General features: G+C 40.7%; 1 long non-coding RNA gene across 2 annotated transcripts; it reads left to right on the forward strand.

The window, feature by feature from the left end:
- On the forward strand, positions 29,279 to 117,424 carry LOC102167058. Of its 2 annotated transcripts, none has more exons than XR_002339720.1 (4): positions 29,279 to 29,424; positions 69,113 to 69,278; positions 112,126 to 112,191; positions 117,228 to 117,424. It is a non-coding gene; the product is annotated as an uncharacterized LOC102167058 (long non-coding RNA). The 2 variants fall into 2 exon arrangements; XR_002339721.1 differs by lacking the exon at positions 29,279 to 29,424 and adding an exon at positions 59,016 to 59,145.

A 144,179-nucleotide genomic window follows, 5' to 3' on the forward strand; every position in this document is an offset into this window, starting at 1 on the left:
GGCACATGGAGGTTCCCAGGCTAGTGGTTGAATTGGAGCTACGGCTGCAGGCCTATGCCATGGCCACAACAACGCAGGATCCTAGCTGTGTCTGAGATCTACACCACAGCTTAGGGCAACGCCAGATCTTCAACCCACTGAGCAGGACCAGAGATCGAACCTGCAACCCCATGGTTACTAGTCAGATTCTGCTGCACCCCACAACAGGAACTCCTTGATTTATTTTTCAGAGAAGTATAGTTTTACTTAGGTAAATAGTATTTTCATAGCAAATGCTATTATTTATAGCTCCTGCTGTGCAATTATATGATAATAATGTTTATCTCTCACTTGTTCCTTACCCCTGCTGAAGGATATGGAATTGTAATGGAATAGATTGCTTATACATAGCCTCCAGTCATTGCTCATTGTTAATTTCTTTGGAAAGACAATAATGATAGAATGATCCTAAATTCTGGACTCAAGGATGTATATTACTGAGGTTTTATAATCCTTCATTTCTCTGGATTTTCCATACTACTTTAAAAAAAATTTTAATAATATATTTTATTTAACCCAATATCTCCAAAATATTATTACTTTAACATGTGATCAACATAAAAATTATTAATGAATAGTTTACATTTTTGTACTAAATCTAGTGTGAACTTAATCTTATAGTACATCTTTATTTGGATTAGCATTCATTTTTTAAAAGTTTAAAAATTTTATGATTTTTTAAAAAGTGAAGTGTGGTTGATTTACAGCTTATGTTTCAGGTGTACAGCAAAGTTATTCAGAGTATTTTCCATTATAGGTTATTATAAGATATTGAATTGGGTTCCCTGTGCTATACAGTAGGTCCTTGTTTATTTTCTATATAGTGGTGTGTGTCTGTTAATCTTAAACTCCGAATTTATTCTTTCCTCCTCTCCCTTTCCCCTTTGGTAACCATAAGTTTGTTTTCTATGCCTGTGAATCTATTTCTGTTTTGTAAACAAGATCATTTGTATCCTTTTTTTTTTAGATTCCACATATAAGTGGTATCATAAATAGTGTTTGTCTTTCTATGTCTTACTCTCCACTTAGTAATCTAACAATGCTGCAAATGACATTATTTCATTCTTTGTTATAGCTGAGTAACATTCCATTGTCTATATGTACCACATCTTCTTTACCTGTTCATCTGTTGATAGACATTTAGATTGGTTCCATGTCTTGTCTATTATAAATGGTGCTGCTATGAACACTGAGGTGCATGTATCTTTTCAAATTAGAGTTTTCATCTTTTCTTGGATATATGTCCAGGAATGAGATTGCTAAAATGTATGGTATATCTAGTTTTTCAGGAACCTCCATACTGTTCTTCATAGTTCTTCATCAAGTTACATTCCCGCCAACAGTGTAGGAGGGTTCCCTTTTCTCCAGACTCTCTCCAGCGTTTCTTATTTGTCAACTTTTTGCTGATGGCCATTTTGAATGGTGATATCTCACTGTAGTTTTGATTTGCATTTCTCTAATAATTAGCAATATTGAGCATCTTTTCAGGTGCTTGTTGACCATCTGTCCCTACAACTTTTGATCATTGTCACCAACAAGCAACAAAATGCTAAACTTGTCCCTTTGTTTTGCACATGCTAACAAGTCAATAAACAACAACAGCAAACAAACAAAAACCCCCTTGGGGTCAGTTCTTTGGGATAAGATTTTGGACAAAGTGGCCTGCAGTCATCCATAGCCTGGATAATTTGCCCCTGGACTCTAGATTCTGTTCTGAATGTACTTTTCAAAGTGTTCAGTTTGTTTTCTTCTACTCTGTCCAGTGAAGGAAACTCAGACTATTGTTTAACAGTTTCTGCCTGGAACTAAGCTCAAATGACCCAGGCTTTTCTGTCTTTTATCCTGTACATCAGAATCATAATGCACCTCCACAAAATGTTTGAGAGCTGTAATTCATCCTGGGGAGCTTAGGATCAGTCACTTTATGTGTATGGTGGCAAGTGCGTCAGCCAAAATTGATAGGCAGCCTTCCATGTCAGGAGCTTCCTTGCTGAAGATGAGCTGTTGTTGCATACACCTAAGTCCCATCCCTAGGGACAGGTCAGTGCCAAGTCCAGACTCATGGACAGATAATTATTCTCATAGTAAAGTAACTTCAAAGAAAGAATGGAATTCTGTGGCAGTGAGATCACGGTAGATCTGAGCGCAACTTTTGCCATGTTTCATTAGTTTTTCCCTGGAACCATCCAGGAAGTGGCATGCATAAGGCTTTCTGGCTCACAGATTTACTGTGCTTCTGGCAAAAAAAAAAAAAAAAAAAAAAAAAGCTTAAAAATATATTTACGGTGCCCATATCTTAAGAAGTTTTTACTTGATCTTGGCAGATCAAGCAGTTGTTTGAACAATTGAAAACATCTTTTTTAACTGTTTCCAGAAAGCATTTGCAAACACCCCCAAGTAAGGTTATATATTTACAATTCAGCTCTAAGCCTCAATTAAAGCTGTTGTTGAGTAGCTTTTGCTGCCTCTAATAGCCTGACACCATAATAATATTATACAGTGTCCCAAGATAATGAAACGAGTCTCTAACATCTGCTTATAGTCAGAGAACAAAAGAGAATTGGAAGGATGTGTCCTAAAACACTTGTGAAGCACTGCCTTTGCTTGCTGGAGACACAGGGTGGCTTTTCCCATGGACTGTTTCTCTGCCATCCAGAAGCAATGACGAAACATTCCAGAACAGGTTGGAGAAAGCTTACTGTAGACAGGCTGCTCATGCTGGAAGCTCAGCAAGACTCACCTCATTACTTCATTAGGGGGACCATTTCAGAGCTTTTCCAGAATAGTTCAAGATTGTGGGGTTTTTTTTTTTTTTTTCTGCTATTTCTTTTGTGTGTGTGTGTGTGTCAAGAGCACTTAAGATTTACTCTTCTAGCAACATTCAAGAATATAACACACTTTAATTAGCTATAATCACCACACTGTACGTTATATCTCCATATCCCCCGAACTAGCTAATTTTTTTTTTTTTTTTTTTTTTTTTTTTTTTTTTTTTGCTTTAGGGCCGCACCAGAGGCCTATGGAGGTTCCCAGGCTAGGAGTTGAATCAGAGCTACAGCTGGGGATCCGAGCTGCATCTGAGACCTACACCACAGCCCACAGCAACGTCGGACCTTAACCCACTGAGTGAGGCCAGGGATCGAACCTGCAACCTCATGGTTCCTAGTCGGATTTGTTTCTGCTGCGCCACGACGGGAACTTCCTCCACTTGTTAATCTTAATGCTGGAAGTTCGTACCCTTTGGCTAATATGTCCCCACTGCACCACCCTCTTTCCCTGCCAGCTGGTAATCACTGACCCACTTTCTGTTTCTCTGTTTGGCTTTTTTAGATTCCACATATAAAGTAAGATCATCCGGTATTTGTCTCTCTCTGTCCGACTTATCGCACTTTGTATTATACTCTCAAGTTTCATCCAGATTGTCAGAAATAGCAATAATTCATTCTTTCTCAAAGCTGAAAAGCATCCAGTTGTATATTTATACTCCATCATCTCTATCCATTCATCCATTGATGTACACTTAGGTTGTTTCCGTAGCCTGGCTATTATGAATAGTGCTGCGGTGAACAGAGGACAGCAGAAATCTCTGTGAGAGCCTGATTTCAACGTCTTTGGATATGTGCCCAGAAGTGGGATTGCTGGATCAGATGGCAGTTCAATTTTTAATTTTCTGAGGAACCTCCATACTGATTTCCATAGGGGATGCACCAACTTACATTCCTACCAACTCTGCCCAAGGATTTCTTTTTATCCACAACCTCACGAACAACTAGTTATCTCTTGTATTTTTGATAATAGCCAGTCTAATAGGTGTAAGTTTTTGTTTAAGTTTGATTGAAGCATAGTTCATTTAACAGGTGTAAGGTTTTGATTTGCATTTAATGTAGAAGTGTTGGCTATTGCTATGGTGGTAATAATTTTGTAATATATAAATGTATCAAATCCACAGGTCAGTTGTGTCTCAATAAAGCTGGAAAAATTTAAAAAAATATATAAATAATAAATAAGTTATATTTTTAAGTTAGTTTATTAAATAAGAGTAGCTGGTTTCCAGACAGGGGAGAGTACTCCAGAGGTACTGTGTCTTTCTGACCTGGATCTTTGCTATTATCGGCTCTGATCTTAAATGTCCTCTGGAACCTCGTGGTGGGGAGTGATGTTGAATATGCCTATCTAACACTTTTAGCCAGAGACTCACTTGGAAAGAGGTTTAAGATGGATCTTATACTCTACACCATGCTCTGCTTTCCTAGGGTCAGAGCTGTGGATACAAAGCTTCTCATTCTGTCTTCATTAAGTAGGAACTTGAGAGAGGATGAAGGGAAATTACTTGCGAAAAGAAATATAGCAGGTAGGAGAGGGAATGGCCAAACCGTACATATTTTTCCTGATCTGCCAGGCAATATTGTGTGTGTGTATGTGTGTTTTAAACAAAACTGTAGGAGAAAACATAGTTGGCTTATTAATTAAATGAAAGAGAGGAAGCAGGAATGCCTATAGTGGGTATTCACTGACTTAACTTTCTAGTGCTTTCCAGTCTTACCCTTTTTCTTTTCTAACAGAACTCTGAATCGCCTCACTTGTAATTTATTGGGCTTGATCCTGGTTTAGATGCCCCTGGAAGTAAACCTGACATAAAAATTTAAGTAAAAGTGGTTTATCTGTGAGAGATACAGGTGGTGGCGTCAAGTCAGTAAAGGGCGGGAAGCTGGAGCTCAATCACCTTGGGGAACTCTGGGATACTCTGTGGAACACACCTCAGAGTCCTTCCAGCTGAAGCATGAGGATGATGGGATATCTGTCTGCCAATTCCCTGCTAATCCCTAGATGAGGGCTGCTTTTTAGAGCATTAACTCTGGAGCTTCTAGTGTGCTCTGTGCATGGGCCAAACATATTCTTGTGGTCGGGGGACAAACAAGCTCTCAAGCAGAAAGTAGCGGGGGTTTGCAGTGAGCAGCCTTGGGTGAGTAGATTGAGGGCTGAGGGGAAATGTTTGGGCACCAACGGCAACTACAGCAGACCTTAACTGCACCGCCATCCCAAGAGGGAGGCCCTGATTGGCTCAAAGCAATGGACTCAGTCTCTCCCTTTGGACATGGTCATTGATTTGCTATTTTGGCATGTGACTCAAATCCCAGACTTTAGTCAGGTCTTGTAAGAATTGACTCTACCATCTCTGTTAAATCTAAAGAAGCAGGAAGCCCTGGAAACTGCTGGCGGCCATCTTGGGAGCCATGAGAGGAACCAGCACCTGTGCCTGAGGACTGTGGCCAGGACTGGAGCGGGAGAAACAGGGTCCCAAACGTAGGAACTAACTGAGCCCTGCATTACGAGTTATACAAAGCTGCATACAGGCTTTCTAAGACTGCTGTGATAAAGTACCAAAAACTAGGTAGCTTAAAACAATGGAATTCTATTTCATAGTTCTGGAAGCCCCAGGTCCAGAATCACAGTGTCAGCAGGACCAAGTGCTCTTGGATTGCTCTGCAGGGCGATCTTTCCATGCCTCTTCTAGCTTCTAGTATTTGCTCACAATCTTGGGTATTCCTTGGCTTGTAGATGCATCCTGTAGTCGCACGGCCATCTTCTCCTTGAGTGTCTTCACATCCTTGTCCCTTCGTGCACATCCATGAAGTGTATCTATATTTCATCTTTTTATAAGAACATCAACCACTCTGATTAGAGCTCATCTTAATGATCCCATTTTTAACTTGATTACCTCTGTGAAGACCCTATTTCCAAATAAGGTCACATTCTGAAGTACTGGCGGGACACAATTCAACCCAAAACAGAAGCCAATCCTGTTCTATTATGACAGGAAGTAAGTCTGTTTTGGTTTAAGGGCTTTTGGGGAGTTTGGGTTGAAACTGTTGCCTACAGTGTTATCTTACCAGTTCCTTGATCTGTGGCTATGGATAAAGCAAGACAGAAAAACCAAAGCAAGTGGGGGACTTGCTGTCTCTGAGCTAACGTGGCTGGCAGGATCAGAGTGTGGGGCACACAGTAGGATTAGAATATGCACTGCTGAGGTGCTCAGTAAAATGTTTAGAATGGGCCACCATTCATTCCTTGATTCAACATGTACTTCCTAAAATTCCCTTCTACCCACTGGGGCAGGTACTGTTCTAGGCATTGGGAATAGAGTGCTAAATAAAAAAGATACACTTTCCTGCCCTCAATGGAGTTTATATTCCAGTGAGGGGGACAGATAATAAACAAGAGAAATCAGTAAGATGTAGTGGATATTAGATAATATTACAAGGATATGAAGTATCAGGAGGCTGGGAATTTTAGATGAGAGTGGCAGACAGACCTCACTAGTCAGACAACATTTGCAAAAGATCCAAAGGAGGTTGTGAAGTTATTCATATAGTGGATCCTAATGGGAACATGGTATCTAGTTTGAGTCCAATGAGGCATCAATGGGTTAAAAGCCAGAAAAGCTTACCTATAGAGGACGCTCTCTATTTCCCGTGGTGGGAGAGGAGGTTATAGTTAGAAGCTTTTGTGTTTGAAAGGAATTTGGTTTCTTTCCACCTGGTCCATCTTGGACACCTGGAAAACTCTACAGACCACTGAGTCTGTGTGCAGGAAATGAGTCGTGGCAAAGGTTGAGTCTAACTCATGACAAGCTGAATGTGTCCTTTAAAGCTTTACAAGCTGAGACATTATGAGCTTTAGGAACATTCTCTCTGACTTTGAGGCTTCAGTGCTAAGAAAAAGGAAGGGCAGGACAAGTCTGTTGTCATGTCCCTTGGGACTTATTACATTTAATATCAAAATACTGATTTTCTAAAACATCCAAATATGCAAGAAGTGGCTTCAAGACTGATTCCACAAGCACCCTATGAAAATTAGTTGTGTTTCTTCTAAGATCTTATGGATAGGTCACAAATATTGAACTATGACCTAGTCGAATATAGTGTTGATACAAAAGGACACTCCATGCTCCACATTGATATTGAGGGCAGTTTGTCACTTTGCCAGTTTGTATCACTCAGCATGATTTTTTTTTTTTTTTTTTTTTTTTTTTTTTTTGCTTTTTAGGGCCACACCTGTGGCATATGGAGGTTCCTAGGCTAGGGGTCCAATTGGAGCTATAGCTGCCAGCCACAGCCACAGCAATGAGGGATCCAAGCCACGTCTGAAACCTACACCACAGTTCACAGCAATGCCAGATCCTTAACTCACTGAGCGAGGCCAGGGACTGAACCCGCAGCCTCATGGTTCCTAGTCGGATTTGTTTCCGCTGCACCAGGACAGGAATTCCTAGCATGATATTTTTTTCAACTCCAAATTAAGACAGAAGCCATCAGTTAAGTAAGCAAAGCATTTACTCTAGTGCAGTCGGTAAACATAGTTATTACTCAATAGCAACTACTTATTGCTCTTAGGTAGTAGCTACGTGAAGAGCAGATGATTGTGAGTTTCTAGTATCCATGGTGGTAGAAATCATATTGCTTGGACATAGAAGTAGGAAGCTTCAAAGATGTCCCCCTCTCCAGGCGAAATTAAGTTATAGAAATTTACAAATGACATGAGTTATTAAAAATTCAATTCAAGATGCTAATATAAAGGGAGAGAGAACAAAATTCAGAGGCATAAGCAATAGACGAGTTTACTTCTCTCTGATGTAAGTCTAGAAATAGGTGAGTGGTCCAGGGTGGATAGGTGGGTCTACTCTCTAAGGATACCCAGGACTAGGTTTCTTCTATCTTGAGGTTCTGCCTCTCTTTAGGAGCAATTAGAGAAGAAGCAGCTATTTCATTTAAATTTTTTTTTAAATTGAAGTACAGTTGATTTACAATGTCCTAAAGGGATTCAGTTGTACATACATATAACTGTATCTATATATCTCTACATAGAAAAGATATATAAATATATCTATATATCGTTCTTTTTTGCCTTTTTAGGACCACATCTGCAGCATATGAAAGTTCCCAGACTAGGGGTCGAAACGAGGCTATAGCTGCCAGCCTATGCCATAGCCACAGCAATGCAGGATCCTTAACCCACTGAGTGAGGCCAGGGATCAAACCTGTGTCTTCATTGATACTAGTCGGGTTCGTTACCACTGAGCCATGATGGCAACTCCTATATCTACATATATTCTTTTTTTTTTTTGTCTTTTTGTCTTTTCTAGGACCAAACCCACAGCATATGGAGGTTCCCAGGCTAGGGGTCTAATCAGAGCTGTGGCCGCTGGCCTATGACAGAGCCATAGAAATGTGGGATCCGAGCCGTGTCTTGTGACCTACACCACAGCTTATGGCAACGCTGGATCCTTAACCCACTGAGCAAGGCCAGGGATCAAACCTGCAACCTCATGGTTCCCAGTCAGATTTGTTAACCACTGAGCCACGATGAGAACTCCTATATATTCTTTTTCATATTTTTTCCATTATGGTTTATTATAGGATATTGGCTATAGTTCCCTGTGCTATACAGTAGGACCTTGTTGTTTATCCATTCTATGTATAATAGTTTGCATCTGCTAATCCCAAACTCCTAGCCATTTCCTCTGCTAACCCCTCCTCCTTAGTAACCACAAGTCTGTTCACTATGTTGTTTCTGTTTCGTAGATTAGTTCATCTGTGTCATATTTTAGATTCCACATGTAAGTGATATCATATGGTATTTTTCCTTCTCTTTCTGACTTACTTCACTTAGTATGACAATCTCTAGGTCTATCCATGTTGCAAGAAGCAGCTATTTTAATGACACAACCTGGACATTGAACATAGCTCTTCAGCTCACATGCAGGTGGCCAGAGCCTAGCTGCAAGGGAGGCTAGAAAGGTCTCCAGCTGGGGGGCTTGTTCCTTGCCAAAGCTCCTGGGTTCAGTTACCCTAAAAGGCAAAAAATAGAATGGATTTTAGGAGACAGTCAGCTGAAGGAATAGTCCTGGGGTGCCTCTCAAGAGAAGGGGTGAAATTTAGACCTTAAGGGCTGATGAAACTTCAGGAGGCATTCATGTACTAAGCTACGATATACTGAGAAGACAGTATTTAACAGCCACCATATACTGAGGATATGATGTTTTCCTCATGATCATGCAATACACCTGGAAAGCTAGGCAATTAAACAGAAATCAATAACGTTGTGAAGATGGTGGGGTTGGAGAGCTACAAATACTGTGAGAACATAGAGCAGAAGAGCTTATCATAGTTTAGGGCAGAAGGATCATTGACGGTTGCCTGGGGGCATCGATGCTGGGCTGAGACTTCCGTGCAAGGTCCTGTTTGGGTAGAAAGTGGATATTGTTTTAAGGGTGGGAATCAGACAGTGTAAGTTTAACAAATCTTCTGAAGACGGAAGTCATTTACAAGGCGGCTGCAAGGAATCTTAACGCAAAGCGGGAGCGAAGGGAAAGCTATGCAGAATTGATCCAGAAAGGAAGAAGGATTACTGAACTTGGAGGAAATTTTCTTGGCACCAGTCTTGTAGCAAAGTATAGAATCGTGATGAGCCCCAGATTCTGGGTCATCTGCAGAGGTTTGAAACATGGACCTGGTTATTGTTTGGCTGCAAGCACCAATAAATCGATCAAGCTTTTCAACAAGAATTAGAATATTCCTATAATTCCCCATTAATCACGTCTTTTGGAAAGGTAGGAAGTGGTAGGAGTCACATCTGTTTGGTTGTTTGGCACCAAAGTATTAGCTCTCCTAGTGTTTATCTGGTGTTTCTTTACTAAAAAATGTTGTAAGTTTGAATCATGATGAAATCTATTTTATTTGGAGAGTCGCTTTGAGAATGGATAGCAAATTGTCCTGAAGGAAAAAAAAGGGAAAAATATTACAAGATAACCATTGGATAGGAGCAGGGGAACTTGACAGTTTTTGCTAGTTTGGAACAACACGTCTCATTTTTTTTTTTTTTTTTTTTTTCCTGCTTTGGAACAGGATATCCTTTTCTCTCTGTTTTATTAGGTTTTGGTTTAAGTGCGGGTTCTGAGCTGCTGCATGCTTTGAATATTGTCCTTTTTATTTTTATTTTTATTTATTTGTCTTTTGTCTTTTTAGGGCCGCACCTGTAGCATATGGAGTTTCCCAGGCTAGGGGTCGAATCACAGCTTCAGCTGCCACCCTATGCCACTGCCACAGCCATGCGGGTTCTGAACCGCATCTGCAACCTACACCACAGCTCATGGCAACCCTGGATCCTCATCTCACTGAGAAGGCCAGGGATCGAACCCGCATCCTCACAGATACTAGTCGGGTTTGTTAACCACTGAGCCATGATGGGAATGCCATATTACCCTTTTAAAGATCCTTTATTTGCAAGCACTTATTGAGTGCCAAGGTGAAGCGTCACTAGATATTGTCAGGAGTTGCAGGATCTGGGTGTTGCTAGGGGCTAGGTGTTAAGGCTATGAGAGTGAAAAACGCAGACTTACTTTATTCCCAAATAGGGCGAAGCCCTGGAAATCAAGGCACACCACTCGCCAGCTTTTCTTCTGAAAGGCTGTATATGTCTTTGGCCAATTACTCAACCTCTCTCTTCTGTGAAATTCCTGACTGATGGTGAGAATGATCATAGTCTTGTTTTTTCTCCCATTCACTCTTCATTCCTACCCTCTGGCAAGATTCTACCATGTCCGGTTCTTTCACTGTGACTGGGTCATGACTCATTTTGACAAAACCAAGAGCTTCTCCTTTCTAAGACTGTTTGGAGAAGGATGACTCTGAAAGTATTTGCTAGAGGGAGAAATGGCTTCCCCGTGGCAGACACCCCATGTTTTTACTCACAGGGTGGAAACGTAGGTATCCCTTGGAATTCCATGCCCAGCTGTCATTTCCACTGGCTATTTACACTTTAGAGACATTATGAATGGAGGAATGAAATGGAGAGGTTTTTTCTCCCAGCATTTGGCAGGGGTACTAGCATGGAATGGGTGTGAACATTACACGAATTATGTGCCAGGTACTATGTTACATGTGTTACCTTGCTTCATACAAGTAACAAGTTAACAATGAGGCATTATTATTCCCATTATAAAGACGAGTAGGTTGAAGTTGGGAGAGGCGAAGTGATAGCCGATGAAGTGGAGAGGCAGGATCTAAACACTTCTCTTCGACTCCCATGGCCATGCTGCCTTCCCTTAATTGATGTTTTTCCTTGACGCCAATGAAGTCCAAACACTAATTAGGCTGGCTGGCTTAGTTCTTCTCCTTTCAGAAATCTAGGTGAGTCTCAGCTGTTTGGGAGAACCAACTCCTCCAAAATAGCACAGATTTGAGCAGAGAAAGGAAGTTGGCTGGAATAGTGTTGTTCAAGCTGCTATCCTACTGGTTAGAACAGACTATCTTTGTTTAGCAAATGATTGGAGTTCATCACCCTCTTTCCCCTTTGGTTTGACCTTAAAGATACCAATAAAACATTAAAAATATTTTTAAAATTTCTGTGGTTTGAAAACTCGTTTCAAATTTATGTCTGGATGAGGTCGGCAGAGAGTGTGTCTGAGCACCTTACATGCAGCAGAGGTTTATCTTGCCCTGTGTGATGCATTGTAATTATCTGACTGTGGGTCTCTGTAGAGCAGGGGCTACCACTCAGTCACTGGAGCATCCTGAGCATCCAGCACAGCCTCTGGCACACAGCTCAGTAAACGTCCATTGAAATTATCTGACTGTGGGTCTCCGAGGGCTGGGGGTACCTATCACAGTCACCGGAGCATCCTGAGCACCCAGCACAGTGTCTGGCACACACCTCAGCAAATATCCATTGAAATTAACTGGTATCTCTGTTTCTTGTCCTTCACTAAAGAAATCAAATTTAAATTCAAATAGATGCCTGCCAATCAAGTCTTTTCCAACCCTCTCTGTTCCCAGGGGCAGGGTAGGCTTGCTTTACTTTGAGTTTGACTTAGTTTACCTGGAGCATTGGCATTGTCTTTGTGCTGTACCCCCACCTTCTTTAGGAACAAGCCCTCTACCATGCCACATGGTCCACCAAAGAATTTGACACGTGGGTAGTGATGTTTGGAACATGTCCATTTGATCTTGGAATATAAGTGCCAATTTTTCCAAGCCAAAATAAAAGGAAGTTTGGAGGGAAGTCAGGGGAGCTTATAGTAACCTTGAAATATGTTAAGTTTGGAGAGCTGCTTGGGAAATGGTTAGCTTTTCACCAGCACAGAAAGAACAGAAGAGAAGTGCCTGAGGAAGGACAGCTGCTCTATGGCCTGAGTAAGTCTATTTGCATTTTCACTGGTGGGGTTGCTATAGCTTTTTTTTTTTTTTTTTTTTTAACTGATGTTGGTAATGCTCTGGTGGTTAGTTTCAACGATTTTCTTTATTGTGATTTGCAGATCAATCTCCTACATGGTTGTTCCATTTAACCTGTATTCCCTAGGTTATTTCTTAAAGCAATTTATGGGACATTATCCTAAATTGCATTTCCGATCCCTTGACCCAATTACTTAAGTGGTCCACATCCATTTGATTTTGGTTCTCTGCTCTCTGGCTATTTGCTTTCCCTCTAATTTTACCCTCAGTTGCAAAAGAGACTCGTGCTGCTGTCTCTTCCTTCCCACACCATTCTCTGTTTGCACAATGCAGCTCACACAGGCAGCTGTTCTAATTTGAAAAACCCCAGTTCTTCCAGCTGAGGATGGTTTATTTCAACAATTCAATTCTGCAAAGATTTATGGAGTACCTGCTTTGCGATAGGAGTCAGCCAGCTAAGAGCTATCTTCTTGCCCCCTTTGGAGTAAGTTTGCTAGGCAAAAGGTCCCTGATCTCTGAGCAGGGCATCTTAGCTCTGGATCCTATCAGATGGTTTTCCAACACCAGCTTCAACTTCTGGGTTCCTGTCCACACTCTTCTCACAGTGCACAGCAAACATCCATCGGCTTGGTTGGCTGCCATCCTTTGTGTTTGTAACTTCTAACTCATGATCTAGCCCGGTTGCTTCAAGTGTTCTATCATAGTCCTTAGAAAGGTTTCTACTCTTTGTCTCATAACATTTGTATAATATGCTTGGTCCTGGTTCATGTCTTGAATTATTATTATTTTTTAAAAAGTCAGTATCAATACAATTTGTCACTTCCCACCCTTAGGATTTCCTCTTTAAACTTCTGAACTCAAGGGAGATTCACCATCTTCCTTCATTTCTTCTAAGCCTTGTAAACCAGCACTGTGTTTTTATTGGCCTTCAAACTTGTTTAAGTAGAGATGGTGGTGGGAATGGAAATATCTTTTTCTGGGAAAACTAACTATTTATACTGCATGAGTAAAGACATCTTTAAACAGGGCTCCCTTCTGGGCTTTTCTGATTTCTATCCTGGTGTGAAAGTGACATTTCGTTAATCTTTTCCATTATTTGTTAATTCCCATGTCCATCTTGGGAGGTCAATGCTGCTGTCACCAATTTGCTGCTTCAATCCCATTATAAGCAATTCTCCACTAACCCACAGGGAGCCCTGTCGCAGGTGGAGCTGTCCTCTCCTGCAGAGACCCACCCTAAGGAGTCCCAGGCAGTACAAACAGGATTTGACCTGTTCTCATGAGGCAGAGGGAAGTCTTGTCTAAAGCCACTTAGGGAGCTCAGGAGCTGAAAACCCAGAAATTCCAGATTTGGGGATATTTGCCCTGATCACTCAACCATGCCATAGTTCAAGCCTCGGGTTATATTTTGAGTGACAGCGATTTGATTCAACCATGACGTTGAACAGGAGATTGAATTACCAGGCTGTTGAGTTTACTGAAGAGAAAGACAAAACAAAGTAGGAGAAATGGTAGCGATGGAGAGAGGCGGGATTTGGTTGCCCCAAATGGAAGGAAATGGAATTAGTGTCTTATGCGAAAGAGCTGAGACTGTGGGGATTATACTAGTGAGCCCATGAAGTGCTTTTTAAAAATTTATGTGTGATTAAGGACGTTTGTGAAATGCTTTCTTGTGTTACTGCGAGAATAAGTTCCCGTTGATTAGCCAAAAAGAAAAAAAGACATATTAAAGAAAGAAACCACCTTTATGTCTTAAAATATGATCTGCTGTCTTAGAAATACTTTTTCTTTTCTACCTTTTTGGATTTATTCTATAGCAAATGAAAGAGAAGGGTTTGATTACCTTTATCTTTTATTCCTGCCCCGTTTCCTGATGGGTCTGGATTCCCCTAGACCCTATAATTGGTATGAAGATATGGACGTTTGGCAAAAAAAACTGGAGCAAAAATGATGGGTTTTTTTTGTTTGCAGCTGTATGGTATTCCAAAGGAAATGTGTTCTATTACAGGTTTGCTATGTAATCTTAACTATCCAGGCTCTGATACAACTGTGCACTCAGAAAAGTAGGGGGACCGAGGCCAGGTGTTTTGAACATTAGGTGCTAAATGTTCTTTTTATGAACTATGCTGTTTTTCCCCATCTGGCATTCAAAACTTTGTGTAAAAATACACTTCTTCAGTAAAGGATGGCTTTCCTTCCTGTCAAAAATTAAAGAATATCTAATGTAAATACTTTGGTGTGTGTCATTTCATCCTTGGATATAAGAAGCTTTTGAAATAGGTTCGTGTGAAGACTTTAAGTTCTCTTGTGTACAAAAGGCAACGTTTCAGAGCTTCCCAACCCTCATGTCGGGTAACTCTATATTTGACAGTAGAAGATCGATTTTCTCTATTCACTCTGTCAACTAAACATGTTTCCCTTTCAATCTATTTGTCTCAATAGAGTGAAACTGGCTACTTTTGGCATTTGGCATTCGTTATAGTAGCTTGTATTTTTTCCAGATGACTTTAGTGTATATGTCAGCACTATGTATATAGAACTCTATTTAAAAAAAAAAAAAAAGAAAGGAGAATTCTGCCTAACCCTTTTATAGGGAGGGAAATAAAGCCATATGGAAAGATTTCATTTTTCAAGTGTACTTTTAGCAGACAGAAAACTTAAATTCGCTTTTGTCGAGGGCAGGTTGCATTTGTTTCATGTCGTTCTCACTGTTGACTCTGAGTTTGAAGAGCGTTGCACTGACACTTGGCTTTGCATCATGTACAACGGATCTCTCGCCCTTGTGTTTGGACAGATAGGAAGAGTAAGGGGGACTTGAGCAGCTATTTGGGACAGTCAGACCAAGCCGGACATTCCTGGAAACTGATGCAATGTAGGTTTCAGAAGAGATTGTAAAGCCCCTTTTATCGGTTCCACAGTGAGGCGTTGGGGAGGGAACTCAAGCCAAACAATGGCATCTGCGGCCCCTGCCGGACTGACACACGCCAGCTAAAACAGAAACCCCTTTCCCAGGATAGCTGGATTGCCTTCATCTGGAGATCTTACCATTTTGTAGAATCTGAAGAAAATGCTATGGAATCACGGAGTGAAGATGTTAGCCAAGACACATCCTGGAAGACATCTGCCCTATATATGTGGATAACAATATGCTATTTGAAAACCAAAAATAATATGCAGGGTAGTTTGTAACTTACACTTTACTTGAGAAAGATAATGGTTGTGAATAGAAGTACACTTGGGTCTCTTTAAGATACCAAGCACAAGATACTGTACTCACTAATACATGTGTAAATGTTGATTGTAATCAGTCATGGTGGCGCGATACCTCTTCTCACCTTGAGAATGGGTGAGATCAGGTGGGAGATTCTGAGGACATGTTGATGGAAGCTCTAAGGCGGAAAACAGATTCCAATGGTAAAGGCACAGCCTAAAGGAGAGCATTACGGGACTATTTCCTTTATCAGTGGGTTCTCTTGACGATTTCATTAAGAAGAGACTAGTGGCTTGGACACGATGGAAAAAGTTGGCTAAGCACATTCAAAACTCTGTGTTTCTTAATGTTGTGATTGGCAGCAAGTGTAGATTAATATGTAAGATTCAATAAAAAATTGAATTGAAAGCAGCTGTAAAGTTATTAAAAGTCAAGAAAGAAGGATAGTTATATTCTTATTTTTAGCTGTTTCATTTTTTTTCTGGATTCTTTTATTTTGGTTCTATCTAATGCTTCATAAGTAAGACTTGTGAGCTTTCTATTTTATTGTGAATAAAACTGAAATATTTTGATGCGTCATTATATGTCTTCCCTTGGTATTCATGGTATCTAATGTCGGACATTCAAGTTTCAGAATGGAAGCGATTAGTGAGTAGGAGAATCAAATCGAATGGTTTGTGACCAGTATTTTTTTTTAATATTTTATTGAAAAGTGATTTACCTGCAGAGAAGTGTACACACAGTTTGAAACATTGAGCACACCCATGTAACCAGCACCTAGATCAAGAAGCACTAGCTCCCTAGAAGCCCCCTTTGCCCCTCGCCATGGTGACTCCTTTGAATCACTACCCCTCCAAAGGTAACCCACTGTCCAGACTTGGAACAGTATAGATTTTGATTTTGGCTGGTTTTGAACTTTATATAACTAGAATCATAAAGTATGAACTCTTTTGTAACTAACATTATGTGTGGGCAATTCAGTGATATTATTATAAACAACTGTAGTGCTGTATCATGTGAACATACCAATATTTATCCATTCTTCTGTTGGTGAGCCTTTGAGTAGTTTCTGCCATTTGGCCTTATGGACATTTCTTCTGTTCATTTTGCTTCTGTGAACATTCTAAACAAGTCCATTGGTGGACACATGCACTCATTTCCCCTGAGTATGTACCAAAGAATGAAGTTGTTGGGTCATCAGATATGGTATATTCCACTTAAGTGGATCCTATCAAGAGTTTCCCAAAGAGGTTGTTGCAATGCAGAGTAGAAGATAATAGAATAAATAGAAATAGAATAGAATAGAATAGAATGAAAAAGAAAATGGAAGGGAGTTCCCGTGTGACTCAGCAGGTTAAGGACCCAACTAGCATCCATGAGATACAGGTTCAATCCCTGGCCTTGCTTAGTGGGTTAAGGATCCCACATTGCCATAAGCTATGGCATAGGTTGCAGATGCAGCTCGGATCCCAAGTTGCTGTGGCTGTGGTATAGACCAGCGACTGTAGCTCCAATTCGACCCCTAGCCTGGGAACTTCCATTTGCTGCAGGTGTGGCCCTAAAAAGACAAAAAAAAAAAAAGAGAAAATAAGAAAAGAAAATGGAAGCCTGCATCACATGCTATAGTGGTAATTATTATTTCTTCAAACTTTCATTTCAATTATATAGATATTTATGTTGGTACCAGATCTCAGTATGCAATATATTCCTTTTTTTCCCCCTCCGAGTTTCCATTAAAAACAGTTTAAGAAGCGCTTGTCTAATCTTAAGGCTCAAGTCCAAACAATTATATTGACTGTAGTGCTTTAATGAGCAACAGAAATTGCCCTGATGTCAGTGAGTAAGAGAAAAAACACAGAGGAGGGAAATCATAAACTCTTTTAGGATCTGGACCAACTTTCAATAATAATAATAATAATAATATTTAGAAATATGCGATGATAAGAGCTACACAGAGAAATGAAAGCAGGAGGTTGAATTGTGATTTGGGGATGGTCAAAACAGCAGCCTGGATAATTTCACATTACCGTTTCTGGTCTTTCTACTGAAAGTGCTTGCGGAGTGTTCCTTAAAATATCTCTGCTCACACACAGCTCTAGCTTCCCTAGTTCCTCAACCAGGGAAATCAGCCACTCCTCAAGTCCAAGGCAAAGGGCCAGTTCCATCATAATAAGGAGAACGTTAGATCACAAACAAAACGTATGTACCTGGGTTTCCTGATTGATCACCTGGAACATCTAGGACTCAATGGACAGTGTACAGACATCATAAGAGAGAGTGCAGCATAGCTGGTGGCCTGAGAGTGCATCCTGGTTGTAGTACTATGTCTCCCTTCCTGCCACCTCCACCCCCAATGCCTCCTTCCCTTCCTTGCCTCTTACTGTCCTTCCTGTTGAAGTTCTGATTATAAGGGCAGCACCTATTGCATATTGTGGTTCGATCCTTTAAGCTTAAAAAGAAACTCTGTTCTATTAAAAGCACAGATCTGATCATGTCATTTACTTGCTTCATACCCTTCAATGTTCCCGTTGCCTTGAGGGAAAATTCCTCACGCGTCTTACCAAGCCCTCTGCCCCCACTTACCTCTCCTTACCTTACCTGTTGATGGACATTGCCCCCCTGCTTTCAGACATATTGATCTCCCCTCGGCTCTTTGAAGTGCCAAACTCTCTGTTTCTTTAAGGAATTACCATAGGAAGGGCCCTTTCCCTCTTTTGTGCCTGGCTCATTCCCGTTTGTCTTTCAGGGCTCATCTGAGGTGGCACTTTCTCCAGGAGGTTTTCCCAAAGTGTGAATTATTTGTCCTTGCTCCTCTTGATTCCTGCTGTTTTCTAAATAGGCTATATTGTATTTGTTTATTTTCTTTCCCACTGGATAGAGGCTCTCTAAGAGTAGGGGCAAAGTCTTTCTCACTTATCTTTATATATTTAGAACAATATTCATCAATCATGGAACCCTGGAGTACTCTCTGAAATAAAAGACGTTTTATTTCTGTCTTTCTATTTCTCTGTCGTGACTAACTTTTCTACAATGAACATTCATCATTTGCGTGGTAAAACCGTGAAAGCATGAAATGAGTTAAATATCAAAAGTAAATTTACAGACAACTGCATGAAAAGAATAAAGGGTGACAACATAGTGGGTCTGTTGTCATTGGCTGGTGTTTAAAGGATGACAAAATTCAGGGCTCCTGGTCACCCCAAACCCAAACTTAGATTTGTCAGTAGGATTTAGGGTGTGGAGATTGCAGAGTCCACCCTATTAAAAGCAGGTGGAATCAGAGAGGAAATTCATATGATTAAAGAGGGGAAGGTCATTTAGGAGAAACAGATGGGACCAGCTGTGAAAGTTCTTTGGAAAACTGGAGAAAATAAAAGGGTTCCAAGTATAAGAAAAATAGGAGCTGCAGAACCAGGAAATGTGAGCAAAGGCTGGAGGAGTAAGATATACAGAGTATCATAGAGAAGAGGGATAAAAGAGAGGGCGGGAAAAAGAAAGAAAGGAATAGGGCCAGTAGGGACAAATATATCAGAAAGATATTTAGGGAACAAATCAGGAGGAAGGGAAGGTAAGCTCTTGTCATGTCCTACCCATTGTGGGACATCTGGTCTCCTGCTGGCAGTAGATCTGCCTTATTCAGCCCTCCAGGTGCAGCCGTCATAACCATGAGGTCTTGGAGGGATTTCTGAATAGTACCCTCTGGGTCACTCTTTTCTTTGGGAGGTTTTGTCTTCCAAACTTAAGTGCACTGGGCCTCTGGTGTGAGCCATTTATTTACGTTTTGAAATGTGAGTGTTGCATGTGAACTTTCCCTACCCTGCCGTATCTGTGTGCCTGGGACAAAAGACATGACTTTGCTGTCAGGGCGCTGAAGTATGCAGCCTGCCTGTAGGTCAGGTCACAAAGCGGAGCTGTTTAAAAAGTATGGGGCTCCTCTCGGGAGACAGCTGTGTGTCCGTGCAGCATGTGTCAGCTGTGCTTCAGATGGAGTTGAGGACGGAAAGGAACATCCAGAAGAACACTGTATGAATGGAAGGGCGCCATAAAGTGTTTTAAACTGGTGTGAAGTCAGGTTTGAAGTGTCGAGGTCAGAGGGTAAGTTCTCTTTCCCCTGGAGCCGAAGTCATTCTCTGGCAGAGTTTCAGAAAGCTAGTTGTGGTAGGTACAGAATGGCTGCCCTGAGACCCATTGACTGTGAATCTTCCTGCTGGTTTACCAAGGTGAAGTCTGTGGTCCAGAGTCCAGGGTGATCATGTTTCCTCGAGCTTAGGAGGAGGTAATAGTCATACTGTACCACTTATTTCCTCATCCTGCCATAGACTCTACCTTTAACCATGGACACTTGCTCTTAGAAATGCACACTCTTGGCCACTGTCTGGTGAATCTGACTAATAAAATTGACCTTGATGCTGAAAGGACTAAGTCAGGTGGTTACATTGCCTGTATTTTTTTGGGGGGGGGGACTTAACCATCATGAGATGATTCAATTCAATGTATGAAACAACACGTGTTGAGTAGGCAAAACTTGCTTTATGATGTGGCCTTGAATTTATCTGTGAGGCTGTTGGTATGACTGTTGAGTTTGGTTGCGGAATTTTTTTTTTTTTTGGTTGCGGAATTTGTAAACAATCACCAAAAGTCAAGTTAGGCAGAGCTAGGATGGCCCACGGTCTCCAGGGACTCATCCTTTTCTGCTTTTGGCATGGATTGGAGGCAGCTTTCCCCTTTTTGCTGTTGCTCTGTCATTGGAATGATTCACATCTAATACTGTGTATTTCAATCCAGAGTCTGAGTGTAATATTAATGACCCATTATGGAAACTATTCTGTTTGCAGATACCCATGCTCATATGGAAAATATTGAGGCTCATTCATGTCTCTGCCTTCGGGAAACTGTTAACGATGTTGTGGAAATGGCATAGATTTAGGAGTGAGGTTGTCCTAGCTTCAAATCTGGGCTCGACCACATACTTACTGAAAAACCCTGGACCATTTAACCTCGTAGCTTCAGTTTCCTCACCTATAAGATGATCATAATATCTACTCATGCAAGTGTGAATGTTAAATAAGAAAATGTGTATATAATAGGGTCCTTCGTTGCAGACAACAGAATTTGCTTTTGCTAATTCAAGCAGAAAGGTACTCGTTAAGGGATATTAACTCACAAAATTGTTAGAAATGAAGAAAAAATGGTCTCTAGGCTAAAATTTCAAGAGTCACACTGTAGAACTGACCTGTATGAGAGACACTGCCACAGTGAGTCCCAGAACCAGGTTGCCTCTGCCCTCATCAAAAGGTGATGAATCAAAAGCTGTCATTGCTGTTGCCACTCCTGGAAGAGCCAGATGCTTTCGCATTCATGCTTCCAGAAAAGCTGGAGCCCCCTAACTGTCCTCCACATCTCACTGTGTAGCTTTCTTACCACCAGTCCTAATATGCTTTTCCTCAAAAGTTATAGTCCTTTTACAAAGTTTACTCCTAGATGCCTTGTATTTCGCTTTCTGATCACTGTTGCTACCTTGATACCCAGAATGACTTTCCTTCCACTCTCTACTCATCAAAATTCTAGTAACCTGAAAGACAGAACTCAAATTCTCCTGGTCTAAGCTTCACAGATTGAAGTCACAAATAAGACTGTTTTAACATGTAGGTCTTATTTTTTTCTCTCCTTCAAATGTTAACATGATCGCTGTCTGATTACCCTCATTTCTCAGCTGTTGTTGTCTTTACCTATTATTATACATTTTATTGTGCAATTCTTTTTTGCATTTTACTCTGTTCTCAAGTAAATTGTAAGTTTCTTGAGAGCGGGAATATATATAAAATGCAGCGGTCTCTATAGTAATGAGCACATGGTATGTAGTCAACAAATATTTGTTGGTAACAAACCAACTGCGACTGCTGGTGTACTTAAACTGGCTCCAATAGGAACTGCGGTGGATGCTGTAAAGAGCTACATAGGTCCGACTTCAGTGCTGAAGGACTTATTCCTCCATTTGTTTTACCTTAACTTGGGACAACTCCGAAGGGCCATCCAGTTTCAGGGCTCCCTGTGGGGTTGGCAGAGGTATTTGCTGAGACAACACCTCATCCCAGCTTCTCCTTCTTCTCAATCCCTGCTTCTGAGTCCCTTCTTTTCCTTAGATCTTGAGAGCACACCCTAATAAAGTTCTTATACATTTATCTCAGGGTGTTTTCCTAGGAATTCAGCCTGCAACAGGAATTGTGTGATTTAAAAAAAAAAACAAAACAGTAAATGATGTGAAGTTTCTGAGCTTGGTTTGTTGTGTTTGAAAGAAAAAAAGTTCAAATTTTGGCAAGTAATTTGTATGCCTGTGTATTTGAAACCAGAGGCATGTTGTTGTTGTTGTTATTTTCAAATGAGGATTTTTTAAAAAAAATCAATGACTAAGGTGTGTCTTTGCATTCAGGTAGGATCTATCATCTTAATCAGAGAATGGTAAGTGAATTCACAAATAAGACTGTTTTAACATGTAGGTCTTATTTTCTTATCTGCAAAAACTGAAAAATTACTGGTGGGTACTGCCTTATGGAAATGGAATATATCATGATGTTGGTAAAAGACCATTACTCATTTGAGTTTTCTAAATGAAAATTTTATTTATTTATTTATTTATTTATTTATTTACAGCTGCACCTATGGCATATGTAAGTTCCCAGGCTAGGGGTCAAACTGGAGCTGCAGCTGCTGGCCTACACCATAGCCACAGCAATGCCAGATCGGAGCCACATCGGCCAGCTACACCACAGCTCACAGCAACACTGGATCCTTAACCCACTGAGCGAGGCCAGGGATCAAACCTGTGTCCTCATGGTTACTAGTCAGGCTCACTACCACTGAGCCACAACAAGAACTCCTCTAAATGAATTTTTAAATGAAGTAAAATGAGAAATAATAAGAGCATAAATATTTCAAATTTTCAAAGACTCGACATCAATTTAACATAAATTGTATTTGCTCCATTGTTTAGCAGTGAGAATCATGCATTTGGGACAATATTAACTGTTATTTTACAATGACTCTGTTTACAAATGGAACTAGTTTTCTTATGGAATTTTAATTATCCTCTGTGTTTAACATGGCAGTTTCCCACCCTTCCCCAAGTCAGAGTCATACAGCTAGAAGCAATCTTAGATTTCAGCCAGTGAATCTAAGTCTCTTAGTTTACATATAAGATAAAGGAGAAGAAAAAACATGTCCAGAGTCAAGATCCACCTAATGGCCAAGCTAGCCATCTAATCCAGAATCTTCCCTATGTCTGTTTGAGGAATTATCTATGTAAATTCTCTGTCACTCAGGGCTGAAAGGTGATTTTTATTACTTGCATTTTTAATGCTATGCTGAGCAATTTGAAGCATGCACAGCTCAAAGTGTCTGAATTCCATAAAATAACAAAAACCCAAACAAGTTTAATTTAATGAAGAGATTGATTTTTTTTTTTTTTTTTTTTTTTTTTGGTCTCCATGATGCCCAACAGGTGGGTTGACAGGAATATTTCCTTCTCAAATTACTATTGTATCTGCTATAATGACATATGGTTGCTTTGAACAAATACAAAGAAGACAGAAGTGACACAATAACCTTCTCTACCTTAAATGTAATTAAGTTCAGCTCAAAGGCCGAGTAATAGAAGATATATTTTTAAAGTGTCGCCCACTCCACTCTTCATAAATCAGCTTTTTGTATCAACCTGACCCCCTCAGAGAGACCTGTGAACCTCTGGCTTGTTCATCCCACTTGAGGTTGAGAGGCTGGAAAATGTTGGTTGGGCCCTTGGTAGGGCTGTGTTTCTAGATTGGTGTAGAGACTTAAAAGGGGTGTGTCTGTCAGGTTAGCCTGGAACCAAAGATAGAGTCGGTGGTAATTGGACCGAAGGTAAATGGTGATTTTGCTTTTGTTTGACTAATTTGCTTCTTCATAGTCAAATAGTCATGTAAAACAGAATGAATGTTTTGGCCATATTTGGTTGTCTTCATGAGTCAAGTCTACCATGTACTGTTCTGTCACATCGAGAGAGGTCAAGGCTATCCAGAGCTGTTTTTGTACAATCTGTGTAACAAAACAAACCTGATCTATAACCAGAAAACAAAAAGGCAAGTGGAAGTATGTATACCCGTTCTAAGAATAACCTTGATATTTGACTTCAATACAGTTTAAGGTCTCAGGACCCAAATACTTTTGTTGGGGTACTGACACATTTTGGAAAAGTAGTTTGGGGGCTGTCTATGACTTTCGCAACCCCAAACAGATCGTGCTTATAATTGTCATGCGTCAGATGATGGAAGTTTGGTCTCCAGACCTCTACCCCTTTAGTGATAACTATTTTATTAAATACAATTTTTTTTCTCTAAGGTGAAATAAAATATCCCCTTGAAATCATGCTGTTGCACTCCATCTTGGGAAGGACTTGTTCCCTGGTTTTCACACGATGATGTTTATAATTATTCTCATTTCCCAGCACACACTGATTACCAGCAGATAGATCATCCCTGACATGCCAGCCAAAGTACATGAGTCTAAGAACATGCATGTATGTGTGATTTTTGTATTGCCAAATGCATCTTCAGAGCTTTCAGTTTTACCAATAACACTCTATTATATTTAAAGATTACCATTATGCATAGTGAGTTTTGAATTTGAACTTGTGAGCCTCAAATTTTCAGCAATCACAGAGGCCAGGCCTCTTATTGCCACTGCAACTACTACCGTGGCCATTTATTGAATGGGGACCAGGCACTATACACTGTGCTAGAGATTTTGCATATATTATAGTTAATCCTTTCTCTAACAGTGCAAGTTAGATGTGTTTATCCACTTTATATATAGAAAAACTAAAGCTGGGAGAAAGGAAATAATTTACCTAGGGTCCCTCAGCTGACTTGTAACAGACTTGGGCTTCAATACCAGTTTTCTCTGAGTTCAAAGATCTTAATTTGTTATTTTTTCACTAAGAAGATAATATCTTTGCAACGTAAATACCTTGGAAGTGGATTAACCTAGCCATTTTCTGTATGATAGTTTTTTTTTTTTTTTTTTTTTTTCTTTTTGCGGCCACACCTGTGGCATACGGAAGTTCACGGGCTAGGTGGTGAATTGGGAGCTGCAGCTGTCTGCCTAAGCCACAGCCATGGCAACACTGAACGCTGAGCTGCAGCTGTGACCTGCTCCACAGCTTGTGGCAACACTGGATCCTTAATGCACTGAGCGTGCTGGGGATCCAACCCTCATCCTTACAGAGACATGTGGGGTTCTTAACCCACTGAGCCACAACAGGAACTCCGATATAATAGTTTAATGAAGAAATATTCTGCTTTCCTTTTCTTTTTCTTTTTTTTTTTTTTTTTTTTGGTAAATGCTGTGAGTCCTATCTTTTGACTATAAAACCTGGCATGATAGTTGTAATACTTAAAATCATAAGCCATGGGAGTGGGAAAGAGTGCCTGTGTTCAAATCCCATTTCAGCCACTTACTGGCTGTATGACCCCAGGTAAGTCACTCATCCCAATCCCACAGGGAGCTCTGTAGCCTCAGTGACACGTTAGGGTTTGTCCTGCCTGAAGGTGAGGGAGCTTACCTTTGATGCTCCCTCACTGGTTGACCATTGGCTACGGGCCGGGAAATGGAGGACAGACGAGAGGGTACAAAATTTTCCGTGATCTGCACGTATGACCAAGTGGTGCTGCCTGTGTTAGTCACTAAAACCAAGAAGCCAGGGAATGGGGATACACAGAACTGGCACACTAGGTCTGAGGGTCCTGTCCAGAGCACAGGTGGGGTCCTATGCCACGTGGGAATCATTTCCTTAGTTATCTAACGCACCGTGGGTGCATCCTGTGCTGTAGGAATGGCTGCCTGGCAAGACCGCTCAGGGACACCCTCCCTGCTCTAAAGCTATGGTTCCTGCCAGTTTTGAGGGCACCTGGGATTCTTTTCTCCCTCCTTCCTCTTTCTCCCTTGATAAGCACCTCCTGGTGCTGAAACAGGGTATACAAAGAGGAATAGGGCAAGGTCTTTGCCATTTGTCGAGCTCACTGCCTCGTGGGAGAGGCAGCCGTGTACACTGTTGGCCAACACGATTCCTAAAGACAACGACATTGGAGGCATAAAGGGAACGACACAGAGCTAGGAAAACACAAGAGAAGGAGTAGAGACTTCAAAAGGGAACTTTGAGGGGAAACTGCATGGCAGTGGTGGCGTTTCTGCTCAGCCTTGAAGGATAACTGTTGGGAAGATTTTGAGATGGAAAAGAAAGGGAGGGGCCTGCAGACTGAGGAAACAGCAGGCACAAGCTCTGTGAGAAATGAACATGTCATTTGCTTGAGGCAATGACTATTCCACTGGCTACCTTCGTGCAGCATAAAATCAGGAGAAGCAGGGCCTTGAAGCTGTGGACCTTTTCACATGGGGACAGGGCTGTCACTGAGCCCAGGTTCTATGGTACTGCTAATGCTATGGTTTCCTTACATTACAGCAGAGATGCGCTTGGGAAACTGGCCTCATAAATGACTGAAAAAGGAGGTTCCAGTGGGAGTGTCTATTGAGACCCAATGACAATTGAAATAACACTCAGAACTGAAGTGTAAGACTGGGATTTACAGAGCAGGCGACTGAAAACTTAAAATCTTGAGCCCTTCAGCCTTATTGAGGATGTAAAGGGGAGAGGAGAGGAGGACGTTTGAAAATTTGTGTGGAATGTGGAGTTCCCGTTGTGGGTCAGCGGGTTAAGAACCCGACATAGTCTCCATGAGGATGCAGGTTCAATCCCTGGCCTGGCTCAGTGGGTTAAGGATCCAGTATTGCAGCAAGTTGCAGCACAGGTCACAGATGCGGCTCAGATCTGGTGTGGCTGTGGCTGTGGTGTAGGTTGGCAGCTGCAGCTCCAATTCAACTCCTAGCCCGGGAACTTCCATATGCTGCAGGGGTGGCCTTAAAAAGAAAAAAAAAATTGTGGGGAGTATTTTTTAAGGAGAGTAAGTTCAACCTCAAAGAATCCCTTCAAGGAGTCATTTCCCATTCTCTTCAAATAAAGAGAAAGAGGCTTTTAGGACTCTGCCTGGAGTCGTGTGTCCCTTTAGGCTGGCCCTGTGTCTGACATCACCTGGCAAGTCCAGAAGCTGAGAGATGGACTGGCTAGTTGCCCTTACCTGAGGAGTGAAGGAGGGATTGCTGTGCAGTGGGATTGACTAGTACTTTCAGGCTTGTCCTGGCAGAGAACGGGGGTTGCAGCAAAAGATCACTGGTTCTAGGGTCTCCTTGACATCTTCTCTGAAGGGAGAGGTACCCAGACCACAGCTGAGGGAAGCTGGAGGTACAGCTGGATTTCTCAGGGCCAAGGAAGGAATAAGCCACCAGCTGGCAAAGAAGTGTATTCTGCTGGTACAGACCCAAAGTTCTGGAGCATCTCCAAAGAATGCAGAAAATGTCGTGAGAAGTTTATCTTTCAACGTCTGCCAGGTCCAGAGAGTGGCAATGCTGAGATAGCATGATAACATCGGTCAGTACCTGATAAGTAAGAACATACCTGATTTCCTTTACTTATTCCATGATTTCTAATTCAGAGGTGTCAGCACATTTAGCAAACTGAGGGAGGAGGAATAAAAATGCTGGGCCATGGAAGAGGGAAGAAATTCTCTTTAGCCCATTTCCTGATTTTAGGCTTCTCACGTATAGAAGGCTCTAGCTTGGGGTAGGGGTGAGGGGCGGAGGGAAAAATGTTTTATAGCACAAGTGAAGTTTACATGGGTTTGGGTATTTGAAATAATGGATTGAGAATATTTATATTTCTTAAAACTTATCAGAAAAGTCATGAGACTGCCCAGATTTTCATCCAAGGGTATCCACCAATTAAGCTCCACTGAGCAAGTCATTTTATGGCTAAATCCACTGAGTTATGCTTGTTTAATGTAATGGTGACACTGCTAATTATTCTTAAAGTTGTTTCCATGGGAAAAACTCATCCAGTTCCCAAAAGATGGAATACAGCACATCAACGCTCCTATTTGCCCATGTTAGGTAATAATGTGATGGTTATAAGCATGCCAGCCGATGAGTTAATGATTCTGATATAAGGGCCAAATAAGTGATCCCAGCTCCTAGAATCACTCCTGATCTACAGTGAAATGAAACACTGCCTTCAGTTGATCTGCCTAAGTGGTCTCAGCATCAGATATGTGCAATCTGGCCACCGGGGTTCAGGCCTTCCCCTTCTTCCTTCATGTTGAGCCACAGACCTTTGGTTAATTTCACCACCTTCCCCAATACCCCTAAACAAGCACTGATCCTTCTGGTTCCCCGTCAAGGAGACATTACTTTTCCCCAGTGGGGTTCTGCTAGGCCTTCAGGACTTGGATAAAAGGCAGCCCAGATGCTAACACTCAGGGAGTGACTACGTAGTCTAAGCCCTTCTAAGAACTATGTGCTAAGCACTTAAAGAGCCTGTGGGTCCTACTCAGTTCTGCTTAAGCATTTTTTGGAGCAAAATTTTCTTCTAGATAAAATCAGCAAACTTCAGCCTATAAGGCAAATCCAGCTCTCTGCCTGTTTTTCTGTACAGAAATGTGACCATTAAGCTAGTAATAGTTATTATTTTTTAAATGTTTGGGGGAAAAATCAAAAGAAGAAATAGTGTTTTTTGACATGTGAAATTATAGGAAATTCACATTTCAGAGTCCGTAAATAAAGTTTTATTGGAACACAGCCACATTCAGTCATTTACATATTGTCTATGACTACAATGAAAGTCGAATGCTCACAACAGAGACCATATGGCAAAGTCTAAACTATTTACTATCTGGCCCTTACCAGAGAAATGTTTGCCAATTCCTGATCTAAACTATGACACTATCTCCTATTTATGATTTTATCTTGATCCAAGGAGGTTCTGTTTTCCATACATTAACTATTTTTGATTCTGATGTTTAGGTTGCAGCCATCATGGGGTTGCTGATTCAGAAAATGAATCTTCAGTGGGCAGAGTTCTCAGAAAGTTGGGACTCCTGGGGTTTGGCTTGGTTCTGCCATTGGCCTGAGACTGGGAAATCATTTCACCTTTGGGGGCTTCGAGGGATGAATTGTTTAACAGGTTTTCACCTTGTGCTTTGAGGAGTTTGATCAATCTTTGAGTCCTTTCAGTATCAAATGACAAGGGGCTTCTGGAACTTCACTACTTATCTTCAACCAGAGTCTCCTCGAGTATAGACTTTACATAGTGGCCATTTGCATAAGATTTTTTATTTCAATTTTTTTACTTTTTTAATTTTTAAAAATTTTATTGGAGTAAAATGTTACATTGTAAATCAATACAACAACATGTTGTTTATATTATAGCAAAGTGAATCTGTTATAAATATATCCATTCTTTTATCCCATGTAGGTTATTGCAAACTATTGAGTAGAGTTCCCTGTGCTATACAGTAGGTTCTCATTAATCATCTATTTTACACAGTAGTGTGTATATGTTATTCCCACCCTCCCAATTCTTTGCTCCCCCCTAATGGTTTCACCTATGCTAACCCTAAGATTGGTTTTGAAATCTGAGTTTTGTTTGTTTTTAAAATTCAAAGAATGGGCTGCTAAGCATTTTTTGAAAAGCCACAGAATCAGATCATCCCCAAGGTCCCTTACTGTCCCATGAGACTAAAAGGAAGGAAGAGCTTTTGGGATATGATACTGCTCAGATGTTTAAGCCATAGACAGGAGATGCTGATCTTCAAATTCTAAATCCAGCTTGTTGGCATATTATGTAATGGTCCACCTGTTTCAGTCTTGCCATCTGGATAACAGAAGTACCACATAACTGGGTTCTTTAAAACATATGCTAGTTATGGCAATATATACTATTTGGAGGCAGAGCTTGGCTAGTTTATTCCAATTTTTGGCTTACTAAAAACTCACAGACATGGATTCTACCAGGGAAGCCGAAAGGTAAGGAGCATCTGATTACTTTCATGTCAGCCCTCGGGGGAGCTCTGATAAGCAATTCTCTAAAAACAATTTGAAATCAGTGTTGTTTATATACCCAAGGGTAGACCATTATGGTTTTAATTGGTGAAGTTCATTAGAAAAGCCTAAAAACGGTGGAAATAATAAGCCATGGTTTTTCCTTACTCTCTAATGCAGACATGACTGGATATTTTTAGATGCATTATCTTTGAGTTGATAAACATTTTCAGTTATTATCTCAAGAAGGCAAACTTAACCGAATTTGTAGTCCACATTTGCTGTGTTTTATGCCCATTTACAAATGACCGTTCATCCGCCCACTTGAAAAGATTAATGATAGAGGGCAGGCAAATTGCTTAAGATACAGATTTGATTTATTTTTACTAAATAATGCTTAATAGCGGGTACATTGGGGAGATGGTGCTGATAATTTTTCTGCAGTTGAATTTTGGAAGTACAAGTGAGTGAAGAGAGATGGAAGGGACATTCAAAAGAAAATAGATGAGTCCATTAAACATTTGGGAATAGAATTGTGGAAGCTCTGAATCCAAATCTTCCCACTGTGATGTTTTACCATCAGGGTTCCCAGGGAAAACCTGCGATCTCTACCCTTGGTCCACAGTTGAGACTGAATTGTTGGCTGTGCCCCCATCTGCTCTGTGACTCCTGGCCAATGGCTTCATTTCCCCTCTCAGGTTCCCGGAGGGGGTGGTGAGGGCTAGTCCTTCCTCCATCTGCTCTCCCTCATGACATTACTGTGGTAATTCACTGGGAGATAGCTCTTAATTTGCTTTCATTGGAAGCCTCTATGAAAGCATGTGATCAAGATTGAGAAGGCACGGTGGAAATCAGTATCCTAAGAGTTACAGTTACAGTGGGGTGGCTAGGGGGATGGAGGGTGTATTTCCAAGCCTGGTTCAATCTTCCGAGTTGGGAACTTTGAAAGGAACTTGGACTTTGGAGGGTTCGAATTTGTTAGTTCTTGGCCAAGCACTACTTTCCATTCCTAAGGAAGAAGTCTATAAAAAGGCCATTTGGACTTCAAAGAGATGATATTTTGATGCATTAAGTGTACATATGAATCAGAAACATGTGGATTAAATTTCCCGTTCAAACACGTGGCCTTGAAAATTTCAGGGGAAAGTGTTTGGCAAAGTGTGCCTGGGATTTGGATAAAGACAGAGCTTTCTCTTTTTTTCACGTTTGAGAAGTTTTATCTTCTTCCATGTGCCCCGCTGTGATGTGATTGACACAGCCCTAGTGTACACTTAGAGGGTGGCAGGGGAAAAGTTGCCTTCAAACAAATACATATTGACTTTACAAAAGGGAAAGAGGATGTGGACCTTCGTTGGAAGGGTCATTGCAGTTTATAAAAACCCCAAACCCAACCAAACAATTTTTTTCCTGGAATAAGGTCATGGGAAAGCAGGACACCAATTATGCTGGCGACAAGTGCTGTGGGACAGTTGGCTCTGTTTTAATGACTAGTGTCCTGCCCTCTCAGTCCAAGGCCACCATCAATATTGATGTGACCTTTGCTAGGCAGCCATTAAAAAATTCAAGAGGAAAGATGGCCCTTCTGAGCTTGGCTGCCAAGGCACTGGTCTCTGCACAAACTTTAGTTCATGTACAGTTCACTGGCTCTAGTATATAGAGGATGCCTCCTTGGGTTCCTCTAGATGAGGCTGCGTGTGTGCAAGAAAGGCTAGAGAACCTGATTAATGTCAGCTTCAGGACAGCTCTCTAATGCGAATGGGTGATGACCTTTGAATTAAATGCAGAAAGACCTTCCTTCGGTCTTAGGGAAGAATATGCAGCCCATGTCATTGTTTGGTTGAAGGTTGGGCGTGGAATTCTCTCTTTTTTTGTTCTATGATAAGCTATTTTTTTTCCTGAATATAACTGATTCTTACTCATTATAGGAAATTTGAAAAACACAACTATGCAAAAGAAAATAAAAATCACCACAATCCAATAACTCAGTCACCATTAACATGGACATTTTTCCATGTCGCTAAGTATTTTTCAAAAACATTACTTTTTTCTTTTATTATTATTAGTATAATTGTTAAAGTATAGTTGATTTATAATGTTTCTTCAAGTTCTGTTTTATAGCAAAGTGACCCAACCACATATTTTCCCTGTGCTATACAGTAAGGTCCCATTGCTCATCCATTCCAAATATGACATTTTGCATCCAAAAAACCCCCCAAATGCCCAAAAACATTACTTTTAATAATAGCCTTTTCAAATTACACAGTACAGATGTTTCAGACTGCATTTGACCAACCTCACATTATTGATATTTAGTTTACAATTTTTTTAAGATAATGCAGAGATAAACATTTCTGAACATAAATCTGGGTTCCCATCTCTGATTATTTCCTTAAGGTAGATCCTAGTGAGGAGAATGCTGACTTAGAGTATGTGAACATTTTTATACTTTTTGATACCTTATGCCAAGTAGATTCCCAGAAGGACTGCATTAATTTTCCTACCTGCAGTGCATTTGAGGGTCTCATCCATTCTTTGAAGCCATTACAGTATTAGAGGGTACCCTCTTTATTTCATGCACAGACTCACAGATGGGATATTTATGAATCCTTCGCCATGCTGAACCATTCAGTAAGAATGGCAGTGAACCAGACATAGAAAACAGACTTGTGGTGGCCAGGGAGAGTGGGGAGAAAGTGGGATGGACTGGGAGTTTGGGGTTAGTAGATGCAAACTATTACATTTAGAATGGATACGCAATGAGATCCTACTGTATAGCACAGGGAACTATATCCAGTCTCTTGGGATAGATGATGATGGAAGATAATATAAGAAAGGGAATATATATACATGTCTGGTTGGACCACTTTGCTGTGCAGCAGAAATTGGCACAACATCATAAATCAACTATACTTCTTTAAAAAAGAATAAAGAAAAAAAGAATGGCAGTGACCATGGTTACCAACCACTGAGCCCTGGAAGAAATGAGTGTTCTACAGAACATTTCAAAGACTGTTGTTGGCTATAGAGCATCCTGCCTAAATTTTTCTTCTCCCCGAGCACATCATGGCTCCAATGATCCCCTCTTTTCTTTGAGTTGTTTTAAGAATCTGCACAGCTGCTTCCCTGGGGAATCCCTACAAAATCAGCCTTCAGTTGAAATCATGAGGTATGGATGCTCTTCCCAGCCTGTGGTAGAGTTTATCTCCCAAAGACACAGGAACTATACTCTTGACTTCCCAACTCAATGGGGTCCCATGGGAGTGGGATCTGGGACAATTAGGCAGTATATGGCCCCAAACCAGAATGTTCCTCTCTGCATTGGCCAGATAGGGTGACCCACTCCTTGACTCAGTCCCAAGCTGCCTGGACTGTATTGTCCCATCAGTCCTTTCTGGCTGCAGTGGGTCCTCACATCAAGGGGATGGCCCTTCACAATGGGGGAATGGCAGTCCTCTCTCTGGGATTAAATGGGGGATGCTTCCAGAATTGGTGATCCCAACCTACTCTCTCTCTATATGCCACTCAGGCTCCTGTGTCAGCCGCCCCCACCCCATGACTACTGTATGTTAGCGATGCACATTATCATTAATGTTAATTTGAGTAACACATTATTGGGAAAGTAAATTTTCTGTTAAGCCATCAATGAACAAAAGGCAGCAATTTTACAGAATTATCGGTGACCAAAAACCCACTCTCTTCATTAATCAAGAACTTAGTAAAGTCTGTGGAAATATTACAAAAACAATATTTTAAAAAGATTTTAAAAGTAAAGAGAATGGAAAAAAGAAACTCTAGGAAATTTCCATTTACCTTAGGCCACATAAGGTTCTGACAGGCATAATTAATGATATAATTTCCTGAATGTCCAAAGGACCTGCTTTTTTTCTTTAAACATACAATGCACACATATAACAAAAAACCAAACAGGTAATTAAAGTGCTTCCCATTTTTAACGAATAAACCCTTTAGAGACCTGTCAGGCAGCATCCGGGCCCCACCTCCCACTCTTTATTAACTGACATGTCAAAGAAGAAAGCCATATCATTTTTACGTTCCCATGGCACAGAAACTAATTTTGGGTATTTTAGGCCAGGGAGATTTATAGATCAGCATCAGAAACTTCTCTCAGGTTCCTGAGAGAGCAGTAACATTCCAGGAGTTGGATGGATTTAGTATCCACCCTGTTTAAAATATGGGCTCCTGTCAAACCTGTGGGTATCCCTGAGTAACCTGCTATTATGGCCCAGCTGTTCCTTCAAAGAAGCCATGGAAAATGTCAGTTCACTGTGGCGGGTCCTCCCCCCTCTTTGCCGGGTCACCTTGGGGAGGATTGGGTTGAGCAGCAATTCTGCAGGAGGGTTCTAAGGCTCTCAGGAGGACCGCCTGCCAGATGCTGTTGATGGTGGTCCCTGAGGTTGAGCATTTAGTGGAAAGGGAGAGGGGGTGCCTGGGAATCAGCATCTGGAGCAAACACCACTACTTTCTTTTGATCAGCTTCTCAGGGAGCCCAGGAGGAAGGAAGTTTATGTTTCAGAGCATATGTGAAAAAGATATCATACAATGTGAAAGAGAGGATGTGTTTGTTTAGATCTTTGATGCTAAAAAGAGCAAATTATTTGTTGTGTGTTTGTTGGCCAAGGAGAAATAAAGGTGTAATTGTCATTTGGTTGGATTACCTACTTTTTGATAGCCATCGAAGAAAGCATTTAATACTTCATATCTATCTGTAACATTTCCCTCCTTATTCTAATGCAGGCGATAACAAATTGCTTCTTCCTAACACCCTTAAGCTGCACAACCAGATCTTCAAGGAACATCTCATAATAGGTAGCTTTGGAATCTGAGAGGCTTGGTTCTCAGTCCTTCCAAGCTTTGTGACCTTGGGTAAAATTTAACTTCTCTGGATCTGATTCTCTAGACTCAAAGTGAAGATAATCACACTGATTTTATAAGACTGACTCAAAGATTCACTGAGATAATACAAGTAAAGTTTTTAGTATCTGACACATGGTAAGCCTTCAATGAGTGGGAGCTTTTAGGATGATTATCAGGGGAGCACCAGGAGAAACAGAAAGGGATGACTGGCTGGATGGAACATGTGAAGGCTAAAAGCAAGGGTGCAGAAACTGCTACTATTGGTGCTATAAAGAAATTTGATGAAAATCTGGCCATCTCTCAGCTAGTAAACCCCGTGAGGATGGGCACTGTGTCTTGTTTTGCTCAACATCTTATTTCATGTCTGGCATATAGTCGTGTATGGGGTGTGACTATTTGGTGAATGAATAAATGAATAAATGAATGAGTGAATGAAGAGACACTAAGTCCCAATTCAAGTCTTCCCTCCTCCATGAAGATTTCTCTAATCCAATCTGATGTTTTCTTGGAATTTCACTGTCTGACCTACTGTTTGGAAACTTTATCAAATTCTCCCTTGTACCGACAGAGAGAGACGGTGACTAGACTATCAACTCTGGAAGGCAGGAGCTATGCCTTATAATTTCCCAAGTTTCCCCCAGCCTCCCCTCACCACCCCTGACACCTCAAACAAACATCATCTGTTGGGACACATTAGTGACTAAATATATACATGCTGAGTTGAACTGAAATACTGCAGTGCTTGATGGAGGGGAATAAGCAAATGCAGTTACAGATTTGTGGAAAGTCACACCGTTCTCAAGACAGGCTGACTTTTCTATGCTCTCCTGATCATTTATGGTCTCAGGGCTTGGCATGTGCCCACTTGTGTTCTTTTGCAGAATATCTCCATTTGTCCATCTAAGCAGTGTTGTCATGTGGTAAATTCCCTTATTGCCTTCCTGTGAGACACATACTCTCAGAAAGCCACCACTTTAACTGTGGTTGACACCAGTTTACAAATCTATGCCAGCAGAGAAAATCCTGCTGCTCTGCAATCACTGATGCTTTGAATAGGCAAGCCATTCATTGGTTTCTCCAGGAATTTGGTTTCAAAGTTGAACAGGTATGAGGAATATGACTCCTGTCTGCTCATATTTCAAGGCCCCCACAAGTGGCTGCTGAGAGATTTTGCTTTAGGCTGCAGCTGGGGCTAGTTGGGTGCCTGCCAAGAGCAGGGGCATGATATATTTCTGTGGTGGATATGGACGTCTGTTTTCATAGGTATAATATTCATATATATTGCTTTTGGGATTGAGGGGGAGGGTGCGAATACTCTGCTTTCCTCCACAGTGGTTTGTAGGTTGATTCTCCTTTCTGCCTACTTGGCTTCCAACAGGATCCTAAAGATGACAGAGCCTCTGAAAAAGCCAGTACGGGACAGCAGTGTCTTCAAGAGGACAATTACACATGCTGTTCATGAGGCTGGGGGACGTAGATGCTAGGCTTAGGGGTATTACTTGTTGATACACAGAGTTGTCACAAATAACCATAGATATGCCTCTAATGTCTCTGGGAACTTCGCGTTCTGTTTGCACCCCTCCCCTCACTCAGCAGCCTGCCTCAGTCTGAATATCTGCTTAAGGGAACGGCTTGTGGAAGATTTCCAGCATCACCCTCCCCACGTCTTAGTTAAGGAAGATCTTACAGAAAAGATAGGCTTTCAGGAACTGCTTGAATAAAGGAAAAGAAGGCTCTTTGTGACTCAAGCTCTCTGTCCGACTCTATTTTCCAGTTGTTTAACATAAACGTTGAGTCTGTCTTGGAAGCTCTGACATAGTGTCTAGCTCAGTACTTGTTATATATTGATCCCTCTTTAAATGCTTTTAAGTTTTCATAGGTTTTACTAGTAAGGAATATCCTATGTCACCTATAAGTAAGACTTTGACTTTTCAAAGAACTGGAGGTTAAACAACAAAGGACAGAGACTGTGTGTGTGTGTGTTTACATGCACACATGCACATGTGTGTCTTAGATTCTGAGGAAACTGTGGATACAAATGATAATAACCATGGTGCATTGAGTGCTCATGATGTGCCAGGCGCTCCACCATGGTTTTGCAGACATCATCACATCTATTGCTCAGAGTCTCACAGTAGCCACGAGGCAGGCATTATTATGGCTCTCATTTTACAGATGAGGAATTTGATGTTTCAAAAGGGGAAGTAGGAGTTCCTGTTGTGGCTCAGCGCTCACAAACCCAGCTAGCATCCATGAGGATGTGGGTTGAGGATCTGGCATTGCCGTGAGCTGTGGTGTAGGTCATAGGTGCAGATCCTGAGTTGCTGTGGCTGTGGTCTAGGCCAGCTTAGGCTCTGATTCCACCCCAAGCCTGAGAACGTCCATATGCCACAGGTGTAGCAGCCCTAATAGAGCAGAAAACAAACACAAACAAACAAAAGGAGAAGTAATGTGTTCAAGGTCACATAGCTAGTGATTGGCAAAGTCAGGATTGAAACTCATGTTTTTCTCCCTTGAGCTGGATATCTCCTTGTCTGTATATCTCCCTTTTCCTGAAGCTGCCCTCATGCTTCACTGATAGAGTGGCTGTTTACTATCAAACACCCTGTTGGTCGGCTGCCACCTCAGGATTTTGGAAAGACACGTGTCTTCCGATGTGGTTGAAGGGCTATTTGCCCATCAGTATTTTGTTCTTTCTCGTTGTCTCTTTCACTTCCCCTACAATAGCTACAGAGCATCTTGGTCTGCTTTTGAGGGTCGGTCTGTAGTCCAGGGACCACTGACCGTAACTACCTCTGGCCCTAATCATCTTAGAATGGACCCGGGATTTGGTTCTAATGTTTAGCCCAGGAGCAGAAAGCCAGCTTAAATATCTCAAAGAATAGCTCATCAAGTGATTGAAGAAACACTGCACACTGAGATCAATATCCTAAGCTCAACGCTCATGGAAAGTCGGACCCCCAATATAATCAATTTCAGCAGGCATTATCCTGCTCCATCAAGGAGAATCAAGCCATGCTATCTTCATGTGGGCTGCATACATAAAAGGGGTTTAAGTGAGCGCAATCTCAAAGGGAAGAGAATTCTATGAATAGATCATCAGTCAAAGATGACAATAAAATGTCGACTAGCTTAATGGAGTTGGTCACCTGCTGCTTCCAGGAAGCTGGTTAATTCAATCTGTCAGCTCTGAGCAGACGCTAGGGACCCAGACTCATCCCCAGAACTCATAAGGACCTATATTGAATTCCGATGTCTTTAGTTTCTTGCTTCCTTTCAGCAACATGTACAATAGGATTCATTGACCCCAAAGGCGGGTGTTATAAGGAGGCTGTTCTGAAGTGGCACAGAATAAAGTCAGTGCTGGGGAGAAAAAATTAAGCTATACCCTGGTATGATCTGCCTTGCTGCCCTCCTACAGTCCTGGAATCCTCTGAGTTGCGATATCTCTGTATGACCAGAGCAACCAAACGTGACACCTGACCCCAGTGTTTACTTTTTTATATAGAATTCAAGAATCGTCTTGCTTCAAATGGAAATCCGTTATCTTTAGTGTGTACCTGAGTTTCTCATTAAGTCTTTCTTGATTGAGGAGGGAAAGGTGGTAAATTCCCCCTATGCCTACCAACTCTTAACCAAAAATTACTCCCTTAGCTCTTGATAAATATATCATCCCATGATAGACAATATTGACTTAGGAATTTGCCTCTGCAGGATGCTGAATTTGTATGGATGTTGTCCAGAAGGTGTAGAAATACACACATCAGGTGGTAGGTGTGATTTGGAACCTAGACAGGAGACTGGGTATAAGCGTTATTTCTCCTTTTAGGGGTAGGCACTAATGATAATACAGTCACTCCCTGATGTTTCTAACAAAAAGCAGATGTTCAGGAGAACAGGATTACTTTTGGGCATGGCCAGGTCATTTAAAAGCACCTGCCTTCTGTAAGTGACCGAATTAGCATTCTTGAGGCTACACAGCTACAAGCCATGGTCCAAAAAGTGCTTACAGCAAGCAGGGTTATTTAGGCCCCAGGGCCCTGGGGCACTATTGAATGTCAATAGCCAGTTCCAGGTTGCGGGTGAGGGCAGTGTACAGTTACAGGAGTGAGTGTCCATATTTTTTGTGTCTGGCTTACTATCCAAGCAAGCTTGGGTAAACAACATCTAAATTTTACAGGCTTTGAACATGTGGCACCCCACACACATTGGGCATTTGAATTGACTGGTAATTTTAAATAAGGAGGATTGCTTGTTGAGTTCACTAGAATTTCCCTGTCATATGTTTTAGATTTTTCGAAGCAGTGAACCAGAAGGCCTGGAGCTCCTAGTATTAGGAAACCAAGTCTGAACAATGCCAGAGAGTAAGACCTTAGAAAATTAAATAATCTTTGTAACACTGGTAATGCTTATCATTTCAGAAGGCAAACGTTCTACCGGGGGATTTTAGGCAAAGCTAGCGGGATCCAGTTGCCACCCTCCTCTGCCTACATCCGACAGCATCTTGATGTGGTTTCATTTCTTACCTTTCTGCCGCACGATTTTTAATCTTGTTTTAGAAAAATGTGTTGGTATTATCTTGTCCCTACCCTCATGCCTCCCCTTCCCAAGCTGAAAGAGAGAGTGAAAGACAGAAAAGAATCCAGTCTCTTCTAAGTTAGCATAATGGGCCCCCTGGATGTTTGACTTCAGAGTCGGTATTAGTCAAATTTGAAGGTGAATCCAAAGGTGTGGATACCAGGTCAACCGGAAAGAGGAGGACTTTGAATTTTCCTCGCAGTAAAAGAAATAAACAATTAGTTTAAACAGCTCCCAAAGGCACTGGAGAAGAACACCACACAGATTATTCTACAAGTCTTTGTCTTCCACAAGACCCATCCTAGACTGTCCTGCCAGGTGCCTTTCCCTCATCCTGCCTTTCCCTCATCCTGCCTTTCCCTTTCCCTCATCCTGCCTTTCCCTCATCCAGCAATCCCAGTCCCCTTCTGTGGAATCAAGTAGTACTCCAGTAGCCCATGCAGCCTGGACTTTATACTGTCCCTGCGTTGTTCTAGCCACATTAGTTCTTCCTCTTCATCGGAATTAGAAGCTGTCCTCTGGGACATGAGAAAGGCACCAGGTCTTCCTTGACTTTTCTAAACCTCGCAGGATCCACACAGTCATGCACGATATGTATTTATGGATTAATTCAAATTTTATATTATGTAGTGAAAGGGGACTGAGGCGAAAAGAAGCAAGAGTCCTGGTCCTTGTGCCTCATTTATCAATAGGATGAGGGTGATGGGTGAAATACAGCAGTTTCAAATTTTTTTTTTTTTTAAACAGTGGAACTTTTTTTCCCCCCACATGAAGTCTTTCATCTAAAGCACCAGTAGGCAAGAGATTATGAAAAGTTCTATTTTAAAAAGTTGCATTGATCATAGTTATTACAAGTCAACGTATACAGAGGCTCTTTTATGAACACAAACATGGAAATCAGGGGTTATAATGTTAGCTAGTGCATCAGCACCCTACTTCTTGTTGTGTTCTGCTTAGGTTATACAGTAATTAGAAAGCCCTGATTCACAGAGGCTGTTTGGAAATAGGAGCCGTTTTTCCTTTTTAAACACATCACTTTGCCATAACTGGTAAGGACCTGCTATAGCATAGGAAAATCTACTCAGTATTCTGTAATAACCTACATGGGAAAAAAAGAATGGAATATATATATATGAGATATATGTGACTCATGTTGCTGCACACCTGAAATTGTACAACATTTTAAGTCAACTGTACTCCAGTAAATAAAATAAAATAGGAAAAAAAATCACCTTGTCATCCAGGGCAGCTGCCAGTTAAATATATCCAGAAGATTAAAAGAAATAAGAGAACATTCTTATTCACATTTTAGTCACTAACTTGTAATGCCTGACCGTCTTCATGATCTCAAAAGTCAGCTATAAAATCACTCATTTTTATGCCTGCAAAAACTATAAGATGTTCATGATACATGACGCTGTGTTTACTTCTTGTTTTACAGTTGACAGTGACACTACAATAGGATATGCTTAGGACATGCAAATGAATGAATGTTAGTTTCCTTAAAATATAAGGATAAGCAGAAGATAATTAGAAACTTATGGGGTGGTACAGTTAAGATTTGCACATTTAAAATTAAGGTTTGTACATTTTATTCAATGTGAGTTTAACCTAGAAATAGAAAATAAATATATTTGCACATTTTAAATTGATTTGTACATTTTATTCCATGTGAATTGCACATAAAAAAAGGAACAAATATATTGACCTCTAGTTTGAGATATGCACACTGAAGTGTTTAGGAGCTAAGTGTTTTGATGTTTGCAACTTACTTTGAAGTACAGCAAAGGAATTAAATGGGTAGATGGCTGGATTGAGTTGGGCAGTTATAGGGACACAAGGTAAAACAAATACAGCAAAATGTTACCTGTTCCCTATACAATTTTTTCAGCTTTTCTGTTTATTTAACAATTATATTATCCAGGCAAAGGAATTAGAAAGGCAAACCTTTATCTGAAATGGAAGCGTATATATCAAACATGTTATATTATTTTAATTCACATCCAATATTGAAGATTTTTGGGGAAATGGAATTCCTCGAAAGTTGGATGACCTTAAGCCACTCTTGGGGTAACAACCATCCAGCTGGTTCCATGACGGCAGTGTGAGTGGGGTCATGTCGCTGATGTCAGCCCAGTGAGAAGACTGTAAATTACATTGTGTGGAACCTAGCACTGCAGTGTCCCAGCTTTCATTTCTGGTTCAGCATGGGACATAGCGCTCACAGCAGCTAAGATCTCCTCTTTACACTGTCCCATGGCCCCGATTCCTCTCCTCTCTTTAATTCCTAGGGGATAGAAGACTTCATCATTATCACCACAAGGGAACAGGTGGAGCTGTGCATTGTTGGTAACTTATATTGCCAAGTGAAGTCTTCCTTTGTGGAGGAAGCTCATTGCTATTTTCCTTGGCAGAAGTGGAGGAGAGGAGAGGTTGGCAGGTTTCCCAAGTGCCATGTCCAAACAGGCAGAGATGTTGAGGTTTAAGTCCAGGGTCCTCTTGAGGATGCATCTTACTCCTTGGCTTCAGGGTGGATAATTTAGATGCTGAGAAGGAAAACTAGAACTTACAGCTGGGATGGTCTCTATCCCTGTGCCTGGTTTCTTTTCCCTTCATTCTATCCAATTTACCGTATTCAGTTTAATTATCCCACACTGTCACTTTTGCTTTTTTTCCCTTAGCACTCGTCTCTTTCAAATTCTTCAGTGGCTTCCCATTGCCTACAGGATAAAATATGATCTCTTTAACCCCTCACTCAGGAACCTCACATTGGAGACTGGCTGTGATTCGTCTTTTGGGATTTAATTTCCTCCGCTCCTTAGAAACTTCTTCTGCCTCAGCTTGCTTGGTTCCCACTGCCTCCCCCCAACTCCCTGCACTTCCTAAATGTGCTGTAGAAATTCTATAAATGAGGGAGTTCCTGTTGTGGCTCAGCAGGTTAAAAGCCCAACATAGCATCCATGAGGATTCAGGTTTGATCCCTGGCCTTGCTCAGTGGGTTAAGGATTTGGCATTGCCACAAACTCCAGTGTTGCAGATGTGGCTCAGATCTGGTATTTTGGTTGCTGTGGCATAGGCCTGTAGCTGCAGCTCTGATTTGACTCCTAGCCTGGGAACTTCCATATGCCACAGGTATGGCTATTAAAGAGAAAAAAAATCTGTGAGAACTTTGCATATGCTGTTCCCTTCCACCTCACCCATCCAAATCCAATTAGGTAAAGTCATCTTTGCTTTGCAATTAAATCAGACTCTTGGGGTCTGGCCCAGTCATTGGGATATTTAAAACCACTCCCAGGTAATTCTAATGTGCTGGCCAAATTTGGAACCGTTGCTTTTGACAAATCAAGGTTCTCCTGCTAGGATTGTGAAAAAGCTCATTCTTTAGGAAAACATAGAGCCACCTGATAGATGAACAGAGTCAAGATTCTGTTAGCAGGGGAGAAAGGGTAAGGACAATTGAAAAGAGCCACTGCCCTCATAGGACGTCAATATGCTGCCATGTATGGTTAATCACAGTTGCTTGGACTCACACCTCATTAGAGCAGGACTCTGCTCCACTTCTTTATAGCCCTAACTCGTCCTTGTCTCAGTGGTCTGCACAGAGTATGTATTCAGCACGTTTGTATTATTAATTGCATTGTCAGTCTGCTGGGTGATTCACTAAAGGAGTGAAGTTATTATTTTGCGGGGCCATTTAAACCTGCCAGAGGACTGCTTCACCTCCCCCAGGCTTGAAGCCAGACGGAAGACCTTGAAAAGCCCCACTCTGCTCCTTGATTGGTGTATCTTCCTCGACCCCTATGATGGAGAAATTCCATACTCCTGCCATGAATGCTTGGCCTGGCAGGGGCCATGCCAGGAGCTGCTGCGGCATTTATGTGTGCTTTCTTTTGTCCTCAGGGTGCTGAGGGCCAAAGTTTGTGTCTCAAAGTCGACTGGGGCAAGTCAGCACTGGGGCTCTTTTGTGTAATGAGTACATTTGGATGCCTAACTGAGAAACTTTCCCCTCCTCTGCTGAGAACTTGACATTTCCCTATCGTGCTTGGAGAATAAGCATTGGAAGAGTGACAGGGTGAAGAGACAGGTCATCAACTTTAACTTAAAGGAGTTGATGGGTGATGGGGGGGCGGGGAGGGGGGATGGGGGAGGGCTACTTGTGGCTTCAGAAGCACAAACTCTTTCATTCAGCAAAATCCTGGCATAGCGTTTCATTCGTTCACGACTCCTAGAGAGGAGAATGCTGAGAAAGGGCGTGCCCTGGGGAAGCTTAATTGGCATATTAACCTGTAAACTGTTTCCTATTGGGCAGAAAAGGAGGCAGTTCGAGGAGCAAGGTCTGTGAGGTAATCATTTGGAAGATTTTTTTTTCAAGGTGGTAGGAAGGTGTTGGATAATTAATCATCCCTTTCCCTGTAATACAGTCCGAAATAAAGACTTTATATTCTGTTACATAAAACCCCATTCTCAAGGACTATTGCTTCTCATTTCTTTCCTTTCCACACTCATAATTCATCTGGCCACCCTCTATTAATGACTTGGAAACATTTACTGGTTACAGCTGCCTTTCACAGTCTCACCTTGGAGGGCTGTCTTGCATCTAACAAGTGTTAGTATCAAAGTCACAACATGACATGCAGAAAGTGATCCTTTCTTTCCTATCATTTTGCTCTGAACTGAAAATCTTTGCATCACCACCATCACCTTGTCAATGAGAGGATTTGCCAACCTTTTATTTCAGCGAGAGTTTTCTTCTAAGGATGTGGGGAGGAGGCTATAAACATATGGCAGTCTGGTTGAAGCCGATACAAACGAACACCCTCTCTCTTCTTCTGAGAGGTAGGTGAACCCAGGTTGATTCCCTTTGGAGGCCCACAGCTGGCAGTGGACTGAGGGGTATTGGTTTCCCCTTTGTTTTCAATAACATTCCCTGAGAGCTCTACAAAGCCAACAGGACAGCTTTATGGGGCCAGATTAGGAGCTAACGTTTGCTCTGCCAATTGCCATTTCCTATAAATCTTACAAAGACCTTGCCACGCTGTTTACAAAGATGCAGCATCTGAGCACCAGAGCAAGGATCAGATTCCTTTTCCGAAACTTCATTAAGTGCAACTTTCATCCTTCTTCCATGAAGAATTACTGTAAAAAGTGAAAACTCTTCCACATGTGGCTAAAGAAGGGAGCAGTGGAGAGTGTGTGTTCCTGAGCCCAATACAAGTGCCTTTAATTTGCCAAGTTGACAGTCATCCAGCTCCTGAAGAAATGGCATATCCCAGCCCCCCAGACCTCATCATTTCTTTCTGAAGAATTCCTATTAAAGTGTAAAGTGAGTAGACATTTGCCTTAAATCTTAAAAAAAAAAAACAAGGAAACCTCAGTTTTTCTTCCCTCAGTAGATCTCCCACTGCTGAATGGTTGGCACAAGCTGAACAAATGAGAATTTTCTGGTCTGGGCCGTTGGTGGTGGACAGGGTGACAAGGAGAGGAGCGTTATGCTTTTACTCTACTGCTTCTTGGGAGGCAAGGGGGAGAGCAAGTGGCCAAGTTACTCCTCCATTCCCTACCAAAGAGCCTCCCTGCCTACTGGTCCAATTCCTCAGGGCTTGAGAGGGAGGGTGGGTATAATGGTACCTTGAGGATTTCAGAAACTCTGCAATTTGCAAGTATTTTGACCCTGGCTATTCTCTGCTCCTGGTGAGTCTCCTGGTGAGGCAGACAGGGGCAGTCAGTGGTGTGAACAGGCACCAAGCACAGCCCAGATGGGTGTGGTCCTGGGAGACAAGGCTGAAGCCTGATGCTGCAGGTGATGGATGGATGACTTATTCAACTTTCATCCTCATCTTTTGGTCTGGAAAGTAGGGATGATGCCATCGAACTACTCAGGGTTTCCAACATGGATGACTAGGAATTTGGAAATATTGACTGTTCAGACTGTTGATGAACCTGGCTTCCCAGATATGGGAGCTCACCAGAACATCGCCCCTCCACAGAGCTTTCCCCAGGCCCTTCCAGGCCTTTCAGTTGAAATCCTGACAAGACTTTTTGCAGGCTTGGTCAGTTTGTTAGCTCTTCAGGGACCGTGAACATACAAAGTGAAGGCCAGTTGTCTATTTGCAGCTTTGTTCCTTGTGGAGAAGCCCAAGATATTAAATACGAGAGAAATGGAAGAGATGAGTTAATTTCTCAAAGACTTGCCCTTCTCTTTGGGTATCTCTTCCCCTTTGGGTGTCAGTTGCCTTCCAACTCTGTCAGCTGAAAGAGAAGATTCAGTGTCCTAATTTGAAAAACTTTTAAAAAATAGAGCACAAATTTTATGCATTATTTGCCTATGGTTCAGATATCCTTACCTTTTGGCTGACTGCAGTATTTACCTTTTCTACCACAAATGTGCTGCAATCTTGTTTAATTCAGCCAGAAACAGCCTTCTAATCCATTGGAGCATATGCTTTGGCATTCTTTAACCATTTTAACTGTAACAAGCAGGGCTTCTATTCGTCATTTTCAGCTTGGAGTACAGTCTTCCTCTTGTGCTTTAAGAATTCCTGCTGGTCCCGCCTCACTTGACCTGGAGGATAGGCATCAACCCTACCCAGGAAATCCACAACAGACCATTAATACAACCTTTTCATAATGCTTGGAGCAGATTAACCTCTACCACGTAGAAGGCTGAACCCAGTGATTTCTCATTACTGTCCTTTACATGCAGTGAGTGACATCTGCATCACTCAGGCTCCTGCTGCATTTTTGGATGTGTCCTGTCCTTGTACTCAGTCTACTTCTAGCTGTGTGACCTTTGCTGTCTCTGGTGTTCCACCTCCAAGTCAGTTGGGGGAGCTAGATGAGGGTTCAAATTTTAAAAAGACCCATTCTGACACCTTCCTATCCTGTGTGCCCCCAAAACAATAGTGTAAGTAGCTGGCAGTTCCCAGAAGCCAGAGAGTGGGCGCAATCTAATGGCAGAAATGTCCTGAGATTCTTTTATTTCTTTATTTTATTCAACTGCCGCCTGGCTATAACCACCCATCCCAAATCCTTGTATATCAAGGGCTGAATTACAGAGTGGCAAGTCAGATCCTTCTAGGACTGTCTACAAGAGTGGTCATTGCCCTGGATACTCAATATATGTCTAAACCAAGTAAGCTCCCTTTTTGAGTCTTGAGTAATTTATTCTCTCGGAGCAAGATCTTGGAGTCATAGGACATGGATCCTGGAACCATAGACCATAAACACTTAGAAAGTGTGATTCATAGGCTTTGTGATTTCTCCACCTCTAAGGAGAATGTACTGAAAGTTCTCTAAAATGTATGCAATGCGTTTACATTTCTATGATATTCCATATGCCATGCAACTGGAATTGTTTTTCAATTTTACTGGTGAAGGAAACATTAGAAGTGAATTAGTTATCAAGCTTGAACTGGACATCTCAGTACAGGAAGGACCCTGACGGAGGGTCCAGTAATTTTACAGAGGAGAAATGTGCTTTGAGGGGGTTAGATGGATTGTCTGAGGTGCACACAATTGGCAGGCAGGGCTGGGGCCCCTTCCATGTGGCCATGATTCTGCTCTTCTTTGCACCTTGCTACCTCCCTACAAGGCAAAGCTAAAGTGACAACTACTGTGAGGCAGACTCAATTCCAGCTGAGAAACTCCATTTTGTTTGGGTATCAACAAAACTCATCATATTAAGAAGAGCCTAGGAATGTAAGTCTGCCTTAATTTAATTTAATTTTTTGTATTTTGTCTTTTTAGGGCCTCACCCGGGGTATATGGAGTTTCCCAGGCTAGGGGTCCAATTGGAGCTGTAGCTGCTGGCCTACACCATAACCACAGCAATGCGGGATCCAAGCTGCATCTGCGACCTACACCACAGCTCAGGGCAATGCCGATCCTTAACCCACTGAGGGAAGCCAGGGATTGAACCTGCGTCCTCATGGATGCTAGTCAGATTCATTTCCACTGAGCCATTTTGGGAACATTTGCATTAATTTTAAAATGTTAGAAGTTCTCTTATGGTGCAGTGGGTTAAGGATCCAGCATTAGCACCACATCAGCATTGTCACTATGGCATGGGTTCCATCTCTGGCTTGGGGAACTTTTTTTAAAATATATTTTATATTTTATTTTTTAGTGATTTTTATTTTTCCTATTTTAGTTGATTTACAGTGTTCTGTCAATTTCTACTGCACAGCAAAGTGACCCATATATTATTCTTTTCTCACATTATCCTCCATCATGCTCCATCACAAGTGACTAGATATAGTTCCCTGTGCTATACAGCAGATCTCATTTCTTATCCACTCCAAATGCAATAGTTTGCATCTATTAACCCCAAACTCTGGCCTGGGGAACTTTTATATGTTGTTGGTGCAGCCAAAAAAAAAAAAATGCTAAGCAATATTGACACTTCTAAGAGGTTCTATGGGACTCTTTTTGTTCATTATCATTGTGAGTCACTGTATTTGAAAGAGTTGGTCTTTTAATGCTTAAGGGTAGTATAGATTTTGTGAGTCTAAGTAGAGTGTACTAGAATTAGGGGACTTACTGGGCATAAGGTTGAAGGCTCTCTATTCTATACGTCTTTTTCTTTGAGATATTATGGCAGATGATACCCTTCTCTCCTTCCTTCCTTCTTCCTTCTTCTTCTTCTCTCTTTTCCTCCTCCTCCTTCTCTATGTCTTCTCCTTCTTTTCCCTCCTTCGCTGATAAAGAATAGTCTGGGAGCAAATTGTCAGGATGAAGTTATAGGATATATGTGGGTTTCAATCAATGCTACTTGTCTTCAAATAAAACACTTTTCTGGCCCCATAGATTAAAACAGATAAAACAAAGGAAAAAGCCCAACCCAACTGTGGAAAAAGGTCTATAGCAAAGACATTGATAAGTGTCTATCTAGGATTGTGACATCTTCAGCTCCTAACGACATTCTTATGAAGCAAGTGTGATCATAGATGACATTGATTATAGGCTAGATAAGATTTATGTCTATTTTCCCTCTGCAGCCCCACATTTTAAGAAAAGATCTGGGACTCCTGAGGGTCCGAAAAGAGGCAGCAGGGTATCTAACTTCCCCAAATTCAGAAGAAACAATCAAGCCATTCAGGAGGACATCTTCCACAACTGTCCTTAAGAGTCTAGACATGGTCTCATAGGAATAATACCACTTGCTATAAGTCAGGGGGCAGATATCCATTTGGATTTAATTGCTAAAACCAAAACAGAATTAGTTCTGGTCGGGCTGCTGTAGGAAACAGAATTAATACTAATGAGTTGGAAGAGTGTAATTAAGCTTGCAGCTAAGGAAAACAAATACTTTCCCAGAGATTAGAAGACACTAATTTTCCCCATTAAAGGAGGGGTGGGACCTAATCTGCTCTTCCACCAGGTTTATCACATAGAGGTGTCTATGTTTCATCGTCTCTAGATACTTTTTTTTTCTTATATTTGAGGCTGTTTTAGACCATATTTGATAATATGAAAGTAGTTCTAACCATGAGGTGCTCAACAATTAAGGGCCTTTAAGGATTCCCTGGCTCTACAGAGATTACAGGTGCCATTTGGATATTGTAGTAACAAATTGTGTGGTATCTCACAAACTTGTGAACCTGTGTGTCTCATCAGATTTGGGGACATGCCGATTGCCAAGGTGAAGGCAGGGCTTCGAGTTTGACTGCTTCACTGCTCTCCCCTAGCTTCCTTTCACCCCGTTCCCTGTACAGGAGCTCCATGGCTTTTCAAAGAAAAAAAAATGCCCAACGGCATTCCTAAAAGAAGAAGGAAGAGTGCTTGTGCAGCTGAATTAGGGGAAGGTCTCCTGAAGCCAATGAAGTTTTTACTGGGCTCTATTTGGAAAGACTTGAAAAATTCAGTGGGTTGCTTTATTTTGTGCCTTATTGTTTCTTTAAATCCCTTTGAAAGGGTAATGTGCATTGAGATTCAAGCCCGCTAATGTCCGCTGAGAAGTGAGACATCGTTCATAGGACAAAAAGAGAGGAGAAGACCCTGTAGGAGGTGACACTCAGATACACTGGGGTAGACAGGCCATTTGGTTGACTTGGAAAGGGAGAGTCTGAAAATTTCATCAATTCGATTACGAGTTTTTGTGACTCTCGCTGGGTGTATAGTGTGTCATATGGTGAGGACTAGCTAGAGAGTCTGTAGGGATTCCTGGCAAAATAACACAGATTCAACAAAAATGGAAGATATAGCAGATGGAACAATAACTAGGGGGAAGACAGAGTAAGTTTATTAATAACGAAAAGTTGGGAGAGAGCTAAAGTGTGACAGCACCATATGACATATGATAGGGTTACAGATATGTATATGTGGTGTGTGTGTGCACATACAATGGTGTATGGGGAGTCAATACAAACATACACATTTTTAACCTAACACTTACCAAAGGCTTACTGTGAACCAGGCACTGTTCTAGAGTCAGTGATTTGAATCTCATAAGACTTTTTGTCTTCTGGATCATGCCTTGCTTTCCATAAGCAAGCTTGTCTTGCAGATGCAGAATTACCTTTGTTTGCCTACAGTGGAATTAAAAAGACCAATAAGCCACAAAGCATATATAAAGTCCCTTACTGTGGGATTCAGGGCAAGTGTTATTATCAGTTGTATTTTACAAAAGCACAGAGAAGTTAAGAAATTTGCCCAAGTAGAAGTGGTGGGATTTGAACTCAGAAACTGTGGGACCAGAGCATGGCTGCTTTACTGTATAGTAGTTTCCCTCTCTACAGTCTCTGCTTGGTCTTTTCTGTTTTTCGTTATGCCAAAATGCTCACAAAAGGATGTCCAGGGGAGTGTCATTTACATAGCATATTACTGGAAAATATCTAAATGTTCTATCCAAGGAAATGGTTGGATAAATTTTCCTATGTTCCCATGAAAGAACACTGTGCAACCATGAAAAAGAATACTCTCAAAGAACATTTATGGATACTAGGTCATGTTGAGTGGAAAAATCACGCAATAAATATGTATGTAGGATTTGATGTCAATTGGTATTTTATTTTATTTTATTTTTTTGCTTTTTTTTTGGGCCGTACCTGTGGCATATGGAGGTGCCCAGGCTAGGGGTCTAATCAGATCTACAGCTGCTGGCCTGCACCACAGCCACAACAATGCAGGATCCAAGCCACGTCTGTGACCTACACCACAGCTCAAGGCAACACCGGATCCTTAACCCACTGAGAGAGGCCAGGATTGAACCCACAACCTTATGGTTCCTAGTCGGATTCATTTCCACTGTGCCACGATGGGAACTCCTCAATTGGTATTTTAATCATTTTATTTTTAAAAGTGAAGATACTCTGTGTATCAGTAGGTAAGTAAATGCAATGTGGCTTAGTTGTGCAATGGGATAACCACATCTGAGAGTGACTGCCATGCATCGACATGGGTAAGTCGTACAATATAATATTAGCCACAAAAAGAGTAAAATCATGCCATTTGCAGCAATATGGATGGGCCTAAAAATTATCATACTAAGTGAAATAAGTCAGACAAAGACAAATATCATATGAGAGCACTAATATGTGGAATCTAATAAAAAATAATACAAGAACTCCTGTCATGGCTCAGTGGTTAACAAACCCAACTAGCATCCATGAGGACACGGGTTTGATCCTTGGCCTCGTTCAGTGGGTTAAGGATCCTGCGTTGCTGTGAGCCTTGCTGTGAGATATGGTGTAGGTTGCAGACATGGCTCGTATGCGGCATTGCTGTGGCTCTGGCGAAGACCGGTGGCTACAGTTCTGATTAGACCCCTAGCCTGGGAACATCCATATGATGCAGGTGTGGCCCTAAAAGACCCCCCCCAAAAAAAAAGATACAAAAGAATTTACAAAACAGAAACAAACTCAAAGATTTTTAAAACCAAACTTACAGTTACCAAAGTGGAAAAATGGTGGAGAGGGATAAATTAGGAGTTTGGATTGATATATATATACACACTACTGTATATAAAATACATAACCAACAAGGACCTACTGTATAGCACAGGATAACCTACTCAATACTTTGTAATAACCTATATGGGGAAATAATCGAAAATGAATGGGTACATATGTCCATTTGCTTTGCTTTACACCCGAAACTAACACAACTTTATAAGTCAACTATACTCCAATAAAATTTTTAAAAAGTACAGATAAGTTGTAAAGCATGCTATTGCCTGAAAAAAAGAGGTAAAAATGATTCACAAGCATTATGTCATTTTTGCTAAAATTTAAAGTGTAAAAAACAATATAACTTGCTATGAAGGTATAAATGCATAGTAATAGTGTAAAAATACACCCAGGACCTATACATACCAACTTCAGGATGGCACTTCTTGTTTTCTCTTAGGAAGAAGAAAGAATTAGATAAGGTTGGTTTTTAGCTGGACCCAGAAAAGAGAGAGAGCAGAAACATATAAGATAAAACATTAACATGTGTTAAACTGAGTGGTGCATATAGGGTTGTATTTAGGTTTCTTTTATACTACTTTTCTGTATGTTTGAAATATTTTATAATTAAAACTTTACAAGATATAAATACCAATATATATGGAAGAGGCTGGCAGATAGGTATCAAAATAATAACAGTGATTATTTTTGGGAGATTATAAACAATTCTTATTTTCTTTGAGTTCTGTTTTTTTAAATTTTCTGTAATAAGTATGAATCAATAAATAAAAACAGCCAATGACTTTATGGAAATTATCAATATTGGAGGCCAAGAGCACTGCACTGAAATCTGCTGCTGCGTAACACTGATGACTCATTTAGCAATTTGGAGGCACAGTTTTTTCCCCTGCATGGTGGTGGCAGTTGGTGGCCATTTAGATACGGGCTGCATGTTCACTATACCTACTTATTTTTCTTGGTAACCTGGTACCTAATTGGCCTATGCGACTAACTTTTCCCAGTGCAGTGGGAAGAGGCCTCTATGAGTGAGTGACCTCTCTGAAGTTGCCCTCTCCCCATTGTCTGCGCTGGATGAAGCCTGGGGTGTCTTCAAACCTTTTGTTGAGATGGTAGAGCCACAGCATGGAAGTAGCCTGCATCCCACGTGTCACCCATTGGAGGAAGGTGGTCGAACCAAGAACATACACATTGGATTTTATGAGGACAAAAGTTAACTTTCAGGGTTGTTCATTACAGCAGTTAGCCTACTCTGACCAATACAAGCTCTATCTCTAGGGTCTTTCACATTCTAATATTCTATGAATACAAAGAGGTCTCAAGTTTTTTTCTCCTTTCATTTCCCTCTTAGTGAGGTTCACTAGTTTCAAGGACAAACTAACCTAAAGCAAAAATTTGGATGTTTCTAAAATAAAGAATTTGGTATAATAATAAGTGGATTGAAAAGATAAAGAAAGAAGGACAGCGGAAAATTTAGAACCAAATAAATCTGACATGTGAACAACTTAGGCTATTGTTTTTACATTTCCTGAGGACGAGGACCTGTACATCGTTCTCTCTTTATAACCCCTATTTTTATATATCATAGGCACTTATTCGACACTGTTGGATGAATGAATGAATGTGAGAAGATACCATCACGTACTGATGGTCACATATGTTGAGAAGCGCTGAAGTCTAAATATTTCTGTCTAATGTTTCTGTCTCCCCAGAATTCATGTTGAAATCCTAACCCCTAAAGATGATGATATGAGTAGGTGAGACTTTTGGGAGGTGCTTGAGTCATGAGGCAGAGTCCTCATGAATGGGATTAGTGCTCTTATAAAAGGCTTCAGAGAGATGCCCAGCCCCTTCCACCATGTGGGGACAGTGAGAAGAGCCCTCACCAAAACCCAACCATGCTGCCACCTTGATCTCAGACTTTCTGCCTCCAGAACTGTGAGAAATGTGTTTATAAGCCACCCAGTCTGTGGTATTTTGTTCTAGCAGCCTGGCAGACAAAGACAAGAAGCCAGTGCTACATCAGTTCTAGGGTAAGAGTCCTTCTGAACTCAGTTCTGTCAGATATTGATGATGTCGCCCTTTCAGTTTGATGGAGAAGTCAGACACATGATCCCAGAGGGATCATATGGGCTGGCTTAGACTCCTCCATGGCTCTGCCTCTTCCTTAGCCCTTCCATGCCTCAGTTCCTTAGATATAAAATATAAAACCCCTTGTGGCTCAGTAGGTTAAGGACCCAGTGTTTTCTCTGTGAGGATGCAGGTTTGATCCCTGGCCTCACTCAGTGGGTTAAGGATCTGGCATTGCTGTAAGCTGCAGTGTCGGTCACAGATGGGCCTCTGATCTGGTGTTGTCGTGGCTGTGGTGTAGGCCAGCAGCTACAGCTCGGATTCGACCTCTAACCTGGGAACTTCCATATGCTGCAGCTGTGGCTGTAAAAAAGAAAAAAAAATGTTTTAAATAAAAATAAATAAAATAGGGATAAGTGGAGTTCCCTGGTGGCCTAGCAGTTAAGTTTTTGGAGGTTCCTTAAAAAACTAAAAATAGAAGTACCATACAATCCAGCAACCCCACTCCTAGGCATCTATTAAGAGAAAACCATAATTTGAAGAGATGCATGCACTATTTACAAATGCCAAGACATGGAAGCAACCTAAATGTTCATCAACAGAGGAATGGATAAAGAAGATGTGGTACATAATATATGCAATGGAATATTACTCAGCCATGAAAAGGAATGAAAATAATGCCATTTGCAGTAACATGGATGGACCTAGAAACTGTCACATTAAGTAAAGTTAGATAGTGAAAGACAAACATCATATGACATCACTTATATATGGAATCTTAAAAAAAAGTATACAAATGAACTTATGTGCAGAACAGAAACAGACTCACAGACTTTAAAAAACTTATGGTTACCAAAGGGGGCAGGTGGAGGCAGTGGGGATAGACTGGGGGTTTGGGATTGGCATATGCACACTGCATTATATGGGATGATTGGCAAATGGGGACCTGCTGTATAGTACGAGAACCCTAGCCAATATTCTGTGATGATCTATGTGGGAAAAGAATCGGAAAGAGAATGGATGTGTGTATACATATGACTGAATCACTTCGTTGTACAGCAGAAATTATCACAACCTTGTAAATCAACTATATTTCAATAACATTTAAAAATATAAAATTTAAAGCTTAAAAAAATGTTTAAATAAAAATAAATAGGGATAAAAAGAGTTTCCTGGTAGCCTAGCAGTTAAGAATCTGGCCTTGTCATTGCTATGGTTCAGGTTTGATCCCTGGCCTGGGAACTTCTGCGTGTTGTGAGAGTGGCTGGAAAAAAAAAAAAAATCAGGGATAAAAATGTCACAAAACTCCAAGGCTTCTTTGGAGGATGAAGGGAGTTAATGGAGATGAAGCACTTAGGGTAGGCCTGCCACAGAGCTGAGTAGCTTGGAGTCATAACATGAATTCAAAGTGACACTAGGTTATGTCAAGATAAGACATCCCCCTCCCCCATCTAGTTCTGCTGCCTTTGCAGCCAGCAGGGTTTGGGCCTTGACAAGCTGTAGCATTGCTCTATAGTGGGCTCCAAAATTGTCTTATTAAAACACTATGAAGTCACACTTGCTAAAGTAACCAGTGGTTCTTACGTCGCAGGAGCATGGGTGGTGTGGCAACAGTGTCCTGCAACAGATGTCCTTCAGGCTAACTTCTTGACTGAATGACTTGGGAAAAGTGACTCGGGTACAGGCTCCCAAGGTTTGCTTGCTCACCTGTAAAGCAGGGAGAGAACACTTACCTGTCTACCATGCAGGTTACTGTAAGGATGACATCAAAGCAGTGTCCCTGAAGCTCAGTATCTGGCATGAAGGGCCTCTTCAGGATGTCGCGCTCACCCCTCCCTGTCACCTGTTTGAAACCCAGCCCTGGATGAAGCTTAGAAGACATTCCTTCAGTTTTTCTTCAGAACACTGATTTTCTTAAAACTCAGATCCTTTGGGGAAAGCTTTTATTTATTTATATTGTGTATCCCCAAACACCCATTTTCTTGAGGGGAAATGAAATCTGTCTGGTTATGATTCATTTACACTCAACTCGTTACTATTGTTCTGTAAGCGCCAGCCAATGTCCGAGTAGCCTTGGAATGTTGTTTTAAAAGCTGCATTTTCAAGTCTAGGAAGTTTATTTTTCTTTCTCTTTTTCAAAAAAAAAAAAAAAATGCAAAAAGGAAACCGGACTTTAGCACCAGTGTGAGTTTGGGTTTATTCTTTGGGTATGACTGGCTTCCAACCAATTTGGTAAAAAATGCACTCTGCCATTCCTGCCTTTTAAATTTCAGTTCAATTTCATTTACTCATGAAAAATGTTATATTCCAAGCCAAGAGCATGTTTTTGTGCTCTGTGGCTGTTTTAGTGGATCATGAATTGTTGCTTCTTTGAGCTTTTGGCTTGCTATTTAAATGAAAAAAATGAGGACCTTGGTGCAGACTAGCATGGTACTGGCTTTGCATGGACCCTCTCCTCATTGATTTGGTAGGGGTTTTGGTGGAAAATGGTAAGACGTTGCATTCGTGTGGTCAGACAACAGAAATTACATGTAATTATCCAAACCTATATTCAACAAGAAGAAAACAGAGGAGTTGGATGCTACCCCCGGCATACAGAGTTTCTCAGAGATTTCTAACAAGTAGGACACCAGCCCTGCTCTCCACCGTATCATTTTACCCCCCAAGCCGGGATAGTAAACTCAAGACAATGCCATTTACTTTCCATTGTCCAGTAACAGGCTTCGTCTGCTATTTCTAGCCTAACAATTGCTCATTGTTCGCACTGCTTCAAGGTTTAGAAATTGAATTTTCTCTCCGATTCCCAGGGGAAACAGGGAGACTGAAAACAAACAAGGAGGTAATTTCCACATGTGTTGCAGCCATTTCATTTGCCAAGGGTCTCAAGTTGTGTATTGTGTATTTTAAGAGACCAGTTTGCAACAGCTTAGATTTTTGTATAAATCTCAGAAGGGAAATAAAGTATTCCCTTGAATTTGCATTCAGGTGTTTGAAACTCAGCTGGCTTTCTGGGCAGACGTGGTGAGCCTTGGCAGTTTGACTTGAGGACTCATTCCAGATAAGGAAGGTGTATTTCATAGAAATTCCAATCTTCTAGGCTTCCACTATGTTAATGTCTGGGGCAGTGCTTGAGATGTCACACACTGATGATGTCTTATTTCCATCTTGATTGCATTTTAGGCTAAATAAGGGAGAATCATAAGTATTAAATCAGTTTTATTTGCAACTGAATTCAAATTTCCCTAGAAGATTTGGCTGAAGGATAGTCTGTGAAACTCTTCCTTGTTTAATTAGGTGGGACTCCGTGAGGATCTGCCCACCCAAAGCAAAAAGACGGTAATGAACCCCCCCAAAATACTAACAGAGGTGGGATCTGGGAGGAGTAGAATTATGTCTTTGATTTGTTTTCTTCCTCTTTTCTGAATTTAAAAAAATTTTTTTAAAAACTTAAAAAAATTACAATATAGTTGATTTACAGCATTGGGTCAATTTCTGCTGTACAACAAAGTGACCCTGTCATGCGTATATATACACGCCCTTTCTTATATTATCTTCCATCATGGTCTATCCCAAGAGACCAGACAGAGTTCCCTGTGCTATTCATTGCTCATCCATTCTAGATATAATAGGTCACATCTACTAACCCCATCTTCTCTGAATTTTTATACGAGTATATCTATAGACTATAATGTTTTGTTTAGCAAAAAGATGAGCATATATATTTCTTTTTAATATTGTGTCATTTATATTTTTGATATTTATACAGCTTTTTTTAATTTGAGAAAGTTGTACTAGTTTCAGTTGTAAGGCAAAGTAGATCAGTTATACATATATATATAGCCATTCCTTTTCAGATTCTTTTCCCATATGGGTTATTACGCAGTATTGAGTAGATTACCCTGTGCTATACGGTAGGTCCTTGTTACTTTTCTATTTTATATATAGTATATATATAGTTATGTATATGTCAGCCCCAACCCCCTAATTTATCCCCCCACCTCAACTCTTCCCCTTTGGTAACCAAAAGTTTGGTTTCACAATAGAATCTGTTTCTGTTTTGTAAGTTCTTTTGCATCATTTTTGTTAGATTCCACATATTAGTGATCTCATATGATATTTGTCTTTCTCTACCCAACTTATCGTACTTGGTATGATAATTTCTAGGTCCACCCGTGTTGCTGCAAATGGCATGATTTCATTCTTTTGTGGCTGAGTAATATTCTATATTTCTTTTTAAACATCAAACTATATAGAAACCTATAGAATGAAATGTACAAGTTCTTGTTATTCATCTCTAATCCTACATTGATCTCTTGTAATCACAGTTGTTTTGTGAATAAACTTCCACACCTTTTTCTGTTACATATGTGTAATTATCGACATTATATCAAAAGAGTGGGACTCCGTAGGGTGCAGGAAGAATAAGGTTTCCTCTTGCTGTCTCTATAAACGTGATATACCAGTTCATTCTAACTTTCTTGGACACTCATAACAGTCTCTTCACTCTGTTCAAGTCTCAAGCGTAGTCCCTAGGATGTCTGTGCACATGAAGGGTTCTGCCAGCTTGAGGGTATCCTCTGACAAAAGATGCAGGTGCTGCTGGGGAAATGAAAGCTAACCCCTGGAACAGGTGTGTGAATATCATCAGGAGATCAGAGGGATATGAAGGGAGAGTGCTGACAGCATCTCTACAGGTGGGACCCCTTTTAAAATGATCCTAGCTGGCTCCCTCTTGTGCAGTCCAAAGGGAGCACACATGCAGTTTGGCTGCTCTTAGGAGAAGGGCAGTCTGCTGTAATGCAAGGCCCTCACTCCTGGGCCTCCCTGTGCCACTGGATCCAGCCTCTTGCCAGTAGACGAACTTGGATGGCGGACAGTCTGCACCCCTGTACACCCCGGGGTTCTGAGCAATCTCCTCAAAACTCGCATTATTTAGATCGAGGTCAAGGTGGAAGCACCACCCCAACATATCATTCCAAAGAAATTCTTCTTCAGCTTTGTCATTTTCACTTCTTTTATACTCTTGAGGTGGGTGATGGGCTAATGGTTGCAGTGGATGCCTCCATTGCAAGTCCCATCGAGGTGGTCTGGCAGCTCATTTTGAAATGTGAGAGCACTAATTACCTCTTGCTTTGTTCTGAGTGTCTTGGAGCCTTAGACAAAGCTGGAAAAGAGTCTCATTTTAACATCTTGTTAGAGACCTAGAAATTTTAGCATTTTCCATAAATTGGAACATATCAATGTTCTGCAAATTGCTGTCTTAATCATCTAGCAATCTTTTCATGTCAGATGATGTTGAATTGCCTCATTCATTTTAATGAAAGCAAACTATTCCATCAGGTAGATAAGCAGCAGTTTAGCCATTTCCCTATTGATAGGCTGTTTTGAGTTTGGGGATCTCATATACAATGCTGCTATCAATATTTTTGTATTCACATTTTTTTTTTGCCTGTGTGTACACATGCTAATATTTTCTCTAGAATAGAGGCTTAGAAGTAAAGAAAAAGGTGTGAAAGGTACAGACCAGAAATGTTTTGCTAGATACTTCCAGAGTGCTTCTAGGAGGGTTGCATGAACTCCGCTTTTTCCAGTAGTGCCTAAGAGTACCCATTTCCCGGTAACCTCACCAAACATTTTCACTGTTTTTAATCTTTGCCATTTGGGGAGCCAAGAGTGATCTCATTATTATTTTATTCCATATCCCCTTGGTTACTAATGAGGTGAGCTATCTTTTCTCATGTTTGTCCACGTGTATCTGTGCTCTTTGAATTGCTTGATCACATGTCCTCCAATTTGGGGTCCTTAGGTCTTTACCAATCCCTTGTAGTTCTAAACGAAGGGGAAGTGGCAAAATGATAAAGGAGAGATAGAGTGTAGAGACTTGGTGAGCACCCTGGCCCAGCTCCATGAGGACAAGAAATGGCAGAATTTCTACCACCCAGATTTTATCACTTTTTTTTTTCCCCAAAACTCTTTGCATGTCTGAATCTGAAACATAGGCTAGGCTACCTTTTTCCTCAAATTGACACATGTAATTTATTAGTAAAATTTCAACTAATTTCTTGTGTTCAAGAGCATGAGCAAACTTACTTTGAATCTTAAACTCAAGCAGTTGCATGCATGTCTTTTGTCTCTTGGTCTTTATTTTACAGATATTTAAAATTACTAAAGGCATATTGGGTGTAGAGGAAGAACCAAAGGAGATTATTTAGGAACACCTAGCAGCCATGGCAACATAGAAGGGGCACGTACTCTGCTGAAAAAATATTCCACTTAACAGGTAATGACATACATTTGCCAAACAGCCCCAAGCTAACCCAAGAAAAGAATAGACAGATGGTTTGAGGTGTGTCAGGAATAGGATTTACAGAATAAGATTATGGTTATGCTGGAAAGTAATAGCAATCATTGTAAACAAATGGAACGGACTCACTTTTTGCCACGGGGCAGAGGAAGAAAAGGGTTTAGAATTGCTGCATGTGAATTAGAGTTGGCTCACGGAGATGCATAGCTGTGGGGGTTTGTAGATTTTGTAGGCACTTGTAGAGACCATATGACAGCCCCTGAGTTGGCTTTCTTCACATCTGAAGCAGGGCAACTGTATTCTAGTCCTAGACACCCCTGAGGGTGTTGGCCCTGTTTTGGTTGAGTTTGGCATCCTAATCTCCATCCTTTACTACAGGAACATCATTATCACACCACTTGAACTGTCAGTTGAGAAGAGTTTGGAGGGAGCCAGTCTCTTTATTCCTGTATGTATATTTGAGGCTGGTTGAATTAGATTTACAGCAGAGGAAGGTTCAGAATACCTCTCATGTGTGGTTGGCCTATTTCCTCATTAGCCCAAATCCTAGCCTTTGAAGGGGTAATGAATGAGTCTGCTTCTACCATGAATTTAAAATCTCAAAGTCTTCTCTTTGGTTCAGCTAAGAATTTATAAAGATAACGCTTCCTCTTGGGAGTATTTTGGTATTTTCTAACAGAAAAGAGAGAAGGGGAGTTCCCATTGTGGCTTGTGGTTAACGAATCCAACTAGGAACCATGAGGTTGCGGGTTCGGTCCCTGACCTTGCTCCGTGGGTTAAGGATCCGACGTTGCCGTGAGCTGTGGTATAGGTCGCAGACTCGGTTTGGATCCCATGTTGCTGTGGCTCTGGCGTAGGCCAGTGGCTACAGCTCCGATCGGACCCCTAGCCTGGGAACCTCCATATGCTGAGAGAGTGGCCCAAGAAACAGCAAAAAGACAAAAAAAAAAAAAAAAAAAAGAAAGAAAGAAAAGAGGGAACAAATGAAGCTATCTATAGAAAAGAAACAAACTTATGGACATAGAGAATGGACTTGTGGTTGCCAAGGGGGAGAAGAAGGGAGTGGGAGGAACTGGGATTTTGGGGTTAGTAGATACAGACTATTGCATTTGGAGTGGATAAGCAATGAGATCCTTCTGTATAGCACTGGGAACTATATCTAGTCACTTGTGATGGAGCACAATGGAAGATAATGTGAGAAAAAGAATATATATATTCTCATATATATATATATATATATATATATGACTGGGTCACTGCTGTACAGTAGAAATTGACAGAACACTGTAAATCAAGTATAATTTAAAAATGAAGAATTTCAAAAGTTAAAAAAAGAAAAAAGGCATCTAATAAATCTAAAAAGGGGGGGGAGTTGTCCATGGGAATTGGCTGATGACAACATGACAAGAAGGTGATCACAAAGAGAGACTGGAGATCTCAGACCTTGGGATGTAGTTGAGGCTTCCTTGTCTGGTTAGGAACTGTCCCCATATAAGCAAAGGGTGGAACTTGGCCTTTAGAATACATTTCCATTTGTCCTAGTGTTTGACGACTAGTTCCCAATGGCAGCTCGCCGCAGGGTATGCGAGGCCTCCAAGTTGGCACAGCTGGTTTCTGACTAATGGGGAAAATTACCCAATGAGAATTAACAATCTTGCATCAGTGATCACAATTCTTACATTACCTTTCATGTGGGTAGCACAACAAGACTTCTAAAAGGAGCTGGGACTGGTTTTAACATGGTCTGTTTTTGGTCACTGAGACAGGAAATAATTCACATGAATCAGACTCATCTGGAATATTTTTGATTTGTCTTGATCCTGAGGGCTTCTGGTATTAGTATCATTGAGCACTCATTTAGCCTTTTTTTTTTTTTTTTTTTTTTTGTCTTTTCAGTCTTTTCTAGGGCCACACTCGCAGCATATGGAGGTTCCCAGGCTACCGGTCTAATCGGAGCTGTAGCTACCGGCCTATGCCACAGCCACAGCAACACCAGATCTGAGCCCCATCTGCAACCTACACCACAGCTCACGGCAACACTGGATCCTTAACCCCCTGAGTGAGGCCAGGGATTGAACCTGAAACCTCATGGTTCCTAGTCAGATTCATTAACCACTGGGCCATGACGGGAACTCCTCATGTAGCCCTTTAATGTATCAAAACAAAATGTGCTCCCTCATCATTCCTGGATAGAAACAATTGGCCTGATTTGGCTCTATCAGGCTCTTTATTTGTAACAGATTTTTCGGCCTAACACTTCTGGAGAAGTAGAGTCTCTTAAATGTTAAACTAAGAAAACCAATCCTGGCCAACTATCCCAAAGAACAGTATTGCTATCACAGGCTGAATTGATCCCAGATGGATTCTGGAGTGGGAGGATGAGCAATTACGCAAAAATGGCCTAAATCTGAATTACACAATGATGACTCTGAAAGAGGGCTTGACCCACAACCATATGTGTCCTCAGAGTTGGGGCTTAGACACTATTTCCTTTGGACTTTGGATGGCATGAAGGTGGTCAAAGTGATTTGAAACGTACTAAGTTAAGCTAGCGTTGGAAGGTGGCACAGTTTGAGAACAGATGCAAGTAAACTTGCCTTCCTCATCAATGATGTCAGAAATGACAAACTGAGGGTCAAGGATGGAGGGGACTTAACCTCTTTGTCTTGTCTTTTTAGGCTGTAAAAAATCCTGCTTTTTGTACATTTGCTGCCATGCCTTTTGGTGATGTATTTTTTTTTTTCCCACTGTACAGCAAGAGGATCAGGTTATCCTTACATGTATACATTACAATTACATTTTTTCCCCACCCTTTGTTTTGTTGCAACATGAGTATCTAGACAAAGTTCTCAATGCTATTCAGCAGGATCTCCTTGTAAATCTATTCTTTTTTTTTTTTTTTTTTTTTTTTGGTCTTTTGTTGTTGTTGTTGCTATTTCTTGGGCCGCTCCCACGGCATATGGAGGTTCCCAGGCTAGGGGTTGAATCAGAGCTGTAGCCACAGGCCTACGCCAGAGCCACAGCAACGCGGGATCCGAGCCGTGTCTGCAACCTACACCACAGCTCACGGCAACGCCGGATCGTTAACCCACTGAGCAAGGGCAGGGACCGAACCCGCAACCTCATGGTTCCTAGTCGGATTCGTTAACCACTGCTCCATGACGGGAACTCCCGTAAATCTATTCTAAGTTGTGTCTGATAAGCCCAAGCTCCCGATCCCTCCCACTCCCTCCCCCTCCCATCAGGCAGCCACAAGTCTCTTCTCCAAGTCCATGATTTTCTTTTCTGAGGAGAGGTTCATTTGTGCTGGATATTAGATTCCAGTTATAAATGATATCATATGGTATTTGTCTTTGTCTTTCTGGCTCATTTCACTCAGGATGAGATTCTCTAGTTCCATCCATGTTGCTGCAAATGGCATTATGTCATTCTTTTTTATGGCTGAGAAGTATTCCATTGTGTGTGTATACCACATCTTCCAAATCTAATCATCTGTCGATGGACATTTGGGTTGTTTCCATGTCCTGGCTATTGTGAATAGTGCTGCAATGAACATGCGGGTGCATGTGTCTCTTTTAAGTAGAGTTTTGTCCGGATAGATGCCCAAGAGTGGGATTGCGGGGTCGTATGGAAGTTCTATGTATAGATTTCTAAGGTATCTCCAAACTGTTCTCCACAGTGGCTGTACCAGTTTACATTCCCACCAGCAGTGCAGGAGGGTTCCCTTTTCTCCACAGCCCCTCCAGCACTTGTTATTTGTGGATTTATTAATGATGGCCATTCTGACTGGTGTGAGGTGGTATCTCATGGTAGTTTTGATTTGCATTTCTCTTATAATCAGCGATGTTGAGCATTTTTTCATGTGTTTGTTGGCCATCTGTATATCTTCTTTGGAGAAATGTCTATTCAGGTCTTTTGCCCATTTTTCCATTGATTGATTGGTTTTTTTTGCTGTTGGGTTGTTTAAGTTGCGTATATATTCTAGAGATTAAGCCCTTGTCAGTTGCATCATTTGAAACTATTTTCTCCCATTCTGAAAGTTGTCTTTTTGTTTTCTTTTGGGTTTCCTTTGCTGTGCAAAAGCTTTTCAGTTTGATGAGGTCCCATGGGTTTATTTTTGCTCTAATTTCTATTGCTTTGGGAGACTGACCTGAGAAAATATTCATGATGTTGATGTCAGAGAGTGTTTTGCCTATGTTCTCTTCTAGGAGTTTGATGGTGTCCTGTCGTATATTTAAGTCTTTCAGCCATTTGGAGTTTATTTTTGTGCATGGTGTGAGGGTGTGTTCTAGTTTCATTGCTTTGCATACAGCTGTCCAGGTTTCCCAGCAATGCTTGCTGAATAGACTTTCTTTTTCCCATTTTATGTTCTTGCCTCCCTTGTCAAAGGTTAATTGACCATAGGTGTCAGGGTTTATTTCCGGGTTCTCTATTCTGTTCCATTGGTCTGTCTGTCTGTTTTGATACCAGTACCACACTGTTTGGATGACTGTGGCTTTGTAGTATTTCTTGAAGTCTGGGAGAGTTATGTTTTTGTTTCTCAGGATTGCTTTGGCGATTCTGGGTCTTTTGTGGTTCCATATAAATGTTTGGATTGTTTGTTCTAGTTCTGTGAAAAATGTCATGGGTCATTTGATAGGGATTGCATTGAATCTGTAGATTGCTTTGGGTAGGATGGCCATTTTTACAATATTGATTTTTCCAATCCATGAACATGGAATATCTTGCCATTTCTTTACATCTTCTTTGATTTCTTTGATTAAAGTTTTACAGTTCTCAGCATATAGGTCCTTTACCTCCTTGGTCAGGTGTATTCCGAGGTATTTGATTTTGTGAGGTACAATTTTAAAAGGTATCATATTTTTGTATTCCTTTTCTAATGTTTCATTGCTGGTATACAGAAATGCAACTGACTTCTGAATGTTAATCTTATATCCTGCCACTTTGCTGAATTTATTAATCAGTTCAAGTAGTTTTGGGGTTGAGTCCTTAGGGTTTTCTAGGTATAGTATCATGTCATCTGCATACAGTGACAGTTTTGTCTCTTCTCTTCCTATATGGATGCCTTTGATTTCTTTTGTTTGTCTAATTGCTGTGGCTAGGACTTCCAAAACTATGTTGAAGAGCAGTGGTGAGAGTGGGCATCCCTGTCTTGTTCCAGATTTGAGTGCGAAGGCTTTCAGTTTTTCCCCATCGAGTATTATATTTGCTGTGGGTTTATCATAAATGGCTTTGATTATATTCAGGAATGTTCCCTCTATACCCACTTTGGCAAGAGTTTTGATCATGAATGGATGTTGGACTTTGTCAAATGCTTTTTCTGCATCTGTTGAGATGACCATATGATTTTTGACTTTTCTTTTGTTAATGTGGTGTATGATGCTGATTGATTTGCATATGTTGAACCATCCTTGTGAACCTGGGATGAACCCTACCTGGTCATGGTGTGTGATTTTTTTGATATGTTGTTGGATTCGGCTGGCTAAGATTTTGTTGAGAATTTTTGCATCTATATTCATCAATGATATTGGGTGATACTTTTCTTTTTTGGTGGTATCTCTGTCTGGTTTTGGAATGAGGGTGATGGTGGCATCATAGAATGTCTTTGGGAGTATTCCTTCTTCTTCAACCTTTTGAAAGAGTTTAAGGAGAATGGGCACCAATTCCTCTTTATATGTTTGATAGAATTCACCTGTGAAGCCATCTGGTCCTGGACTTTTATTTGTAGGGAGTGATTTTATGACCTCTTCAATTTCATTTCTAGTGATCGGTTTGTTCAGTTGGTCTTTTTCTTTTTGATTCAGTTTTGGCAGGCTGTAAGATCCTAGAAAATTGACCATTTCTTCCAGATTGTCAAACTTGTTGCCATATAGTTGTTCATAGTATTCTCTTATGGTTTTTAGTATTTCTGCTGTATCCGTTGTGATTTCTCCTTTTTCATTTATAATTTTGGTTATTTGGGTTCTTTCTCTCCTCTTTTTAGTGAGTCTGGCCAGGGGTTTGTCCATTTTGTTCACCTTTTCAAAGAACCAGCTCTTGGTTTTATTAATTTTCTCTATTGTTTTTTTGAGTCTCTATTTTATTGATTTCTTCTTTGATCTTTATAATTTCCTTCCTTCTGCTGACTTTAGGTCTTTTTTGTTCTTCTTTTTCTAATTCATTTAGGTGGAGGGTTAAGTTTTCAATTTGGGATCTTTCTTCTTTTTTGAGAAAGGCCTGTATCACTATAAATTTCCCTCTGAGCACTGCTTTCACAGCATCCCATAGATTTTGAGAGGTTGTGTCTTCATTATCATTTGTTTCAAGGTATTTTTTAATTTCCTTCTTGATTTCCTCATTGACCCATTGGTTTTTTAGTAGCATGTTGTTTAGTCTCCATGTAGTAGGTTTTTTCTCTATCCTTTTCCCATGGTTGATTTCTAATTTCGTGGCATTGTGGTCAGAGAAGATACTTGAGATAATTTCTATGTCCCTAAATTTATTGAGGTTAGCTTTGTGTCCCAATATGTGGTCAATTCTTGAGAATGTTCCATGAGCATTTGAGAAGAATGTGTATTCTGCTTTTTTTGGATGTAGTGTCCTGAAGATATCAATTAAGTCTAACTTTTCTATTGTTTCCTTTAGGATCTCTGTTGCTTTATTGGTTTTCTGTCTAGAGGATCTGTCCATTGATGTGAGGGGGGCCTTTTGTTAATATTAACAGCTGAGCCGAGGAAGATGTGGTATGGCTTTCCAATCCCTCTTTACCTAGTACAATAAACATAATGACAATGATGAAAACATGCAGAGTGCTTCTTTATTTATCTCACCATGGGAAGTCGTAAGATAGAATAGGGCTTTCATTTAGTGGATTCTACCAATGGGAAGTTACACAAACCACACCACACTCACAGGCTGTGTCCTGGATGAGAGGCTCCATGTCTGATCCCAGGTAATTGGAGTATCCTGAGGAGACTCTGGGATTAGGTGGGATTGTCTCTTTGTTACATCGTTTGTAAGGGGCACACGAACTGTGTATTAGAATGGATTTTTCAGGACACAGGTTACAAAATGTATAGGAATGTGCAAGTAATGACGAAGAACCAAGATCAAAATGGGGGGTGGGAGGGTGTCCAAGGGAATTCCAGTAAAATGTTCTACTTTCAGCAAATTCTATTGCAAAACCCAATGGCTATTTTGAACACCTCCATGATGTACAGGAATCGTGGAGCTTGGAAACACACAAACATACATTCATGCTCGCTCATACCTTAGCACAGACCTATCCACTCTGTGAATCAAGATGTCTTAGGGATGATTTCTAGGTCTTAGGTCAGTGGTTCATCCTGTACGCAGGCTTTACATTAGAATTTTCTGGAAATATTTTAGGGAGGGAAAAAAACACCAATTTTTTTGATCCCCTCCTAGACCAATTAAATCAGAGTCTCAGGGCACTAACATTTTTTAAAACTCCCTGGTTTATTTTAATATGTGACTTGGGTTGAGAACCATTTCTCAGGTGCTAGTTTGCTGATGTTGTTACACTTACTCTCCTTCTCTTCTGGGTTTACTAGAATTGTCTATTAGACTCTGGGTTCCTTGAGGGCAAGGGCCAATGTAGCTTTTTGGCATTCCAGAGCATCTAGCTTTCATGGAATAATTGTTTTGTGAATGACTTCATGTCAGAAATGGGGCACTCAGTTCTAGTACTGGCTCTTCCTTAGCTGGGTGACCCAGGGGTAGCGTAGCCAGATAAAATACAGGATATCCAATTACATTCAAATTTTATTAGATGAGCAATGAATGGTTTTTAGTGTGCATATCTCCCATGCAGTGTTTGCACATGCATTTTTATTTGCTAAATCTGGCAACCCTACCCAGGAGTGTCTTCTTGGTTTCAGATTATTTGCTCATAAAATCAGGAATTCAGACTTCAGAGATGAAATGATTTCACTTGGAAGAAAAAAGAAAACAACTGTAAGAAATCAGAACTACTTTTAAATATGCTAAATTTAAGTTGAAGTGCAGCAAATCCTTTCACCTAGGGTTTTGCAAAACAGGTTCTTAAATGTGGCTACACATAATGGTGACCAGACAAGTAGATACAATGGTTATTATAAAAGTACTTCTTTTTCTGCATTTAATGGTGCTTGTTTGGATTTCAAGGGACTCTTTCAGATTAACATAAAATATGGTCTTTTCAGTTTTTCTAAAGGCTAGAAATATTCGATTTTGAAAAGCCTTTCTTTAAACAGTTTTTTGACTTCAAAGTACACAGAAGGTCTCTAGTCCACTAGGTTGAGAGCCTTTTTTTTTTCTTCGTAAGCAAATGGAAAATTTTGTATCTTTCAGACCTGAGCTTAAATATCATTGTGTGTGTCTGCATTTGTGTGTGTGAAATTTTGTCCCATTTCATCAAATGCCACAACATGCAGCAACTTTTGGAGTGCTAATAACTTATTTATTGTATTTATTATATGGTTTTTGCATGTGTACAATTGTCCAATGCTAGACAAAGGGAGTGGAGATTGCATCCTAAGGCAATTTCTCTCGCTTGAAGAATCTTTAAAATTGGGATTTCCAAGTGAATTTTTCCATGTCTTAAACTTCATGGAATGTAATGAGTCAGATATCCAGGAAGGTAATTAGCAGAATTCTTCTAAAAACAATTGCAACTTTTGTGAGACAAGGACATTCCTAGTTTCACACAACATTAATTGAATAGTGTGATGTCAGGAAAGCCTTCACAGGAGGTGTGCTCTGTGAGGTCACCAGAGGGAAATTTAGAGAGTTTGGGGACCCACACTGGAATTGTGTGAATTTTACAATGTGGTCAACAGGAGAAAAATTAAAATGTGAGCATGGAAGAAATGAGTGTTATAATAGCTCAGAGAAGCTGCCATTTTCTGTGATTTTAATGTCAACATCAAATGGAAAATAGAGGTCACTGAGTCTACTAGATTATTTTCCCCTGTTCTCCAGCCTCCCTTCCTCCTTCACCTAGAAGCACTTAGGAAGTTGGTCCTTTCTGATTACTTTCCTTCTTCTGATTGCATCCTCAGTGAGTAATTTATACCCTCAGTTCCTCCTTGGTTCTCCCCCCTTCCTTCTGTTTCTTGGAACCAAACACCACAGTAGGCTGCAATAAATCCCACTCCTCTCAAAAAAGATTCTAGTCCTCACTGTTCTGTTTCATTTTAGTACCTGTATTCCTAGCAAATTTTGCTCCAGAAAACATTATTATTCAACAGTATGTGCTAAACCTTGTGCTGTTCTCTATGCATGACCTAATTTAATCTTCAGAACAATCTTATGAAGTAGGCATAATTACTTTCAATGAACAGATGAGAATTCTGAAGTTGGTAAAAGCTGAATACCATCCCCGAGGCCACACAGGTAGTAAGGGGGCACCGGTTGAATTTGGACCCAGGATTTCTTGGCCATTATATTACAGTAAGATCTTAGTTTTATAGTGAAAGAGACATCATTTGTTAAGGAATAATGATTATTATTCTTTTGTTGTCTCTTTTTATACCTGTGCCTGCAGTGTATGGAAGTTCCCCGAAGTTGGGGGTTGAATCAGAGCTGCATGCAGCTGAGGCCTACAGATCCGAGCAGCAACACTGAATCCAAGCTGCATCTGTGACCTATGCCACAGCTTGTGGCAATGCCGGATCCTTAACCACTGAGCAAGGCTGGGGATCAAACCCTCATCCTTACGGAGATTACATTGTGTCCTTAACCAGCTGAGCCACAGTGGGAACTCCTGATTATTATTCTTACGGTAACACTTATTTAAATTGCCTATCACTCTTAACTCTGCCCAAATATCAGCCAGCTCTGTGGAATCAATTGGTGTTTTAATCTAGAAATCTGAGCCTTCATCCAACTTTGCATGTTCTTATGATAGAGCTGAAATATGGAGAGCTAATGACTGTCTCACCTCTTCTCTCCCCATTTATAGGGCCTTCACTAACCCATATGGCCTCTTAGTGCAAACTCAAAAAGAGGCCTCTCCCCTCAAGCAAAGAAGCCTTGTGTCAGGACATACAGTGGACAAAGGATTGCAAGCTGGATCTCAGCTTCAAGTTATCCTCTTGGCTGGGACCAAAGGCAAAACATAGAGTGAGGTGAGTCAAGGATCCAAAACAATCACATTTCAGATAATCATGGGTATGTGCTATTCATATGTTCAGGCTTTATGAGAAGCAGGGTGACATTAACAAAGGAGAGCTAAAACAAATATTAAAGAATAAAGAAAGCTACTAATTCTTGCATGGACCTCCTGGAAGTATTATGTCAGTGTTCTCATCTGTTACTTGTCTGCTTCTTACAAGAGCTGCTGTAGTCCAAGGGCTCAACCAGGCTTCATTTTATCAGAGCAGGCTGTTGCTTGAAAGCACCTGGCATCTCCGTGTTCTCTGCTGTCTCCTTGTATCTTCAGTCTTTGCTAAGGTTCCCTTCTGCCTTCTGACCAATTTCCCTAAGGTTGAGACATAAATACATCACAAGGACAGGGGGCTGTCATGCAGTGAACAACCAATATCAGAAGAGCGGTATCTACCAGCCCAACCATCCACTGCTATGGTTCCAAATAGTCAAGAAGATCTTAGCTTTAGAGTTCCCACTGTGGTGCAATGGGTTAAGGATCCAACATTGCTGCACCTGTGGCATCTGTCAAAGCTGCAGCTTGGATTCCATCCCTGGCCCAGGAACTTTCATATGCCATTGGTGAAGGGAAAAAAAAAAAAAAAAAAGATCTTAGCTTCAAGCAAATAGCAATGGGCCTGATCTGCCAGAGAGAGGGGAAACCTTTTTTTTTTTTTTTTTTTTTTGTCAATAAAAGCTCTAATTGTCTGTTTATGAAGCCCCACACTTTAACCTTCTGGTTAAACTCTTGAGAAATGTTCTGCTTGTCTGTAATTCCCACAGAAAATCATTCAGTGTTCCGTGCGCCTCAACTTACATCTCCCTCAAATGATGCTCGGTGCATAGCAAAGTGTTCAAGCAAGGCCAACTACAAAACCCCTTGTCTGATTCTCTCTGGGCTCTCATGTGAATGGAACAGATACGACCGCAAAATTTATGAGGGTAATGATGGCACCAAAGTAGCATTCTGATTGGCCATGAGGCTTGGATCTGTAAGAACTTATAAAACAAGTTTTTATTTTCCCTCTTCAAACACGTTTATAAATAGTAACCTAACACCCCGGGCAAGGGTGTTACAGGGAAGGATTATTGCACTTTTTTAGGGGCTTTTGGTCACTCTAATTTTGGACACATACCTTACAACATACAGGAGGCATGCAGGAATCAGCTCTCAGAAATGCCCTGGCTGACATAGTTCGCGGCTTAATTATAGCAGTGCACATCCACAGCACAGCACCAGTGTCTTGAGCTATTCCCATAGCAGTATCTACACACTGGTCTGCCTGGGGCTTCTAGGTAATTCAGCCCAGAGATGGGTATCAATATAGTGTACCGTAATTACCACTCAGATTCCATGGTTCCACCAGTAGATTCATTTAAACTCTTTGGAGTTCTCAATAGAAATATCCAGAAGTCCCATTCCTTAATTCTAAACCACTGTTTTTCAAATTATAGGTTGTCACCCATTAACGGATTTGAAATCAATTTAATGCATCATTACCAGTGTTTTTTGGGGGAAATGACATTTAATAGAATAGAATAGGAGTTCCCATCGTGGCGCAGTGGTTAACGAATCCGACTAGGAACCATGAGGTTGCGGGCTCGATCCCTGCCCTTGCTCAGTGGGTTAATGATCCGGCGTTGCGTGGCTGTGGTGTAGGTGCAGTGTGGCTCGGATCTGCGTTGCTGTGGCTCTGACATAGGCTGGTGGCTACAGCTCCGATTAGACCCCTAGCCTGGGAACCTCCATATGCCGTGGGAGCGGCCCAAGAAATGGCAAAAAGACAAAAAAAAAAAAAAAAAAGAATTGTAAGTACCAAAGTGGACTACACCTAATAAAGGCTGGTATTGTTGCTTGAGATTTTCTCTATAGTCCATCCAAGATACATCCTTCCATCTAAGACATTTTTTTTTCATTATAAATCTCTTAAATCAGAGTAAGTTTTATTTTAGAGAATATTTGTTTTCTTTCTCAGTGGAACATTATGGGGTATCTTGCAATTGATGATAGCTCAGCTTTGTGTGTGTGTTTATTGGGTTTCCATGTAAAATGTATTTCTTTTGTGAGTCGTGGTTGAAAGCGCTTGAAGCAGCCTGATGTAACCCAGCCTTTTCAGGTTGCCTTCTGCCCTGGATGTTGGACAGTTAGGCTCTTGCAGCTTATAGACTAAACACAGCATTTCTGAGCCTCCAATGTCACCCCATTTCCTGATGAGGCATGACTGTCCTCCCTCCACCAGGACATACATGTTCCAAGACGGGCCATCTCCTTGTAGCCTCTTTTTGGACATTGCAGATGACTCAGCCAGGATGGTAACAGCGGTAAAGATCTTGGGTAATGGGGCTTCTCTGGTCTGCGCTTCCTTCCACTGATCGTGCCAATGCTCCTGGAAGAGACTTCTTGGTGCCAAAGCCTCCTAGGAGGTGGCAGAGAGGGATGCTTGTAGATTCTGCTTTTGTGGACACCACCTCCTAAGTCTTCCTGTGGTTTCTCCCATTAGCCAGGGCATCCTGTGGCCACACTCAACCGTGAGGTTCACTGGTGCCGTGATCTTTTAAGGTCCTTGGCATTTCTCATGTCTCAGGTGGTTTCTGCCTCTTTCTCAGCCTGACAACTCAGTAGGGTTCCCAGCAGCACTTACAGAGGGCAAGTCACAGGGCCCTGCAGCCACACAAGCTGCTCCTGTAGGATACGTAAGGGAAACAGCTCTGCATCTCACCAGCGGAGGGTGGCAGGCTGGATTCTCTTTTCCTCTGTCTGGGAAGGAAAGTTGTTAACCCAAAGGAAATAGCCACTAATTGGAAAATTTTAGATTCTGTGGCTATTGAGAGGAGAGGTATAATATCCTGCCATTCTTGGGTCCTCTCCCTACCCCAGATCTTCCTCCTTAGATAGTCATCTTATCGGTGCCCCCAAATACTATGAGCGAGAAGTGCAAATACTGAATAAAACCCTAAAGAATCTTGAGATTCACTCAAAAATTTTGGAGTTCCCATTGTGGCTCAACAGGTTAGGAACCTGACTAGTATCCATGAGGATGCGGGTTGGATCTCTGGCCTAGCTCGGTGCATTACCCTGAGCTGTGGCATAGGTCGCAGAGGCGGTTTGGTTCCAGAGTTGCTGTGGCTATGACGTAGGCCAGCAGTTGCAGCTCCAATGCAACCTCTAGCCTGGGAACTTCCATGTGCCACAAGTGCGGCCCTTAAAAGCAATAAATAGATAAATAAATAAATATTAATGTATTTTCTGCCTATAGATCCTTCCTATTTTCCATGAGTTTAATGTTACCTTTCCCCTAGATAACTTCTATCTTGATTCCAACAATATAGAATAACTGTCTCTTTTGGCACTTTATAGAAGTGGAATTGTAAAGATCTAATCTTTTGTACTTAGCTCCTTTGTATATCATTATGTTTACGACATTCATCCCTATTTTTGCATGTTCTTGTAGATCGTTTGTTCTTATTGCTGTAAAGTATCCCATTTTTATGAATATATCACAAATTATTCCTCATTCAACTACCGAGGGCATTTGGGCTTGACTAGTTCCAATAGTGCTCTTATGAACATCTTGGTACCTTCTAGGATGTATACCTAGGAGTAGAATTAATGAGGCATAGGGAATATATACTCAGCTTTAGTAGATTCTGAAAATGATCTTATTCATTTCAGCCATTATGGTGAATGTGTAATAATATTCATGTGGTGTGGGTTTTTTTTTTTTTTTTTGGCTCTGCCCACAGCTTACAGAAGTTCCTCAGCCAGGGATTGAACTCATGCCACAGCAGTGATTCAAACCACAGCAGGGACCTTAACCTGATCTTTAACCTGTCGAGCCACCAGGGAACTCCTCATGTGATTTTAGTTTGCATTTCTCTGACGGCTAATGGAGTTGAGAATCTTTCCCTTGCTTGTTGGCTATTTGGATAGCTTACTTTGTGAGTTGTCTATACTTTTTTTATTGGGTTGTCTGTTATTTTCTTTTCTTTCTTTTTTTTTTTTTTTTTTTTTTTTGTCTTTTTGCCATTTCTTGGGCCGCTCCCACGGCATATGGAGGTTCCCAGGCTAGGGGTCGAATCGGAGCTGTAGCTGCCAGCCTATGCCAGAGCCACAGCAACACGGGATCCGAGCCGTATCTGCGACCTACACCACAGCTCACGGCAACGCCGGATCCTTCACCCACTGAGCAAGGGCAGGGATCAAACCCGCAACCTCATGGTTCCTAGTCGGATTCGTTAACCACTGCGCCACGACGGGAACTCCTATTTTCTTATTGATTTATGAAAGTTTTTCTGAATCTGAGTCCTTTGTCAGATGTGCCTAATTACAAATATCTTTTCCCCTGTGGAGTTGCTTTTTAATTCTCTTGATAATGTCTTTTGATGAACAGATGCTCTAAACTAACTTTAATGTTGTCTAATGTGTCAATTTTAGTTTAATATTTTTTGTGTCCTCTTTAAGAACTTTCTGCCTGCTCCAAAGTCATGAAAATACTCTCCTATGTTTTAACAATTTTTAAAAAGGTCCAATTCCTTCTTTCCTACCTTCTCTTCTCTTTACTTTTCTTACCTTTCCTGCTTTCTATGATTCCCTCTTTTCCTGTTTCTCTCTTATTTACTTCTTTTTTTCCCCCTCTGGTTCTCTGTCCAAATAAGTGGCATCCAGATTCCTTCTCTTCTTAAAATATTCCATGGTCTACTACAGGTTTCAGGATGAAGTTGAAATTTCTTAGCTTAGGAATCAAGGTCTAGAATGATTTATTTCCCTTCTCCATCTCTGCCCCTCCCCCCATTACCATCTCCATCAGAAACATACTCTTTTATTTGTCCTTGAAAAATTAAAATTCCTAAAGCTATCTGATTTTTCTATGCTTCCATGCCTTTGCATATGCTGTCCTGTCTGCCTGGTACACTCTTCCTCCTTTTCTATTTAACTCATTACCATTCATCCTGCAAAACCCAGCCCAAGTTTTCTCTGACGATCTTTCTGCTTCATGAATCTAGTTTAGCTGTGTTTCCTTTGCTCCCTCAGTACCCTGGGGATATCTGGGTTATAACACTTATCACCCTCTCTGATTTTGCCTGTCTTTCTCCCTCATTAGAGTCACGGTGTGCTTGAGAGTGAGGATGGTGTCTTATTTGCTTTAATGTGTCCTATGTCAATACGCGTGGATTGTCGAAGATGCTCAAAATGCTGAATAGGTACATTTGGATAACACTGCACCCCCGTTTTATGGATGAGGAAAATGGTGGATATGACCTCATGACCAGACCAAAATCGAGAAAATAGATGGAATTTATTGAGGAGATGATGCACCAGCATTTTCTGTTATTAGGACCTCTTGATGGAGAATTCTCTGGGGATCTTTCCCATGGCATATATGTTTTCCTTTTTTTTTTTTTTTTTTTTTTTTTTTTTTTGCCATTTCTTGGGCTGTTCCAGCGGCATATGGAGGTTCCCAGGCTAGGGGTCGAATCAGAGCTGCAGCCACCGGCCTACGCCAGAGCCACAACAACACGGGATCTGAGCCGCATCTGCGACCTACACCACAGCTCACGGCAACGCCGGATCATTAACCCACTGAGCAAGGGCAGGGATCGAGCCCGCAACCTCATGGTTCCTAGTCAGATTCGTTAACCACTGCGCCACAATGGGAACTTCGGCATATGTGTTTTCTGGTTAGTGTTACATTATTTTTTTTTCTCTTCTCTGTTCTCTTTAGAGTTTTTGGTTCCTTTTTAAGACAACTGGCAAATGTTTAAATGCCCTGGTAACATCACTGCATTGGTTCCATTTCTGTACTCCATATCTGGAGAGCTGCTAGCCATTCATCTATATTAAGGAAAGATAAATGAAATGATTTTTTGCCAACTTATGTCTTTCATTTTTTAAGTATCCATGTTCTATTTTACTATTAATTATGAATAGGCACTATGTGAATATGGTTTAAAATCAAAAGGTGCAGGGATTTCCCATTGTGTCTCAGAGGGTTACAAACCCAACTAGTATCCATGAGGATGTGGGTTCAATCCCTGGCCTCACTCAGTGGGTCAAGCATCTAGCATTGCCATGAGCTATGGGGTAGGTCACAGGCACGACTCACATCCCACATTGCTGTGGCTTGTGGTATAGGCCAGCAGCTGCAGCTCCAATTTGACCTCTAGCCTGGGAATTTCTATATCCCACATATGCAGCCCTAAAAAGCAAAGAATAAAATGAAATGAAATGAAATGAAAGGTGCAGAAGGACATATATTGAAAATATTCTTGCTAAAATTTTCCCTTTAACAATACCAAATGTTGGCAATGATATGGAGCAACTAGTTGGAACTCTCACCTACAGATGATGGGAGTGTAAATGGGTACAAACGCTTGGAAAACCTACTTGCAAATATCAACTAAAGCCAAAATACCTTTACCTTGTAGATCTAACAGTTCTTGGAAATGAGTACTTCTAAATCCATCAAAAGACTTCTAGAATACTAAAAGAATACTACAGAATAGCAGCTTTTATGCATAATATCTCAAAACTGAAAGCAATGAAATATCTAACAATAACAGTAGATATACAAACTATGGTATATTGATACATCACATATTCATATATAATGGAATATTGTGTGGTAATGAAAAAGGACTGCCACATGCAACAATGTGGAAGAATCTCATAGACATAATGTCCAATGAAAGAAGCCAGACATGAGAGAATGTATACTGTATGAGTCCATCTATATTGTGATCTAGGTCAGAAGGGCGGTTGACTTTCACGTCTGGCTATTGACTGCCTAGGAGGCAGGGGGTGTCTTCTGGGGTTCTGGAAATGTTCTGTGTTTCTATTCAGGTTATAGTTATATGGGTGAATATTTATGTAAAAATTCTTTGAGCTTTTCGCTTAAGATTTGCATGCTTTACCTCAATAGCATAGTTAATAATAATTTTAAAAACATACAACAAAACCTTCTAAAAAGTCTCTTCCTATTTTCCAAATTCTTCTCACTAGAGATAACCAAGTTCTGTGTTTTGGTGAATCCTTTCAGGAATATTTTGTTCAGGTATAGGCAAATGCATATGTATATATAGATAATATATGTATAGGTATATATATGTATAGATATAGATACATGCATAGATATTTATGTGTATGTGTAATTTTTTTCTATTTTATAAATAGATGGTAGCTTTTAGTGCACACTGTTTTGTAACTTTCGGGTGGGGGGTTTCCTGCATAATGTTACATGCTGCCAAAACATCTAGGTAAGTAAGTTTTATGAATTATAACATAAGTGATAGTCTCAATTATTCTCTACCCTGACCAAAGGAAAATGTGATAAAAAATAAATAGAAGGGATGATGGTAGGTATTGTAAACCCATGAAGTCTGCTTTCTGTTGATTATCTCAGTGTTAGTGGCATCACTACCCTGGAACTAACATTAAAGAAAATTTCAGGGTGATAGCTAGTTTAAAAAATAACTCTTTCAGAAATATGTAATTTTCCAGTTCTAGTTGAATGGTTTATGGCTGTCATTCCTCAAATCAAAGTATGGAGTGACTTCTTCATGAAGCCATAGCAGATTAAAAACTGTTTTCAAACTTCCTAAGCCCGGAGATCATTTTGAGGTTCACGTTCACTATTCAGGTGCAAATGAATGTCATGAAGTCATCAGTCGAACATATTTTCTGAGCTTGTGCTCTGGCAGGCGCTGCCTCGCTCTGTTCTCATCTGGCCTTTCTTCTGTGCATGTGGGGAGGGGCGGACTTTTGTCTTCTTCTTATAAGACATCAGTCCATGGGATTAGGGTTCCACCCTCTTGACCTCCCTGAACCTTAATCACCTCCTAAAAACCCTACATCTGAATACAGTCACACTCTTGTTAGTGCTTCAGCTTATGAATTTGGGGAGGGTACAGGCCAATCCATACCTACCATAGCCCTCCCTGAAAGCATGTTTCCTCATCTGCAAAGTGAGGATAATCATATTTGCGTCATTGGGTTAGTGGGAGGATTGAAATGTTCTACTGGTACATGCAAGGTAGCCACGGTTTGTTTTTCATTTGTTTTTGTGTTTTTTAAACTTTCTTCCTTTGGAGAGAAATAGTGGAAGGAAAGAATATCATGGCTGTGGTAGAGTGTGGTCCTGCTGATAGGATCCTAAAGCCCAAAGATCCCATAGCATTGAGATGATTTGTCTTAGGTCACCTATTAAGTGAGTCCTAGAAACTAGACCAAACCCTTAGTCTCAGAACTCACAGGCCTGTGTCACACTACACCCTGCATGACTTATTTTGCTCAGGGTTAACAGAAGTGGGTGACTTCTCAGCAGGCTTAGATTTGTCTTGGGTATTTCACAGCAAGGCCACCCCCAGACACATGCAGGCATTATGGGCTGAGGGGAACGCTATGTGCCCTGTGTAAAGCTATCCTCTCATTGGATTAGTGAGCCAGGGCGGCCTCTTTTGCTATGCACAGGTCTGGCCTCTCAGTATCTGGTTTCAGAAGAGCATGATTGGCCAGCACACAGGTCAGGGAGAAAGGGTTCCATGGGGGTCACCAGTGTCCTTGGGGAGAGGAGATCGTGCTTCTCGCCGGGCAGGAGGCTCTGCACCAACTGCATGGTAAAGCGCACCAGCTCAGGCAGCTGAAATAATTTGCCCTCTAAGGCTTTGGGTTTTGAGGGGCAATGTCTGCGATTGAATGACTCTCTCCTCTGAACTCCATGTGGCTCCTGTTACCCCTTCGTTCCAGCCTGTGTAAACATTCTCTCCAGCCCTGGGCGGCTGGGTGCATAATCCCAGCCCGCCGGAGACAGTGCAGAGTGTGCTGGTACCCAGTGGATAGAGTGAAGGGGCAATTATCTTGAAAGAACTTCCAGTAGGGTGGCTCTATGCCTAAACTCCCACCATTAGCAGGAGGTTCTTTTGTGTGTTGAAGGCTTTGAGGTGGGTCATTATCAATGCCCTTGGAGACGTCAGAACCACTAGGTGGGAGGGGAGGAAGCTGGGTGAGTTTCAGTGAGCAGGCATCTGGCAACCAGCTCCCCCACCCCACCCCACGGGAAGCAGGGGGCACAGTAGAGGCTTGAGCAACAGCAAAGTTGAAAGGCAACCCACCATGAGTTTATCTACCCCTCCTTGACTTACAGTCAAAGGATCCAAAGTGAAAGACTTGTCTGAGGTCACACACTGGTTAGGGCAGAGCCAAGTCTGATACCCAGACTTTTGGCTTTTGCTCTGGTCCTATTTATTTGGTATAAGTGATGCTGAAGAAAACAGATGCTGCAGAAGGGTGAGGCCTGGAACACAAGGAGTGGAAGGAGACTAAAGACAAACTCTGCCTCCCAGCTGTGCGTCATGGCAGCCCTGGTGTCAGCCCTCATGCAGGAAATCCAAGTGTATAAAGAGAGGCCTATTCCAAAAGTTAGTTCTTACATTTATTTCTTGAATCATGGGGTCTGTTTTCCTGTGGAAATAATAGTTTAAATGCTTTAAATGGTGAATTAGGTTCCCCAAGAAATCTGTCTACAGACATCTACTTCATTCGTGCCATCCTAAAGGGAAGTAAGAATGGAGTATTTGAATTAATCCTACCCAACACTTGTGACATGTGACTTCTTGGGACTCTAATGTATCATCAGACTGCAGTCAGATTAGAAGAAAGGCATCTCCCACGCAGGGCAGGGATGACTCTCCTAGACCGTTCTGGAGGAGGAGGGTGGGATGGGGCACAGATTAGGAACGGAGGTAGGGGTGGTGGGAGGGCAGCCATACCCGGGGAACCTCAGCTCTGAAACAGGAATAGTAGAAATAATGTGGTGCTGCCTACTTCATAGATTGAGTGAAGGCCTGGGTGAGACAGTATATGGGAAAGTGTTTTGAAAAAAAAAAATGGAACATTTGTCTAAGATAAGCCCCTTCTAGGTCAGTCATTCCCTAGGTGGTTCAATGGGGTAGTCTAGGGGAGTTGCTGGGGTGTTGGTTTGGTGTAAGGCTGTGTTCAGGCCTCAATTAGTAGTAGTGATGATGGTAAAGCAACTACAGTAGTGACAGTAAACTGATTTTTACAGAGTTTCTAAGTCCCAAGTATGGTCTTGGTGCTTTATAATATTAATATATCCTACCCATGGTAATGGTTAATTTTATGTACTAACTTGGCTGGGCCACAGTACCCAGACATTTGGTTATACATTAGTCTCGATGTTGCTATTATGGTGTTTTTGAGATGAGAGTAACATCGATATCAGTAGACGTTGAGAAAAGCAGAGTACCGCCATAATGTGATGGGCCACATCTAATCAGTTGAAGGCCTTGAACTTCTGAGAATACTCAAAGAAGGAATTTTACCTTCAGAGTGCCTTTAGACTCAGATTTGAATTGTAAAATTCTTGCCTGCCACTCTCCTCTGATTTCAGACTTGCTGACTTCAACAGTCACATAAACCAATTCCTTAAAATGAATCAGTCTTTCTGTCTTTATCTCTCTGTTTCTGTCTCTCTCACTCTCTCTCTCTCTATATATATATACACACACACATAAACAGACACATATACACTCATATGTCATGTTATTTCTCTGGAGGCCCCTGACTAATATACTCAATTAACAGGGAAAGAAGCAACATATACACATGAAAACAGAAAGCATAAAATATAAGAACTTTCTTTTTCTTTCATCTAAGGTAGAGTTTTTCCTTTTTTTTTGTTGAAGTATATTGATTTATAATGCTATGTTAAATTCTTTTGCACAGCAAAGTGATTCAGTTATACTATCTTTTTTTTTTTAATATTCTTTTCCATTATAGTTTATCATAGGCTATTGAATATAGTTTCCTGTGCCATAGAGTAGGACCCTATTGTTAGGAACTTTCTTAAGTCAGCAAATATGGTAGAGTCTGAGTTTGTTCATCAGACTAGTTTCCTTTCCCCTCTGGGCTACAGTTAGACTACACTTCCCAGCCTCCCCTATGAGACCATGTAACTCAGTCTGGTCCATGGCTAGTGAGTGAGAAAGATACACAACTCCAGGCCATGATCACTCTTCCCTGACCTGCTGATTTGCAGGCCCTGGGTGCTGGCAAGGCTGTGGGATGAAAAGAGCCTGAATCCCTGAGTAGCTGCATGGAGCTGGGCTTCCTAGCCAAAAGCACCTGAGTGAGCAGTAAACCTGTGTTTACTGTACCTGAATGAGCAGTAAACCTGTGTTATGTTTAATTGCTGAGATTTGGGGGTTTATTTGTTAATTATAGCCCTTTCCCTGACAAATAGAGTGCTGGAGCTAGATTCAGATCTAGGCTATCAGGATCCAGAGTCTAGATGTCTCATCTTTGTACTGGCTAAACACTCTTTGTGTTCACTAATCAAAGACTCAAGAGGAGCAGGGATTAAGATGGTGGAATAGAAGGACTGGAGCTCAACTTCTCTCCTAAAACAACAAAATTCACAACTAAATACTGAGAAATCTCCACCCAAATGGACTGGAAACCTTAAAAAAGATATCCTACTCCAGAAGAAAAAGAGGAGGCCACATAAAGAGATGGGAGGGGAGATTTCACAATATAAACAACCCCATACCTCTCAGGTGGGAAGCCCCACAGACTGGAAACTAACTGGTTCACAGAGACTCACCTACAGGAGTAAGAGTTCTGAGCCCCACATCAGACTCTCACGTGTGGGGATCTGGCACTGGGAGAAAGAGCCCCTGGAGCATCTGGCATTGAAGGCCAGCGGGGCTTGTGCGCAGGAGCTCCACAGGACTGGGGGAAATGGAGACCCCATTCTTAAAAGGTGCATGCGGACTTTCACATGCACTGGGTCCCAGGACAAAGCAAAGTCTCCATAGGAATCTGGGTCAAACCTGACTGCAGTTCTTGAAGGACATCCTGGGAAAACAGGGTGAACGAGGCTTGTTGTGAGGGAAGAACATTGGTGGCAAAGCTCTTGGGAATATTCAGCAGTATGCCTTGCTCTGGAGTGGCCTTTTTGGGAAAATCTGGCCTCACACATCAGTCAGGCTGAGAAGCCCCAGGGCAAACAACAAGGCAGGTGGGATCACAGCCCCACCCCTCAGTAAACAGGCAAACAGGCTGCCTAAAAACCCCTTAGGCAAAGGTGCCTCTAATCCCATCCACAGACTAAGCCCCACCCAACAGAGGGATTAGAATCCACCTACCAGTGGGCAGGCATCAGCCCCTCCCATCAGGAACCCTACAGCAAGCCCCCATACTGACTTCAGTCACAAGGGGGGCAGACGTCAGAAGTAAGAGGGGCTACAACTCTATTATCTGTGAAAAGGTCACCACACCAAACACCTATAAAAATGAAAAGACAGAGAACTATAACTCAGATGAGGGAGAAAGGAAAAACCCCAGAAAATCAGCTAAGTGGTGAGGAGATTCTTAGCCTCCAGGAAAAAGACTTTAGACTGTTGATGCTGAAGATGATGCAAGCATTGGAAATAAACTGGAGGCAAAGATGGATAACTTACAGGAAACACTGACAAAGAGATTCAAGATATAAAATTTAAACAAGAAGAGATGCAAAATACAATAACTGAAATAAAAAATTCACTAGAAGCAGCTAACAGCAGAATACAGGAGGCAGAAGAACGAATAAGCAAGGTGGAGGACAGATTAGTAGGAATTATGGATGCAGAACAGAAAAGAGATAAAAGATTGAAAACAAATGAAGAGAATCTCAGAGAACTCTGGGACAACGTTAAACGCACCAACATCTGTATTATAGGGGTGCCAGAGGAGAAGAGAGAGAGAGGGGGACAGAAAAAATATTCCAAGAGATAATAGCCAAAAACTTCCCTAACATAGGAAAGGAACCACTCACTCAAATCCTGGAAGCACAATGAGTACCATATAAAATAGACCCAAGGAGGAATACCCCAAGACACATATTAATCAAACTGACCAAAATTAAAGACAAAGAGAAAATCTTGAAAGCAGCTAGGGAAAAGAAACAAGTAATATACAAGGGAACCCCAATAAGGTTATCGGCAGATTTTTCAGCAGAAACTCTGCAGGCCAGAAGGGAGTGGCATGATATACTTCACATGATGAAAGGAAAAAACCTCCAACCAAGATTACTTTACCCAGCAAGGCTCTCATTCAGATTTGAAGAAGAAAGCAAAACCTTCACAAATAAGCAAAAGCTGAGAGAATTCAGCAACACTAAACCAGCCTTACAACAAATGCAAAGGAACTTCTCTAGGCAGAAAAGACAAGACAGCAACAGAAAACAAAAATGCCACATATGACAAGGCTCACCAGTAAAGGTATCTATGCATAAAGATAAGAAATCATCCATGCACAATTATACCACCAAAATCAGAAATCATGAGAAGAGGTGGGTACAAATTCAGGACAGTGGAGATGAACTTGCAATTAAGAGAACAACAACTTAAAACAATCTCATATACATAGAGACTCTTATATCAGAACTCTAGAATAACTGCAAACCAAAAATCTACAATTGATACACAAACAAAGAAAAATCAACTCAAATACAACACTAAAGATAGTCATCAAACCAGAAGAGAAGAGACAAGAGAAGAAGGAAAGAAAAAAGTGCAACAAAAACAAATCCAAAGCAATTAATATGATGGCATAAGAACATACATGTCAATAATTGCCTTAAATGTTAATGGACTAAATACCCCAACCAAAAGACATGGACTGGCTGAATGGATACAAAAACAAGACCCATATATATGCTGTCTTCAAGAGACCCACTTCACTTCTAGGGACACATACAAATTGAAAGTGAGAAGATGGAAGAAAATATTTAACGCAAACGGGGATCAAAAGAAAGCTGGAGTAGCAATACTCATATCAGACAAAATAGACTTTAAAATGAAGACTATTTTAAGGGACAAAATGGTCATTACATAATGATCAAAGGATCAATCCAAGAAGAAGATATAACAATTTTAAATATCTATGCACCCAACACAGGTTCACCAGAATATATAAGGCAACTGCTAACAACCTTAAAAGGACAAATCAACAATAACACAATAATACTGGGGACTTTAACACCCCACTGACAGCAATGGACAGATCAACCAGACAGAAAATCAGTAAGGAAACACAGGCCCTGAATTAGCATTAAACCAGATGGACTTAATAGATATTTATAGGACATTTCATCCAAAAGCAACAGAATACACATTCTTCTCAAGTGCACATGGAACATTCTCTAAGATTGATCACATCCTTGGCTACAAATCCAACCTCGGTAACTTTAAGAAAATTGAAATCGTATCAAGCCTCTTTTCTGACCACAACACTATAGAACTGGAAATCAACAACAAGAAAAAAACTGCAAAAAACACAAACACGTGGAGACTAAACAACATGCTACTAAACAACCAATGGATCACTGAAGAAAGCAAAGGGAAATTAAAAAATACCTAGAAGCAAATGACAACGAAAATACCACACTCCAAAACCTATGGGATGCAGCAAAAGCCATTCTAAGAGGAAAGTTTATAGCAAAACAAGCCCACCTCAGGAAACAAGAAAAAGCTCAAATAAACAAGCTAACTTTACATCTAAAGCAGCTTGAGAGAGAACAGGCAAGACCTAAAGTTAGTAGAAGGAAAGAAATCATAAAGATCAGAGCAGAAATCAATGAAATAGAAACAAAGAAAACCATAGAAAAGATCAGTGAAACAAAAAGCTGGTTCTTTGAAAAGATCAACAAAATTGATAAACCCTTAGCCAGACTTATCAAGCAAAAAAGAGAGAGGACTCAAATCAATAAAATTTGAAGTGAAAGAGGAGAAGTAACAATGGACACCACAGAAATACAAAGGATCATAAGAGACTACGATATGCAACTATATGCCAGTAAAATGGAAAACCTACAAGAAATGGACAAATTCTTAGAAAAGTACAATCTTCCAAGACTAAACCAAGATGAAACAGAAAAGATGAATGGACCCATCACAAGAACTTAAATTGAAACTGTGATTAAAAAACTTCCAACAAACCAAAGATGGCTTCACAGGCAAATTCTATCAAACATTTAGAGAAGAGCTCACACCTATCCTTCTGAAATTATTTCAAAAAATTGCAGAGGAAGGGACACTCCCAAACTCATTCTATGAGGCCACCATCACCCTGATACCAAAACCAGACAAAGATACCACAAAAAAAGAAAACTACAGGCCAGTTTCACTGATGAACATCGATGCAAAAATCCTCCACAAAATACTAGCAAACCACATCCAACAATACATTAAAAGGATTGTACATCATGATCAAGTGGGATTTATCCCAGGGATGCAAGGGTTCTTCAATATCCACAAATCCATCAGTGTGATACACATTAACAAACTGAAGAATAAAAACCATATGATCCTCTCAATAGATGCGGAAATAGCCTTTGACAAAATCCAACACCATTTCTGATAAAAACCCTTCAGAAAGTGGGCATAACGGGAACCTACCTCAACATAATAAAGGCCATATATGACAGACCCACAGCAAACATCATTCTCAATTGTGAAAAGCTGAAAGAATTCCCACTGAGATCAGGAACAAGATAGGGATGTCCGCTCTCGCCACTACTCTTCAACATAGTTATGGAAGTCCTAGCCATGGCAATCAGAGAAGTAAAAGAAATAAAAGGAATCCAAATTGGAAAAGAAGAAGTAAAACTATCCCTATTTGCAGATGACATGACACTATACGTAGAGAATCCTAAAGACTCTACCAGAAAACTGTTAGAGCTCATCCACAAATTTGGCAAAGTCGCAGGATACAAAATTAATGCATGGAAATCGATGGCATTTCTGTACACTAACAATGAAAGAGCAGAAAGAGAAATCAGGGAAGCAATCCTGTTTACCATCACATCCAAAAGAATAAAATACCTAGGAGTAAACATACCTAAAGAGACAAAAGACCTATACTCTGAAAATTATAAGACACTGATGAAAGAAATCAAAGATGACACAAATAGATGGAAAGATATACCATGCTCGTGGATTGGAAGAGTTAATATTATCAAAATGATTATACTACCTAAGGCAATCTACAGATTCAATGCAATCCCTATCAAATTACCAAGGACATTTTTCATAGAACTCGAACAAACTATCTTAAAGTTTGTTTGGAAGCACAAAAGACCCAGAATAGCCAAAGACATCCTGAAAAAGAAAAATGGAGCTAGAGGAATCAGGCTCCCTGACTTCAGACTATACTACAAACCAACAATCATCAAAACCATATGGTACTGGCACAAAGATAAATATAGATCAGTGGAATAGGATAGAAAGCCCAGAATTAAACCCATGCAGCTACATTTATGACAAAGGAGGTAAGAATGTACAACAGAGAAAGGACAGCTTGTTCAATAAGTGGTGCTGGGAAAACACTGGCTGACAGCCACATGGAAAAGAATAAAATTAGAACACTCCCTAACTCCATACACAAAAATAAACTCCAGACACTATAAAACTCTTAGAGGAAAACATAGGCCAAACACTCTGACATAAACAACAGCAACATCTTCTTACATCCACCTCTTAGAGTATTGACAATAAAAACAAAAATAAACAAAAGGGACCTAATCAAACTTAGAAGTTTCTGCACAGCAAAGGAAACCCTAAACAAAATGAAAAGACAACCCACAGAATGGGAGAAAATCTTTTCAAGTGAATCAACTGACAAGGGATTAATCTCCAAAATTTATAAATACCTTCTGCAGCTCTGTACCAAAAAAATAATCTCATCAAAAAATGGGCAGATCTAAACAGACAGTTCTCCAAAAATAGACATATGGATGGCCAAAAAACACATGAAACAATGTTCAACATCACTCATTATTAGAGAAATGCAAATCAAAACTACCACAAGATATACCACCTCACACTGGTAAGAATGGCCATCATCCAAAAGTCTACAAACAATAAGTGCTGGAGAGGGTGTGGAGAAAAAGGAATCCTATTTTTATTACACTGTTGGGATTGTAAATTGGTGCAACCACTGTGGAAAACAGTATGGAGATTCCTCAGAAAACTAAAAATAGAACTACCATTGGATCCAGCAATCCCACTCCTGGCATCTATCCAGAGAAAACCATGACTCACAAAGACAGATGTACTCCAGTGTTCCTTGCAGCACTATTTGCAATAGCCAAGACATGGAAACTACCTAAATGTCCATCGACAGAGGAGCAGATCAAGATGTGGTACATATACACAATGGAATATTACTCAGCTATTAAAATGAACAAAATACTGGCATTTTTAGCAACATGGATGGACCTAGAAATTATCATGCTAAGTGAAGTCAGCCATACAATGAGACACCAACATCAAATGCTTTCACTGACATGTGGAATCTGAAAAAAAGACAGACTGAACTTCTTTGCAGAACAGATGCTGATTCCCAGACATTGAAAAACTGAAGAGACAGTTTTGGGGGTGGGGGAATGTGCTTGGGTTATGGGATGGAAATCCTATTAAATTGGATTGCTATGACCATTATACAACTACAGATGTGATAAATTCATTTGAGTAATAAAAAAAAATTGTCAAAAAAAAAAAAAAAGGACTCAAGAGGAGGTACTGTCTCCTTTGCTTTTCCCTGCCTGCTCCTGAAAAGCAAGGATGCCTCAGAGGTACTGAGTACCACATCCTGGAGCAGAATGCTAAACACTGTCTCTAGGTCCCCGTATCTATGCAGAGGCAAGTAAGCCCTGGGTAGAAGAGGAGGGAGAGGAGGAGAATGGGTACCAAGTATGCATTGGATCAGTCTGTTTCCTGATTTCCCTGCACGTGGCCCAAGACAGGGGAGTTCCTGGCTCGTCACTAAGAAGCGAGGTCTGTTTATGCTGGAGTAGACTGTGGAAATACACAGCTCGTTCTGCCCAGGGCCAGCCGTTCCTCGCAACACAGTGCTCTTTTTCCAAGCTCCGTTCTACAGAGGAGGAATGAACTGTCGTAGTGCTGCCTGAGGAGGCTGGCACAAACGCGTTTTTCCACATAAAGTTTGCGTCTATAAACAAAATCGAGGTTCAGGGGAGCAGAGGCTGCTTTGTTTCTCCTTTTCTGTGCATTTTGGACTGCTCAGCCACTCGTACCTAGGATGGTCACCCTGCCCCATCCAGGGTCCAGGGCAGTTACACTTGTTGGATTTTTCCAGGGTCAGAAAACTAGGTGGGAAGGTAACAAATTAGGCTCTTGCAGCCACATGTGATTCAAAGTCGCTGACCAGGTCTCTTCATCCCATGGGACAAAGGAATCCCTGTAATGGAACTTTGGGCTAGAAAGGGTTGCTGTGGTACCTGTATGGTTCTACCGAAGCCACCCCAGAAACCCTGCCCATGTTTGTTTGGAAAAGTGACTTTGTATGTACACAAGCTCAAGTACAAACTCTGAACCTTGAGGCATGTGTTGACTGGAAAACTTCATGTTAAATTTTGTATAACAACTATGTGAGGTCAAAAGACTTTTTGACAGATTTTTTTCAGTGAGCATTAGTTTAACTTCAGTGTGTGTCAAGTCCATTCTTTTCAAATTAAAAGAAAATTCAAATAAGTGTTTGTTTAAATTGACCAGTTAATTTATTTTTTGCCACATAGACCACTGACTACCATTGTTTAAATAAAACAGTGGCTGATTTTCTATGACATAGTAGAACTTAGGTATTTCAAATCAGCACGCCAGATTTTGGGGCATGGGATATGTGGCTTGACAAGTTCTCCATGTATCTGATCTTTCCTATTCTAACCACCCTGGATTTTGGTTTTGTTTTTTTTGCGGTGAATTGCTGGCCATTTATGGAAGCTTGAGACAACCAAGTTTCCTGACTGCAAGTGATAGGAGCGGGCTTTGGACAACATCAGGTAAATGGAGATTTATTTATCTATGTTCGGAGTCATCAGCTTTTTTGTGGGGGGGGGCTACACCTGCAGCATATGGAGGTTCCCAGGCTAGGGTTGAAATCATAGCTATGGCCACCAACCCACACCATAGCCAAAGCACTGTGGGATCTGACCTACACCACAGCTCACAGCAACACTGGATCCTTAACCCACTGAGTGAGGCCAGGGGTCAAACCTGCATCCTCATGGATACTAGTCAGATTTCTTTCCACTGAGCCACAACTCCCTGATTTCTACTAATAACAGAATGAGCTTGGAGGAGGTGTGTCAAATGAGAAGACAGCCAGCCAACATCTTGTGAGATCTTCTGTAAATCAGGGTTCTCCAGCGAACAAAACCAACAGGATATACGTACTTACCATTGACGCTTAAACAATGCCAGGATTGGAGGTGACAACCCTCCACATAGCTTAAAATCAGCATGCATTATTTATAACTTTATGGTTGGTCCTCTATATCTGCAGTCCTGCATCTGTGGATTAAACCAACCTTGGATTGTGCAGTAATGTGTTACAAATTTATTGAAAAAAATTTGCCTGTCTTTTTTTTTTTTTTTTTTTTTTAATTTAGGGCTGCACCTGCAGCATATGTAAGTTCCCAGGCTAGGGGTTGAATCAGAGCTACACCACAGCCACAGCAACACCAGATCCGAGCTGCCTCTGTGATCTCCACCGAAGCTCATGGCAACACTGGATCCTTAACCCACTTAGCCAGGCCAGGGATTGAAACTGCAACCTCATGGATACTAGCTGGGTTCGTTACTGCTGAGCCACAATGGAAACTCCAAATTTGCATATTTTATGTGAATTTGAACTGTGAACTCACCCAGTTCAAATCCATGTTGTTCAAGGGTTAACTGTATATATAAGAGGATATTTAGTGCATGAATTGGCTCACACAATTATGGAGGCTGAGTAGTCACATGATCTGCCATCTGCAAGCTGGAGACCCAACAAGGCTTGGGTATAATTCAACCTGAGTCTGAAGGTCTGGGAATCGAGAGGCTGATGGGGTTAAATCCTAGTCGGAGTCTGAAGACCCAAGAGCCAGGAGCAGCAATGTCCAAGGGCAGGAGAGGATGGGTGTCCCAGCTCAGGGACAGAGCAGATTTGCCCTTCTTCCTCCTTTCTGTTCTATTCAGACCCTCAGTTGATGAGGCCACCCACACTGGGGAGGGCCATCTTCTTTTCTGATTCAAATGCTAATCTCTTCCAGAAATCATGTGTTACCATCTATGTGAGCATCCCTTAGTCCAATCAAGTTGACACAGAAAATTAACCATCACAAGCCCCAAGCTAAGAGCCTAGCCACAACATCCCAGAATTCTGACCTACAGAAGCAAATAAGCTCATGTGTTTTAAGACACCAGGTTTATGGTCATCTGCTACACAGCAATCAGTAACCAATACACTGTGGCTTATGTCACTTGGGACATACGGAGTCTGGGAGACAGGGTTCCATTGAGGGAGATTGGGGCACATACAGGTCCCTGACTGTACCTGTGGGCGGTGTTATACACAGATTGGTCTTTCTCTTTGTAGTCACAAGATAGGCTCTAAGAATTACCTTTTGCCATGATTAAATACTATAGAAAAGCACTGATTTCCTACAATGAAATCATAATGTAGTTACCAAAAAAAAGTATGGGAACTAGGTAGCTCACGTAAATGTCTATCACAGAGTTTTCCTCAGTGAATGTTCTTGTGAAGCTCCTGCTCAACTTGCCTGTTGCTGCTCTCTGGCCAGTTTACTAACCACACTTAATATTCTAATATATCCCTTCTTATTTGCAGGCATCTGGTGTTAAGATGGGATAACTTATTAAGTCTTAAGTATCAATGTTTCAGGATACGTTTAGCTATGTTTGAGAAGTGGAGTGATGAAATAAAGGGGCTAGAAGTTTGGGAATCTGGATAAGTGAGTTTTAATCCTGGGTTTTTGGCCTTGTAACTTTGGGCAATCACTGACACACTGTGCATTTAAGCTGCTTCTCTGGAAACTGAAGGACTGTGATTAGAAATCTACACTCTCTTCCAGCTGGAAGAGCTTCTGCTTATCTGTCTTAAATTCACCCGTTCATTGAATAATTGTTGAAAGGTGCTATGTGTCCAGTTCTAAGGATATAGCAACGAGCAAGGCTGGCAAGGCCTCTGAAATAAAGGATCAACATTACATAGAGGTCATGGAAAACCATTCCAAATATGCAATATTTGAGTGGTACTTGGGACCTAAGACTGGGTCTGCTACGAGATTATGAACAATGCATTGATTGCCAGGATATTAGGCCAATATGTTTGGGCTTATTCTAGATACAGACTATGGGCCATATCTAGCCTGCTGCTTGCCTGTTTTTGTAAGAATTGTTTTTACTTTTTTTTTTTCCTTGTCTTTTGTCTTTTTAGGGCAGCACCCATGGCATATAGAGGTTCCCAGGCTAGGGGTCTAATCAGAGCTACAGCTGCTGACCTACATCAGGGCCACAGCAATGCCAGATCCAAGCTGCATCTGTGACCTACACCATAGCTCACGGCAACACCGGATCCTTAACCCACTGAGCGAGGCCAGTGATCGAACCCGCAACCTCATGGTTCCTTGCTGGATTTGTTTCCCCTGTGCCATGACAGGAACTCTTGTTTTTACATTTTAAATGAGATATTGGTTTTCTAGGGCTGCCATAATAAAGTATCACAAACTGAGCAGCTCAAACAACAGATTTATGGTCTCATGGTTATGGAGGCTAAGTACAAAATCAGGGTGTCCACAGGGTTGGTTCCTCCCCAGGCCTGTGAGGGAGAATCTATTCCAGGTTTATGGTTGCCTCAGGCATCCCTTGGCTTGTTGGCAATTTTCTCCTGTGTCTTCCCTCTGTGAGTTTCTCTTTGTGTGCAAATTTCCCTTTTTCTAAGGACACCAGTCACATTGGATTAGAGTCCACTCTAAGGACCCCATCTTATCTTGATGACCTCTGCAAAGACCCTGTTTCCAAAGGGGGCCACACTCACAGGTACTGGAAATTAGGACATCAACCTACCTTCTCTGAGGAGGGGAGAGTGGGACATGATTTAATCTGCAACAAATGACTACCTTTCAGTTAAGTACCAACATGATATGCTCAATTTTGCCTTTTGGCCCACGAAGCCTAAAATATTTGCTATTTGGCTTGTGAACTAAGAGTGCCCCTGCCATATCAGTAAGCAAAGGATGTTGCAGCCACCAGCCACTAGAGCCACCCCCACCCCCTTACCCCATCCTCCCCCCACCCCACAACGGTGCACACTGAGGAAACTCAGGATGAGAAAGCACAAGATACTGGCCCCGGATAGCAGAGGTGCATATCAATGGAATGATTTCAGTGAGCCCAGACTCTTGCATCTTCCTCCATCCATAGACATTCATTATAGATATCTGGTTTTCTCTAATTAACAGTCATCGTTGATGCTGGTCTTTGTCGCAAAAACTCCTATATATCCTGGCTGTCCCTGTTGCCTCTTCAGAGCACTCTCTCAGTGCTATCTGAGATGCTGTGTCCTGGGCTTAAGTCTTAAGTTTTGTCCACCGAATAAAGCATAACTCTCAACTTTTAGGTGGTGCATTTTTTTTTTCCAGTCATCAAACTCTTTAGTAAAAAGCTTGTCAACCTTGATCTAAATCAGTGGCTCTCCAATTTTAGCATGCATCTGCCACTTAGAGGGCCTCATTTCCTAGCTTTGAGGAAGTGATGCTCATGCTGCTAGATGATGTCTAGAGAGCAGTTCTCCAATTCTGGTCCCTGGATGTGCTGCATCATCTAGGGACCTTGTTGATAGTAAAGATTCCCTGTGCTCCAGACTTAGTCAGAGGCTCCAGGGATGAGGCCAGAGAGGATTCTGGTATGCTGCCAAGTGTGGAAAACATTGGTCTAGGGTAATTATCTTGGTCAGAAAGAGCAACTGATCTGATGATTCCTTTGCAATTGAAATGGTTGCTTGGGCCTCATCTGTCTGTAGGAAATCAGCGCATTGGGGAATCCTGTTCTTATCTAGACTTGTGCTGAAAGAAAACATCATCAAGACATGTCTGGTCTGAATTCTTCCAAGGCCAGAGATCTTTGTTTAGGCTGTTTCATAAATATTATTATCATTAAGTGGCTTGTCAGCAGCTCCTGGTTTAAAAAAAAAAAAAAAAAAAGACGGATTGACTGCAAACTCGGTCAGAGCCAACAACAATGTATGACATCTGCTGAGAGACCCCAGCTTCCAGGCTGCTCGGGGAGCTATCTGCTGTTCAGACCACAGGAGGTAACAGTCCCATGTATCTAGGACCCTACGTGCTACGACTCCTGGTCAATTAAGCAAGCTCTACAAGTGACCCTGACACACTGGAATATTTCCAGGGTTGGGAGATGAGGGATCTGGGAGCCATGTCCAGGAAGGGGGGATTGAAAGAGGGCTTATAAAGTGGCAGCCTGCAGGCCCAATCCAGTCATGGACATGTGAGGCTAAACAACCCTAATGGGTAAAAGTTTTTTGAATTTGAGTGCCTTTTTCTTTTTAGGGCTGCACCCACAGCATATGAAATTTCCCAGGCTAGGGATCAAATTGGAGCTATAGCTGCCAGCCTATGCCACAGCCACAGCAACACGGGATCCAAGTTGTGTCTGCAACCCACACCATAGTTCACGGCACCAGATCCTTAACCCACTGAGGGAGGATTGAACCCATGTCCTCATGGATACTAGTCAGATTAGTTACCCCTGCACCACCACAGGAACTCCTCAACTTCTTATTTCTTTATGCCAGCCTGAGACTCAGAGATGTGTGACCTGCTTGCTCTTTGGGCTCAGCAATTTGAAAATTCTCAGAAGGAATCAAGATAGATGGTCAGGTCACAGGAGGCTAAGGAAAGGCTAAAGCCCTTTGAACATCTCTAAAGACATACACTTATATATCCAGTGTCTGTGGAGCCCGCACAATGTGCCACGTGCTACGGGTACAGCCATAACTAAGACAGCTCAGCGTGGCCCATCTAGAAGCTGAGATTCTCCTGTAAAAAGACATACAAAAAAAAAAAATTGCATATTGCGATGAGTGATTTGAAGGAAACAGCAAGGACATAAGGAGAGAACAGTAAGGAACATCTTTGGATGGTATGGTCAGGGAAGTAACTGGCCCCTCAGAAAGTGGGGAAAGACCTGCCATGGGAAGGGGAAATCCATTAATCCTGGTTTTCTTCTAAGAAAGAGTAAGTTCCCATCATGGCTCAGTGGTTAATGAATCCGACCAGGAACCATGAGGTTGCAGGTTTGATCCCTGGCCTCGCTCGGTGGGTTAAGGATCCAGCATAGCTGTGAGCTGTGGTGTAGGTCTCAGACGTGGCTCAGATCTGGCATGGCTGTGGCTGTGGCGTAGGCCAGTGGCTATAGCTCTGATTAGACCCCTAGCCTGGGGACCTCCATATGCTGCAAGTGCAGCCTTAGAAAAGACAAAAAGAATGAATAAGGAATCCTGAGGGCAATGGTTGAAAGGGAGATTTTATTTTATCCTAATAAAGAACTTTCCAGTTTGAGCTCTCCATCTAGGCATCAAGAAGCTACTTTAGGTGATGAGGTTTAAGACAGTGGAAACAATGTCACTAGTCACAGATTCTCAGCAGGTAGAGATGTAAAGTGGCCTAAGTTTCATTATCTCCAAAGGGATCCTTTGCAGTCTTGAGATTCTTGGAAGTGGTGTGATGACAACAGTGTCAAACCGGAGAAATCCTAGTTGGGCTCAGATTGTACATAATCACCAATGCGATTATCTTCATATTTCACAGGTGAACACCAGAAGTAGTTATGTCTGGTTCCACCCAGAATGGAGTACAAGACTGTACCAATGGGACCTTGACATGGAAAAACTCTGAGGCCCTAAACTCACACTCAGAAAATGGTCTGAAAGAGTCAATCCATCATTACTCTGATTCTGTTCTTGTGAAGGCATGGCGTTTGAAGTCATCTGGTGGTGCGGTATCTACGAATCTTAAAAACTGTATACTGAACATGTCCAGATGATGGAAAACCCAGGTAGCTGCTCTGAGCCATGTTGTTGTTACAAGCATGTTTGTTTTGTGGGTGTTAAAGGGCCAACCAAGAATCAGACCTCTGGAGCCATCAAATGAGGGAAGACATGCTGGTTCCATTAATACAAAAAATACCCTCTGCAGTTCAAACATCAGCAAAAGTGGCACCAAGCTGCTTGTTTGCTCAGCAGCTTCAGCTCCAGCCTACCGCCACTGGCTTCTTTCTCTCGGGTTTTACAGCAGCTAATTATATGAGAACTGCTTTTGTGCCGGGCACTGTGTTCTTCCCCATAGGTTGTCTTTAATGTTAATAACAATCCTTTCCCCTTTTTACTGATGCGGAAATTGAGGCCCAGAGAGACAGGGACTCTAGCCCAAGTCACAGAGCAGCGCACCAGACACATACAAGCATTCTGAATTTAGGCTTGCTTGGCTCCAGAGCCTGGCTCTTTCCATCAGGCTGCCTCTCATTATCTTTGAGGGTGATCATTGAAACTACATTTCACTCTGATAAAAATGTTAAGCAATTCCCCTTGGGCAGACTATGACAGTAAACATATTCCTGGAGAGGAATCTCTCAGGCTGTGTAAAAATTTCTCTCTTGAAGAATTCTGTTCTATGCGTGTCTGCTTTTTAAAGTACAACTTGGGGAGTTCCCATTGTGTCACAGTGGTTAACAAACCTGACTAGCATCCATGAGGACACTGGTTTGATCCCTGGCCTGGCTCAGTGGGTTAGAGACTTGGCTCGGATCCCATGTGGCTGTGGCTCTGGCCAGTGGCTACAGGTCTGATTGGACCCCTAGCCTGGGAACCTCCATATGCCGTGGGTACAGCCCTAAAAAGACAAAAATAAATAAATTAAGTACGACTTGGATCATTTGCTTAATTTTATATTCCTTTCTTTGTGCTTTTCCCTTACATTATAAAGTCATGTTTAGGTGAAAGAAAAAGATTTTTTTTAATGAAGTCGTGTTTTTATAATAGATTCAATATTCTGGGTAGAGAATAGAATCTACAGTTTAGCCTATCTGTGTATTTTTCATGTGGTTAAGTGCACTTGCTTTCATGATCATTTTCTTTTTTTTTCTCTCTCCTTTATTGAGGAAATAATTTACATACTACAGTGAAAATGCATGGCTCTAAGTGTGCAGTTCAGTGGGTTTGGACAAATATAGCTACTCCGGTATGACCACCAGTATTCATTATCTTGAAAGGTCTTTAGTGCCACTTTCCAGTCCATTTCTTCATCTCCCAGAGGCAACCCCTGTTCTGATTTCTATCACCACATATAAGTTTTGCCTGTTCTTGGACTTAATATAAATGACCTCAGTACATAGTCTTTTATTCCTCACTTCTGTTAGTAGAGTCGTCTATATCGTTGCATGGGTCTTTTGTTGTTGTTTATTGCTGACGTACGAATGTACTACAAGTGACTTTTTCGTTCTTTCTGATGGACATCTGGTTCATTGACAGGTTTTGGTGATTATGAATAAAGCTTTTATGAACATTTGTGTGCAAGTCTTTTGTAGGTATCTGCTTTTATTTCTCTTGCATATACTCATAGGAGTAGGATTGTTGTATCACAGGTAGGTATGTTGAACTATATAAAAACCTCCCAAACTGTTTTCCAAAGTGATGGTATCTTTACTCTTCCACAAGCCATGTGTGGGAGTTCCAGTTGCTTCATATTTTCAACAGCGCTTATATGGTCAGTCTTTCATTTTAGCCAGATAGTGGTTTCTCATTATGGTTTTAATTTATATTTCTCTGATAACTAATGATGTTAAACAGCTTTTCATGTGCTTATCGGCTATTCCTATGCCTCTCCTTGGGAAGATTTCTTTTAAAATCTTTCTCCCTTTTTAACTGGGTTATTTTTTAAATTATTGATTTATAAAACTTCTTTATATATTCTGGAAATAAATCACTTTATATATGTGTGTATTGTAAATATTTTCTCATAGTCAGAGCTTGCCTTTTTTAGCTTTTTTAGTGGTGACTTTTATGAGCAAAAGTTTTTAATTTGGGGGAAATTAAAAGTAATCAAAAGTCGTATTTTTTCCTCTTGGTTAATAATTTTGAATCCTAACTGAAAAAAGTCTTTGACTATCCTATTCATGAAAATTATTTTTTTTTTCCTAGAAGGTTTAGAATTTTTTTTTTTTTTGTCTTTAGATGCATGATTGTTCCTAAATAATTGTGGGTTGTTGGGTTTTTTTTGCATGTCTTAATGTAAGGGGTCAGCATTATGTGTTTTTCCACACACATATTCATTTGTTCTGGCACCATTTGATCCTATAGTACTATTGCTATTTCTCCATCGAATTCACTGAATTATTGAAAATCTACATCTCTATAGGCCTATTTATGGCCTCTATTCTTTTTCATTCTCTCCTTGCTTTTCCTCCTGCTAATACAATGTCTTAATGCAACTATATAATGTCGTAATATCTGCAAAAAAAACCTGCTAAAATTTTGATTGGGATTATTTTAATCGATAGATTAATTTGAGGAAAATAGATTTCTTTACAGTAATGAATCCTTCGGTCCTTGAACATGGTACCTCTCTCCACTTGTTTCCAATTTTTCTCAGCAATGTTTTGTAATTTACAAGTATACAGGATTTGCATATTTATTAAAAAATTATAATAAATTTAGGGACTTGATGCTATCATAAATGGTATTTTGCAATTTTTATTTTCCAATATTTTTTGTTGTTGCTAGGATACAGAAATACAGGTGATTTTTATATACCGCCATTTTATTCTATGACTTTGCAAATGCACTCGGTTGTTCTAGTCGGTTTTTTTTTGGTTGTTGTTGTTGATTCCTTTGGATTTTCTACATCCATGATTATGTTGCCTGAAGCACAGGTTATTTCTTCCTCATCAATCTTTATGCCTTTTATCATTTGTTTTAAATCATTCCTTTTTTCTGATATATGCATTTAAAGCTAACACTTTTCTTCTAAGCACTGCTTCAGCTAGATCTCACAAATTTTGATATTTGGGTTTTCGTTATCAGCTAGTACAAGATATTTTATATATTCTATTTCATTTCTTCTTCGACCCAAGGATTTAGTAGTATACACCTTAATTTCTAAATTTATGAAGGTTTTCTAGTTATTAATTTATTATTTACTTCTAATTGAGTTCCATTATGAAGAAAGAATATATTCTAAGGGTTTCAATATCACGTACATGGGATTATTTGACATTAAGACACTTATCTCTGACACTGTGTTCAGTATTGGATTCTCTGTCCTTAACTTTGGCTGTTTCCTATCGACTTGCCTTTGAGTTCACTGATCTTTCTTTTGTTCCATCTCTGCTTTTAAACTTATTTATTGCATTTTTGTTTTTGATATATTTTTCTATTCTAGAATTTCTCTTAGGGGCTTCTGTAGAGCTTGAGTCTCTGATGAAATTTCTTTCTGTTCACTGTACTTGTCCATCTTTAATATAGTTAACAGAATTTTTTAGCGTGTTTAAAAGAGTGATTTTAGAGACCTCATCTACTGATCACAGTATGTTATGTGGTGGTCAGTGGGTCTGCCTCTATTGACGGTTTTGTTTTAATGATTGTGGGTCCCATTTTCATTCTTTTTCATATGCCTCCTAAATTTTAATTATATATCAGACACTTTGCATAAAGGAACAATAGGGATTACACTAAATTGTATATGTTTATATGTATATATGTGTATATATATATGTATGTATGTGTTTGTGTGTGTATATATATATACATTTTTTTTTTTTCTCCCAAAGAGATCTTTCCCTTCCCTCTGTCTAGAAGATTAGGACAGGGATTTTCTCCAGATCCTATCCTGAGTTTAGCTGAGCTGGGACTGGGCTACAACTCTACTTAGTTTCAGTCTACCTCTTGCCAGTGAGGTTATGGAGATTTCTCTTGGCCTTTCAGCCTAAACCCCATCTTCTTACTTCATATCTAAGAGCTGATGAACTCGGGGTTTTCAATATTTGAACTAGAAGGGGATTTTTTTGCTGTTTTAGTTAGTTTGATTTCACCTCCAGATTCCACTCTAGGGGGGCTCTGGAACCAAAGCAGCACAAGGGCAGCAACAGCTCTGCCTCTGCTGCTGCTGACTAGGCAGACTTCCCAAGGGGGAGAATTACTGATCTGAGGTGTATTTTTGTGTGTGTTTGTTTGTTACCCATATTTTAGTATTTCCTGCTAGCCCACTCTGTTAAGAGTCCAGGGAATTTCTCCTCATTCCAGCAAACTCACCATGTCTATGTCAGGTTTACCTTCCCACCCCCTGTACACAGGCTAGGCAATTTGCCCCAAGTATGAAAATAATCACTTTTCTTTTCTTCCAAAGGCAGGTCCCTCTTTGGAATGAGTTTACTTAGACTTATGTGTGTGTGTCTAGGAATCTTTTAAGAAGAAAAGAAAAATATAATTTTTAGTTTATTATTTTCTTTCGTTATGAGGAAAGTGATCATCTTTATGGCTTTCTATAGCTTCACCAGAAGTGGCACTCCCCTAGTTTCTCAGAATTTTGTCTTAGATTAGCTCTGGGAAGCAAGTGTAAGACCTCAGAGCAACATAAAGTAATCATGATTCTGGATTTAGACTTATTTAGATTTTGAATGCCACTTGCCTGAGTCATGAGCACTATTTGGCCTCATAAAGTATTACTGTTGTTTTAACCCTCCTTCCCCACACCAAAGGCAATTAGTTTTACTGCATATGCTTATCCTGTGTGCCCATTTCCTTCTTCAAATCTAATTCAAGTCCTAGTCATTTTTCTTTCTCCACTGGTACCATCTTGATCTAAGCTACCATCATTGCCAGATAACAGCCTCAGTTTATTCCTGGTATTCTAGCTGGTTTTCCCATAGCCCCTCTGGGTCCTTCTAATCCAGTCTCCACACTGAATTCAGATTAATTGTTACAAAAATGTGATTCTGACCACATCACGTTCCTGTTTAAATTCTTTTGGTGACTTTCCATTGCTCTTGAGGTACTGACAAGCCTTAAGCATGGACTCACCAGCTCTATCTTGCCTCCCATGCCCCATTTTCCAGTGTTCCACTAGTTTTCTTTTAATCCCTACTCTTTTTGCTTTCTCCTTCCATACAGCTGTCTGTGCACATGCTGATCCCTTTCCTTGAGACAGCCTTACTTCCTATTTTTACCTTGTTATTCTGTTACCATCTTTTTTCTTTTTAGATATCTCCTCAACCATCACTTCTCAGAGACTTCACTGACCTCCCTGGATTTTTCAGATTCCCCTGTCTGTTTTCTTCTCACTTGCAGTCACTTGACCCAGTGATGAATTTTGTATTTGTAAGATTATCTAATTATTGGCAATATCCTCCATTAGACTAAAAGCTCCAATGAGGGCAAAGAACAATATTTGTTTTCTGGCTCACCATTTCATCCTCAATGCCTAGAACAGTGACTGGCATTTCATAAAGTAGAATGAATAACAGGTGAGTGAATTTGGAGAAAATTGTATTTTCTTTTTTTAACTCAGGGTCTATTCTGTAAATGGTTTCTATGTTCGTTCGTTCTATCTATCTATCTATCTATCTATCTATCTGTCATCTTCTTCATCTTCATCATCTATTTTGCTTTCTAAAATCTTTAGAACAAGGGCCTTGGACTTCAGAAATTTGTCTTAAATCAGATTTAAAACATAAGGCTACATACTAAGTAGGAAGTACACCTACTTCTAAACTGAGTTGACTGTGATAAGTATGTTATTTGCTTCCTTATAGCAAAGGAATATGTCTCACAGAGCAAGTCTCTAATTCTTCTTTCGCATCGACATGTTTATTTATCTGGTCCTAGATCACTAGAGTGAATGGGAATCAAACATTTGCTAATTAATTACTGATTTAAATCGCTTGTGAAAATGGCGGTAAAAACTCACTCAGGCTGACATGACTGAGTTTTCAGATGCCGTGTACACATAAGTGGTGTTTTCTTTTTCTGTGGTGGTGTCCAAGGAATTGTGGTCAAGACTTGAGATCGCTGAAGACCTCCCCATCGAGTTCTTCTTCAAAGACTAGGTCTAGTTACCTAGGCTGTTCTGAAATGATCTCCAGGTTTCCAATTCCATTCCTCATCAGCCTTTTGATCCAGTGTGCAATTACTGGCATTGAAAATGGTGAGATTGTAAAGGAAACATCTCTCCTTCGAAAGTCAAGAAGATTGAGTTTCACACTCACATGGGAGTGATTTTAATGTTTTGGTTCCTAATGATAATAATTCTTTGGCATAACATCTCAAATGCAACTGGCACCCCCAAGATGACTCAGGGTTGAGAAACTCACAAGTGCCTTTCCCAGTGGCCTTGCCCTAACACTTTAAACCTCAGGGGGAAATAGCACACATGACCACACTTTCTCATATGAGTTTGAGATCCTCTGCCTCTCCATCTTTTTACACATGCTAAAATACATTGCTCAAGTAAAAGCAAGACGACCTAATTAGACTGTCTGCTGAAAGGAAGGAAGCAGTCAGCTGCTCCCTGCCATATTTTTTTTTTTTTTCTTTTAAAGAGCAAGTAAATAAGTTCAAGAAGAACCAGATTGTATCTTTAATACTTAATTTTCTTGACATTTTAGTATGATTAACTGGAATTGAGCCAATCTGGAATGGTTTAAAATGTCAAGAAATGCCTATTTGGGATTGTGCGTGTATGTGTGTGTGCACACACAAGAGTGCATGTTACGTAGATTATAAAAGAGGATAATTACTCTGTGGTAGGACATGTTTTTTAAAGAACGCAGTTCTCAAGAAAATGGAATTATTGTTCTGGATACTAATCCCTAAGCATTTTCCCTCTTTCTACTATCTCTCTTTTCTGTATGTGTGTAAGCATGTGATAATCATAGGGTGAAAACTGTACCAGAAGCCTTGAACAAGAATCTTAACACTATTTTTTGTATTCATGCTTCTGGAGGAACATTATTAATGAAGTTTTTCTTTCTCAATATTCACTTCACATAAAATCCTCAGTACTGCACAGGTAGAAAGGCAATATGATTTTCTTTATATTTACTAGTTCAACATTTTTTTGAGCACCTGCTATGTACAAGGTATTATTTTGAATGCTATTAACTATATAGAAACTTGGAAAAAATTATAACTTTGCTTGAGAGATATCACTGGTCCTCTTTTCTCTGTAGCTCTTGTATTCTGGTTACTCATGTCAGTGGTTGCTAGGAGAGACTTAATGATTGAGACTGTTGTGTCTTAGCATATCGCAAAGGTAATAAGACAAATAAGTGAATAACATACTTATTTGGGGATTATTCTGTTCACTGTACTATGGGCTTTACATACATTATCTCATTTAATCCTTAAAGGAGCCCTATGAGGTCATCACAGTTATTATCCCCACTTTACAAACAAAGCAACTGAGGTGGAGGGTTCAGGTTACTTGCCCAAGGTTATCCATCTAGTAGGTGGCAGAGCTGAGAGTGAATAAACTCAAGAAGCACAAAATGATACCCATAGAGCTTGGTAATAAGAGCTTCTTTGTGCACAATTGACATGACACATAGGAAAGAAATGAGTTCTAGCACTTTTAAGGATAAGAAACCAAGGTATCTTAAGAAGTCCCAAGTTCATTCTGCTGATGTCAGAAATATGGATATGAACCTTTATAAAACTTGGCAAAGAGGCAAAAGTAAACAGACTAGTCAAGACAAGAAAACAAAAATTCTGTAAACAGACCCACATATAGATAAATATTTGGTCCTTCGTAAATGTAATATATCAAGAAAAGAAATGATAGGTCTTTTAATAGGTAGTAGTAACAACAAATGCTAATGTTTGCTGTGTTTTGGGGAGTGGCCTAATTCTTTATGTACTTTAACATATTTTACCATCAAAACTACCCTGTGAAGTAGGTACTATTATTTTCAATTTTGTTTTATAGAGAAAAGAAACCTTTTAAAGATCACAAACCTACCAGTCTGGCTTCAGAGGGAGCCCTTTTAAACACCAGGCTACATAACATTTACATTAGGGATCCTATTTGGTCATTTAGAAAGAAGTAAGGTTATGGCCTGACCTCATATATTTAAAACAAAATAGGGTTTCTCATCATGGCGCAGCAGAAATGAATCTGACTAGGAACCATGAGGTTGCAGGTTCAATCTCTGGCCTCACTCTGTGGATTAAGGCTCTGGTGTTGCTGTGAGCTGTGGTGTAGGTCACAGAGGTGGCTCAGATCTGGAGTTGCATAGGCCAGCAGGTACAGTTCCAATTAGACCCCTAGCCTGGGAGCCTCCATATGCCGTGGCTGCAACCCTCAAAAGACAAAAAGACAAAAAAAACAAACAAAAAAACAAACAAACAAACAAAAAACCTAGATAAATTAAAGATTCAAAAGGAAAATATGAAAGAGTAAATATACTAGAAGAAAATTTAAATTAAAAATTAACATAACTAGGGTGAGCAAGGTTATTTCTCAAAAGGGCATTAAGATAACAATCTGAAAAGAAGTATTTCATAATTTTGATTATGAATGAAGTCATAATGTAGAACTGTTATACAGCAAAACAACAAACAACTAAACCCCACCATAAACAAAGGATAACAGAAAATGACAAATGAGAAAAATTACAACATGTAGCAGATAAAAGTTTAGTGTGTGAAGATGAACAGCCAACTGAGAAATGAACCAGGAGATCAACAGGTCACTAATTAAATATTAATAGATAAAAATTAAATGTCAGTGTCAGAGTAATGTCAGAGTAATTTCATCTTTGGTAGTGCTCAGAAGGGTACTTAAACAATGAGGTATAAATTTTGTCTATTTAAACGGTGAATGACACTAATTATTGGTAAGGTAGTTAATGCGAAGCTGGCATTGCTGTATACCATGGCCAGAAGTATAACTTTTGGGGAAGGCAGTTTGGCAAGATGTATAAAAACCTTAAACTATGACTTTTTTTGACTCAACAATTCAATTTTTAGGAATTCTAAGAATATCATCTTACACACATGTAAGAATTTATATATAATTATACTAGCTGACATATTGATTTTAATAGTGAAATGGTACAAACAATTATAAAACCAATAAGAGAGGATTGAAGTGAAAATTTTCACTAAAATCTACATCAAAATTGGAACTAGGCTCTATGTATCATTTGATCATCATATCTTAATAATGAAAAAACATGGTTTTATGTGATGGGTAACAGATCTTGTTTGCTGGCTAACATCAGTTTTTCCTAATTCTTGGTAATAGCATCCCATAATTCCTTTGGGAAGCCACCACTTTGGTTTGATCTTTTTTCTTACCTCCAGGGATGGAAGCTGGTTAATTTAAGTAACTAAGCACGTGGCATCCTCCTGGCCACAGTGATGTTGCAGAGATGAATACATTATGTAAGCGTACGACTACCAGGGTATACTTTATGACTTTTGCTGGGAAGTATTGGGACAAAGACTGACTCATTTCTTAACTGTTTGCTTAATGAAGAGGCAAGGGGCTTTGGGAGCTGTTGGTAGCCATCCTTGCACAGTAAAGAGGGAGACCGAGGCTGGAGCTAATGGAGCTAAGAAATAGAGATGGGAAATGGTGACACAAAAGCCAAGTCCTCTTCACATCCTTGAGCCCTGATGAAGCCTGGTCCAAAGCAAATTATTATGCACCACCTCAGATTCTTCAGATATGGGAGCTGTTAATTTCTTTTCCCCTTCTTAGTTTTTAAAAGCCAGTTTGCGTAGAGATGTCTGTTTATGCAATTGAAGGCATCCTAACAGATATATCTCTCCATTTCAAAATACAATATACTATATATTTGGAATGCACTGATTGCAGTTCTAAATAGCAAGTGGCTGAGGGTGAAAATATGTATTCTATTGAAGCAGAGGCTGTAGCCAAATATCGCAATCATTGAAAGAATTTCTGAGATTACAAGAATTAATCTGAAATTGTACGCAAATGTTTCAATTATTATCGTAGTTCCATTGTTAATACATACTAGTCAAAAATTTTAAAATGTGTTATTATACTGTAGGATCATTATAGTAGTTTCTCAGGCTAGCAACTGCTGGATGGTTCTTTCAGCCACTACTCTGTATATTTCAATACTAAAGAGAGGGCTACTTTCAACTGGGGTGTTTAATACTGTCGCTAGCCATTTGTGCACAGCAGAATATAATTCAGGCACACATTTCAACAGTATGTTTCCTAGAAGGAATTTTTCATTCAAGATTCATAAGTTTAGCATATCTCAAAAATTCTTTGACTGCCGAAAGTACTGGTAGCTATGGCAATAATTTCAACAGGCTTTTCCTTTAAAATAGCTTCAGTAAGCTTAAAGACTATAAAGAAATGCCTTCTCAGAGAACTCTTACAAAGTTTATAATTTTGAGATTGGATTAATGAAAACAAAATACATCACATGGCCCATTTTTCTCTAACAACTTGTTCTATGATTTATACTCTGTATTTCTTGTTATATGTGGAAAAAATGGTTTATTATAGATGCTATGGTCCATGATCTGGGAATTTTTCCCCCTTGTGAAATTTTAAGGTAGCAGAATTTATATAATGGTTTCAGTTCACCTTTTAAAAATTGAAGAATTCCAAAACAGAATTGTTTTTTAAAATAATGACCAGTAGAGCCCCCTTACCTGTCTGCTTGCATCCCTCACAAGCATCCTATATTAATAAGTATACTTCTTGCCTGAAAAAAAACAACCACAACCAAATAGAATGAAATAACTAAATATTAGTCTGCCTTATATTATTATTTAAATTTTTGTGAACATGCTTTGGTTCAGAAAGGATATCATGAACTTCCTAAGTTATCTGGCTAATTCATTCTCTATTAACATTTGCATTAGTGTATTCTATATTAATATTGTATTTGTAGTTTAATATTTGCAAAATATTCCTTTGTTTAACCTTTTGAAAGTTTCCATTCATCATTTTAGTGCATAAAATTAGTAACCAGTTTTTAACCATTCTTAATCATTATGCCATTTTACACATACACATACGTATGCAATATTTGTACCCCAGCTATTAGAATTTCAATATATAAAGCATATATAGAGATTTTCCCTCCGGGTTACATCTAAAATGCTTATGTGTATTTTTAGGTGACTATTCAGATATTAACTGGATATTTGATTATGCCTGATTCAAGTTACTGACATTATTGCCAGCTAGATATAATAGTAATCTGTTCCATCACACAATCACTGAACATGCGTGAGTTCAAGGTTGCCAGAGGGTGATAAAGTTGGCATTCAGCTCTTTTGCTTGCCAAGGCCAGAGATGAAACTAAGAGTAGGTTTTGGATAAACACTGAGGGAGACCAAGGCCCAAAGTTGGTGTATCACATACGTATCATTCTTATATCTACATTTTATGACTGTACCAGCGTTTACTTAACCCATCTCCCAAAGAAAAATGTCTGAAAACCCATGCCCCAGAATGATAGCAGCGCTTATCTCTGGGTAGTGGAATTCCAGATAAATTTTTTTCTCATTGCTTATCAGTATCTTCCACCTATTTTCTACAATAAACCTGCATTACTTGAGTAGTGAAGAAAAAACATAAAAGTCTAAAACCTCTACAATTTAGAATGAATAATAACAATAAAAAACCAAATTTGCAAAAACAGGGTCACATTAAAAAAAATAATAATAAAATAAAAAAGAGATGCACTGGCCAATCCCTTTTGGTAAGACTTTGGCAGGAGTTGTAAGGGTCAGGAAGTTTTTTCTTAAGATGTATCTTCAATTCTTCTTGCTGTTAGTTAAGCCCTTCATCAAAGGAGACAGGACAGCTGCTAATCCTCATCTAAATCTACTTCCAGATTTTATTTCCTTCCCTCTGTCTTCTTGTTTTTAGACTAAACTTCCTTTTTAGTGTTCTTTCATTGCACCCTTCTTCTGAACAAGTATAGCATTAAGAGTAAACGAGCAAATTCTGCCTTCAAGGACATGTTCTTATTCTGTTTTATTACTTGGAACCAACCTCACTGGCAGAATAGCTCAAAAAGTTTGTTGAAAATAGACGGTGAAGCCCCAATTTGAAGGTGAATCCTAGAACCTAGCAAATAAACAGAGTTTTGATGGTTAGTCCTGCTCTGTCCTGGAAGCTCAAAGAGAGAAAAATCATTTGAGGGAAAAAAAAAAAAAATCCGTCTCTTTCACACACACACACACACACACGCACGCACACACGCACACACACACTTTCCATACATATTCTTTTCCATATTTCCTGCCAGAAAATGCAGGAAAATTCATTGCCAGATCAGGTTGGGCTGCTCACTGGAAGGAAGCACAGCCTTTTCTTGGGGTGGAAGCAGATAGAGAACAAGAATCTGGCACGTTTTCTTGGTCGAGGCATTTAGTTATTCATGGGCTGATCCAGGCGATGCTGGTTCAAATGCTGGCCATGCCTGTAGAATTGAAAAAACAAAGCAAAGAAAAATGGGAAAAAAGTTCATAATGAAGAGTCACCAACTCCCTCTTTTTCAGTATTGGTCCCAGTTGGTGTGAACTTTACAGCTGAGTTTGCAGCTGGGCTGCAGTAAAGAATTGTTGACATGTTGCTTGATCCATTCCGCCAGGCAGTTGCCTGTGAAGGCGGCTTTGTGATGACCTTCTTTAGATACACACAGCCTTTGAGGAACTTAATAAATGATATTTCCTGGGTTTACCTGTAATTTTCTTCTTTTCAAGTCCCTAAACTTATGGATTCAGATCCAGTTTGGACAGTAGTAAGAGGCTGACCACTGACCTGCTACTATGTTCATGGCTTAACCAATAAGTACACAAACTAATGAAGTGAACACCTAGAGGAACAACTAGTTGGATCAGTTACTCACCCCGTGGCTATGAAAATGTCAAATATGAATGATGGATATAAATATTGAATTATGACAATAAATAATATTATGCTTCCTCTGGAGCTATTGAATGGCTACAGAATGAAATCAAAGTTAAAACTTTATTTTATGCAATAGAGTAAATAATTCTAATTGGGAGAATCCAAAACATAAATGTTATGCCAAAGAACCCAGTGACTTTTCTCGGCATCCATACTCAGTGACTTTAGATCAAAATCCTCTCCTTTTTCAAAACTGAAGTTAGAAACTTTTGGGCACAGTTTGAAAGAACTCAAAAACCTTTCCAGTTCTTTGGTACATTGTTGTTTTCCTTGGTTTATGGAGGACGTATAGAGTATATTAATTTAAAGCTACAATTTAATAGATATAAGCCAGCTGTTCAATCTTGAGAAATATCATATCCCGAGCCTTCCACTTTCCTTTACATTTTAGACTTGGTACAGAAGCATGCAGGGATGGGAGGGAAGATGAGGTGCGTCCAAGTCATTGAAATTTGATGACCGTCTTGCTCAGAACATTCCAGCCACATGAATGCATCAGGTTGTCATCAGCCAGTGGGCTCAAGATGGGCCATGCCCAAAGATGGAGCTATGACACCAAGGGCTGTAATCCAAAAACTCAGTGGGATTGTGTCCAGGAACTGAGCTCCTGGTGCCCCTCGAGCTGGCTTTAGATGGCTCTCTGGTGACTGTCTAGGACCCTTAACTTATTAATGTGACTAACATAGCCAGGGTTTAGTAGAGCAAAGTGTCTGTGCCTTTGACAAGACTGAGGTGGTTGCTATGGGAGAGGTAGCCTAAGAGGGGGTCCAGGATCCAGCTTCCGCAGAACCTTCTGAGAGAAGGCTGATTAGAGTTGACATGCCATTGTCCTCCATAACCTAATAGGACACACATTTTTTCCGGTAAGTGAGACAATTGCAGAATCCATGTTTTTAAAATGCTCAAAAGGAGATCTCACACACACATGAGAAAATAAACTTATAACTAATAGTCCTTTGGGGAGAAACTTGTACTCTCAATTACCATACTCACATGGCCTTCAATTTAATCTTGAACACTGTTGTCGGAACTGGGCTAGAAGCCAGTTCTCAAAATAGCATAAATGGGAAATATTTAGGCAAGTCTTGTGATAGACACTAGGTGTGTTTGGTTATTATAACACATTTCCTTTTAGTACTTTCAAAGTATGTGTGATAGGTTATGGGGTTTGAGATTATTATAGGAGGTACCACTTCCCTTGCATGACATAGGTGGGCTAGAGGTCACAGGAGTTGGAACTCACTGTTAGCAAAATCAGGGTACATATGCCCAAGGTGGGGAGTGTAAAAGAGGGGAAATCATTGTAGGTACCTTGGGTATCAACCTCAGTATTGACATGAGGATTAAATGAATTAATATATGAAAATTACCTACACTGGTTCCTAGCACATAGGACATTCCCAAGAAATATTAGAGGTTGTGATTATTCCTTTTATTGGTATGTGTTTAGAGACCTCTATTTTTTTTTTTTTAATTTAGGGCTGCACCTGCAGCATGTGGAAGTTCCCAGGCTAGGGGTCGAATCAGAGCTACAGTTGCCAGCCTACACCACAGCCACAGCAAGGCAGGATCCGAACGGTGTGACCTACACCACAGCTCATGGCAATGCCAGATCCTTAACCCACTGAGCAAGGCCAGAGATCAACCCCACATCTTCATGGATACCAGTTGGATTTGTTTATGCTAAGCCATGATGAGAACTCCAAGACCTCATTTTTTTTTTTAAATGGCAACACCAACAGCATATGAAAGTTCCAGGGCCAGGGACTGAATCCAAGCTACAGCTGCAACCCACGCTGCAGCTGCTGAATCACCGGATCCTTTAACCCACTGTACTGGGCCAGGGCTTGAACCTGCACCTCTTCAGTGACTTGACCACTACAGTCAGATTCTTAACCCACTGCACCATAGCAGGAACTCCTAGAGACCTCTTTAAAACCATCATCACACAGCCTGTGCCTGTGCCTGTACCTCGCATACAGCCTCATTTAAAAAAAAAAAAAATACAGATTTCTTTCCATAATGTTGCTATTGCTCAAATATCTCTAAATATTGTCTCTAAAATGAAGACAGTATCTGATAGCATTAAAGTAATTAAAACATGTACATGAGGTACATTGAAAACAAAAAAGGACTATTCAAATGTAACAACAAATTGGGGATTGGTTGTTGCTGGTATAGATGTCCTCATATGGAGATCTCTCCACTATCCTTTTGCTTTAAAATGTAGGTTTTACTGTTAGTCAGATATGGTGAGGCCAGCAGATCAGGAGATGATGGTCATTGTAAGGAGACTTTGTCACTCACAGTTCTCGAGAAGATAGGGCATGCTCTGCCTTACAGGGCCATATGGGGAAGCACCAGGGTCATTCAGGAGACAAAAGGAATGAGGGGGAAACAAGGACAAGAGCCTCTCTCGTGGGAAGGAATGGGCAAGGCTGGGTAAGCAGGTTGGGCAGATTTAGGATTGGCTAATTTGAATACTTTCAGTAGGCTCTGGGATGTAGGAACCGTCCCTCATTGCCTGGTACCTGGCCCTGGCGTGCTTAGGGAAGGAGGGTAGTGGCTCAACTTGTGAAATCTAGTTAAAGTTGTTTGTTGGTAGGTTTGGTAGGTTTGTTAGATTTAAATCAACCTCTTTTGTTTACATTTCATGTACACCTTCTCAACTGATTTAATTCTACCAGCAGTTGTCTTCATTGTGGACACAAAATTTAGAGATATTTAGAGATATTGGATGAAAGGCATGCTCTCAAGGGAGGTGTTTGCTCTCTCTGGGCATTAACTAGCCCTACACTGGGAAATTTCTCCAGAATCAGCCAGAGCCCAGGTGTCACAGGATTAAGAATACAGAAAATAATAAAGTATAGTTAATATACCATTTCCTATTCAGAGCATCTTTAGTTATATCATTTGTTACCTAAAGAGGAGGGCCAAGGAAGTTTGAATGAAGATGGATATACAGAATTTTAGCTGGGTGGAAGGCATCTGTCCTTACCTGGTCCCCTGGTAAGATTCTACTGAGTAGCAGAATCTGATGAAACTTTCCTTATCTAGTCACAAGAGATGCTTACAGGTAGGTCCAAGTAAGAACTGCGGCATGGAGTTGAGAGAAAACCACCATACCCTATATTCTCTCCTGGCTTCTCTATATGATTTGGTCCCTTTAGGGTTCAAGAGGAATTAGAAGATTTGGAGCATCTGGTCATCTTGAAATGACCAGTGGAGCACAGTTGGGTCTTGACATTCCTGGAATAGGCAGTGGTAGTCGGAGGACTTTTTCCAGTGGCTTTCTAGGCAGATATAAAATAGTGGGATCCAGATCAGAGTGAGAACAAGACAAGCACATGTGAAGAATCGTTTTGGGCACTCCCCCAAATAACTTGGAGGTCCACTCTTTGCCCCTGGACCAGTAGATGTTTAGGCCAAACTATAGAAGATGGTATTATTTTATTTTCAGAATCTTTTCACTCAACCAATATTCATTAATTCATTTTTATCATCTCCATAAGAAAAGTCATTTTGTATTACAGCTACTGCTAGCATTTCCCATATATGTGCATTAAACAGATGACCATCTCCCTCTTTCACCAAACATGGTATCATAGCCTGGATCTGCTGAGAAGCTGATGCTAAGTAGGTACCAGATATGCAAGGAAAAAGAGGAAGCTGGGAAGAGGGGAAGAGCCTTAAGACTGTATTTGCAGATCTGACACTTACAGAAGGAGAGAGGGAAAAAAGAAGGCCTGGATGAGAAGAATCTCAGATTGCAGCACAGTGCTAAGCCCTTGAGTTCCATGTCTTGCTGGGATGGGTCTGCCTTCACTTCCCGCCATGCTCCGTCATTGTCCAGAAGCCATATTGCAGAAGTCTGGTACATCCCCAGGGGGCAGTAACCAGGGCCATCAGTAAGTTATGCCCCCAGCAGCAGGAACTCTCCATGGCACATTTTCATTGCTGCCACCTCTAGGATCAAAATTACTTTGTTTCCCAAATCAAATTTAGCTTGGATTTATCCAGTCTAGGATTTACTACCCCTGGGAAGAGTCAGTGAATGTCCCCGAGGTTTGAAGGCAATCCCGAAGCCTCCTAAAAGCATCCTGAATTAGTCAGGTTCCAACAGGGCCACCGAGTATGACTGAGCAGATTGTACATGACACAGGGCATCTGGTAGCATTCCAGCCCCCAGTGTGCTGTGTGCCCTGGGCAAGCCTGATTTTGCCAGAGATGAGCTCTTTCTCATTTGCACAAGTGTTAGCACCAAGGCCTGGGTTCCAATGTGTTTGCTTAGTGTTCCATCACATATATTAATAGAGCCACTTTCATAGAAAGAGAGGCACCTACATCCATCTAGTGGAGACCTATATGAACTTTCTGTCACCCACAAGGTCAAAGATCTAAGCACATCTGTCCAAGAGCCTCTAGCCTCCTCCCACTTCTTCCTTCAGAACCTCCCTCCCCTGGCTGGTGGGATGTCTTCTCTGCCACCCCCACCTCTACCTTGGTAACCCTCTTTGGCTGGTTGCATCTCAGAACTTCTGGCTGGTGAGACCTTTCTCCCACACCAACTGCGCCCTCCGTCATTATGTGTCCCCGCCCCCCCCCCCCCCCACACACACACCGCTGGTCATTTCTAGGGCTGCCCTGATGTGCTAACCTTTCTGTACCAAGGCTGGTGTCGTGTCCCATTACACACCACCCTGCCAGCTAGTTCTCCACTAGTAAAAGGTGGACCAAATAGCTTCATGGGGGTAGAGGGCGAATGGTTTAAAAGTTGACAACACCTCCCAAGGGAATAGCAGGTGCTGTGTGTTAAGTGCTCTGCCAGGTGACTTCACTTCATCATCATAGCACTGATGAAGGAGTAACATCATTGCCTTTTTTTCAGGAGGAAATCCAAGCTGGGGGAATTAAATAATTCTGTTAGGGTGACATTCTTAACAAGTGACCAGCCCAATTTTAAACCCCAGCATTGTCCCTACAGGCTCTCTGCTCTTCAGCCACCATGCAAGACAATTTCAGCCATAGAACCTATGGACACTGCCCTTTGGTAAGTCTTGAAATAGAAAAAACTTCTGGAAAAGAGAAAAGTTTTGCTCTATGTTCCTTACATGATGCCACATAAGTCAGTGTTTTTCAAAATAGTCATTCCAACACTGTTTCCCAACCAGTTTAATTAGTTGTGAGCAGTATTTCAAAAACTTGAAAAATAAATAAAAAAGAATAAAAGAGAAGAGGGAATACTAGAGGGCATGGCATATGGAAAAACAGATGGTAAGTGTTGTTTGGGGAAACTTTTGTTTCAGTTTTATATATGTTCATATATTTGTGTGTTGTATGGCTAATGTGTACTGACTTATCTAAAACTACACAATGTCCTCTTTTTTAAATCAAAGTATAGTTGACTTACAATGTTGTGTTAATTTCAAGTGTACAGCAAAGTGATTCAGTTTTATATATATACATCCTTTTTCAGATCCTTTTCCATTATAGGTTATTATAAGACATTGAATATAGTTCCCTGTGCTATACAGGAGGTCCTGTTGCTTATCTATTTTATATATAGTGGTGTATATCTGTTTTTGTTGTTGTTTGTCTTTTTTTTTTTTTTTTTTTTAGGGGCTGCACCCACAGCATATGGAGGGTCCCAGGCTAGGGGGCTAATCAGAGCTAGAGCCGCTGGCCTACACCACAGCTCATGGCAACGCTGGATCCTTAACCCACTGAGCCAGGATCCAGGGGTCGAACCCGCAACCTCACAGTTCCTAGTTGAATTCATTTCCACTGTGCCATGACGGGAACTCCTAGTGTGTATCTGTTAATCCCAAACTCCTAATTTGTCCTTCCTCCCACTCCCACCCCTAGAGAATGCACTCTTAACTGTGGGTCAAAGTCAAATGTGTTTGTTGAACACTTGGGTGCTGGATTAATCTCCTTTGTCATATATCTGGCCCTGGAGGATCAGAGAGCTTAGCAGATAGCTACACTGACCTGAGCTCAACCCAGCCCTCTGCTTAGGGCTCCTGGCCTCACTATAAGGAAGCAGAAGTTCTGCAGGCAAAGTTGTGCTCCAGCAAATCTCCCTCACTTTCCCCCTACCCACTCCGTTTAGCACACCCTGAATATAGGGTAGCAATGTGGGTCAGCATAACTAGTTACCCCTGGGTAACTCCAGATTGACAGGGTACAAAGAAGGTGGAGAATGACCTCCAAAAGGAGTGGGTAATTTAAATATCATTGCTATTCACATGTTGACAGGACGTGAGCTCTTTTTCAGTGAATGGGAACAATGAGGTTAGATCCTAGTTAGCAAGAACTGATGAAATTAGAGCACAGGACAACATTGTCTCTAAGATCAAACTGTGAGCAGTATCATGAATTACAAAGTGAGTGTGACAAAATGTGAAGGTGAAGCTCTTGCTCTTTGTCCTAAGCATTAGAATTTCTAGTTAGCTAAGGAGTTTCCATTGTGACTCAGCAGGTTAAAAATCCAGCTAATAACCAAGAGGATGTAGGTTTGATCCCTGGCCTCGCTCAGCAGGTTGCCTCGACCCCAGGTGTAGGTCACAGACATGGCTCCGATCATGAATTGCTGTGGTATAGGCTGGCATCTACAGCTCCAGTTCAACCCCTAGCCTAGGAACTTCCACATACCATAGGTATGGCCTTAAAAACCAAAAAAAAAAAAAAAAGGGGGGGGGATTTCTGGTTAGTTAGTTATGACTATCCATAAGATCACTGAGACCAGGGTTGCTCTGATCAGCTGCTGGCCAATAATCCTGAGGGCTAACATTGGTTAGTACATGATAACTTACCAAATGAAAATATTCTTACAAGCTCTTTGATGTAGATGGATACACATATAATCTTCATAACAACCTGGATGTTAGATTTTATTATTTTCCCCATTTTGCAGTTGGGGAAATTGAGGCTGAAAAGTTAAACAACTTGTCCATGGTCATTCATCTCACAAGAGCCCACAGCAAGCTCTATTGACTGCTGTGAGAGATTAACATAAGAAATGGCCCCAGTTCTCTCTCACGTGTATTTGCATCCCTTGCAATATGACTGCTCCTCCTACCACAGAGGGACGAAGATTGTTTCTTCACCTTAGAATTGGGGCTGACCTTATGATTTTCTTTGGTCGATAGATATGTTGGAAGGAACTATGTGTGATACCTAGGTCTCAAGAGGACACATATGCTTCTAATTTCTCTTTTGAGCCCCTGCTTCCACCTTGAGAACCAGCCTGAGCTAGTCTGATGGAGAAGGAGAGTCCTCTTGGAGCTGAGATGAGTCATCCCAGCTTTCGCCAGTCTAGACCACACAGTCCCCTGCCAACCCATCTACTGCCTTTAGACCCATGAGCAAGCCCAGGCAAGACTGGCCAATCCTGGTTCAGATTAGCAGAACTCCATGGCCAATCCATGGATAAATAAAAAAAAAAAAATAATACAGAGTTCTTGTTGTGGCTCAGTGGGTTAGGAATCTGACTAGTATCCATGAGGGTGCCTCATGGTCACAAAATGGCTGCTAGGTTTGATCCCTGGCCTTGCTCAGTGGGTTAAGGATCCAGTGTGCTGGGAGCTGTGGTATATGCTGGCAGCTGAAGCTCAGATTTGACCCCTAGCCTGGGAACTTCCATATGCTGCAAGTGCGGCCCTAAAAGGCAAATCATAATAATGATGATGATAAATTGTTGTTTTGGCCACTGAGTTTTAGGGTGATTGGTTATGCAGCATTTTTGTGGCAATAGATAACTTGCATACCCAGTCATCTCTTCTCTTTACTTTGAAGGCAAACTGCTTCCCACAACAGAGGTTTAAATAGAATATGCTCACTTCTCAAACTTTCTTGCAGTTAGGGTGATTCAGTTTTGGCAGATGCACAGGGAAGTCCACCTGGTGGAAGGATGTGGGGGAAAGGAAATGATTCTGAGAAACATTTTCCTTTCATAAAAGAAAGAACCTGAAAATGAGACAGAAATCTCCTTTCTTCCCTGTTTTGGTCACTCTCATTAAAATTAGAGAAGTTCCTATTGTGGTGCAGTGGAAATGAACCCAACCAGTATCCCTGAGGACACGGGTTTGATACCTGGCCTTGCTCAGTGGGTCAGGGATCTGGCGTAGCTGTTACCTGTGGTATAGGTCGCAGATACAGCTCAGATGCCACATTGCTGTGGCTGTGGTGTAAGCCCGCAGCTGCAGCTCTGATTCAACCCCTAGCCTGGCAACTTCCATATGCCATGGGTGCAGCCCTAAAAAGCAAATAATAATGATAGTAATAATAATTTAAAAATTAAAAAAAATAAACACTGGAGGAGTTCCCATTGTGGCTCTGTGGCATAAGAACCTGGCTAGTACCCATAGGAAGTGGGTTCAATCCCTGGCTTTGCTCAGAGGTTTAAGGATCCAGTGTTGCCCTGAGCTGTGGCTTATATCAAAGACGCAGCTTGGATCTGGTGTTGCTGGGGCTGTGGTATAGGCCATCAGCTGCAACTCTGATTCAGCCCATAGTCTGGGAAATTCCATATGCTGCACATGGGGCCATAAAAAGAAGGAAAAAAAAGACGCTGGAGCAACAGCAGCCATTTTGTGACCATAAGGCAAGAAGCCTGGGAATAGCAAGCTAACACATTGGAAAGACTGGAAAGCTGAAAAGAGCCTAGGTTTCTGACTATATCCTTCAATTGCAGTAACAACTCTAGAACTACCTCATCTTCTAACTTATTTACTATTTAAGCTATTGTGTGTTGGCTAAGTGACTCAGTACAGGAACCAGAGCCCAGTGCTAGGCAGTCTAGTTTATAACCATTATGCTACACTCAGGGAACATTGAGTGCTGTTAAAACTATTAGAGCTCTGCACTTGAGAGGCCCAAGTGAGTATTGATTGTGGTCATCAATAAAGCTTATTGTTGATAAACACTAGAGTAGGTCCCTGAGAAGATCTTCAGTCTTTTGGAATAACAGTACTACTGGGACCAGAGCACAGACTTTCATGGGGGAATCTGAAGGATCCCAGATCTTTTCTAAAGACTCAGAAGCAGCAGGGTGGAGGGAGGCACCATAAACCCACCCTCAACCACAAGCCCCACCCAATACTCCTGCCCTGCTCTGGTCCCTGGGCCCCATTTCCAGTGACAGCAATAGCCTTTCTAAATTTATTTGAACACATTTAAAGCTTTTCATGTTGTCTTGATTCATTACATTGCCATATTTTGTTATGTTTGTTTTATCACAAAGTTACTTTGATCTTATAGATCTAATAACGAAAAAAGAGGTTTCTCTATACAGAAGAGCTTCTATCAGACTTGGCTGGTATCCTATGTTTATTGTTCACATCAGTTCTCCAGAACTAATCCCAGGGACCTCTCTGCCCTGGCCTTTTTTTTTTTTTCTTTTCCATTTTTGGCTGCCCCATGGCATGTGGAGTTCCCAGGGCAGGGATCAGATCTGAGCTGCAGTTGCAGCCCAAGCCAGCAGCTGCAGCAACGCTGGATCCTTAAGCCACTGTGCTGGGCTGGGGATCAAACGCAGGTCCCAGCACTCCCAAAGCACCACTGATCTCACTGTGCCACTGCAGGAACTCCTGCCCTGGCCTGTTTGTTTGGCTTTCTTACTGTTCCACATCCCCCTGAGCTGTTATGTTCTTTGGGCCAGTCTCCCTTCTCCTCTCCCTGGAGTCTAGTTTTATCAGTTTCCCCCTGGGAGTAATATGTCGCTCAGCCTCCCCTTTTTCCTGTATGGTAGCTCCTGATCTGCCTCCCACACTCTCTCTAATCCCCACTCCTTGCCTGGGTCACTCTGGCCAGTCCTGTCTTTGGCCACCCACAACCCAAGTAATTTCCCTTTGTGACTATTTATCCCTTTTCTTGTTACAAAGCTAGAGGAAATCTCAGGTAGATCCATCACAGTTTTTATCTTAACAAAATACAGCCCCTCCACCCTCTTCCTTCCCACACCAGACCCCACAACACACATAAAAAGTCCAGAATGAAAGTTAGAGGTAGAGAAAAATGAGAGGACACCCAGATGGATATGCATTTTTGGAAAATGCCAAACACCCTGTGTTTACCTTTTTGCAGGGCAAAGGACACAGAGGGAGCTGTCATGCATAAAGTTATCAGCACTCAAGATGAAAAACGGAAGCCCTTCCTCGAGGCAGTCCACCTGCCTGGCAAACAGTTGTTTTTTTAAGTAGGTAAGACCTCCCAGATCCTGGAGAGAAATGTGTACCTTGTGGCTAGAAGACCTTTCAGGAGCACAGCTTGGGTGGGCATTTTGAAGGAATGGCTCTTTTTTTTTTTTTTTTTTCCCTATATTTCCTGCATAGTTTTAACTGGGCTTTTGCAGAGAAAGAAATACCCAATCCAGAGCCATCAGCCTGGAGTTTTACCCAGAAAGGGGTAGGGCGGGGGCGGGCGGGTAGTGGAGAAACAAACAAACTACTCACCACTGGCTCCTCAGAGGCTACATACAATGATCTTGACCTGATGTCTGCATTAGAATTGCCTGCCAGCCTCAGGGCATTTTCCCTCCGGAGAAAGGGGCTTTACCATCCAGGGCCATCTGGTGGGGCTGCAAAGGACATCCATATGGCAAATAGGGGTGAAACACACCAGACCTCGTCCAATCTGCTATATACCAGTGTTTATTTCAAAGTGAAAAAAGCCATGTAGCTCTGGGTTCTCACCAGGAGAAGGCCAGCTGTTGTTTCCCCCGAAAACTTGAAGGTTGGGGCCTTACCTGAGTGAACTGCATCTAACCTCAGCCTTGGAGATACAGAAACCCACCATCACCTCATTTAGGCTTTCAGAGGTGGGCTTATGTGAGCCAAGTTCATATGACTGATATGTGAAACTGGTCACTAGTTAATATAATTAAATAAAAAATAATTATCACAGTGACCCCAATGCAAGGGACTTGAATATTATCTCCCTATAGAAAGACCTACCATTGGAGGAAGCCAAATTATGATGAGAGTAGCACTGGGTCAGCACCAAATCAGATGATTGAACCATTGGATGGAGTGAGGCAGAGACCTCCTATCATTCTCGCTGTCTTAGAGAGGATCTTGCTGATGGCACCAGAAAATTCAAAGTCCACTGGCCAAGGTCCCTTTTTCTCCTTGGGTGGAGCTCTCTTTTTCTGCTAGTTGACACTTTCTGTAGATATGCTAATATATTTAATTGGATCACACCATCTGGTCTAGCAGGCGTGGCCATTTAGGTGGTAATGCATATTTCCATTCTGATCTATTATATATTACTTTCAAAATTGTAAGTGCTGGGGACGATTCTATTTCTCTCATTTTCACCGTCTTAGGCGACACTGCCAGTGGGTCCGTCCAGCCATCCTTCTGCTTGTGGGTCAACATATGGGCCCACTGTCTCTCAGGTGTCCCTCTCAGCTCCCTTATTTTGAATCTGTGTGGTTCTCTTTTATTCTTGAGTCTTTCCAAAAGCTCTATAGCTTCATAGGAAGACCATTGTCCCTAATATTTGTCCCTGCTGTTAAAGATTCTCTACACCCACATGCAGCTAGAAACATTAAAGGAAGTCTGCTAATGGGATCCACTGGCAGTTCATTTGTGGTTGCACTGCTGCTCAATAATCATTTTATTCAGCTCAAGTTTTCCCCATGGCATTCTCCTCTGAATAATTTCCAAACCCTTGCCGTTTTCCTCTAGCCCTCAAACTAACTTCTCTGCCCTGGTCTCCTGATGGAATATTACAAATATCTAGCTGTGAGCTTTCTTTTTTTTTTAAGTTTCACTCAATAAAATTTTATTGTGAAAAAGTACTCATACAAAAACTTAAATCAACATTGTATCAGGTTACTTTATTTCATTTACAGCAGTCCCAAATAGTCCAATAGGGTTATGAGGTTAAATTCCTATGGCTAGATCTCAAAGCTATCTGTTATGTGGTTCCATCTCACCTCCCATCACCTATAAACTTCATTTCATATTAAGTCTACAGTATAATGCTAGAATCAAGATTTGGTATCAGCATATTCACACTGTAGGATATGGAATGATTGGCCAATAGGGAACTGCTGGGTAGCACAGGAACTGCTGTGTATATGGGAAAAGAATCTGAAAAAGAAGGGATGCGTGTATATGTATAACTGAATCACTTTGCGGTACAGCAGAAAGTATCACAACCTTATAAATCAACTATACTTCAGTAAAACTTTTAAAAAATGAACATGAGCTTGCATGCTCATCCTAAAATTTCTGTCATCTGCTCCTTCACTTTTTTTCTTAGAGGAAGAAGTATCCTTTCTCCTCCCAAACTTCAGTCTCATTCTATAGATCCTTGATCCCTTATTTTCCTAGTTTTTCCAGGATTTTGTTTTATTACTCTAGGTCCAGCTCTCTTGACTTTTCCATTTTTCCTTCTTCACAGGCTCCTGTTCCTTGTCTTACAAACAAGGGAGGGCCTTCCCGTCTCAAAATAATTTTTTATCTTAACTCTCTACTTCTTGAGTTAGTGTCTTATCTCTGTGCCCTATCATTTACCCCCAACCATTTAAAGTGGAGTCTAATTGCCTGCCTCCATTTCCTCACTGTCCTTTCTCCCTAATCCCTTTCCGTCTGGCTGTCATCCCCACTGCTCTACCAAAACCGCTCTCTTGAGAGGAGGGAGGGGAAGAAAAAAGGGAAAGAGCTTCATATTGGGTTTAGAAGGAAATCAGTTATCACAAGGAACTATACTCAATATTTTGTAATAACCTATAAGGGAAAAGAATCTGAAAAAGAGTATGTATATAAAATATCTATCTGAAGCAAGTTGCTTTACCCCCTGAAACTAACAAAACACTGTAAAACACCTATACTTCAATAAAAAACAAAATAAAGTAAATCTATTAGCATCACAAATTCAATTTGAAACACAGGTTTTTGAGGCAAGAAGCAGGGCAAAAGGGTTTGCCATATAGACAGTCTTTTTTTTTTTTTTTTTTTTTGTCTTTTCTAGGGCCGCTCCTGCGGCATATGGAGGTTCCCAGGCTAGGGGTCTAATCGGAGCTGTAGCCACCGACCTACACCACAGCCACAGCAATGCAGGATCCGAGCTGTGTCTGCAACCTACACCACAGCTCACGGCAATGCCAGATCTTAACCCACTGAGCAAGGCCAGGGATCGAACCCACAACCTCATGGTTCCTAGTCGGATTCGTTAACCACTGAGCAACAACGGGAACTCTGAGAATGCAGTTATGAGTTCATGAAGTTGGTGACCATCAGCACAGAACTAACTGGTATGTACATTATAATTTAGGAAAGTAAATTCCATTTACTACAACCAACATATGCTATCAAAAATTACTTTTATAATAAACATAAAGTGTCCAAATATAATTTTTACAACAACTATGTAAAGGAAAATTTTCAGTTGTCGTAGCTTTGTAGTCAAGGTTTACATTCCATGGGAGATAACTATAAAACTTTTGTGGTTAAAAGCAGAAAAATCACAGGAGAGCTTCTTGCCTTTTTCAATAAACAATTCCATTTTATGATGACAAGATACAGAGTATGTATGGATTTAACTTAAACAGGAACTTCCCCCACCTGGGTAATACTTCTTATTCTTTCTGTCTTATAGAAACTGATATGTAAAATTCTCTGTCTTTATTTTTGCAACCAAAGATAATTCTAGTCCAGAACCTTGATATCCTGGAAACAAACAAACAAAAATACCTTTGTCAACAGTCTTTTCTTTCCAAATTTCTCTTTCTTTATTAGTTCCTACTTGTTATCTTATAAACAAACTCAGGTCTTCCAGTTCCCAAAAAAAAAAAAAAAAAAAATCTGCTCTCAACCCTGCCCCCTCTTGAGTTAACATTTTATGCTTGTCTTTTCTTATTCTTAAAATCTTGAAGGTAAAGTCTACACTGTTTATTTCTACTCCCAAATTTCTTAGTCACTGTTGTGATCCATGACAAATGATTCTGTAATAATATTAAATGCTATTGAATCAACATTTTAGGGGCTTATAAATTTTTATTTTCATAGAATTAACTTTACTGAGCACCAACTACATATCAGGTGCTTTGTATATGTTCTTTTGGGTAATAACCATAGCTGTACTGAGGTGGGCACCATTTCTTTGGTTTAATAGTTGAAAAAGATGTACAAGAACTTTGTACCGTTGTCAGCATCTGGTGACAAAGTTACCCACCTATTAAGCATGGAGCTTGGAATCAGCCTTTAACAGTCAGGACTCCTAGTAGCAAGCAACAGAAACAAAGGCTGGCTGATTTCACCAGACCATGAATTGATCATGTTGTTAGATAGTTCACAGAGCCCCAGGCAAATCTTGAGACACAGATTTCAGGCTGTATAGCTAGGTGTGATCCTCATCTAGCCAGAGGCTCATGGATGAGGACTCTTTGGCAGCTCTGGATATCATAGCTTTTATTGCTGATACAGCTAACACTGCTGAATGGACACAGGATGCCCTCATCAACACCAATCTCATCACTGCCCTAGGAACCTAATATTTCTGCAACTACTCTACCACCAGGGAGAGTTTCTTGTGGTCCCTTGACATGAGTAGGTTTATCTGACTGGCAGAACCTACATCATGGGCCTGCATCCTAGCTAGATTTCTTGGGAAAGTGAGTTTCTGGAAATTTGCTTGTCTATAGTGGGAGATAGGTTTTGCATCCCTTCAAGAATCATAGTTTTTGTGTATGTGTTGGGGGCTGGGAGACACTCAACTAAAGGAAGTTGTGTTCATATATTGGATGGTCAAAAAAAACAAATTCTGTTACCCAAACGCATATGTGTCTGACTCTTTAAGTCTTTCCTTTATACAATGACACAGCTTAAAAGGCACTAATGATCTCTTCTTTTACAATTATAACAATTTTCTCACCCTTTTTGTTAACAGTTATCAAGATTTGGTACTATTGAATATGTTCCTTTCCTTTCTTTCTTCATTTGTTTATTCTTCCTAAAAAGAAATCAGATTGTTGTTTTTGCAAAACAAAAAATGTAAAAGGAAAAAAACTGTAAAGAGCAAAAATCAATGAAATGAAAAATAAGCAAAATTGAGAAAACCAGTAAAAACTAAATTTGATTCTTTAACATATTAATAAAATTAAAAATCTCACAGGAAGATTGGTCAAGAAAAAAGAGAGAAACACAAACTAGATGACACCTACCTGTACAGACCCTACAAATATCAAGAGAATGATAAGGGGGATGTTATAAACAATTTTATGATGATACACATGACAGTGTAGAACAATTTGTTTGCAAAAACCAACTTCCTGAAATTATTAAAAGTAAAAATAGAAAATGTGATTATTTCTACATTTGTTAAAGTATTCACATCTAATTCATAATTAGAAACCTACTTATAAAGGAAATCCCAGACACGTGTATTATTTGTCTATGAATAATACCAAACATTTAAATGAGAAATAATGCAAATATTAAAAGCCCTTTCAGAGAATAAAAGAAGAGAGAACAATTTCCCATTTTATGAGGCCAGAAAAACCTTGATACCAAAGTTGGACGAGGAAAATACAAAAAAAAAGCTATAGACCCTGTGAACCTCATGAACATCAATGAAAAAATTCTGAACAAATAAAAGCAAATAGCAATATATAAAAATATAAAATGTGGAGTTCCCGTCATGACACAGTGGTTAACAAATCTGACTAGGAACCATAAGGTTGCGGGTTCGATCCCTAGCCTTGCTTAGTGGGTTAAGGATCTGGCGTTGCCGTGAGCTGTGGTATAGGTTGTAGACGTGGCTCAGATCCCTTGTTGCTGTGGCTCTGGCATAGGCTGACAGCCACAGCTCCGATAGCCTGGGAACCTCCATATGCTTTGGGAGCAGCCCTAGAAAAGGCAAAAAGACAACAACAACAACAACATATATGTTTATATAATGTAATGACCAAATAGGGTCATGCAAGTTTGGCATATTATTAAAAAATAAGTGTAATTCACCACATTAAAAAATAAAGAGGAAAAACCATGTGACCATATTAATAGATGCAGAAAAGAATTTGATAAAACTCATCATAGGTTCGTGGAAAAAAAAAATCCCTCAGAAAAGCAGGAATTGAAGAGAACTTTCCCAATCTGATAAAAGCATTTGCAAAAAAAACTATACCAAACAAAATCTAGTGAAGAACTGTTGTTTTCCCTCTAAGGCAAAAACTTTCCCTCTTATCACTTCAATTCAGCATTGTACTGGAGATAGCCAGTATAATAAGGCAAGAATAAGAGGCAAAAGGCATAAATAAACAGAGGAAATAAGAAGTAAAACTATCAACTATCTTTATTTACATAGATAAAGTAAGATATATAGATACATGCCTATGCTGGTGTACATAGAAATTATAATGGAATCTATAAAAGAAAAAAAAATAAGACCACTGCAAAACCCAATTTGAAAGGTCCAAGGTATAAAAAGTCAATATATAAAATAATTTGCTTCTCTGTTTACTTGCAAGAAGCACTTGGAAAATTAAAGGAAATGCCATTTGTACATACCTAGAAATATATTTAGTGAAGTATGTGCAAAGGCCTATATGTTGAAAACTACAAAACATTGTTTAATAGAAAAATTTTAAAACTGAAATAAGTGGAAGAGATATAATGTTTATGGATTGGAAAACTCAATATTGTTAAGGTTGTTAAATGCTCCCCGAATTGATCTATTAACTGAATGCAATTCCAATCAAAATCCCAGCAGGTGTTTTGACAGTGTCAGAAATTGACGAGCTGATTCTAAAATGTGTATAGAAAGGCAAAGATTTAAAATGACCATCATCCTTGAAAAAGCAGAACAAAATTAAAAGATTCACACTATCAAATTTCAAGGCTTACTAAATGCTTCAGTAATTTAGACAGTGTAGTTGCTGTAAGGGAGGACAAAGTCATAAATTAATGGAACAGAAAAGAGAATCTGGAATAGACCTATACATATACAGTCCATTAGATTTTTAAACAGTGCTAAGTCGATTCAATAGGGAAAGGAGAGACTTCAATAAGTGAGGCTGGAACGACTGGACACCTCTATGGAAAAAAGGGAACTTTGATTCTTAAATAATACATAAAAATAACTTCAAGTGTGAAACTCAAATTATAAACCTTCCTAAAGGAAAGACAGAGGAATATCTTTACAATATTGAGATAAGGATTTCTCAAGATACATAAAGAATTAATTATAAAAGAAAAATGATAGATCAGACTTTATCAACATTAAAAGCTTCTGTTCATTAAGAGAAATCTTTAAAGTGAAAAAGCAAGTCACAATCTGGGAGAAAACATTCAGAAACATTTATCTGATAAAGAACCGGTACCCTGAATGTAAAAGAGCTCCAACAAATTAAATTTTAAGAGGACAATTTATTTATTTATTTATTTTTTTTTTTGTCTTTTTTTTTGTTGTTGTGTTGTTGTTGTTGTTGTTGCTATTTCTTGGGCCGCTCCCGCGGCATATGGAGGTTCCCAGGCTAGGGGTTGAATCGGAGCTGTAGCCACCGGCCTACGCCAGAGCCACAGCAACGCGGGATCCGAGCCGCGTCTGCAACCTACACCACAGCTCACGGCAACGCCGGATCGTTAACCCACTGAGCGAGGGCAGGGACCGAACCCGCAACCTCATGGTTCCTAGTCGGATTCGTTAACCACTGTGCCACGACGGGAACTCCTAAGAGGACAATTTAAATAAAACATAGGCAGATGACTTGAACAGGCACCTCACGAAAGGAGATATATGCATGTAAAAAAGGTATGGGGTATCATTAGGCATCAGGGCAATGCAAATAAAGACCATAAAGAGATACCAAAATGATTTAAAGTAAACACAATGCTGATGTGCTTATGGAGCAGTTGGAATTCTCACACACAGTTCTTGTGGGAGTATAACATAGTTCAACCCTTTTGGAAAACAGTTTCTCACTCTTGAAGAAAGCTAAACTGATATCTATTCTATGATCCAGTATTTCCATTCCAAACTGTATTGCCAAAAGAAAGGAATGTATCTATCCTACTAGACTTACTCAAAAATGTTCATATCAATTTTATCTATTAGAGCCCCAAATTGGAAACAACCCAAATGTCCATCAACATTAAAATGGAAAGCTGTTGTATACTATTCAGCACTAAAAAAAGAAAGAGGTTCTGCATACACCATAGCATGAATGAAACACAAGAACACTATTTTGAGCTGAAGAAGCGAAATAAAATATTAATACTATATTATTTCATTTATATGAATTTTAAGAACAGGCAAAATTAACATATGGTGATAGAAATCAGAAAAGGATACAGTGATATTTACTGGAAAGAGACACCAGGAAATTTTCTGAGGTGATTGAAATATTCTAAATCTTGATCAGAGTCATGGCTACGTAGGTCAAAGTTCATTGAACTGTATACTAAAATTTATTAATTCTGGGTGCTAAAAATCAAAATAAGAAAAAAAACTCATAAGGGCCCTGCTGTAATTTTCATATTAAAAATATCCAGTTATTATTACCCAATGCCTTGCCTAATGCTGATGTTCTTGAAATCCACTGTCATTTTCTCTTAGAACTTTGTAGGCATTTTTACATTATCTTCTGGCATCAAATGTTGCTGCAGAGATTGAGGTCAGTTGTAATATCCCTCCCCTCCTTGAAGTGATTGGATATTTTTCTGTCTAGATAGATGAAAATTATCTAGAAATTCATTATCTTAATAGTATAACTGGTCTCCATGAAAAAAATTAACAGACTATTTGGTTGTGATGATTGCTGCACAACTACAAATGTAATAAAATTCATCGAGTAATTTAAAAAAATTAACAGACTGATAAAATCTGCAGGTTGATTTTTTTTTCATTCCAGTAAAATTTGCTTTAGATCATTTAATACTTTTCCTATCCTATATTAAAATTCTTTCAGGAATGCTAATTATTCTTATGTTATATTCATTTTGTTCTCTATATCATTTAACTTTTTATTGCATTTGTCTTTTATTTTTTGAATTTGCACTCATTTTCCTACATACCATCAAGTTTATTTTTAGGTGGGTCTAGTCTATACATACATACATATAATTTATTTTTTGCTTTTTTTTTTTCTTTTTAGGGTCGCACCTGCAGCATCTGGAAGTTTCCAGGCTAGGAGTTGAATTGGAGCTACAGCTGCAGGTATACACCACAGCCACGGCAACACCAGATCCAAGCTGTGTCTGACCTACACCACAGCACATGGCAACTTAACCCACTGAGCGAGGCCAGGGATCGAACCTGAATCCTCGTGGTTCCTAGTCGGGTTCGTTAACCACTGAGCCATGAAGGGAACTCCCTAGTCTATTTCTTATAGCCTCAAATTTAATCATAGATAATGCTGTTTTCTCATTGAGCCTGTTCTCTGGGTTCTTCTGTTGTGAGAGAGCACCAAATCCTAACCCCTAGACAACTAGGGAACCTTCATTCTGTTGTTTAATCATCTTGACTGTGGGCCTTGTCTTATTGAATTCATCTTCGCGATAAATTTTCTGTAGCTCAGAGCACTTGTGAAGAATTTCCCTCTGATTTTTATTTGTTTTTGCATCTAAGGTGGTTTCTTTATCTTTTGCATTTTAGGTGTGTGTGGGGGTGTGTGTGCTAACTTTCATCTTGCTCAACTGTCCTCTTGATCCGGACCTGTTATTTGCCCTAATATTGTGTAGATACCTTCTTGTCTTCTTCCCTTTTGACTTTTCTTTTTCCTGACAAGCCACAATTTTAGGGCTGGGACTTTCATCCTGTTTCCTCTTTTTCTATAGGCATGGCAAGACACAGCAGAGGCCAGCTGAGGTACAGTGCAGACTTGATTAGATTATCAGGGCTCAACAGTCACTTCTTTAAAAAAAAAAAAATTGATTTACAATGTCCTGTAAATTTCTGCTGTATAGCAAAGTGACCCAGTTATATATGTGTATGTGTGTGTGTGTGTATTCTTTTTCTCACATTATTCTCCATCACGTTCTATCACAAGTGATTGGATATAGTTCGCTGTGTTATACAGCAGGATCTCATTGCTTATCTACTCCAAATGCTATAGTTTGCATCCACTAAGCCCAAACTCCCTGTCCATCCCACTCCCTACCCCCGCCCCTTGGGAACCATAGGTCTGTTCTCCATGTGCATGAGTTTTTTTCTTTTCTATGGATAAGTTCGTTTATGCCATATATTAGATTCCACATATAAGTGATATCATCTGGTGTTTGTCTTTCTCTTTCTGACTTACTTCATTTAGTATGAGAGTCTCTAGTTCCATTCACATTGTTGCAAATGGCATTGAGTTCCATTCACATTGTTGCAAATGGCATTATTTTGTTCTTTTTTATGGCTGAGTAGTATTCCATTGTGTATATGTACTACATTTTCTTAATCCATTCCTCTGTTGATGGACATTTAGTTTGTTTCCAGATATCTTGGCTATTGTGAATAGTGCTGCAGTGAACATGGAGGTGCGTGTATCTTTTTCAGTGAAAGTTTTGTCTGGCTATATGCCCAGAAGTGGGATTGCTGTGTCATATGGTAGTTCTATGTTCAGTTTTCTGAGATATCTCCATACTTTTTTCCAGAGTGGTTGTACCAATTTACATTCCCACAAATAGTGTAGGAGGGTTCCCTTTTCTCCACACCTGCACCAGCATTTGTTATTTGTTCAACAGTCATCTGTGAATTTGTTAAATGTGTAAAGGCTTTCTTCAGTGAGTTGAGGAATATGTTGTAGTCTTAGGGGAGGATACCCTCAAACGTGGAATCTATTCCCCAACTTCACATTTAGTCTCAGAGCCCTCAATGCCATTATAGAGATTATAATACACTATTCATTTCCAGGATGTTCCAGGATTTTCTATGACTTCCTATTCAGAGTTAGCTTCTCAGTAAGCGTCTCTCCCAATTTTAGGCCAGTAATGTGATGTCTCTGGATTAAGTTGGTATACCTATGTGGCTCCAGGGGCTGGAGATAGAGGTAGGAGCTTTGCCATGGTGAACGGTGCCATGCCTCTGCAGGATTTTCTGTCTCTTTCATTGGCCACTTCTTTTGAAGATGGTGGCATAAAACCATATCCCTCTCTGGTTTGGTTGCTGCTGTGGAATTGGGGGGATTTTTTTTTTTTAATGTGCCATTTTGTTGATTTCAAGAGATGTAAAGGAAGGGAGACTGTTATGATGAGAATTAATTCTACTTGTACAATTTGGAGGTCCTACCTTCTTGTTCCTCTCCTGACCTCCTTTAAAAGTTATTTTTCTGCTCCCCAATCCCCTTTCTTACTGCTTCTCAGTCTCCTGTCTTCTTTGCCTATTCCAATTAAATTAGGACATTTTCAAAGTTCATTCTGCCTCTTATCTTTTCCATTCCCTTTATCTCCCGTCTTCTCTGATCTAACCTCTTACTATGCTCTTTTATAACCTGCTAATTCACTCCCATGCCTCACCAGTAATGTCTAGGCAGATATTGCTCAAATTTACATTTCACAACCTCACCTGTCTTCTATAGGCTGGTCTCATTTTTGACTCTCTGTTGGATGTCTTACTGTGTGACAATCTCACTGCAGCCTTAAACTTAAAATATCCACAGGCAAGTTTGTAATCTGTTCCAAACCAATGTTTCTTCCTGTCTTACTTGCTCTCAGTCTTTCAGGGACCAAATGCTGGAATCTTCTCTTTTCTTTCTTGGCTCCATTTATCCAACTTAATGAATCCTTTCCATTGGATTTTTCCTCCTCTTTACTTCCACCGCCATTATCCTAAAATAAAATTGTAATTTTTTTCACTTGAACTTTGTAACAGACATTTAACAGGTCTCCCCCTTCATAATTTCTTCTTCCTCTAGTAAAAGCTCCACATGGCTCGAGATATCATGCTATATACCTTCCATGAGTATCTAACAGCTTTTCCTGATATTCAAAGACCTCCATAACCCGAGCCCAGTTTTTAATGTAAAGCTTACTTTTCCATTATCCCCTGCCTTAAATTCCAAGCAAGATTAATTACTAAGCATGTCCTGTTCTTTCTAGTGTTGAAAACTCTTCATGGAATGCTCTTTCTCCCATTTCATCTCTCAAAATTTTACCCATTCTTCAAGATCCAAATCAAATTTTATCTCCTCCACAAACTCTGCCTAATCATCTGATTTGGAAGTGATTGAGCCTTCCCTACTCTGAACTCTATCATTCTTTATTCCTCCTCCCATCATCACTTGATTATCATGAACATGTCTTAGCTTGACCTAAGATTGTCAAGTCCTTGTGGGGTAGGGACGGGGTTATGGGAAGTGGTAATATTTAGTGGATGTTTTAATATAGTAAACTTGGACTTAAGTATCAAAAAGCTTCAGTTCAAGCTCAGCTTTGCCACTGTGGATATTTAGGCAAGTCACTTACTTTCTCTGAGCTTTACCTCTTTCATCTTTAAAGAGTTTGTTGTGGATATAAAATAAAATAACATGTTTGAAAGTACTTTCTAAGTAATATATACACACTTATGTATGTGTATATAAATAAAGATAAGTAAATTAAATATAGATTAAGGTATTGCTAGTTTCTTCAAATTCTCCACAAGCATCAAGTCTGATAGTTTACGCACGGGATGCCAATCAATGTTTCCTGATTGAAAAGCATGAAATATACCAAGCTGCAGTTATACCTGCCCCCAGGACACCAAGAAGATGCTAATGGATAAGTCTAAGTATAGAGGAAGTTAATAGTTAGGGTTATGCCAGCAATTTGCCAAGCTGGAGAACTGTATAAGTCTATCATCTAAGATTTCATGCACAGTACAGAGGACCTGCCTAAACAGAGGCAAATGGATTAAACGGTTTGTTTTAGTCGCTTCTAGCTCTTGACTTCTAGTCTTTCGCAGAACAACATAATAGATGTCATATGTAAAAATGAAGTATTTGTTTATCAGTAGATATTCTATATATGCACATATATACATTTCAGATGTGAGTTTATGCTGAATATATTTCATGTAAGTATAGACATTTATCTCCTTAAGTGTTTCCTTATATAGTCTTTGTTACCATTCGTTTAATCACCAGTGTTGTTCTTTTCCAAATTCCCAATTTTCCAGTAGTGCTCTGTTTATAATCGAAGACAGCAAAGCCAGTGTATTCACATCAAAGCTGAATAGAGAGTGACAAACAAGTACATGAGAATGGCCATTAAATAATTCCCTTAATAGTTGAGATCATCTGGATCAAATCCTGTGAATGTTCAAATTTTCCATGCCAACTTCTCCTGCTTTTCCTCCAGAACCACATGCTCACATGTTTTTAAAATATTCTAATTTTATAGGTCTTTTAAAAATCATATTTCATAGAAAACTCTCCTTTTGGTGGGGATCTTAATAAAAGCCAAATATGGATCCTGAGAATCTGCTTGTGAGGCGATCAATTTAAGACCATGTTTGCAATGACGAGCTGAATGTTTACATTCATTTTGCACCCGGACAAAATTTAGGACAAAAATGTGTGTGGCACCCCTTGTCCTAAACAGAACCTAGGCTAGTTTCCTGATTCAAATGCCTCAAACCCGGCCTCTAAGGGCACATTTGCAGAAGCCTTTCGGGCACAGGGAATGGAGACATATTTTATCCTAAGGGGAGAGTGAGGCAGGACATGTGTGTCTCACTAAGAAGCCAGTCCCTCCATGAAATCATGTCTAAGTCCTGGAGACAGAGGAAACTCAGAATCAAAACTCTGGGAGACACGGGGGGCAAAGCCACATATGTAGAGACGGCAATGTTCCCTACCTCACCATGGCAGAAGCTTCTCCCAAACCTCCATGTATCAGCACTGGTGGAGTGGAAGTTCCCAGTGGCAGTGGAAGCAGTGCCCTGATCTAGAAGGTACATAGGTCAATGCTAGGGTAGGGGTCGGGGTGGGGGGCACTGAGGCAGCCAAGCACAGCAGACACAAGTGTGTGCAACAGTGGTGACACATCTTTAGGCACTGGCAGTCGTGGCAAGGAACCTGTACACAGCCTAGCAGGCTTGGCAGTAGTGGGGTCAAAGCACTGGAAGAGAGGAAACATGTGTAAAAGTCATACTTATGTGAAAGATGCCCACCATGGGTAAAATGTTTGGGAAAGTTTGTTCAGAGCAGAGGGAGGAGATAAGACAATTGTTAAGCTTTGAGGAAGGGTATCAAATATGTAATAGTCTTCATTTATTCTTTTAAAAAAATACTTTGAAAGTTATCAAATCTGAACCTGAAATAAGGCACAATCCGAATCTATTTATGTCTTTTTTATTAAGTGTGTCATAGTTTATTAAGCATTTTCAAGGAAATCGTTGAGCCTGACAAATCAAATGCTTAACTTTCAATTTCCTAAGTGAAAACAGATTTCAGTCACCAAATCACTGCTAAAGACATCTTAAATGATTGCAAATTTTAAATAAAAAAAAAAAGCCTTGGAGTTCCCATCGTGGTTAACGAACCCATCTAGCATCCATGAGGATGCGGGTTTGATCCCTGGCCTCGCTCAGTGGGTTAAGGATCTGGTGTTGCCGTGAGCTGTGGTGTAGGTCTGACAGCTATAGCTCCGATTTGACTCCTAGACTGGGAACCTCCATATGCCACTGGTGCAGCCCTAAAAGACAAAAAAAGACAAAAAAAAGAAAGCCTTACTGTTGTCATAGACATAGAATTATGGGAGTGAAAGTAGCCTACCAAGGGTTAGGAGGGTGGCATTATTTGTGATGAAAACAAAATACAAGGGAAAATTAAAAGGGGGGATTTTGCAGAGATGGACAAATGATAAAGATGAAGGATGCTGAATAGAGTGTTTTTTTTTCTTTTTAGGGCTATACTTATAGCATATGGAAGTTGCCAGACTAGAGGCCTATTACCACAGCCACAGTAACACCAGATCTGAGCCATGGTCTGTGACCTACACCACAGCACATGGCAATGCCTGATCCTTAACCCGCTGAGCGAGGCCAGGGATCAAACCCACATCCTCATGGATGCTGGTCAGGTTGGTTACCACTGAGCCACAATGGGAGCTCCCTGAATAGAGTTCTTAAACACATCACCCAGCTAAGCTAAGTGGTTTTCTACAAGAGCTGCTGCTGATCTGAGTCACCATCACCAATGACAGCCTATGTTCTGGCCCTCCATTGTTACTCACCAACTCTTTGTCACTAAGGACTAGTGAAAATCCTTAACCAACTGCATTCTGGTTAATTGGACAGAGGAGCTAAACAGGTAACATGATGGAAACACAGTGAGGGGTAAGATAGAGGTAAGCACAGAACACTTATGAAAGAGCACATGGGGAAGGCATTCTTTTTTTCTCTTCTTCTTTTCTTTTTTTACTTTTTAGAAGTTTTATTGAGATATAATTGACATATTATGAAGTGCACATATTTAAAGTATACAAGTTAATAATTTTAGGCATGTAGACACTTGTGAAACCAACAAAATCAACATAATACACACTATCATCCCCCAAATTGTGTTGTGCTTCTTGGTAACCCCTCCCTCTTTCCTCCCCTTATCCTGCCTCTTCTGCTGTCCCACCATCCCCAGGACACCAATAATCTGCTTTCTGTCACTATAAATTAGTTTGCATCTTCTAGAATTTTATATAGAGTCACACAGCATATACTTTGTTGTCGTTTTTCATTCAGCGTAATTATTTTGAGATTTGTGTATGTTGGGTGTATCAATAAGGAAAGGCATTCTTCTAATTGAGAGTTGAGCTGAAGTGGTCAGAGATAAAGCTTGAGTCACACAGGATGATATTTAGTTGGGGAAAAAACAGGTGGGAAGACTATTGTAACTAGAGGAAATAGCAAGAGCAAAGGCACAGAAGTGTGTGTGTGAAGCGTGTGTGTGTGTGTGAAGTGTGTGTGTGTGTGTGTGTGCACATGCGTGTTGGAAGTGGGGGAGAAAATAGTACACGAGGCTGGTCGTAGCCCTAAAAAAAAAAAAAAAAAGACAGAAATAAATTATATATCATCAAATTTGTATATAATCACTAAATTGGTTGATTATATATAATTGTACTTTATATAATTATACATAGAATCACTAAATTTGATAATTTATAATACGTATCATGTACATCACATATACAACATATAAAATCTCTAAATTTGTCAAGTTAACATTATTGTAAATTTGATTGAAATGCAACTGAAAGTACCACATTCACAGGTCTGTATTATTGTCTTAACTCTTCAAGTAGCACTGTCGCCTGGTCAGGCACCATGATGATTTTCTCATAGTTAAATACTTACAAGGACTATAATGCCTTTGGTTTTGCATGATTAATACCTCCTCCGAACCATTTAGTTTTTATGTAATTTATTGTCCTTTGGTGAGCAGACATTCTGCTGGCTGGGAAGTTGCAAGGCCTGGCTCTTACCATCCTCTGCCCAACTAGCTGTGGGGGCCTCAGCGGAGTCTCGTGCCTTCTTCTTCTCATTTCGCAGTAATGTTTTCCCGGTGTCTTTCCGGGACAGTGCAATATGGTGGCAAGACGATGGGACCAGAACCCAGGACTCCTGGATAGTGGCTCCAATTCTCCTGAGTTTTCCTTTTGACTAGTAGGTTGGAACTCAGTCCTCTCATCTGTTCAGTGGGGATAATAACACCCACCCTACTAGTTTTTATCAGGATATCACCTGGTTTAAATGAGACTGAGTTGCAAAGTAAAGTCATTTGCCCCATCATCTAGTAATAGTGCTGCCTGAGTCTCAAGTTCCTTGCAAGGGCCATGGGGCTCAAGTGACTTTCCCAGAGAGTCTTATTTTTTCTAGTTCCTTCCTCTTCTTTTAGATGAATGTTGCAGTGTTAATGGGATATTTTAATCTGTGCATAACGTAGATAGCAATAATATTTAATACGGTATCATTCATCCTGCAAATTCATCAGTGTTTCATAATGTTCAGTATCATTCCAAGAGTCAAAAAAAAAAAAAAAAAGTCCCTTAGTCTCAGTCTCTGTGTAGTTTATAAAAAGCATAAAGCAAACCATGTTTCCTTTAGTTAGCAAAATGGCAGAGCTTAAGTATGGGCCTTTGTAGTGGGAGCTACCTAAATTCAACAAGTAAATAAATAGATAACAATGAATGAATGAATGAATGAATGAATAAATAAATAAATAAACAAACACTGCTTTCAGAACAGGGGTCACCGCTTACCCTCAGTCTGTGTGAGTAGGGAGAGGTGAGACTGACTCAGGAAATTAAATTAAAAAATAAATAACGGCAGACCCTGATCCCGTCATCATTTCTCACCAAACCCAATAAGACTTTGAAAGGAGGACTCTGTGGAATTCATTTTAAGTCGTGAGGAAACAACATGCAATCCAAATACCTGCACATAAAAATGTTGGGGGTAGGTGGGGGGGTCAGGAGATGTCAGACAGCTCTGGGATCACAACCTCGCACAACCTCGCTCCTCAGACCTTTCCCCAATAAATACGATTATATGTAGTGTGCCCTGATGGTGACAATGCTATGACTGGAAGTTCCTGGAACTAGGTATTTGGGGCGATTTTTCTTATGGAATTGGCAAACCAAGCTTGTCAGTAGTTTTCCAAATTTATTCAGCTAGCAGAAGAATTAAATTTCATTTGATTTAGACTATTAGTTTAGAAACTTTCAAGTTAAAAGCTCTTCTTGCAACAAAAATATATGAGACCTTATCAAACTTACAAGCTTTTGCACACCAAAGGAAACCATAAAAAATACGAAAAGACAATCTATGTAATGGGAAAAAATAGTTGCAAACAATGAAACTGACAAGGGCTTAATCTCCAAAATATATAAACAACTCAAACAACCCAACACAACAAAGAAACAAACAACTCAGTTGAAAAATGGGCAGAAGACCTAAATAGACATTTTTCCAAAGAAGAAATACAGATGGCCAGTAGGCCCATGAAAGGATGCTCAACATCAGTAATTATTAGAGAAATGAAAATCAAAACTACAGTGAGGTACTACCTCACATGAGTCAGAATTATCATCATTAAAAAGTCTACAAATTAAAAATGCTGCAGAGGATGTGAAGAAATGGGAACCCTCTTACACATGGTGGGAATGTAAATTGGTACAACCACTATGGTAAACAGTACAGAGGTTCCTCAGAAAACTAAATATAGAACTCCCATATGATCCAGCAATCTCAGTCCTGGGCATATATCTGGACAAAGCTATAACTCAAAAAGATGTATGCACCTCTATGTTCATTACAGCACTAGTCACAATAGCCAAGACATGGAAACAACCTAAAAGTCCACCAACAGATGAATGGATTAAGAAGAGTTCATACATATATACAATGGAATACTACTCAGCCATAAAAATGATGAAATGAAGCTATTTGCAACAACATGGGCAAAATTAGAGATTATCATTCTAAATGAAGTAAGTCAGAAAGAGACAGACAAATACCATAGGATATCACTTATATGTAGAATCTAAACTATGACACAAATGAACCTATCTACAAAACAGAAACAGACTTATAGACATAGAGAACAGACTGGCAGTTACCAGAGGGTAGGGGGAGGGAGTGGGATGGACTGGGAGTTTGGAGTTGATAGATGCAAACTATTACATTTATAATGAATAAACAGTAAAGTCCTACTGTATACTACAGGTAACAATATCCAGTCTCCTGGGATAGACCATGATGGTAAATAATATTTTAAAAAATGTATATATATATATATATATATATATATATATATATATATATATATGTCTGACTGAGTCACTTTGCTATATAGCAGAAATTGGCACAACATTGTAAATCGACTATAATTTTTTTAAAAAAATTTAAAGCTCTTCTTTCTCAAGTAAGACCCAGAGAGATAAAAGGACCTATTGGACCCTCCCCCCACTATTAAGAGCAGAGTGTAGACTTGAAATGCCAGATCCAGTGTGTTTTATTTTTTCTTTTTTACTTTGCAAATACTTATTCAGCTCCTGTATTATGGAAGGCACTTTACAAACCTTCTAGGAATACAAAGCTAAAAAAAATAAGGCTCATCAAGAACCTTCCTATTAGACAAGTACAGAAGTAAACTCCATCATGTTGCAACAGAAGAAAGGGTGGGGGGAAAAAACTGTAATTGCAATATATACATCTAAGGATAACCTGACCCCCTTGCTGTACAGTGGGAAAATAAAAAATAAAAAATAAAAAAAAAAAAAGAAGTAAACTCCAAAGCAGAGTGAGATGAGGTCACTGTTGATGAGGTTGAAGGAAAGAAAGATCACTAACTTCCTAGAAGAGAAGGCATTTGAGAAGAGCCTAGAAAGATAGCAGAAATATAAAAGACAAATAGGAATGGGTGGGAACTGATCAAAATGTGTAGAGGTGTGAACACAATGTGTTTTTTCCACTTTGGCCAACGAATGTTGGAATAGTGAGAAGCAAGGCTGGAAAGGCAGGTTGGAGCTTTGCTGTAGATGGATTTGTACTGGGCTGCAGGGTTTGTGTTTCAGCTGGGAGCCCACAGGGGCCCACTGGAGGCTTCTTTGCAGAACTGAAATGATCGCAGGATTGAATAATTAAAGGGGAAGGCTAGGAGTTTGATGAGCAAGATGGAGTCGATAGCAACTGCATAGCAGAGGTAGTGGAGGCATGAACTGGGGCTTGGTAATAGGAACTGAAATTGAAAGGAAGAGAATCGTTTAAAAATTATTGTGGAGGAGTTCCCGTCGTGGCTCAGCGGTAATGAACCTGACTAGTATCCATGAGGACATGGGTTTGATTCCTGGCCTCACTCAGTGGGTTAAGGATCCAGTGTTGCTGTGAGCTGTGTTGTAGGTCACAGATGCAGCTTGGATCTGGCATTGCTGCGGCTGTGGTATATGCCAGCAGCTACAGCTCTGCTTCAACCCCTAGCCTGGGAACTTCCATATACCATGGGTACGGCCATAAAAAGACAAAAAAAAAAAAAATCATTGTGGAGATAAAGTCAGCAGGACATGGCACCTCATTAGAGGAACAGGTGAAGAAAGAAGATGTGAGTTTGGGCATCAAAGGTAATTGCAAGAGAACCGTGATATAGAGGAAGCATATAATGGTAAGTTTTGAGTACTTTTGGAAAATGCTGCAAGAAGAGGGTTCCTGGACACAAGAGAGAGAACATGGGAGTAAACTTGTAGGCATTTGTGTTAACTTGCCTTTTTCAGTGAGAGTCAGCTGCTCTTGGAGGGAAATGGAGAATGGAGAGCCTGAGGATTCCCCAGATAAGGCGATCTAGACAGGGCATCGGTGAAGTAAGGTATTCGAAGTTTGGGCTGGACAGGGATAGAAATGAAACCAGAGGCTCTAAAGGATGAGCATCGAAGAAAGGGGCTGCGGTTGAGGAAGGTTCAGCTCAGGAGGAATAAGGAAGAAAAATGGCAGAAAAAGAGATGGCGGTGTGTGATGAGAACTCCAGAGCTGGCGATCTTGGTGGTGGAGCTGGCGATTCTGAGTGATGAAAAGAACTAGTATGGAACTGGGCCCATGCTGGCTGATGCAAAGACTGGAACTATGGGTGTCAACGAACTGGGAGGCTGCCAACGGCGAGTGAAAAGAAAGTCCCAAGAAAAATATTCAAATAAAGTTTGAGGAAGCCACGTATAGAGTTTGTGGGGATGAGGGCTGTAGAGTAAGGAAAGGCTATGGCTGTATTTATAGTCTCACATTTTTATTGCTGCCTCCTTAATTCTCTATGAATTGAGCCAACTTGGAGCTTACTCTTATTTTATACAATCCATGTGTTTTCTCATGTCTTTGAAATATGCCGGATGTAACGTCTTTTTCTTTTATTTTTCTTTGTTAATCCTGCTCCTGGGGAAACATCTACTGCAATGTCTTCTGCCAACTCATATTTTCCTTAAATTAATCTTTGCTATCTCTGCCAAGGTTACTCTAAGTACCTGCCACCTGGCCCACAATTTCCAATACAAAGTGCATTCCTCTGGCTGGAACAGCAAAGAAAGGCAAGGAAAACAAGTATGACGAGAGGCTTCAGGTGCATGTGGGCAGTGGGTAGGGGGTTGGAGAAGGCAAGCAAAGAGATTTTAAACCTTAGTGGATACCTTTACGGATGACTTCAGCATTTGAAAATTATATAAACCCAGGGTGGGTGGGTTTTTGTTTGGGTGGTGGTTTTTTCTTCCTCAGATGGTCTCAGGAGACAAAGACATGGAGCAAAGGCAGAAATTTGTCTGGACTGGGATGTGAATTGAAAAAAAATAATAATAACCCCGACTTCATATTTTGCTTTGATGCTGCAATGCTGAAATTTTACGCTTACCACCGTTGCCCGAGAACCTTTTCTGCCGTCCATAGGTGCTAGGCTTTGGTATGCAAAATAAGGAACCCTTTCAACCTCAAAATCCTTTCTGGGGCTCTTCCCTCCCCCTTTTCAGTTTTCCAGTTAGCAGTGGTGGGAGAGAGGCAAGGACAACCCTAGACACTTAATTAGGTGAATAAACCTGCTTAATTAATAGAAAGCTTGCCTCATTTTGTTCAACATCTAAACCCTGTACCATTTGAAATCTTTTGGGATTTTATCACGGAAGAAGAATTAGAATGACCGTGTGGTCCTGCCCTCTTTCCTCCAGGCTCTATCCTGGGAGAGCCAGAAAGGTGCTTCTGATTTCTTGCAACTCACAGAAAAGGAGTCCCTCCAGGGGTGGTGAAAGCATTATTGCTGGCAGAGCTGGCTGGGAGCAGCTCTCTCCCCATGGGTGAGTCACCCACTGAAAGCAGAGAGACAAGCAAACCAGTGAGAGACAGAAGTGGTTTCTAATGACGAGATCTTGGCAGGAGGAAAAAGGCAAACCCTGGGCCTTGTTACTTCCAGTTTTAAGCTTATACTCTGATTTTAACAACTGAAATCTCACCTTTGAAGGCAAATAAAGAACGTCTATTTTGTTCCTTCTTAATCACATTCTCCTACGATCTGTTTTTTGTTTTGTTTTTGGTGGAGAACGAAGAACTTCTGAAACATGCGATGGTGCCCTGACTTAAGCCTCATTGTTTAAATTCTTGAAGGTAATTTTCCCCTGACTGAATGGAGGGTTAGGTGAGGGATTGTTGTATTTTTGTTTTCTTTTTGCTTCATGCTAATGAAATAGCTCTTTCTATTTATCTTTCATAAGACCATGTTTCAGCACTTATAAATGGGATTGGCTTTGGTCAGATGACTCTGTGTAATTTAGCAGCTAACCTTTGGAAGGTAGAGAAAAGGAAACTGAAAAAAAAAAAAAAGAAAAAGAAAACCTGTGCTGGACTGAATTTACACACACACGTACTACTTTTCTTTCACCTGGGAGACCACCAAGATCGTCTGGGTGGTGGAGAGCTGGTCTGGTTTGTGTTTGGATTGGATATTTTTATTTTTAATATTTGTCTTCTGAGTCAGAGGTGGTTATCTCTTAAAAGAAAAATTTGATGGCTTGAAAGCTGGGTGTTTGTGCTTTCCCCTTGGAAATGTTAACATTGAAGTAGCTTCAATGTGCTTCAAAGGTAGCACCCCACTAAGATAAATTAGTGACCTTATCCCAACCCCACCCCTGCCCCCACGCACCGGTGCCATTACCTCCCCAAGGCTGGCCGGGAGCCCCCTCTTGCCTGAAATGGTGATTCCATAGGAGATTCGGCCAGTCTGGGTGGCACGAATGCCTTGCCAGGACAATGGTGGCTTTTCATGCTGGTTTAGTAATCTGAAGAATGCAGCAGCCTGTCCTTGAGAGGAACCTGCTTCTGTTGATATGTTTATGTGGTTTCTGGAGGTGGGGGGGTGGCCAGGGCTTACAGGGAGTTGGGGGGGGGGTGACATGTGAATTGCCTGGAAATTTACAGGTCCGTTTGAACCTGATTTATTGAGATTTTATGAAAAGTTAAAAAAAAAAAAAAGTCACCTGTCCGGTTTCCAGACACATTAGGTTAAAGATTGATGACAGCAAGGTTTTTCTGTTTCAAACCCTGACCCTGATGACTGAAAAACCTATCCTATCATACTACTCCTATCATAGCTTAAGTTTCGAGGTAGTTTTAAACAGCATTTTATGTAAAATTCTAAACTTTCTCAACCTTTTCTGTCTTGTCTGTCTGCTGATTTAGACACCCTGCTTGTCTTTTTTTGGGGGGGGGGTGCCGCACTTGAGGCATATGGCGGTTTCCAGGCTAGGGGTCAAGGGTCAAATCAGAGCTGTAGCCACTGGCCTACACCACAGCAACTCAGAATCCAAGCCGCATCTGAGACCTATACCACAGATCACGGCAATGCCAGATCCTTAACCCACTGAGCAAGGCCAGGGATCGATCCTGCATCCTCGTGGATGGTAGTCAGATTCTTTTCCACTGAGCCATGACGGGAACTCCTGAACACCCTGCTTGATCACTCTGTCATTCATCTATCTATCTATCTACCTACCTATCTGTCTCCTGGCTCTATCTGTGACTTCTACAGTCTACACAGATACTGGCATCGTGTCAATGGGGACAAGACCAGTGTCTATTAACCACCCTGGGAAGTGGGGAATGGCCTCTGTGTCCCCGGCCAGGAAGAGTTCTGCAGAGAAGCCTGAGTGTTTCCAGCACCCATCCCTTGCTGCTGCCAGAAGTGCAGTTCACATCAGATGAGCTCCCAGGAGTGTCTGCGTTGCTGTCTCTGTACACGGATGGCAACCCTTTTCTCTGCAGTTCTAGTACCTGAGCAAATCATCTACATGCCCACTGCCCCAAGCCTCCAACAGGCAAATCGCTCTGTTGGAGGCTGCAGGTGCTCCCACCTCTGGTTCCCTGTAGCATTTGTAGTGCAGACAACACAGCTGGGATCATAATTCAGCTCAGGTACCCTTTCTGAGCCTCAGTTGTGCGGTCTGTACAAATAAGGAGGTTTATATCTCCTCCTAAAGTAAGGATAACCAGCAATTCTCCTAGCATAGCCTAGGGTGCCAGATAAATGCTAGTGAGAGCAGGTAATTAAACAAGCATAACTTGTGACATATTCAAGACACAACTTTATTTTTGCTTCCCTTGGTGCCTTTGAACCAAGGGATGGTGGTGGTAATTTTCCCTTAACCCAGATGAAAAATTGGGCATGGCTGTGACATTGAGGCTCCTTCTTGGGAAAGTGCCAGTCTTGAGCCCCTTTAAGTCACATAGTCTTGCATCGGAAGATAAAAAGCCAGAATTTCCCACTGTTGCTCAGCGCATTAAGGACCCAGTGTTGTCTCTGTGAGGATGTGGGTTTGATCCCTGGCCTTGCTCAGTGGGTTAAGGATCTGACTTTGCCGCAAGCTGTGGCATAGGTCGCAGATGTGGCTCAGATCCAGGGTTGCTGTGGCTGTGGCCTAGGCCTACAGCTACAGCTCCGATTCCATCCCTGGCCCTGGAACTTCCGTATGCTGCAGGTGTGTCAGGAAGAAGAAGGAGAAGGAGGGGGAAGGGGAAGGGGGAGGGGGAGAGGGAAAGGGAGGAGAAGACAGAAAGCCTGACACTGGTCAACATGAAGATTCTACACTTGACCTGGTAGCCAATCTCCTTTCCATCCTTGTTGCCCCCAGTGGTCCTGCAGTCTTTCCAGCCTCAGCTATCTTCCTTCCCCACCTCGCATCAAAGGCATATTGTTTAGTTTGTTTTTTTCCCCAACACTGGCTGGAGTGGCGGGATGGGCTAGTGTCGGGTGGGAGAATCAGATTCAGGCAGAGCAGTTCCTAATCAGATGCTTGGGGCCTGCTGGACAGCTGGGCTTCTTCTCCTGGGAGAGTCTGAACTCCACCGGATCCTGGAGGTGACCCTGTGGGCTCATCTCTCCGTCAGCTCCCTGGACCCCGAATGGTACCGTCTCTGTTCTGACTCGGCCTTGTGCTGCCTTCATCAGTCCTGGGCAGCTGGCCATCCACCTCCAGGCCCCTTCATCTGAAGTGTGTGTGTATGTGTGTGTGTGTGTGTGTGTGTGTGTGTGATGGTGGAAGAGTTTATCTCACATCCGTCTTGTTATCCTGATATTTATCATATTGACACCTTAATCTAAATTGAGGCAGGAAATTTGCCCCTTCCCAAGTAAACACATCGGCCATGATTTACCGTAAAGAAACTTTGATTGATGGCAAAGGTGTAGCAGAAAGGGACCTTAACAGTGATGCAAAGCTGGTGCCCCAGTGCAGATGAAGCTCAGGTTCAGGGCAGCTGAAAAGAAACTGGCACTTGATATTTCAAAATAACACTGAAGTCATGAGGAGGAGAGAAAAAAATAGAGCTTTGTGGAGTTCAATTTATTGTTTAGTTTGTTTTTTTCTTTTTTATGTATTTTAAATTTCATGAGTGTTGGGGGACCAGGGCAGCTTAAAGCATCTGGTATTCTTAGCAGGCCCTGTGGGTCTGAGAAGGTTCCAGATTTCAGGTGCTACCCTAACAGGGGGTTGGCTGGGCACACCCTCGGCACATGAGCCCTCACATGGAGTTTGCAGCCTGCTTCTGTGGCTTGAAGTCATTTTCATGGCTCGTGGGGTTTGTGTTCTCTCTTTTGAGCTCACCCACTGGCCCCTCAGCCTGGAGAAGCCTCTATGTGCTGTGAGGTGGGTGCTACACTCCCTAGAGCCTGCCATGTTTATCAGAGGCCTGGGCACCCCGTTTGCTACACAAGCAGCACTTTCTCCCCAAACCCTGCCCCTGTGCAGAATGGCCTGATATGAGAGGTCAAGGTTTGCAGACACAGGGACTCCTAATCTAATTTCCCATGGGCTGTGTGACGGTGGGCACGTTACTCAACCTCTCTAAAGCCTGTGTCTCCTCATCCCTAAAAGGGGACAAAGACAAAGACCATCCACCACGTGGAGTTTGTATGAGGACAGAATGAGGTCAGGCATGGAAAGCAGTTAGTTCAGCAATTGGTATATGGTAAACACTGAAAAATCATTAGTTATTATTCCATGAATTGGGTTAAAAAAAAAAAAAAAAAAGGGCAGGAGATTCTGATTCTAGAATCTGTATTTTCACAACTTTCCCCAGATGACATGGGTGGGGAGCAGGTTTGAAAGGCCTGCGTGCACCTCCTCCTTCTGCTTTATGGACTTGTCTTTTGCAGTTGGGTACCCAATCTTATTTTAGGTAGTTGAGGCAATTGTGCCTGGCGGTTAGAGCTAGGCCTGTGGAGAAAGAATGTCTGGGCTCCCACTGCTTTGCCACTAGTGTATACCTGGGTAGGTCTGTCACCTCCTGTGCCTCTGTTTCCTCATCTGTAAAATGGGCATAGTAATGGTGCCATGTAAGGGACTGCTGTGAGGACTCAGTGAGTTAATATATGCGAAGAGCTTAAAACAATGCCGGACACACAGTGAACACTCAATAAATGGCAACTACTATTAGGTCCACTGATTTTGGTCACATAGTCCGCGAGGGAAGTCATAAACTGTAAACAAAAATTTGAATTCTTTTCAAAATTATCTTCATTAACGAGTGAATTCTTAGGTACTATATAAACCACAGCTCTAAATATGAGCAACCCAAAACTTCAGACTTTTAAGAAAAATTAAATGTTAAGTAGTAATAATTAGAAAACAATTGAAAATTCTAAGACAAAACAGATAATTAGAAAACAATTGAAAAATCTAAGACAAAACAGAAAGTCCATGTGTAGCTGTCTGTTCTGTAGCTTGCTCCTCCTCATTGAAACTTTTTCATGACTTTAGCTGAAAAGTCTTTTTTAGTTTTCTCTTGAACTTTGTAGCACATGCAAGTTCATCTTTACAAAATGTTCATGTCACCTTTTAAGGTTAATTTTCACAAGATGATCCAATTGAAAACATTATTTCCAAAAAAAAATTTTTAATTTGAAGGTGAACATAAGTTTGTTTTTTGGTCTCTTCTTTCCCACCAAAGGATCACAGAGGTTATCAAAGAGAAAGAATAAATCATTTAAATACCTTGCTTTTTAAAAGTCTTTCTGCTGCACAATCTATAAAACTCTAATAGACTCTAAGCTCAGCTTAATTTACAGTTAAGTTTGGCATGTGTACTTGCAACCTACAGCCTGAGTTTTAAGTGCCA

Source organism: Sus scrofa, chromosome 16, assembly GCF_000003025.6.
Source record: "Sus scrofa isolate TJ Tabasco breed Duroc chromosome 16, Sscrofa11.1, whole genome shotgun sequence".
NCBI lineage: Eukaryota > Metazoa > Chordata > Mammalia > Artiodactyla > Suidae > Sus > Sus scrofa.